Raw genomic sequence first — 144,179 nt, 5'->3', positions numbered from 1 at the left:
TTACCGAGAAGGCTCAGATAGCCTGAAACTACGTAGCCACCGTAGGAAAAGGATCGCTCCGCCCCGATAGGACGATACCTTAATTTTACACTGAATGGATCTATCAGGCACGATACCACCTCATACCCTGGCAAGGTGTTGGGGCTCTGCTGGTTCGGCGAGGTACCAGACTCCACGTACCCACGTGGTGATATTATATTGTCGGTTATAAAATACTCTCCCTACCTACCATGTTTAACTCATGCTTTATATTATATATGTATTCATGTTCATGCTCATAACCAGGTTTCAGTTTCACGTTCAGTTCTTATCTTTATTACTTTATGTCCCATGTTATTTCATTCAATTGCCTTACATACCAGTACATTCATTGTGCTGACGTCCCATTTTATTGCCCGAGGGCCTGCATTTCACGATGCATGTACTTATATACAGGACGACACATCTGCTCAGTAGGACAGCATTCGTATCAGCTTATTGGTGAGCCCCATCTCATTCGGGGTTTAGTCAACTTTTGTTTTATGATTAGTTATGCATCTAAGGTATGCTGGGGGCCTTGTTCCATTAAGTATGTTTTCCAGTCAGACTCGTGATAGAGGTTTTATAGACTAGACAAGTCAGTTATGTTATGTCAGACATTCGGAGTCGTATAGCCATTTTGGCTCATTCATGTTATTTCCGCACTCATGTTTAAACAAGTATTTTTATTAAGTATTATGACTTACTACGTTTTATAAAGGCTCATCATGCATTCGCGTTATATTCCACTCATGTTATGCCTCATGATGATTCAGCAAGCTATGTGGTTCGCTCGGTCACATGCAGTAAGGCACCGAGTGCCGTGTTTCGCCCAGGCCATGGTTCGGGGCGTGACAAAGCTTGGTATCAGAGCCTAGGTTCAAGTGTCTTAGGGAGTCTATGAAACCGTGTCCAGTGGGGTCACTTTTATATGTGTGTGCGCGCCACACATATAAACAGTTGACCACCAAGACATTTAAGATTGTCTCACTTCTTTCAACTCTAGATCGTGCAATAGAGCTGTGTTCTCAGAAATCACTCGAACTCATGTGTTGTTTCCCATTCTACCGAATACGCCTAGTCTCAATGGATGAGGAAGATGTAAAGCTAGTCGTTATCTATGTTGTCACGACCCAACCCCGTGGGCCGCGACTGGTATCCTAACTGGATACCCAAACATACCTACCTGACAGAATCGGCATACCAGACAGATAATTCACACTAACTGGATACAGACTTAAGCCAATACAAATGTAGCGCGCTCTATAACATACACATACCCGAACATACTGAAATTACATATAAGCCGATGAGGCCAACATGACGGACAGAGTCACAAAATCGTACGTACCTACCCGAATCGTAGCAACCCGTAACCCACATACATATCTACAGGCCTCTAACAGACATACAGAATCATATGACGGGACAGGGCCCCGCCGTACCCAGAATTACCATACGTACAGAATATACAGATATCAGAAGATATATATACCAAAAGTACACGCTCCGGATCAAAGGAGCTCTCCAAAATAGCAGAATTTGCGCCCTAGACTGGCGGCGTATCACCGGGTGCGTCTGTACCTGCAGGCATGTAACGCAGCCCCCGAAGAGCCGGGGGTCAGTACGAAAAATGTACCGAGTATGTAAAGCAAAAATAAAACAAGTATAATCATAGTCTGAACTAGAAGTACAGAAATATAGCGGACAGAATCATGATCCAGAATCTGAGACAGATATACAGAGTTTAGCTGGCAGAATCATCATACGAATCAGGGACACAGAGTATGGCTGGCATAGTCGTAATCAGAGCCAGAGATACAGAAGTGTAGCGGACAGAACCATAATCCAATCGGACAGACAGAAGTGTACCGGACAGATTCATAACCCAATCGGACAGACAGAATCATGCATGCAGAGTCATACAGAGTCATATGCTTATACAGATGCAGATAGCATATACATACATACATATATCAGATCCCGGCCCTCTCATGAGGGACGCGGTAACAGAACCTGGCCCTCTTAGTACGAGACGCGGTGGACAGACAGAATCAGATCATATGCCATCCTGGCCGCCATCCCCATACACAAATCATAATATCATACAGATATAAACAGATCCTGGCCCGCACACCGAGGGACGCGGTGAACAATGCAGAGGAATATGCACGATAACATAACCTGGCCCGGGACGCAGTGAAGGAAGCATTGAAACATCCACGAATAGATTAATGAGAAACCACATACATACAGATCATTATACAGACTCAATCAAACTGAAGTATGCCAAACGGTGAGTCAAATCAGAGTATTCGGATAGTGTTCATAATACGCGCCTATATCCTACTTGGGAAGGCACGACCGATTATTACCGGAATCAGATTTCCAGATGTCAAAACCATTTTGTAAGATTTATATAAAAAGTAGTCATATCATGATCAGAATAATAGTCCAGATGTTGCCTGTGAGAAACAGACAGAAATAAGGCAATTTAGGTTATACAAAAAGTGTCGGGGCCTTGTGGGCCCACCTCGGACCAACTTGAGGCGACATACGTAAATTACTGATAATAGACCTTATGAGGTCGTCCATAGTCATTTGGAAGCATTCCGACTCCGTTTGGGACAATTGCATACAAAAGTTCACTTTAGAGACAAGTTATAAGAAAAGTGATTCAATCTTACGGAAGGAATTGGAGCAGATTTCCATCTCGAATTCCGAGGAACGGAGTCGTATTTAAGGCTCGCGGCCGAGCCTATTATGTTCAGAACATGCCTAAGAATGAAGGGGTAGGCTTTACATACCTCAATTGCGCCTTATGCTCGCTTAGCTTCACTTTCAATTTCGTCCAGAATCTACAAATGGTCATGTTTACCAATTGTCATATTCAAGCCTTTAAGAATCCAAGTTTTATTACATACTTGCCTACCGAAATTTCAGCAGCATTTCCCCTGTATATATAACATCCCCGAGACTTAGCTCGGCTTAATATATCAACACAACACCCAACAACAACATCAATAACAACAACAAGTATCACAAAACACATAATATGGCATAACTAGCCATCTTTCCGGCATAACATAACATCTTTCATTCCGACCTTACACTTCCAAACCAATCTTACCATTTTCATATTCATCACTCATCAAGATCATTACAACATAATTCGGAGGCATATCATATCGTTTTCACCAAATATTCATAAGGTATACACAATATACAAGCTTACTGCCAAAGTCATATTTTACCCACAACTTCCAATCTTTAGCATATATGTTCATGACATATTTCTATCTTCCAACTTCATCAATGACAATCATAATTTGCCTCTTAATACTTTCATTTCCATATTTACATAAGTTACAATAAACTTGCATGTTTTCCTACAACAACTTAACAACCATTTTTTTTCCTTAACAACAAGGACCATTATTCTTCCATTCATTTCGCAATAACACAATTAACATACTAATGGAATTTAATTCACATTCCATCATCAACATGAAACCACACGGCCACACACTATAATTTCCAACTTCCATGAATTTCATAGCTTTCACTTCCAATACAATTTCTACCATAACCACAACTAGATTATAACATAAATTCAAGTCATCATAAACATGCAATATATATACATACACACGGCCTCCTTCTTATAAACACACCCACTTTGCAAACTTCCATATTTTCATGAGTTCTTCTCATTTCTACACACTACATCATAAACCAAACTTCATAACATAAGAAAATGAATTGATTCTTACCTTTCCTCTTCAATTTCCACTTGCCACTAAAGTTGTCCTCTTGCCAAGAAAATTGTATCACTTTGTAGAGAATCTTGCACTTAGTAATAATCCCACAAGAAATGGATTTTTGAACCAAAGGATTTGGCTCCAAAAAAATTTCTTTCCTTTTCTTTTCTCTCTTTCTCTAGCCGTGAGCTCTCTCTTTTTTTTGCTCTCAAGTTCTTTTGATTTCTTGAACCTTCTACATGATAAGATGACTTATATAATTGATTACACAATAAAATAATTTATGGGTTTGGACCCATCTATGGCCGGTTGGGCCTCTTGGATTTGGGCCTCACTTTCTTATTATTTTGTGAGCCCAAATTGTTGGCTAAATTTTATAATTCATGAAGCAAGTTTCCAAAATTCCAATTTTTCCCTTGGCCTCCTTTCGTAATTCCACACCAACGTATTCATAGCCGACACATTCATACCAAGTAAGGTCCAAATATGACCTCATTCATTACAAGTCAAGTTATCTCGAATTTTTTGAATATGCAAAAATGTCGGATGTAACATATGTGTTGCTCTCCGATGAAGGCATCAAGAATTATTCTAACTCGTGCCATGAAGCTTAGAGTAGTAAGTAACATTCTCTTTCCATCGAATTCTAAACGTATTGAATGCGTAAGCGGCGAGAAGGAAAATTCGAGACCCAAGACTTACCAAATAGTGCATGGTGTGTTTAAAAACAAGTTTCGGCATGGCAGTACACATAGGTTATACACCTTACAGAATAAGTTTATATGGATTATCTAACTATGGAGCTACAGTATAAAGATGATAGTTCAGATTTAAGACCCTACAGAGTAACATATTATGAAATTAGCTGCAGCAATCATAAATTGTCCACGATAGTTTTAAGCAGGAAATAGCCTAAGAGTTGTTGACACCCAATTTTGTCCCGCCTCTCCTCCAAAATATCTATTTATACTTCTAATATTTTTGGCAACTTAAGAAATAACTTTTTATATTTTTACTACAATTATTAGCTTTTATTAATACTGGCATTTCATTATTCTATTGTAGTCACTAGCTATTGTTATTTTTATTATTACTGTTATTACCATTATTATTATTATTATTATTATTATTATTACTATTATTATTATTATTATTATTATTATTATTATTACTATTATTATCATTATGCACACGCATCACATTTATCTTCGCGTAATTTAATAATAACGTTTACTTACTGTTGAATTTCAAATATATTATCGCACGACTATTACGGCGTCATTTTATTTCATCTAAGTACTAATAAATACATACTTTTATATTAGGGGATGTTTTAGCGCACTTAATATATAATTATTTAAAATGGGTCTTTTATTTAAATTTAGAAGCCAAACTATTTCTTTCACTCAGCCCATATTTTAATTCATCAACCCAATTCCATAAAACCAACCCACAAGTCATTTTAATACCCAGCCCAACATCCTATTCATCTACCCAACCAGCCCACATTTAAAATCGACCCAGTCCATTAAATCATTTGACCCGACCCAATTCTCTTTGAACAAAAAGGAACCACTAGGGTTCCTTTCTTCTTCCATGCGCCGAATCACCCTCCCCCCCCCCCCCCCCCCCCCCCCGCGCTCCTCTCTCTCCTCCGCCTGCTTCTCTCTCTCCTCCTCTCCACTTTCGGCAAAATCTGCTCCCCTTTAGCCATGGACAAAAAATTGTCCCTTCCTCTTTCCGTGTAAAAATCGTCTGACTCGCCCTTTCCCTTTCTCCTCCCCTTTCTCTCACTCAACGCATAAAGTAAATCGCAGAATTTCTTTCGATTCTACAGGCCATGCATGGCCATTTTAGGGAAAGAGATTAATACTCGTCAGTGTTCAACCGTTGGTAAGTTCGTTGTCTTCCTCCATTGTCTCTTTCGGAGCTGAAATTGATTTAATGGGTTTTGGCCATTTGCGAATTCAAAACTTTCATCTCTTTAGTCTGTTCTGTTGATTTTCGAGTACAGATTTTTAAATATATTTTGTCTTCTTCGACGACAGAAAGTACTCTAACATTTTTTGTATTTTTCGAACAGAGAGTTGACTTAGAAAAAAAGCCCCGCCCAATTTTCAGTTTTGAAAACCCTAACAAACCCTAGAATCCCCCTATAAATAATCGTTTCTGTTAATTCATTTGAAGAAGTTTTTCAGCCACCTTAAAACCCCCCTTAAAAACTCTTCTTTAGCCACCTGAAAAATTCCATAGAAATTGGAAGTTTTTTTTTTAGCCGCAGAAATCCCCTAGAAATTAAAGTTTGAAACCCCCTAAAACTAGAGTTCTCTAGCTGCTCAAATTTCCCTTTAAAAATATTAGTTGTTAATTTTCTAGATATCGTCTTAAAACACTAAATCCCTTTCTGTTTTTTGTTCTTGGTATTTGTTCGAATCCGAGCATACGCGAACTCGGATTTGGTGGTGTTCGAGTGTAGATCGAAGACTTAAAATCCAGTTTGTTGCACTCGAAAAAGGTTAACAGCTCTTCTTTATTTAGTTGATTTCAGTTTTAGCAGTTTAAGAGGTGTTTATGTGTTTATATGCTAGATTCGTCTTATGTTTAGTTAGATATGCTTCTGTGTTAGTTTAAGATGAGTTTCGTGTTTATTTGCAGTTGTTTGTCCGATATTTGTTAGTTGAGTTTGATGTTTTGTCCTTGTTGTGTTAGTTAGTTTAGGATTGATAGTTTGTTTTTTCATGTATCTGTTAGTTTAGGTGATTATTTAGTTAGTATTAATCAATATATGTTGTTCTAGGATTAATGATAGTTAACATGTGCCTAGCTAGATGTGGTTTAGCTATAATTACTAATGTTGGTCCTGCCCTGGCTTGAATTACGAATTAAGTGTTTAAAATTTGAATGTTCATTCTCAAAAAGGAATTGGAAATGGACATGTGGTTGAAGTGGCAATCTAAAACTACCTAATTAAATGAACTGTTACAATAGGCCTGCCCAACATTCATTGCGAAACTCCCTCCCTAAAACTAAACTTATTTGGCTATGCGTTTTTTTTTCTTTGTTTGTAATTCGGAGTCTCATCACCTTAAGTTTGACTTAGCATAACAATGAATAGATTATTAGCCATCCTGTTAAGTAATTCTCCCTTCCCTTTCTTATTTCTGTTTTATCTATATTTCGTAATCGATGTGTAGGCTGTAAAACATGCTGATTGTAATCAGACAAACAAAGCTCTCCTACTTTATTTAATAGATTAAATCTGTTTGGTGTGCCTAGATTAGTTTAATCCAGTAGGTCATATATGATTATTTCATTCGGTTAAGCATAACCATGCGTTAGTTAGTCCATTCTTCCTCGTTTAGCAGGTTTACGTGTGGGTTTGTTTAGCGCGATTACCTGATAACTTGGATGAATTATGCTCCAATCAAACATGCTCATATTGGTTTTAGTTGCTTTATACAGTAGAGGTGATGTGGCTGTTCTGAAATGTTTTTTCTGGATCTGGGGAAAATCTAATTTTCCTTTAATGATTGAGAGTGTATCATGTTAAAGGAACTGTATGTCCTACAATTGGATGTTGATGTGTTGCAGATTTTGTTTGTTGGAGGATAGTATAAGCTGTCCAAAACCAGTTTTCATATTCCAACATGCTTAAAAGAGTCAAACTCAGTTTGTTCTTATCTTGTATTAAGTCATTGTTAAGCAGTTTGTTTCAGTTATAACAGTAAGTTGACTTTTACATTAGGCAAGAGCAAGTTCACATCTCTATTCTAGTTATCAGCAGTTTATGTAGTATAGTAATTGGAATTTAGTTACTAGGATGCTCTGTTTTGGTGCAATTATCTGGGTAATCTCTTTATTATGTAATATGTCTGGCCTCGTGGTTTGGTTGTTAAATATTGTCAAATTAATGTTAATTCTGTTCTAGCAATCAGTAGTTACATGATATAGAGCCTGTTTGGATGGGCTTATGCCTATAAGCTGTTTGCAGCTTATAAGCTAAAAAAAAAAAGTTGGGGTAGTCTAACTTTTTTTTTTTGGCTTATAAGTTGTTTTCATCTTATAAGCTGCTTTAGATAAACTAAGTCAAATGGGCCCAATTATGTTTTTGAGCTTATTTTAAGCACAAAATGACTTTAAGCTGGCCAGTCAAACACTCAAAAAAGCTGAAAACAGCTTATAAGCAACTTATAAGCCAATCCAAACGGGCTCATAATAATCAAATTTTTAGCTACTGTTCATATAGAGTTTCTTTCCCCTTTGCTGTAACATGTTGGGGTAGAGAGATAAGGTTGGGAGAAGGCAGGTTATTCGTTAGATTTGGGTTGCTAGTTGTTGAAGTGAATTAATTGGAGAAAAGGATCAATTTGGGTTTTTCTTTCTAATTCCTAATATGTTGTCCTTTACGCATTTATGACCCTAGCTCGGTAATTAATCTTTGAAAATGCTTCTTCGTGTAAAGTGGTAAGTCACTGGCAGTGAGGACATTTTGCTACAAATATTAGTGTTTTGCTTTGTTAATGTAAAGAGTATGAGCTGGAAAATGTGCCCGAATACCATAAAATCCCTCCTGAATTCAGTATATATTTGTATATCATGTTTGGGCTTGGCATGTATCATGAATTGGCAGCACACCCTTTTAACTATGCACGTGCTACATATGCAAAAATGCTTGATTTAAATTCTTCAAATGGTTGAATATTGTGTATATGCTTAGTCTATATCATGTGCAGTTTCGTGTGAGTAAATATATATTAGCAAGTCCCGGGGATAGTTTGTTATCAGTTTGGCTTTCTTTTTATCTTGTGCGTTGTTGCAAGCATATTTCAGTCAAGATATACATTGAATATACACAATCTGCTGATTTGTTTTGAGTTTATATTTCGTATGTTTAGCATTATTCATTGATATTATACTAATCCTCTTCTTTCGTTTTATGCATGACTATCGCACACGAGTCCGAGGGACTCGTTTTCTTCCACATTCGGCATTGGGCTAAAAGCCCAACATAATCTCGCTCCAGTCGTCTCCGTCCAGTCCATTCTGCAGTACCCCAAAAAAATAAAAAAATTTGTTGGGCTGAAGCCCAACAGCAGCAACCAATCCGCAGCGGTTCTAGAAAATGGACTGAACCCATTTGATTATGCTTCTACTTTTATTTTTGCGTAGTTAATTTGTATTATACGACTAACCCTTTGTTTTATTTTTGTTTTTGATAATCTAGATGAACCTTAGTGAAATTAAGAGGTTTAGTTTTAGTAATGGGTAGTTAATTTGAGGAAAACCAATAATTAATTCCATAAGTTTCGTTTTCTTCTTTTTACATTAAAGTTATTTATAGCATCCATAATATTTACTCTAGAATAATTGATAGTATAAATTCATATTTTCGAATTAAAGGAGTCATATTCTTATTATCTTAATTTCAAAACATCACTAATACACAAGTATAAACTCAAGTACATTCTATAAATAATTTTTTTAAGGTTAGTCCAGTAGTACACATCTTTTAGCCAAAGAAAGAAAACTCATAATCTTTCCATCACATCTTAAAGAAAACAAGTCTATGTATTTTTTACATCACCATATTGATATAAATTTTACATAAAATCCACATTTGCTAAAAAAACCTACTATTTATAAGCAAGTTATTATATTTTGCAAGCCTTGTTTTCAATAGCATTATTATACTCTTTTCAAAACCCTAGCAACATTTATAAGATTTATCTAAAACCTTCTTTCATACAAATTATTATATTTTCTATAAGTCTTTATCTTAGATAGTGTTATTATATTTAAAAGCCTTAACGATATTTGTAAGTCTTATTTTAAAATATCATCTAAAGTATTCTTTTATGCAAATTATTATATTTTCTATAAGTCTTATTTTAGAATAATATTACTATTTTCATTCAAAGTTTTAACAGCATTTATAAATCTCATTTTTAAAAGCATTTCCTTTATGCAAATTACTATATTTTCTCTACAAGTTAGTTTAAATGGCATCATTATATTTCCTTTAAAACCTTAGTAATATGTACAAGATATTTTCTAAAAATTTAAGCACTGTATCTAGCCTTAATTAATTAACCTAAGTTTGGACAGTAACCATATTTAATGGATTCTAAAGGATGCCTAACCCCTTCCCTTTAGGATAATCTAGAACTCTTATCTAGAATCACACTGATTAAGCAGACTATTAACAGAGGTTAGTTAGCTTTACCTTAGTTAATAATTAGGTGCCCTAATTCACCTTAAAATCAATTAGGTGGCGACTCATTAAAATAAAACAAATAGGAATCACCAATATGTTGTACTCAATTTGGACCCGGTTTAAATAGGGTATAACAAGAGCCAACCACCTGTAATACTAGAAAGTCTCGACTTTTTTCAAGGGTATATATATATATATATATATATATATATATATATATATATATATATATATATATATATATATATATATATATTTGTCATATGAACTACGTATATGACTAAGAAGGGACTGAGTGCGATAAGAAAAACCACGAGCAGACGATATTGAATTTTTAGGGATATTTTTAAATTATTTAAGCTTATCCAGATCAGACCTAGAGAGTATGGTGTTAGTGAGTTACTACAAGAAGCAGATATTACTATGAGATAAAAGATATGACAATTCCCTCTTAGGTTATGTGATTAAGTATTTATCCCCGATATGGATAGTGTAATATAATTTTGAAAGTTTATACGGAGTTTGGGGTTAGTTGTTCCAATTCCTTGTTTGAGACAGATGGAATTTCCCTAAGTGTGATCCATGTCCATAGTTCAGAAAGATAGTATACGACCCCAGAATAGAGTCAGATAAGGAGGAAAAGTTAGAAATAACCTTATGCTTCACTTTAGTACTCAAAGAAGAATTAGATAATGTGATGCTAGCAAGTGGTTAACAGAAGCATAGTAAGTAAGTTTGAATAGATACAGTGAATTAGAAATTTTCAGCAGAGTTAGTAGAAGTACGATTTGAGTACTTAGTCAAGTTGGCACTACTAAGTGGGTAACTGTCTGAATACACCGAAGGCGTGTTAGAACCCAAAGGGTTTAAGCTAAATTTGAGGTATAGAAATTGGTGAAAGAAAAAGAAAACCATCTAAGCAGTAAGAGAGCAAGCTACAGAAGAAGAGCCTTTAAGGGTTATCAGAAAAGAGTTTTCCCCAATACTGATAAAGCTTAAGACTTTCTTGAAGTAAGCCGAAGAAATGAGTCGTTAGTATGTTAGAGGAACTTAGAGAAACCACTAGATGACCACTTATCGCTAACTCAAGGGATCCACAGGCTTTAAACGTCAGCTTTTGAACTAAGGGGGAGATCGTGCGATAAGGTGCCGATATAAACTATGTGTTTTGTAAGTTGATAGGTGTTAAGGAGATTATGTCAGAGGGTCACAGTTTCATGTAGCCAAGACAAGGTGCGTAGAATGTGATCTTTGTCATGCTGTTGAGATCAAGTACTAGGTAATTATGTTATGAGATAAAGTTCTAGATCAAATAGCGGGTTTTAAGGGTATAACGGTTCCAATTCCAGAGTAATTCATGTACTATGTGGTACTAATGCCCAGACGTACTCTACTCGTGCCTTTCGTACCCATATCATGCCCATGTTAGAGATTGATACTCCGCGTTTAAGATACAAGAATTAAGACTTCATACAATAGTAAGTTATGCAAGGGAATGTCCTTTCATGTCTGGCACTTCTGGTGTGCTTATGTCTAAAGTTAAAAACCCCATTCAAGTCTCACATATCTATCATGCTTTTATACTCATGTCCATGTTCTAGCATCTAAGTGCTTTTCAAATCTGATGATGATCTTGACCCCTATGATTATGTTATCCATGTTACCACATACTCGTGCCCCAATTCATTTCGCTATGCATTCCACTTATAGCGGTATCGTAACAATGATTTTGTGAGATAATAACGAAGGTGAACCAAGATGGATGTCCTACCCATGATTCTATGTAATTTGTGCTTATGTTCCTTTAGCTAATGTTTTACGATCATGATGACATGATTCCTTTTTCCTTTCGCTAAGTATCTAGGCCTCGTTATGTTCAAGGTGACTTTCTACCCATGTCTTAGATGCTCGAGGAACGAGTTATACATGCCTATAATCTATTCTTTCATGTGTCTTATTTATAACAAGGGCGTTTACTCACGGTGATAAGAGTAAGCTATGTTGAACCATGTCCTATTCTTTCGGTATATCTAAATCCTAAAGGTAATGTTTTATCCATGCCTTACGTCTTTGAGTACCCAAGAGTTAGCTTACAATTGTACTCGACGCAAGTCACACTTATGCCTTAGTCTTACTTCAATGCTCATGAACTCAAGTCTATACGCCATAGTATGCAGATACTTATGTGAACGCCATGTTTTTCATGTACCCATGTCCCATGTCATGCTATTCAAGTATTCACGTTTCATGCCATATGAATCACGTTCCCATGTACGCATGTTCCACGTTACGTCCTCCATGTACAATGCACCATGCCATGTCTGTTCTCTAAATCAAAGTATCTTATATGAATAGTACCAATAATTCCTTTTCTCTCAGTCCTCTATAATTCGCTCACGAGAATGAGCAAGATGAGCTAAGGTATTCATAATCATGATTAACAGCTGACAAGATAATCAGAAGTAAGGTGCATTCCTATATTCAAATAGATATATTTTCATGTACCCTATGGTATTTATCTCGAGAGTATTCTACTCAGATTCGATGTATTCATGTCATGCCTATGCTAGAGATTTATGAACACCTATGTTAGGATCATATTCTTGTGATATGACTCAAGTCTGTTGCATTCACATCGAGCTTCGCTTACATTCAAAGCCTAAGTCATACTCCTATCTCATATTACCATGGTGACATACGAACGTCTGTGATTAAGTTTCTAAGTATCCAAATCCTACACGCGCTTAGCATTCAACCCACATGTTGTAACAATCATGTTTCGACATTCAGATCCCATGTTACGATATCCATTTTCACACGTACAGTTTAGCACTCATGTATTCATGTCATCCAGTCTTCGTGTATTTATGTCCCACGTCATGCATCTCACGCCCAGGTAATCATGTCATGTTCGTGCCTATTTCCATTACTCATGTCATTCGTGCCTACGCATTTCTTCCAAACCCCATGTATAGTAATCATGTAATCATTCAGCCAATATCCGTGTGTTCAAGCCATCTCAGTATTTATGTTAGATACATTCAAGATTCAGTAATCACGTTATGTCACATCATGCGTATTAAGATGCTATGTGAGTTGTGCGTTGGTACTTTAGTTAGTTGGCAGGCGTTTGAGAAATGTCGTGAGGGTCCGAATTATGAAGGAAGTCCTGCCATAAATTTTGTAGATTCCAGAGTTAGTAGCGATTCTTAACCACTAGTCATAAATCGAGGACAAATGTTTTATGATTCTCATTCATGTAGGCGTTAATCAGTTTCATGTTCCTCATGTACATGTTTCCATGTAATCACGTACTCAGTTCTCATGATCCATGACCATGTTCCCACGTAACCATGTCAAGCTCTTAGGTTTTACGTCATGTTTCTTTCATGTTCATGTATTCAAGCCATGTCCAGCCATGTTCTTAACCATGACCCATCATTCGAGGACGAATGATCCCAAGGGGGAGATAAACACCCCGTATATTTAACCTAAGCTTTGACCGTGATCCTATACTTAGAAAACCAGATAAAGAATGTGGGAATTGTAAATTTCCTCTTCAATTGTAAGATGATGGTTTACGCCCATGAACAGTGACCGTATTTCAATATATGGCCCGTATTTCAAGTCATAAACTGGTACCAAAGATTTCTGAGCATTCTGGAATTTGACACTTAGAGGTTACATCGTTAAATACGGACCGTATTTAACAATACGGCCCGTATTTCAAAATGTATTTGGAATTTGGGAAAACTTCCTTGATGCAAGTTGTAGAGCTTTGAAATACCTTTCCAATGGTATATTATGGGGGTCCAACGGACATCTGTGCAAAGAGTTATGGCCATTTTACTTAAGAGACGCAGTGCAATTCATACAGAATACGGACCGGACCGTATTTCAAAATACTGCCCGTCTTTCAAAATACGGCCAGTATTTTGCTAGACGTAAAGTTCAATTTTCCAGAACAGTATATATTCGTCCATATCAGTTCAAATCATTATTTTTCATTCATTCAAGCCCTAGAACGACCTCCTACCCTCCTCCATCATCAAGAACACCAAGTTAAGCCTACTCTAATTATTCCAACTGAATTCTAACATATACTCTAATAATCTAAATAAGAAATCATCATTCCTAAACTAGGGTTTTCAAGAAAAACCCATCTCAAGGTTCAAGGTTCAAGATTTTGAAAATCTTCTTCAAAGTTCAACTCTTTAATTCAAGTTTTGGAGCATTACCAGGTATGTAGAGTTACTATCTACGTGTGGGAACATCATTGTTCTTCCCCACGCCTCCTAATCCATAGAGTATGAAACTTTACAAAACTAGGGTTTCTATTCTATACTATGCTCATGATAACCCTAGGTCCATGTCTATAATTATATTATGTTTGAATTGCTATTATTCTATCATTGTGTTCTTGATACTCATTATGATTATTGAGAATCTGTCCGCAATCCATGAAAACCCATATTTTGTATTCCATGGGTTCTTGCATGCATGTTTTTAAATAAAAATGCTTATTTCATGAATATCCTACATGTCTACAAGTTTTCATTCAATTATATTATATAACTATCTTCATGCCATGATTCAAGATACATACATGCTAAATACAAGTTATTTCATGAAACTATATTTACAAGTTATTTCGTGAAATCATGATTACAAGTTATTTCCGAAAATCATGGGCTTCTTAACCAATAATATCATGTTTATGTTTTTGGGAGTTACACGAATTACCGAGAAGGCTCAGATAGCCTGAAAATACGTAGCCACCGTAGGACAAGGATCGCTCCGCCCAGATAGGATGATACCTTAATTTTACACTGAATGGATCCATCAGGCACGATACCACCTCATATCTTGGCAAGGTATGGGGGCTCTGCTGGTCCGGCGAGGTACCAGACTCCACGTACCCATGTGGTGATATTATATTGTCGGTTATGAAATGCTCTCCCTACCTACCATGTTTTACTCATGCTTTATATTATATATGTATTCATGTTCATGCTCATAACCAGGTTTCAGTTTCACGTTCAGTTCTTATCTTTATTACTTTATGTCCCTTGTTATTTCATTCAGTTGCCTTACATAGCAGTACATTCAATGTGCTAACGTCCCCTTTTATTGCCCGGGGGCCTGCATTTCACGATGCAGGTACTGATATACAGGACGACACATCTGCTCAGTAGGACAGCATTCGTATCAGCTGATTGGTGAGCCCCATCTCATTCGGGGTTTAGTCAACTTTTATTTTATGATTAGTTATGCTTCTAAGGTATACTGGGGGCCTTGTTCCATTAAGTATGTTTTCCAGTCAGACTCATGATAGAGATTTCATAGACTAGACAAGTCAGTTATGTTATGTCAGACATTCGGAGTCGTATAGCCATTTTGGCTCATTCATGTTATTTCCGCACTCATGTTTAAACAAGTATTTTTATTAAGTATTATGACTTACTACGTTTTATAAAGGCTCATCATGCATTCGCGTTATATTCCGCTCATGTTATGCCTCATGATAATTCAGTAAGCCATGTGGTTCGCTCGGTCACATGCAGTAAGGCACCTAGTGCCGTGTTTCGCCCAGGCCATGGTTCGGGGCGTGACACCCTCTCTCTTTCTCTTTGTCACCCTATCTCTTTCTCTTTGTCACCAAGCACACCCACGACGAGAATATATATTAGTGATGAAATTTGGTACTCAAAATTAGAACTTGAGAAGAAAAAAATTTCACATCCTTTGCCTTCGAATTAGAAAGCGAGATCAATAGAGCCAGCTACACGGGAACATGATATGTATAACCAAACTCATATGGTAAATTCATAAAAATATTATCTAATTAAGTAACCACAATTTTCCATTTTTAAGAAATGATTACAATGTTGTAACGTCCATTAAAAGCTCCATTGACAACCATTAAAAAGTTTTGAAGCTTTGAATTCCAAAATCGTGTTTTGCAAATTTGTCTTTTGTTTGAATTGGGATTGTCGCAAACGATTGGGAATATCATTTGGAGTTTAAATGTCTATTTGCGGGATCTTGGTGAAGATTGTAGTTGGATTTGGTTGGAATTTCACATTGAAACTTGAAGAGAAAGAGCAACAATATTGTTTTTTCCATATCCCAATTTATAAATAAATTGTATGGATTTTGTATTTCGGGTATATGCTATTTGTATGTCCATGTATCACTCGACATAAAGTGACATACATATGACATACAAAATACGTATAAACGACAAACAAAAGACACACAACTATATAACTGTATGCAAGCTGTATGTTTTGGTCGGATTGTATACAATAAAAAATTTGTACGCAAGTTGTATGTGTTGACAAACTGTATGTATTTTGTAAAAGGACTTTTCTTACTTCTTTAAAACCCAAAAATTTCGTTAAAGCGGGTAATTGATGTCCAATTTTTGTATCTATAGGAAAAAATCTCTAGGCAAGAATCTGAAGGGCCAACTACGAAAATGTACACTTTTTGCAAGTGTTTACTGCAGTGTAGCCATAAAATGCCATTTAATTAACTTTGGCTAACAAAAATCACCAGTGATATACAACACTCAAAATACCTGGGAAAAAAGAATTTTATCAGCTAGTATAGTTGGAATTCATTGAAAACACGTAGATGAGAAAATATACAAAAATTAATGGAGGTTATTTGAGTTGTTATGGAGTAAAAAATCGTAGTTGAAATCTGGTTGCAATATTTCACTACAACACATGTATCTCACACACAAGTATACATGAATTTATACAAATATACAAGGGATACACATGACATACATATGGGATACACAAGGGATACGTCAATGATATACAATTATACATGCAGAAACTTCATCTTCTTCCATTGAACCGAAACTCAGATTTCAACTCAAACAACCTCAATCTTCACCAAAATTGTCCTAAAATTGGGATTCACGCTGCTTAAGATGTACCTGGTCTATTGCAATAACATCCACTCAAAATAAATTCAAATTTTGATAACCCGAATTTTCAAAACTCGAGCTTAAGTGAGCTTCAATGACTTTCAATGGGGTTTTAGCTCATCTCTTTACTTTCAAAGCAATCAAACAGTATTCTATCCATGAAATTGACTCCCGAAGATGTACCCAATCTACTCCACCAATAACTAATAAAACAAAATCCAATTTCGAAAAATCGAAATTTCGAACTCAAGCGAGCTTCAATATGAGATTTACTGGTTTATTATGTAATCTTGTATTAGCTATGAGTTTCCTTACAAAACATAATAAAGATCAACTGATGTCTACTTATATATAGATTTATGTGATAAGTCGTGCCAAAATTAAAAGCTACTCCATCCGTTTCAATTTAAGTTTCTTATTTTCCTTTTTGGCCTGTCTCAAAAAGAGTGACTTTTTCTATATTTAACAAGTTTTCCAGTTCCAGCATTTTACATGGCAAGTTTATGATCAAGATTTAAAAGATTACACACATCTCTAATTTAAAACAACAATATTCAAAAGTCTCCCTTTATTTCTCAAATTATGTATCTAATCAAACTAAAACACTTCAATTGGGACGGAGAGAGTATAAGTATTGTCTTCTAGTTTGTAAGTGCGGCGTTAGACTACCGAATTGCTTTGGGAACTGTAACAACCCTTTTTGTCGTTGTAGTACTTTTGACCCATTGACCCTTCCCCGAACCCTATTAGTATGATTTTGACCTGCGGGGATGGGTGGTACGGTTTCCGAGGTGATCAGGCGAGATTTATGATGTCTTTTACAAAATAAAACCTTAAAGTGAAAACGTTTGACCAATAGTTGACTTTTGGATAAACAGACCTTTTCGAAAATTCATCGATTCCGAGAGGTCCGGATGGTCGATTGTGACTTAGTGGGATGTTCGGTTCGGTCCTAAGGCACTTGGGAGCGTTTCGGGTTATTGATAGGAAAGTTAGTATTTGGCCATTGGGTGTTGACCCGGCCAAATAGACTCCGTTGGGAATTCCGAGACTGCAAGTGAGTCCGTAGTGTGTTTTTATGTGTGAATGCATATTTGGTTTCTATCTGTGAGGTCTCGGGTGATTGTTGGATTTCGAGATTGAGTTAGTGAAAAACTCGGGAAATTCTGGTGTCTCGTGTCTGCCGTAGCGGCACTAGATGCGTCGTAGAGGACTCGCCACGGTGAGCCTAGTTTGCTATGGCGAGGGTGATGGGTTAGTGGCGAGTCACCGCAACAAACAAGGATCCGCTGTGGCGGATCCGTGATAGGGAAGGGACAACCGCTGGCGCGGTCCCACTGTAGCTCGTGACCGTTGCAGCGGATGATGGGACCAGAATCTTATTTAATGCCTAGTTAAAACCCTTCATTTTTTATCACATCATTTATTGTTTTTCTATCACTTCATTTATTGTTCCTGTTACATCCGGTATTTTTGCATATTCGAAAAATTCGAGATAACTTGGCTTGTAAGGAATAAGGCCATATTTGGACCTTACTTGGTATGAATGTGTCGGCTATGAATACGTTGGTGTGGAATTACGAAAGGAGGCCAAGGGCAAAATTGGAATTTTAGAAACTTGCTTCATGAATTATAACATTTAGCCACCAATTGGACTAAAAAAAAAGAAGAGAAAATAAGGCCCAACAAAGAGAGGCCCAACCGGCCACTTATGGCCCAGGTCCATGGAAATTAATTAATTTCCATGTGATATTATATATGGTCATCTTTATCCATAGAATCTTCAAGAGAAAGCAAGAACAAAATAAGAGCAAAAGAAAAAAGGCAATTCGGCTAGAGAGAAAGAAAAGAAAGAAAAATTCTTGGAGCTTAATCTTTGGTTTAAAAATCCATTTCTTGTGGGATTATTACTAAGTGCAAGATTCTCTACAAAGTGATATAAGTATCTTGGCAAGAAAGTGACTTGGTGGCAAGTGAAGAACTTGAAGGAAAGGTAAGAATTTTATGCTTTTGTTATGTTATGGGAGGTGTATGTATGATGTAGTAAGTGGAAATGAATGAAAAGCATGAAAATTTTGTGTGTTGGGATTGTATGCATGTTGGCCGTATGTATGTATATATATTGCATGTCTATGATGACTTGAATTCATGTTGGAATCTAGTTGTAGTTATAGTAGAAATTGTATTGGAAGTGAAAGTTGAATGAATTAGTGAAAGTTGAAAATTTTAATGTATGGCCGTGTGGTGCTATGTGTAGGATGGAATGTGAATTAAATTCCGTTAGTATGTTAAGTGTGTTATGGTGAAGTGAATAAAAGAATAATGGTTCTTGTTGTTATGGAAAAATGGTTGTTAAGTTGTTGTAGGAAAACATGCAAGTTTATCGTAACTTATGTAAATATGGAAATGAAGGTAGTAAGAGGCAAATTATGATTGTCATTGATGAAGTTGGAAGATATGAATATGTCATGAACATGTTTGCTAAAAGATTGGAAGTTGTGGGTGAATTATGCCCTTGGTAGGAAACTTGTATATTGTGTATACCTTATGAATATTTTGTGAAAATGGTATGATATGCCTCCGAAGTATGTTGTAATGACCTTGTTAAGTGATTAATATGAAAATGGTAAGATTGGTTTGGAAGTGTAAGGTCGGAATGAAAGATATTGTGCTATGTCGGAAAGATGGCTAGTAATGCCATATTGCATATTTTGTAATACTTGTTGTTGTTATTGATGTTGTTGTTGGGTGCTGTGTTGATATATTAAGCCGAGCTAAGTCTCGGGGATGTTATATATATAGGGGAAATGCTGCCGAAATTTCGGTAGGCAAGTATGCAATGAAATTTGGAATCTTAAAGGCTTGAATTTGACAATTGGTAAACATGACCATTTGTAGATTCTGGACGAAATTGGGATTGAAGCTAAGCGAGCATAAGGCGCAACTGAGGTATGTAAAGCCTACCCCTTCATTCTTAGGCATGTTCTGAACATAATAGGCTCGGCCGCGAGCCTTAAATACGACTCCGTTCCTCGGAATTCGAGATGGAAATCCGCTCCAATTCCTTCAGTAAGATTGAATCCATTTCCTTATAACTTGTCTTCAAAGTGAACCTTAAGTATGCAACCTTCCTAAACGGAGTCGGAATACTTCCAAATCATTATGGACGACCTCATAAGGTTTACTATCTGTAATTTACGTACGCCTCCTCGGGTTGGTCCGAGGGGGGCCCACAAGGCCCGATACTTTCTGTATAACTTTAACTACTTTGTTTCTGTCCGCCTTTCTCAGACAACATCTGGATTAACATTCTAATCATGATATGATGATATTTTTCTATAAATCTTACAAAATGATTTTGACATCTGAAAGTCTTACTCTGGTAATAATCTGTCGTGCCTTCCCAAGTAGGATATAGGCGCGTATTATGAACACTATCCGATTACTCTGATTTGACTCGCCGTTTGGCATACTTCAGTTTGATTGAGTCTGTATAATGATCTGTATGTATGTGGTTTCTCATTAATCTGTTCGTGGATGTCTCAATGCTTCCTTCACTGCGCCCGGGCCAGGTTCTGTTCTCGTGCATATTCCTCTACATTGTTCACTGCATCCCTCGGTGTGCGGGCCGGGATCTGTTTATATCTGTATGATATTATGATCTGTGTATGGGGATGGCGGCCAGGATGGCATATGATCTGATCTGATTCTGTCTGTCCACCGCGTCCCGTACTAAGAGGGCCGGGTTCTATTTACCGCGCCCCCATGACAGGGCCGGGATCTGTATGTATGTATGCATGTGGTATCAGAATTTATATAAGCACATGACTCTGTATGATTCTGTATAATTCTATATGACTCTGCATGCATAATTCTGTCTGGTATACTTCTGTCTGTCCGTCTGGATTACGATTATATCTGTATGTCCGTATGGATTCTGATTCGGTATGTCCGTATGGACTCTGATTCTGTATGTCCGTATGGATTATGATTCTGTCTGTCCGTATGGATTATGGTTCTGTCCGTCCGTTTCACTTATGGTTCTGTCCGCTATAATTCTGTGCTTCTGGTTCAGACTATGATTATGCTTGTTATGTTTCTGCTTTACATACTCGGTACATTTTTCGTACTGACCCCCGGTTCTTCGGGGGCTGCGTTACATGCCCGCAGGTACAGACGCACCCGGTGATACGCCGCCAGTCTAGGGCACAGATTCTGCTATTTTGGAGAGCTCCTTTGATCCGGAGCGTGTACTTTTGGTATATATCTTCTGACGTCTGTATATTCTGTACGTATGGTAATTCTGGGTACGGCGGGGCCCTGTCCCGTCATATGATTCTGTATGTCTGTTAGAGGCGTGTAGATATGTATGTGGGTTACGGGTTGCTACTATTCAGGTAGGTACGTACGATTTTGTGACTCTGTCCGTTATGTTAGCCTCATCGGCTTATGTGTAAGTTTCAGTGTGCTCATGTATGTATATATTTCCGCGCGCGCCGTATTTGTATCGGCTGGAATCTGTGAACACCTATTATGAGTTCTCTGTCTGGTTCGCCAATCCTGTTAGGTAGGTACGTATGGGTACCCAGTTAGGGTATCAGTCACGGCCACGGGGTTGGGTCGTGACAGTTCCTATACATCTTTTAAGGCGATTTGAAGGAGTTCTTGGCTGATTTCTCTTGTGGGTAAGTTCCCTAACCTAGAATTCATTCCTTTACCCTTCCTAAGCTTGAATTCATGCTAAAATTTCTATAGAACTTAAGAGGAAAGATGGGTTTTGATGTCTATTTCATTATTTGAGTTTAAGTCTTTCTAAATGGGATTTGTTGGTGGATTTGACTAATCTAAGTATGGAATTTGATGATTTAGTAACTAATAGGCTTGAATCTTCCATTATTGTTGATGAATTGAAAGATTGAAAGTTAGGGTTTATATCCAAATTCGGGATTTTGACTTGAATGATGAAATTGACCTATTCTTGAGTTATATTAGCAATTGAATAGTAGAATTGAACCTCAGAACGTTGGGTTACCAATTTCACTTTTGAAATACTCGTTTTGCCCTTGTGGGCCCGTCTCTCCCTTTTTCCATAGTTGATTTCAATTCAAAAGATAGAATAGCAATATAGGTATCGTTTTTCTTTGTTTCTAACTTAGAATTCGATTATGGATAGACTTTGAGTATTTGTAGGCTCTTTGAAAAGGCAAGGCAAAGGTGTGACTGTTCGTGGCTCCCGCTCGGCTACCAGGTAGGTTACGGCTTACCTTATGGTTAGACTTCGGTTAGCGAAGTATATGTAGAGTTAATGATTGTCGGAGAAAGCATGTACACCTTCGGGTATGAAGTTGGGATGGATTACTTAGGTTGGTATTGTTGTTTGATTGTGGCTTGTTGCCTTGTTGTGATTTATTGGCTTGTTGCCACGTGAGTGATACTAGACTTGATGCTGAGTTGCCTTATCCAGATTGCAAACACATATCTCTCATTTATTGGTTATTATCTTGCAAAGAGGGAGGATGTGGTTTATTCGTGATATTGTGATATGTGTCCATGTGTGGCACGATTGGTATTGGTAGATTCTCATTGGCATTGGTATCATTCATGCATTCATACTCATACATTTGGATCGGTTTTCGCACCGCAACATATATACACATATATTGGATCGGGTTGCACGTTCCGCAACATATATATACACCTGCTGGGTGCACAACCCGATCCAATATATATATATATATATATTGGATCTGGCTGTGCGCCACAGCAGGTACATGGACTTCGTGGGTCCGTCATGGGTAATGACTATCGAGGCGTGAAGGTATTCCACCCGGAGCATGTGTGTATCATTGCATTGCGTATGCATTCATCATTATTATCTCATTTTACATCTGTTGATCGGATTCGTGAATTGTACTTGTGTTGTGATTATTCTGAGGAATTGTGGGAAACTTGGCAGACTTGTGTTTAGGTGTTTCACCATAGGCTATGATTCGGCTGTTGATCTTCTATACTTGTGATGCTATTCTTGGACTGTGTTGATTGATACTTGATTGTGAGCATGTTTATCTTTCAGTCTCTTCCTTTATATATGTTAGCTAACTGTTGTCGGCCTATGATACCTACCAGTATATAGTGTTTGTACTGATACTACCTTGCTGCATTCTTTTATGAGTGCAGAGTACGTGACAGGGTCTACTTCCTCTCCTCGTGGCTAATTCCCGAGGCTTCGCTGACGAGCATCTAGGATGAGCACATGGACGGATCCGCAGACTGAATGCCTCTTCTTATTTACTTGTCTTATTTGATATTCCGAGAAAGTATTCCACTTTTTCAGACTATGTATTCATACTTAGACTTGTAGTTTTGTAGTAGTGGCTCTTGTACGGCCCTAGAATAGATTCCTTGGGATTGTTTGTATTATTTCCGTGCTTATTTACTTATCCATTCTAGACTTATGATATATGTTTCATGGTTGGGTTTACTTTATTGTTGACTTGAATTGTGATTAAGGGGACGGGTTCGCCTACCAGGTGAGAAAAGGGTAAGTGTCCGCACTTTCCTCGATTTGGGACGTGACAGGAACTCCAATAACAATAAAAGAGCGAAGTGGAAAAAAAAATTAGCCGCTTTGAATAAAAAATAATAATTATGGCCAACATTGGTCACATTTTATGAGTTGAGTTAATATTATTAGCTTTTTGTTCTGAGTTGTCAAACTGAATAGTTTTTTCAAATCTGAAGTGTTCAAGAACTATTGTGTTGAGATATTGTGGTCTTAATAATAGTTTAAGAGTTTAAATGAAGTTTTTATGATTGACAAACTATGTGCAAGTGATAATCAATGTACAAGGAAGAATGAATGAAGAGGTACCAGAATCAGATCCTTAACAGCTCTCCAAAGGAACTGATAATGCAGGCACAACTGAAGAGGAACTGGTCCTTTAGATGAAGAGCTGAAGACTGTTTCAAGAAGTTGTTTAGTACAGATTTGGAGAATTGAAAGTTTGACTCTTTCCAATTCTACAAGGAACTGGAGTTTGAGATATGGAAATATTATCATAAATTGAACACATGGAATTAGCCTAGAAATAGAATAAGTTTGCCGAATACGCGTGAAGAAGGAAATCCATGTCAAACAAGAATTTATTTCGTAAAATTAATGGAACCAAGTCATGGTTGGATTTGAAAAATTGAAGGCGACTATTTACTACTATAAATACAACACGTCATAAATCTTTAGAGCCTAACCACAACCAAAGAGAGAGATATCATAGTGAGCGTAGAGTCAACACACAGAGTCTAGAGGGAGCCAACTACAACTGCATCAAAGAACTTGTTTTTATCAAGATTTATCATTCAGTTCTTGAGTCGTAATAGTTCGTTTCTTGTGGTTCCATCTATTTACTTTTCTTAGTAATCGTAATAGGCATTTATTGAGTTGTAAGGGATGTATTTGACTGGGTAGAGTCATTGAAGAGAGGGTAGAGAGAGAGAGAGAGAGAGAGAGAGAGAGAGAGAGAGAGAGAGAGCGAGAGAGAGAGAGAGAGAGAGTCAACAATTGTGGGAATTGTTGAGGCAGAGAGAGTTGGGACAGGGGTTGTTTGGAACAGTTCATTAAGTATACAAGTCGTTGTAACCTTATATAGTTGCTCGAGTTTAGTGGAAGAGTTTGAAAAATTCCTACAGAGGTAGGTTGTGATTTTTCCTCCTTTGAGCAAGAAGTTTTCCACGCTAATATTCTTGTGTTGATTTACTTATTTCGAAACTTTAACTTCTTGTATATTTGCTTTGAGTACATAGGACTGAGCCAAACTAACATATTGAGGGTAAAATTTAAAATAGCTATTTTTGGATATGTAAACGGAACATAGTTACAGATTCAAAAGTCATAAGAAAATAGCCAAATTTTAAAATCCATGACACTATTATTGATTTAAAAAATCATGACAATATCCTGAAATTTTTAGTTGGAAATCTGTTTCACTGTATGATGTTTACTTTTAAAAAGTGGTTACGTTTCGGCGAATCAATCCGAAAAGTAATTAGCCCATACATTTTTTACAACTATTAAATATGTATATTTAGCAGGAGCAGGTATAAAGTATGATCCTTTATACCAATCCAATTTGAACGAAATAACATTGTTACGACAGATGCATGTGGTTGGTTATCTGTGTGACTCATAATGCTAAAAGTGTTAATAGACTTATAAGATATGTGTCGGTAAAATTAGAGCCAAGATGGCAAGATAATCACCTTAAGCCACAAGATTATTATTTCTTCTCAGTTCTTCGGTCAACAACAACTGTGATTTTAGACTTCCTTCACCACAACAGAATCTCTCTTGACTAATCCCAGTCAGATACAAGTGTGGTTTTATAACTCGTTCACCACCAACAATTCACTCGACTAATCCTAGTTAGTTACAACTATGCTTTTATGACTTGCCTACCACCAATGATTCACTCGACACTTTGGTTTAATAAGCTCACCAATAAAACATAAACAAAACTATCTCTAAGCACTCATACTCTTTCTTTTTTCTTTGATATACTCACAATACAACAGATTACAATGTTTGCTAGAAGAGTGTATTTTGTTGATTTGATGGTCTCAGTGTATCAAATTTGATATTAGAGCATATTTTTGAACTCGTTGGAATATGGGTAATTTGAAAATGTATAAAAGTTACAATTTTGATCAGGGGCTCGGGTTTGACTTTTTTTATTGACTTCTGATTCGATTTCATTTAATATTGCAATATGAGTATCGTTGGACTCGTTTAACCCCGGAGAATATACTTTTGAATGGAGAAAGTCAGTTTCATGTACATTTGATTCAATGACTCAATCTGTGCATATTATTTCATATGTTGTATATGTGCATAAATTACTACGTTGTTCAGGTGGATTTATCTTGTTCTGTTATTTCTTATTATCAATGGATTATATTAACTGCATATGTTTAAGTGAGTATTTTACAACCAACCCTTGCCACTACTTTGTTGGGGTTAATCGATAATACTTACTAGGTACGTATTGTTTATGTACTCATACTACACTTGCTGCACTTTTTGTGCGGATATTGATACTTGTGGTATAGCGGTGTTTGTGATCGAGCGTAGAGCTTGGTTGGAGGTCATTCAAGGTGATTATTCAATTGTTATCTATATAATGATTATTTGATTGTTCAAGTACTTTAAACTTCTATCTTTTAACAAATGAATTGGTTTTATGTTGAATTGATCCGCCTACAGACTTAGGGCGTAGGTGTCGCGGCTTAGGTAATTTGGATGTGACATCATGTTTCTTAATGAAATGATTTATAACAATAATTTTCTTTTATGTCTTGTTTAGAATATAAGATTTAAAAGTTTTCCTTTTTCTTTTAAACTTTGTGCCCGATCAAATACATTCATATAGATTGAGATGAACGGAATACTATGTTAATTCGTGGAAGGTCAATACTACCAACTCTTCCGCCATATATATATATCCATATTCATTTGGTGAGTCAACTTGCCTCCCACAGTAATTGAATTAATTTTTCAAAGTGGTAACAATAATTGATTGACAAATTAATTTGGTCTAAATAGGTCACGCTTAGTTTTTTAAGTATTAACTTTAGGGACAAAATTTTATTCATTTGCTTGACATTTGGACATCGAGAGTTGAAAACATTAATTAGTGGTCTACATTTCTCCTTTCTTAAAACACTCCCGAGCATACCATATAATATAACACTTTGATTACGTCAATTGTCGTACATATATAAAATAGATTGGTCAATTCGAAATAGAGGAAGTAGGAATAAAATAAGTCTTAGCCCTGTTTCAAATCATGTTTGGACATACAATTTGGATATTTTAAGTTGTATTTTCTCTTATAGATATAAAAACCTCACAAATTGTGAAAACTATCAAAACATTCTCAATTCTTATACAATCTTACCAAATGAGCAAATCATAGTTTATAACAAAATTAGTACACTACTAGAAGACTTTTCTAAAAAATGTAACATCAATTAATCAAACTTTACTTCAATAAAATCGAAAATTTAACATGAATAGTAATGTAACTACTATTTAATATAATCGTCCCACATAAATTAAAGGTTGGTAGACATAAATAAAGGTTGGTGGAAGTTAATGAGATTGATAAATGATTGATGGGGGTAATTGTTAAAAATATTTACCAATTTATGGGTCTTTTTTTACAAAATATTAACTTATGAGTTAGATTTTGTATTTAAAAAAGTTGAAACCATGGTTTCAAACCCCAAACCATGCTTCTTGAATGATTTGGGTTCAAACCATGGTTTTAAACCATGACTGAAAATTGATGGCCAAACGCTGATTTGAAACCATGATTTGAAAATTGATGGCCAAACGCCTACTTAGAAAGTACAATAGCCAGTACAATTGTTAGTTTAGATTAATTTACTTTTTGGAATCCTAAATTAAGATGTACAATGTCAAAAACAAGAACATCCACGTATACCAGCATCAACGAAGTGGGTGAAAATTCTAGAGATCAAAAATTAAATATCCGGGGACAAAAATACTAATGTAGATGATTTTTTTTACACTCTATGCCAATTAGGGCAAAGTAATTACCCGGTTTAGTCCATGTTTATTTTTTTACCCGAGCTAGCCACAAAGTTGGATCGGCGGCAGCAATGAAGCGTGTTTTGCCGGAAAAAAGTTGTATCAGTGGCAACAACGGAGGCGTCTCGTCAGAATCGATTTGTTTCGCCGGAATTGGATCGGCGGTAGCAATGGAGGCGTCTCGTTGGAATAGATTTGTTTCGTCGGAAAAATGATCTCGTCGGAATAGATTTGCTTCGCTGGAAAAACGATCCCGTCAGTATTTTACTTCTTTTTTTTTTTCCTTCCAAATATCTCTTTCTAATGTTGGTGTTATTTAGGGTAAAGTGTGTATAAACACCTCCTATACACTATTCGTTTTCTCAACACCAATATATTATTTACTCCATCAGTTCCAATTATATGACACTTTTCATTCTCTGAGATTCAAACTATGTACACTTTGATCAACATTTTAAAGTATTTTTTATCATATTGACATGAGAAGAATTATAATCCCTTTGTTTCAATTATGTGAACCTTTTCAGAGTACGAGAGTCAAACTTTATAACTTTAACCGTAAGTTTTGACATTGAAGTTTCAAGTTTATAAAAATAAAATTTATATATTTAGAAACTGCGTAAAAAATATTATAAGTCAAGATAATTTATAATTCAATTTATAATAAATATAAGAATAATGTGATCAAAGAACCATCTCGTAAACTCCCTAAATAGTAATAGGTTCACATAAATTAAAATAAAGGAATTAATTTATATTACTTTTCCTTTTATAAATTTTAATATTAAAATTATTAAATTAATTTAATCTAATTTAACTTCAAAAATTAGTGGTAAAAGTGGCACATAAATTAGGATTGCGGGAGTAAAAAAAAAAAGAAAAGATTTTAAAGTGTGAGGAAGTGTGATTGGGAATAGAAAAATGGGGGTAGGGACAAATTACAAATTGGTGGTTTTAGTACGTTATCACATGAATTGGTGGAAGAGAAGAGCAATAATGTTAGCATATCGTCCAACTCTAGCAATCCTACAAACCACCAAGGACTGAACCCGATCCGGATCCGAACCCGAACCCGAAACCGATTCGCCGGTCTCCGCCTTCATTGTACCATTGACGGAAAAGGTTTCCTTCTTTCTCTGAATCTTTATTTACTTACTATTTTTGGAAATGCGATCTCTAAGTTGACTTTGTTGTTGCGTTTTCAAAGATTGCTAATTTAGTTGCTGAATTGCGACTATCTCATCCATTAGAAGAACATAACAGAAGATTAATACTAGTTTGTACTGCTTTATACTGTTTCACTGCTCCGTTGCTATCTGTTTATACTCCATCCATCCTAAAATAAGTGTCCATTTTGCTCATTTCACGCCCACTAAAAACATCAATAAATACAATGTGTATTTTACTAAATTACCCTTATTCTAACTATTAAATGTTTCTTGAGAATTGAGTTTATTAAGAAGAAGTAGATGTTCAATATGAGGGTATAGTTGGGAAAAATACTAAGTAATTTTTGTCTTGAATTCCTAAAGCGACTGTTGTTTTTGAACAATTATTTTTTCCTAAGATGATACCTATTTTGGGACGGAGGGAGTACTTCATATTTGTTTAAAGAACTTTTGTAAATTACATAAGATAATTTGGTGGCTATTTCTGTTTTTATCTCATTTACGAATAAATCAGTGAGATTTTTGGAGCTTACAACTTTATTGGTTTCTGTTCATCAAATCTGCAAAAGGATCACAGTTATTATGTTTTAGTTGATCACTCTATCTTGAACGACAATTTTTTTTAAAATGAAGCATCATATGTTTTTTCTTATAATGGGGATTCCCAGTGGGTTTACATATTATTAAGATTCTTGACGTATGAGTTTGCCCATCAAATGGCTTGGGTTGAGTGTTGACTTTTGTTGCTTTGCGATGAGTAAATGGCTTATCTTTCAGCTTATTTTTTCTTCTCTTATTTGTTTTTACTTTTTAGTTAGTAATGCTTCCAAATATTGAGTACTGGTGGCGTTGTTTGTGGAATCTGAACTTCACATGTCAATAATTTTATGAAGTTGGTTTTTCTTTGAGTTTTTTAAGCAAAAAAATTTTGAACTTTAAGTTTCTGAAATTATGGTTTGAAGTTGTTCCGAATTATTTTTTTTCTTTCAAATCTTCAACTTCCATTCAAGAAAAAAAAAAAAAAAGAAAAGTTTTTTTTTTTTCCATTCACAGATCTTCAACTCCCACAAACTCTTTTCTTAATGAACTATGGGCTAGTTTAGCCATCGATACAGTCATTGTAAATACCGAACTTCAATATTCAAAACTGTGGGCTTATTTACTACTTTGGCAATCTTGGGTAATTGGTGAAATATTATTTGCAATTCAAGTGAAATATTGAAATAGTCATTGAAGGTGTGTTTCGAGTTAAATACCGATAAAAGAGGGGATGTATTCCAAGTTAAATACTGGTTTTCACTCACAAATTCTTTTCAAGTGAAGTTATGTCCATGCGGGCTTCAATTTTCACAGACTCTTTTTCAACTTTAACTTCAAATCTCTTTTTTTTTTCCAACTTCAACTCAAATATCGTCGAAATGCCTATACAACAATCCAAAGACACTTTCAACTTCCACAAACTTATTCCAGCTTCAACTTCAAAAAACTTTTTTCCGTCTTCATCTGTAATTGTTGTCCAGACAGAGATATGATCATTTAAAATTTTTAATGTTGCTGACTGTTTACTCTTATTTCTTTGCATCAATCTGTGCCAGCTTATTTTGCCCATTTTGTCTGTTATTTACTTTTTGGTTGGTCCAATTAAAGTCAGTAATCTAAAATATATGACAGATAAATGCATCAAGTAGATATTGATCATGAGCGGGACACCAGGGAGCAACCACCTCCCACTGCTGCAGAACAAAAAGGGACATTGGCTTCCAAGGTGGAAAATATTTTCATTATACTTTCACCAGGCTTACATATTTATGCCTTTTGATATTGTATGTGTACAAGTATGTGGCTTCACTCTCTTCTGAAATTCACTAAACTGTTACAAGCTTATACATGTGAAACATATTGAGCCCTGCTGTTGAAGAAAGTTAATAATATCCTAAGCTGCAGCTGAACTTCTTTTGCACTAATTTGTTGTTTATTGGCTAATAAAAAATGAAACTAGCATGAAGAGAAACTGTTTTCTTCAATGCGTTCCATTATTCATGAAAAGTTAGGGTTGCGTGTGATGGGCGCTTCTACGGGACTTGGATTAAAAAGAGGCTACTATGCCTCAAATACAATTTATAGCATGCTTGCTTCCATGGACATTAAGGTGTCACTTTGACTAATTTATTGTAATAAAGAAATTATTAGCTTAATGTTTGTAGGTTGCATTTAGGTTCGATACTATGCTAAGTTTTAACAGTTGGCTAAGGAAGAAGTATTCTCTTCCACCACCGTATAGAGCTTTTAAATTAAACAAAATTAAGGGTTGAAACACCTTTTACTGAAAGATTTGCAGGTTGCTCAATCCTATAAAATATTTTCCACTTGGTCTTTGCTGCCTTTAGTTTCTGCTCTTCCTTCTCAACAAATTGCCCCTAAGTAGTTCATTTCCTATCAATTTATCATGCATCAACTGAAGAACCCTCGGCCTTTATAGGAAAAATTGAAGTCTTCACAGCAATAGTGCGTTTATCAAGTAGAAGGACTACCACAAGATCAACATACAGTTTTTCCTTTTTCCAGAGAGATTTAGATTTCATTTCTCCTTGTATTTAATGTTGATAACTTTTATGAAAGATAATTCAATCGTTGCAGCTCTAGTACTTGAAGAAAGGAGGAGGAGAAGTAGGTTGGGACAAATAAGATCTTTCCAATATCCCAAATAGCTGGAGTCTTATCTCTTGACTTTTTTAGTATATTATGATATTTGTATATTGCTTCACATGTATTAAACAAATATTAAACATAGGTTCCTACATTATAACTAAGACCATCAAAACAAGCTTCTAAAGCCTCACTCAGTTTGAACTAAGGATATTCTTTCCCTTCCACATGAAATAGTTTGAACTGATCCAGAGAGGAACAATGAAGAGTATGCTTATAGTGGAATGGACTTCATTTACTTACTGGTGCTTTTCTTGTTGAAGTTTTTGCTCAACTGACTTCCTAAAAGGAGAAAATATCCTCCATTTTTCTGTGCTTCTTATTAAAAGAAGGAAAGTTATTACCAGTTTCAAAAAAAAACAAAAAAAAAGAAGGAAAGTTTGGCATACTTCCGAAAAGTAGGATACTGTCTTCGACAGACCTCTCCAATTTGAGTCCTAGTCTTAATTAACCTCAGGCTCTTCTTGGTGTTTCCCAACAAGTAACTGCATGATAGGCTTGGTACGATGCTTACCAGTTTCCATACATTAATAGCACCGCAAAAATACAGATTCCATTTTGGTTTCCCGCCAGTCCATGTCTCTTCTTCTGTCATCATGTAACTCTATCCAACCAAAAAAAAAATAAAAAAATTGTTGCTAGCCTCATCACTAACCATGCCTCTGCACACAAGCTTCAAAAATATGACATACCTCAAGCAAACAACTGAGTCAGCAAGCTTAATTTGCACCATTTCCTTCATAAACACATTCAGGTGGCAGCAATCTTTAAGCGCCCTTGTCACAAAAATGCAGCTTCAGCAGTGGGACCATTATTTATTCTTTTTGCTTTTATGTGTTTCCTTAGAATTATAATTTAAACAACCTATGTTGGGAAAACTTGGAACTGACAAACTTAATGGAAAATGAAGGCGAGAAAGGAAACCTTAAAATTGAGAATTTACTTAGAAAAATAAGAAGCTGAAAACCTTTCCCTGAACTGAATACTGCCTCGTATTCCTTCTCCAGAATATTCAGGCCATGAGATTTCCATTATATCTACTAGTAATATATACTATGCTTGAAGACGTTTCTTGTGTTTGCATCCGTAATAATCTGCCTCTAGATCTCCATGGCACATATATTTTCTGGACTTATATTCTTTTGGGGGAAAATGAGGGAGTTCCATTGGATATGTACTTTTCTCTAGCTGCTGATTGTGTAGGAGACCAGCTCCAGCTCATGCCTTGGATATTTTGGCCTTGCAGTTTGCGCTGATTTCCAGTAATCTACTATTGGCTTACCAAAGTCTGGGGGTGGTGTATGGAGATCTGAGCACTTCTCCGCTTTACGTCTATAGGAGTATCTTTGTGGGGAAGTTGCAAAATTATCAGACTTCAGAAGCAATATTTGGTGCATTTTCACTGATCTTCTGGACAATAACACTCATTCCTTTGCTCAAATATGTATTCATTGTATTAAGTGCAGATGATAATGGCGAAGGTATGTTTGAAAGGACTCTAAATTGATCAATACTTATGGAACAATACTAATACCTGATGATGTTTGACCAAATACCTTAGGTGGTACATTCGCTCTTTATTCTCTGCTGTGTAGACATGCAAAGTTTAGTCTACTTCCCAACCAACAGGCAGCAGATGAGGAGCTATCGGCTTACAAATATGGCTTCTCCGGGCAGTCAACATCATGTTTACCATTGAAGAGATTTCTTGAGAAGCATAAGAAGTCACGAACAGTACTGCTTATTGTTGTATTGTTAGGTGCTTGTATGGTCATAGGAGATGGTGTTCTGACTCCTGCAATGTCAGGTAGGCGATACTAACAATAGATGCCTCCTTATATGGTATTTAGCCGGCTGCCTTTCGAATTTGCATTCAAGAAGTTTGTTTTAAAGTTGCTTCCATAAAATGTTAGATAGTGATTTTCAACTTTTGCAATATTATAAGTGGCACCTTATTCTGCACGTGGTGCCATCAGATATCCTATAAAAAATTATCCCACAAAGTGGATGCTTGAAGTCATTGAACTCGCAGTTGAATTTAATTATATCTTCTAACTATGAATGCTTTTCTTTGGCAGTTATATCATCAATGTCGGGGATCCAGGCCTCTACTGAACACTTATCTCATGGTAGGTATACTTTTATGTGCCCCTTTGCAAAAAATGAAGACTTTTTAAAGTAGTCCACATCTTACTTCAGTCTGAGGTATTGACCGTTCATGCATCTTTCTTTGTAGGTGGTGTGCTACTTCTCTCTTGCATAATATTGATTGGCCTGTTTGCCCTGCAGCATTTTGGAACCAACAGGGTTGGATTCTTGTTTGCTCCTATAGTGACTATTTGGTTGATATGTATTTTTGTCATTGGGCTGTATAATACAATGTTTTGGAATCCCAAAATTGTGTCTGCTCTTTCTCCATATTATATCATCAAGTTCTTTAAGGAAACTGGGAAAGATGGTTGGATTTCTCTAGGAGGTGTCCTCCTCTCAATTGCAGGTACGATACATATATTGGCTGTAATTCAGTAATTCTTTATTCAAGTATTCCTCATAGCAACCTTTTCGTGGATCGTCTTACTATTTGATGAAGGAGATGATATTAAAATCTCCTAGAGTTAGAATCCGGTTTGTAATTCATGTTTCTACCATCAGGTACTGAAGCAATGTTTGCAGATCTTGGTCATTTCACTGCCTCCTCAATGAGGGTAAGTCAAGCATATTGCAGCAACAAACACATTAAATTATCCTTCTGGGAGACTGTTCTGCTCTAATTCTCTATTTAGCCTAGCAAATAATTTTTTTTCTGGAAGATCCTGAATGCAGAGTGAACTAGTTGGATTATGCAGCAAAAGGTAGAATGTGTTTTAGGTGCATCTATACAAGGGGTTATAAGTCATCACAACGATTTGGGAATATAAGATTCCAATCCATTCTGTTTTAAATAAATAGGGTTTTCAACTATGAAGACTCTGATTTTGTTGTAGTATTACATTTTCTTTTAAGCATAGAGGAACTTAGACAACATAATTTAAGAAATTTTGCAATCCATCTGAAGTAGCTTTGAAGAATACTGAGCCTAAGTAGGCGTTTGGCCATAGAAACCAATTTTTTTTTCCACTTTTTTGGAATTTTTGAAGTTGGAGTTGTGTTTGGCCATAGTTTTTTGAAATTAATATTTGGTTGTTGAAATGTACTTTTTCTAAAAAACATGAAATATGATTTATCCCCCCCAATTTCTAAAAACCAGCAAAACCACCCAAAGCAATTAATAAACATAACCAGTGCGAAAAATATAGCAACTATACTCGAGATCAGCTTATGGAGTGCTCAAAACTGATGGTTTCTTTCCATCAAAAGGCTGCAACTGAAAATATAGCATCTCTAAATATGGCTTTGTTGCAAAATTCCCACCTGCTTCTTTTCTTTTAGAGGCTTTTTAGCACATGATGTTGAATGTTGTTGGAGTGGAGAGCAACTGAGCAACATAAGTTGCCTCTGACTAGTGAAAAAAGTTGTATGAACTTTTAGGGTAAAATTGAAAATAGAAAAACAAAAGTAATGGTCCAAAACAGAAAATGGAAGAAGTGAAAAACAAGGTTTTGGTTTTTTATCAAATTCCAAAGAGAACTTCAAGTTAAGTTGTATTTGGTAATTTTATGGCCAAACACCATAAAGTGAAAAAAGTGAAAAAAATCTCTGGGAAAAAGTGAATAATTCTCATGGCCAAACGGGTCCTAAGATTTTAAAATCATATTAATTACTACTAAAAATAAAATATTTGGAATCCATTGTGAGTGGAAACATATAGAGCAACACGGACATTGGAGCCAAATGGTTCTTATTCCACGGACCGTCCTAGTGGCTGGCAGATTATATTGCATAATTCTTTCAATATCTAGTTGAGTTCTTGGATTCGAGGAACTCTTGTTGACTGAAATTTATTTTCCTTATGCAGATTGCATTTCCATTTTTTGTATACCCTTGCTTGGTGGTACAGTACATGGGTCAAGCTGCTTTTCTGTCCAAAAACATTGACTCAATTCCAAACAGTTTCTATGATTCAGTACCCGGTTGGTTCTCTTTTCAGTTATTAGTCTGATTATTCTCAAGATTGTTGATAAATTTAAATAATCCTTCTAAACTGCTGCTCTTTGCTTCTCTTGTAGACAGTGTATATTGGCCTGTCTTTGTTATTGCTACTCTTTCAGCCATTGTGGGCAGTCAGGCCGTAATCACTGCTACATTCTCCATTGTGAAGCAATGTAATGCACTGGGTTGCTTCCCACGAGTCAAGATTGTCCACACGTCAAAGCATATTAAAGGGCAGATCTATGTCCCAGAAATAAATTGGATCCTAATGATTTTGACCCTTGCTGTGGCTGTTGGGTTTCAGGACACCACTTTAATTGGAAATGCATATGGTAAGCCTACTAGTCTTTGGATAATCTATATTCTAATTCTCAAATTCTATTGCATGACATTGCCTTCTTACATTTCATTCCCATAGAAAGTAGAGTAATCCCCATTATATGATCTCTGCAACTATCCTAATTATATCACCTTCAAAAGTAACTGAATTTTTCTTATGCATCTGCAACATCTGTGGTAGTATTATATTTATTAGTATGCATATATAGAAATGGACTGTGACAAATCCAACATTAAGACGTCTATTGTGCCTGAATGTTCACAAGTAATTCTATTTGCCAAATGTTTCTGTTATACCTGATTAGTTTTCATGATTGTGTATTTGTTTGTGCTCCGTATATATTATAGTTTGTGCTCCGTATATATAACTTTATTATATTAGTGTTTGCTACGAATACAAAGTCTGCACGTTTTTTTTTTTTTTGACATTGTTTTTTTTTTAATATGGGATTCACTTTTTTTTTATATTGCTTGATTTTGTTAATATGGGTCTCCTTTTTTTTTCTCCGTGAGTTTGGAGATGGTGGGTTCTACTTTTTTTACCTCTTATTTTTTTTTTTTAATATTGGTTGGTTTGTGTTTAATATGTGGGCCCACATTTTTTTTTGGGCCCACAAACGGACGACGAAAAAGTGCCCTACTATGTTCAAAACACGATTAATATAATATTGTAGTTTGTGCTCCGTATCTAAAACTTTATTATATTAGTTTTTGCTATGAATACAAAGTCTGCACGTTTTTTTTTTTGACATTGTTTGTTTTTTTAATACGGGATTCACTTTTTTTTTTATATTGCCTGATTTTGTTAATATGGGGTTCACTTTTTTTTCCCCGTGAGTTTAGAGATAGTGGGTTCCACTTTTTTTTTTTTAATGTTCAAAACACGATTAATATAACATTGTAGTTTGTGCTCCGTATATAAAACTTTATTATATTAGTGTTTGCTACGAGTACAAAGTCTGCACGGTTTTTTTTTTTTGACATTGTTTGTTTTTTTAATATGGGATTCACTTTTTTTTTATATTGCTTGATTTTGTTAATATGGGGTCCACTTTTTTTTTCCCTTGAGTTTGGAGATGGTGGGTTCCACTTATTTTACTTTTTTTTTTTTTTAATATTGGTTGGTTTGTGTTTAATATGTGGGCCCACAATTAACATTGTAGTTTGTGCTCCGTATCTAAAACTTTATTTATTAGTGTTTGCTACGAATACAAAGTCTGCACGTTTTTTTTTTTTTTTGACATTGTTTGTTTTTTTAATATGCGATTCACTTTTTTTTTATGTTGCTTGATTTTGTTAATATGGGGCCCACTTTTTTTTCCCCGTGAGTTTGGAGATGGCGGGTTCCACCTTTTTCTACTTTTTTTTTTACTGTTCAAAACACGATTAATATAACATTATAGTTTGTGCTCCGTATCCAAAACTTTATTATATTAGTGTTTGCTACGAATACAAAGTCTGCACGTTTTTTTTTGACATTGTTTGTTTTTTTAATATGGGATTCACTTTTTTTTATATTGCTTGATTTTGTTAATATGGGGTCCACTTTTTTTTTTCCGTGAATTTGGAGATGGTGGGTTCCACTTTTTTTTCTTTTTTTTTTCTTTTTTTATATTGGTTGGTTTGTGTTTAATATGGGGACCACACTTTTTTTTTTTAATAGTGGATGGTTTGTGTTTAATATGTGGGCCCACAATTATTTTGGGCCCACAAACGGACGACGAAAAGTGCACCATCCGGTGCTTCTAATATAGTAGAAATATATGGTTACTCCAAGACTAATAATAATAAACATGAATTACCAATATACGGGCAAAGAAAATGTAAAAACATTATGATAAAATGAAATATCAATTATCTAGTGTCACCTCTTCAATAGAGGGTTATTGACAACGAAAAGTATGTCTTAGAGCCTTGATGATGACACTGAAGCTCACATAAAGCGAGGCGAAGCGCTCAACATGTTTGAGCCTCGCTTCAGGGCTTAAGCGTGCTTTAAGCGCGCTTTAAGCGCACCTTTGACAACACGATTACTGCAGATTTTGCGAATAATTCATGTTGCTGTTTTTGTTCAAGCTTTCTTTTGATTCAGTTTCAGAATTCTCCGTTTAGTTCTCTCATGAATTTATGTTTCTTTCAGGCCTAGCTTGCATGACAGTTATGTTTATCACGACATTTCTCATGGCGCTTGTCATAATCTTTGTCTGGCAAAGAAGTGTATTACTTGCCACTTCCTTTCTCCTTTTATTCTGGCTCATCGAAGGCGTCTACCTGTCTTCTGCATTCATTAAGATTCCACAGGGAGGATGGGTCTCCCTTGTGCTCTCTTTGGCCTTCTTGACTATCATGTTTGTCTGGCACTATGGAACTCGCAAGAAGTACAATTTTGATCTGCACAATAAAGTTCCATTGAAATGGCTCCTTGGCTTGGGCCCCAGCCTTGGTATCGTTCGTGTGCCAGGGATAGGGTTGATATACTCTGAATTGGCAACAGGAGTTCCATCCATCTTCTCTCACTTCGTTACAAACCTCCCTGCATTTCACAATGTGCTGGTGTTTGTATGTGTCAAATCTGTTCCAGTACCATTCGTCTCACCTGAGGAGCGCTTCCTCATTGGTCGCATTTGCCCAAGACCCTATCGCATGTACCGTTGCATTGTCAGATATGGTTACAAGGACATACAGCGAGATGATGGGAACTTTGAGGACCTTCTCATCCAGAGTATAGCAGAGTTCATCCAAATGGAAGCTGTGGAACCACAACTCTCAAGCTCTGAGAGTCCATCATTTGACGGGAGGATGGCAGTTATAAGCACGAGAAGTGTACAGTCAGGCTCAACGTTACTCGTCTCAGAGGAGGATTTTGGTATTAGTAATTCCATTCAGAGCAGCAAATCTTTAACCCTCCAAAGTCTAAGATCTGTTTGTGATGATGAGAACCCACAGATGAGGAGGCGCCGAGTAAGGTTTCGCTTGCCAGAAAACCCTGGCATGGATCCAGCTGTTAGGGATGAGCTTTCAGATCTAATTCAGGCAAAAGAGGCAGGGGTTGCATATATAATGGGACACTCTTACGTGAAGGCAAGGAGATCAGCTTCTTTCCTGAAGAAACTTGTTATTGACATTGGATATTCGTTTCTGCGCAAGAACTGTAGGGGTCCTGCTGTGGCACTTAATATTCCTCACATTAGTCTCATTGAAGTTGGCATGATATACTACGTCTAGACTACAGAGGGAGGGTGGTTGGCCATGGACGCGCTTTTTATTTGTCACACCTCTTCAGTTGTTGCGCGCTGAATGTTCCATACGCTAGTCTTATGGCTAATAATGTGATCCTTTGATGGCATATGTTGGGGAAGGCCATTAAAGTGTTTCGAATTCAGCACATTCAGTAGTTGTATGTATATAGGCTTTAATGACTTAGCTTATGCCGGAAATACACCCTGGATTTGAGCAGGCAGATATGTTTCAGCTAGGGCTGTTCGTCGGTCGTTATGGCACGGTTTATAGATACTTCGGTTTGTTATTTTTGGTATTCAATTTGTTAAAATGCTATACCAATAGCAATACTTAATTAAATTCAGTATGGTTAGCCTTTTTTCATTTCGGTTTCTGTTTATTCGGTTCAGTAACTTTGGTTTTGTTAGGTTTGGATAGAGAATTGTAACTTGTTTTGTCAGAGGTAAAAAAAATCTTTTGACAAAATACTAAATAAAAAAAGTGCCTTCTTGAACTTTCAATTTCTAGGGAGTTTGTTAGAGGAAAGACATGCGTGGTTATGTATAAGCTTTTAGGTTGGACTGTTATCAGTTTTGAAATAATATAGAGATCTGGAAATTATGCAAAACAGAATTTGCAGTTGAACTAGTTGGATTCGAATTGGACTGATCTTTTATATTGAGGAAAAAGAAAATTAAAGATAATTCAAAGGGATCTAACCAAACAAAATTTAAATAAATAAAAAAAAGCTCTCTTCTCTCTCCTAAACCCTACATGCAAACCCTAACTTAGCCGTCCCTACGAGAAGATGGCCACTTTGGCCGCTGGTCAGCAGTCTTTGGTGGCTGGCCAGGTTGCTACCACATCCACCACCATCATAGACACTATTCCAACCCACTCGGAAACCTCTAAGATCAAATACAACGATTTGTTTAAACCAAACACTTTGAACTCCATGCAAAACCCTAACCCTACGTCAACTATTCCGTTGAAGACTGTTACCTTTTGCAATGGTGTACCAATATTACGATGGAAACAAAATGAAGTAGAACAAATGGAATGAATGCAAAAATTACAATATGCCGCCATTGGTAAGTTTCTTTATGGTTTGGCATGAAATGGAAGAACTACGTACCATAATGCCTGCGCAATGTGGGATTAAAGGACAATGTGAAATTGGTTTATTTAGGCATAGGCACGTATTGATACGTTTATCTCTCAGGGAGGACTTTATTAATCTATGTTCGAAAGGTTCGTATTATATACAGTCGAGGGATGGATGTTCTTATCAAATGAGGCCTTTAATTTATGATACTAAGTTCAAAATAGATGAAGAAACGTCAAGGGTGATTACTTGGATCTCTTTCCCAGATTTTATGCCAACTTTCTTTGGTCAAGAATCTTTATTCTCACTCGCTTCTGCTGTTGGAATTCCACTTCACCTGGATAAAGCAACTGAGAATAGAACTAGACCAAGTTGTGCGCGAGTTAAAGTATTGTTAGATTTATTGGCTGATCTTCCTTCCTATGTGAATATGGAAATTGAAGATGAGAAAACTCAGGAGATCAGGGCGGATAAGGTAAAGATTAGATATAATTATTTGCCAAAGTATTGTTGTGAATGAAAGTTACCAGGTCATTGTGAAGATGAATGCTGGAATCTACATCCTGAATTAGCATATGTTGATGATGAGGAGAAGAATACTGATGTTCAGGAGAAAGAAACACAGGTGGTTATAAATGAGAAAGAAAAACAGGTGGTTATAAATGAGATTAAGGGGAATACATCCGGTGTTGTTACTAAATAGGACATGCATGTTAATACTGGAAGAGGAAAAGCTATGATGCATACTGAGATTCCTCAGAATCCCAACCCTGAGAAGAAAAGGAAGAATCAACATAATAATAGAAGGAGGTTTAATGCTAGATTGCTGGCTAGTGGCAAAGTGCTTGGTGATCCTAGAAATTGGAATGTTGTGAAAGATAATAGAGTTTTTGATGAGCCAAGATCAACAAGTTCAGATGAAACTACTCAGAAACAAAGTCAACAGGCTGATGCTATAGTTACTCATAACAAGTTTGATAATTTACAAGCTGACAAGCAGACCACTGAGGTCATCGATGTTGACAGTGTTGCTCAGAGTGAAGAAGTGATCAACATTGAGAATAGTGATAAGGGAGTAATAAAAGGAAAGAATGAGCAGCAGGCTGCATAAAGTGTATTGGTACAACAAAAGGATAATGAAGTTGTTGCTAAAGATTCTATTGTGGTGGTGAGTAGTGAAAAAGTAGAGCAGGTACAACAGAAGGATGCACATACAAGTCCAACTACATTAATAGTTGGTAATGAAGTTCTGCATAATGAGGCACTAATGGAGGAGGAAAGAGCACCACAATCTCAAATACAACAAAATGAGGAGTTACAAAAGGATGATATGGAAGGATCAGTGAATGAACAACCTTTGATGGAGGTGGGTAGAGCAAGTGATTTGATGGAAGATAATAACTTGAAAGTTCAAAATCAGGTTACTGATGTTCTCCTGGAAAGAAGTGAAGGCAAAGAGTTAGTAGAAATACCTCAAGATCAACAGGTCACAAAGATTAGGGAAAATTCTCCTATGAGGGAATTACATGATCTAGTATCTCATAATATTGAAGAATTGGCTGAAGGATCAGATACAGTAGAAAAAAATGTAGAAGATATCAGGTGCTTGGATGATGAAGAAGCTATTACTACTGTATTGGATCATATTATAAAAGAAGCAGGCCTTTCACCTAAATCTCAGGTGAAAGGTACAAGAAATGCCAAGAAACAAGTAGTTCAGGAAATCCAACATGTAAGGGTGATGCCAAAAAGAGGTACTGGTAAATCTAGTTATAAATGCTGATGAAGGCTCTTTTTTGGAATATTAGATCAGTGAGAACTCAAAAAGCTTTTCATAGAGTGCAGATGGCAGATGCTGCACAGGCACCACAAGTTCTTCCTGATGGCTTTTATGGAACCTTTCCAACATTTTAGACATATTGATCAATATAGAAGGAAAATTGGTATGCAGTATGCAAAGGCTATTTGCAATGGTAAAATATGGTTTTTTGTGAATGAAAACAATGATATAGAAATTTTGGAGGATACTGCACAACAAATTACTGTTAAGCTGCTTTTCCAGGAAGTGCATAAAAATATGGTGGTTACTATGGTGTATGCAAAGTGTGATGAAGTTGAAAGATTGACTTTATGGGACTGTTTGTATAATCTATCAGCTACTATGTCAATGCCAAGGTTAATAGCTGGTGATTTTAATGTAATTCTGAATGAAGAAAAAAAGATTGGAGGATTGCCTGTTTTCCCTCAGGAATATGAAGATTTTGCTAGTTGTGTCAATTCTTGTGAGTTGTCTGAGGTTAACTTCAAAGGTAGCCCTTTTACATGGTGGAATGGTAGAACAGATGGAGAATGCATCTTCAAGAGGCTGGATAGGATGCTTGTCAATGATCTGTTACAATGCTGGTTTGGTCAAATTGAAGTTGACCACCTGTCAAGGACTGGTTCTGATCATGCCCCTTTGTTATTGTCTTGTACTGATCAAACTCAGACTTTTATCAAACCTTTCAAATTTATGAAGTTTTGGACTGAGCATGCAGACTTTCCTGATGTAGTTAGGCAACATTGGCAAGGTGACCCAGCTGATATTTTTCTGGCTTTTAAGCAGAAATTGAAAAGTGTGAAAACTGCTCTATCACAGTGGAGTAAACATACTTTTGGAGATATTTTCAAGCAAATGAGCATTAGAGAGGAGATAGTTAGAATCAAGGAAGACTTGTTTGAGGAATTCCCTACAGAAGGTAATTGAATGATCCTTCAAAGAGCACAAGCTGAACTGAAGAAATATTTGCATTATGAGGAGGAATTTTGGAGACAAGAAGCTGGTTTTGAATGCTTTGCAAAAGGGTATTGAAATACAAAATTCTTCCATAATATAGTGAAGGGTAGAAGGAAGAGAACTCAGATCACGAGAATTCAAAACCCTGATGGTAACTGGATTGAAGGATCAGTCAGTCTAGCAGCTGAGGAAATTTCTTTTCATCAGAAGCAATTTACTCACGAGGCTCAGCAGGAGGATTTTTCATTATTGGATCATATTCCTGAGATGGTGTCAGAGGAGGATAATGATTTAATTTGCAGTACTCCAAGTATTGAAGAAGTTAGGCAAGCAGTATTTGAACTAGCTAGGGATAGTGCAAGTGGTCCTGATGGATTACCAGGTCTGTTTTACCAGACATGTTGGGATATAGTTAGTGTTGATGTGCATAAGGTGGTGAAGGCTTATTTTTAGGGTCATACTCTCCCTAAGTCTATAACACACACCAATCTTGTATTGCTGCCTAAGAAGAATGAGGTTAAGACATTTTCTGATATGAGGCCAATAATTCTTAGTGACTTCATAAACAAGATAATATCTAGAGTGTTACATGACAGGATTGACCATATTCTTCCTAGGCTCATTTAAGCTAATCAATCTAGTTTTGTTAAAGGGAGGAACATCATTGAAAATGTCCTGTTGACTCAGGAAATTGTGACTGACAATTAGATTGAGAGGAAAACCTGCAACTGTAGTTTTGAAACTTGATATGACTAAGGCCTATAATAGAGTATCATGGTTATTCTTAACTAAGGTACTCAGGAGGATGGGGTTTGCAGAAAGGAGTGTGGACTTAGTATGGAGATTATTGGCTAATAACTGGTACTCAGTGCTAGTTAATGGTCAACCTCATGGATGTTTTCACTCAACTAGGGGTGTCAAGCAGGGTGATCCTTTGTCACCTGCTTTGTTCATTTTGTCTGCAGAGGTTTTGACAAGAGCTTTGCATTCATTGTTTGAAGTTACTGAATTTAAAGGTTATGGGATGCCAAAATCGAGTGCCAATCTCAATCATTTGGCATATGCAGATGATGTCATAATCTTTGCCTCAGTAGACAATAATTCACTAAATATGATCATGAAGGTGCTGCAGGATTATGAGAAGGTGTCTGGTCAATTGATAAATAAAAGGAAAAGTTCCTTTTACATGTTTGCTAAAGTTCCATAGAACATAGTACAAGAGGTAGCAGCAGTTACTGGATTCTCAAGAGTTTCATTTCCTTTTGTGTACCTAGGGTGCCCAATTTCTCATGCTAGGAAGAGGAAAACAAATTATTCTGAACTTATCAAAAAGGTGAAGGACAAACTGCAAGCTTGGAAAGGGAGGTTGCTATCACCTGGTGGAAAGGCAGTGCTAATATCAAGTGTTCTTCAAAGTGTTCCTATACATTTATTATCTGCAGTGAAACCTCCAAAATGTGTTATCAAGGAAATACATCAAATGTTTGCTAAATTTTTTCTGGAGTAATAAGTGTCACACCCTAACAATGGTTGGGCATGACGGGCACCCGACTCTCATCAGAGTCGAGCGAACCCTTAGACATTCGCTCTATCAAAACCTGTCATTTCAAAAACTTTTAAAAACATGAAACTTTTCCAAATAGAAATCATTATCTTTATAACGATTATGAAAACTTTCAATCAAAAAAGTACTTTAAACCAATTGAAATCATCTAAAATACATACTATTTTAAAATCCACAAATGACTCAACTGACATCACTTTGTCGACATCTCGACAAATATACCAGAGGACACTATCTGCAGAAGTCTCTAAGAAGTGAACTGAACATTATGAGTCAGGACAGGGCCCTGACATACCCATAATCATGCATATCTATACATGACTCAGCACAGCTCCAGAATGAGGTGGAACTTGCCAATCCCAGCTGACGTCCAAGCATTCTAGCTATACACTTAACCTGCCAAACAATCTGGGGCTGCGGACATGAACGCAGCGTCCCCAGGCAAAAGGACGTCAGTACGGACAATGTACTGAGTATGTAAGGTGGTAAAAAATCATAATCATAATTTGATTTAGGATAGAAGAAATCGCAATCTAACTCAATACTTACAACCTTCGCTGGAAGAAACATAAATGTGCACACGAAGTCTCAAAACAATCTTTAAGTAAATAATGCAATCCAACACACATGCCGCTTCCGACATGTTAACCGAATGGTCCCTTCGGACAGCCGCTTCCGGCTAGTATCACAATAGTCCCTTCGGACGGCCGCTTCTAACATAATAATGATGACCTCTTCGGGCAGCCGCTTCCGGCTTAATATCACCATCATATCAACACAAACTCAATCCACAAATATCAATTTCAAATCATATCATAAGTCACTAATCAATTCATCACAATCCAGTTATTAGCCTTAGTCTTTATAAGAAGTTATCAAATTTGTATCTCACTAGACTTAGGAGGACATACTTCCAGGTTTGAGGGTAGAATTGTTATGAAATTCTTACTACTTATATTCTACTCAATTTTATATTATTGCCCTACTCAAAGAATAAATGATCATATCAATACAAAGGGATGATACTATGGAATGTAAACATAAATCGTAGATGAAATGAAGTAGTAAAATATTGTACCCCCTTCGGAGTGGTTTTGAAAATCAAACTTTATGTTTCCTTTAGTATAAAACTAATTTCCTCGAAATCATTAGTAAAAACATATACACAACTCAACTTGGCACCTTATAGGTGTTCCCTTTGGAACAGAATAGGAGTACAATATCAATAAGCCATCACAAGAAACATTTAGACCTTACTCGTCTAAGAATGGAATCATATGGAGTACATATAGAATGAATAGCACAAGAATCATGCCAAAGGAAGAAAGGTTTGCCTTACATACCTTGTCGCTTACGTGATTAGCTTAAATTATGCTTCCAAACACTGGCCAATATACAATCAAGGTAAAGGAAACGGTAGACAACTTGAAAGAGGTTCATATACTTCTCTAAGCTCGTAATTAACTTCCGTAAATTCGGGCAACATTTTCCCTGAAATCTTCCGTAATTCCAATTCAATTTAACAACACAATCAGCAACCAACAACAACAGCAACCATCTCATATAATCCTCTTTAAACTCAAAGCATCAACTCCCAAAGATAACACCAAAACAACCCAGTATACGCTATGTATACGATATCTACATTCACTTTATTCTCCCAAATATAAGAACACCAACTTATCAACAACATCAACAACAATATCAACAATTATTTTATATCAATATCCAACTAATCCTATCCATTTAATCATACCAAAACATCCCCCAATTCATTTGATATCCAAAAATTATAACCGAACTTTCAATGTCATTTTCTCTATTCTAACCCGTCAAATCTATCAATGATCAGGGTAAGAACATCATTAAAATCTTAAACATACCTTATAGGAGCAGCCACCAGGAAAACAACATCCCCCAAGTTCAATTTTTAGCGTAAAACGACGGCAATAACTTGTACTACACTTTACTCTTCACGAGCCTCGGAATTCGGGACCTCGAACATGATCAATTCTCCACTTTCTCTCTCTAACTCTCCTCTCTCTCTATCTAAAATATTCTGGACCTTTGGTATGAAAAATGAGGCAGATAAGGCTGAAAATGTCCCTTAAATAGCAAGGGAAGTGGGCCTGACCCGACTTGGAATCGGGTTGGGCCGAGCCCACTGCCAGCTTGACCTTTCTGCCTTATAACATCCATAACTTTTTATCCCTACGTCACATGCAGGCCCACGACCTATGGTTGAAAAGGTATTTCAATTATCTACAACATTCATTTTAGGAGTTTTCCCAAATTCACAAATAATGATGGGGTTATGTCCTCCCGAAGTCAGATCACCTGAAAACGTAACTTAAAAACATCTTTTTGGAGGGCTTCCACTTTGATTTGGCTCAAGGGTCCTTCTTGAGTTATGTTCAACTTCACATATATTATCCATATAACTTTTCATATGTCCTTTATAAAATCTCGACATGTGGACCCCACCTCAGCTTACGATTACGAGGGCTATATATCTTTTAACGTATCATTCCAATCATATTGTACGAATTTCAAATATCATACTCATGCTATCCTCATGATAATACAGTAGAATTTCATCCTTTATACTTGTAATATTTGCTCCTCCTTGAGCTCACATTAAGCCGTCTACAGCCTTATAACATGAAATTTTCTGGGGCGTATCAATAAAGAAGATATCAAATCTAGACATTGGTCTGCATGGCTTAAAATGTGTTTTCCTAAGGAGGAGGGTGGTTTGGGCTTCAGATCCTTGTTTGATGTGTCAAAGGCATTATGTGCTAAATTATGGTGGAGATTCAGAACCTCAAACTCAGTATGGGCCAATTACCTATGGAGCAAATATTGCAAAAAGCAATATCCTTAGTATGTCCAATAGAAGGGAGGGATACAGGTTTGGAAGATGATTTTAGAAGCAAGAGACAACATAGAACAGGAAATATGGTGGGAAACTAAGAGTGGAACTGCAAATGTCTGGTTTGACAACTAGACAAAACTAGGAGCCTTGTACTATACATTACCTGATCATCTCATTGATGAGAGTGTGGAAGATGTCTATGAACTTCTAGATGGAAATGATTGGAACTTTCATAAGTTGCAACAACTACTACTAGGAGAAATTGTTAATCACATTCAAGAGGAACTACTGATGAAGGAAAGTTCAACTTTATGGGACAAGGCATGGTGGATGATGACTAGTTCTGGTAAGTTTACTGTGTCAAGTGCCTGGTATCTGCTTAGACAAAAAACCATATCTCTACAGTGTATAAACAGATGTGGATAAAGGGGGTCCCTTTCAAGATATCATTTTTCTTATGGAGATTATAGAAGATTAAGCTGCCTGTTGATGAAGTTCTAGTTAGCATTGGCATAAATGTGGTTTCTAGGTGCTGTTGCTGCAGGAATCCACTGTTACACTCCATAATAATCCGTGCTACTTGTATTAAAACAAGAAAGAATGAGTTAAGAAGGTTCAAGGAAAGTTAATCGAGTTAGTAAGAATATCGTTATATATATGGTTTCCTTAAGTATCCCAAGGTGACACGGTTACCTAAAGGATTTGAAATCGCGCTATGAGTATGTATATGAGGTAATGCGAGTGACCTTTTAAAGTATTTGAGATTATTAGTAATGATATAGAGGATGGACAAAAGATATGAATATACTTTTGCGATTGGAGTTTCGTCAAAGCTTTGTGAGTTCTCTAGTTATGTTTAAAGTTATTGTGATTCTCCGGACCCTTCGAGACGTGTATATGAATTTTTATTGATGTATATAAGTGTGTATATGTATGTATAAGAGGTTACATGAGGTTGGAAGAGGATAAGAAGTTAAACGAAATGAATCGGAACAACTTCAGTAAAATCTCGGACCCGATTTTAGCTTATATTGTAGGAGCCATATCTCCTAGTATATGAGGAGTTTTAAGATGTTTCAAAAGCCTAAAATTAAGTTCATCGAGTCTAGTTTTCAATGCAACAAACCTCTCGTCAAAATGATATCGGGGTAAGGAGATATGGACGATGCAAGTTGGGCTGAGTATTAAGACTTAAATGTTCACAAATTTTTCACTAGTGGCCGTGTGGGCCCCACAAACACATGACAAAATCATATTTTTGCCCATGCTTAGTTGGGGGAACGTGTAAGACCTTCTTGGGCAGCAAAATGGTCTCCTTGTTGACCAAAGTAGCATGCACAACGCATTTCCCAATCCCACCAAGTGAACTTAGAGAGAGAAAGGCTCTCATCTTCACCAAGTGAAGAGGAAAGAGAGCCACGGCCTTCCATGGCTGTTCCACCACAAAACAAAAACGGCCAGCTCTTCCATTTCTTTCTCACCATTAAACCCCTAAAGTGTTCTACACATTCACCATTATGTTTCAAGGAAAGAAGAAACCATAAACATGCCATGCATGCTCTTGAAGCTCACGGCCAGAACTTGGCTCTCCAAGTTGATCAAGAATTCAGTTTCTCAAGCAATCTAACCCCTTTGAAGGTGTACAGTAACGTGAAGCATTTATTGGAATAGCAAGAACAAGTGTTGAAATTCAAGAAGTGAATTTGAAGGGCTAGCCGATTGAAGGATTGAGTGACAAGGTAAGAGTTGATAATCTTTCATATGTTTTGTGATGAATTGAATGTATATGGTGTTGCATGTTGGTATTGGACTGTTTTTCTTGAAGTTGAAGGGGGCCGTGTGTTTTAGACTTAGATGGAATCATGCTTAATCTTCTTGTACATGTATTGGGAATGAATTGAATGTGTTGTAGTATGGATAAATGGATGAAAATCATGAAGATGTTGTAGTTGTGTTGAAGCCGTGTAGGGGGCTGTTTTAGGGGAATTTATGGACTGTTTTGTGTCATATTTTGATTGTTGTTGTTATGGACATTATGGGGTATTGTATGCATATTGAATATGTGAATTGAGGTGTTAAAGAAACGAATCATGTTGAAGTATACAAGCAGTCCAAAATCGTGGACTGTTTTAAGGTTAGAAGTGAATTAGTGTATGTTGAATGTTGAATGTTGTTATGAACATATAGTGAAAGTGAAGTGCAATGATTCAAGTTGAAATTGAAATGATTTGTGGGCTGTTGTAAGAATAAAAATGATGCTAAAACAGTTCCAAGAATTGTGAAAGTAATGTTATTAAACGTATTGTTGTCGTGGTAAGTTAAGACTGGAAAATTGCTAAGTGAAAATGATGTGCAAGCTGTCCAAAGTCCCCTAAGTCATGTTAAACAAGTTTGGATTGATATATGAAAGAATGATTAGCAATGTTAGCTTGTAGCACTAGTTGGTTTGAATGCGAACGAAACGTCGTTTAAATGTTAGAAAGGGATTGTGAGCGTCAAAATACGTATTAAATTCCTTTGTAGACTGATTGTAGCTCTTGATATCTTGATATAGGATAAGTGTTTTTGGGCAGCAAGTACAAGTTATAATACGACTAAACGCTAAAGGTATGTAAAGCCCAATCCTTCTTTCTTTTGGCATGCCTTAGTTTTCAATAGGCTAGATTATAAGCCTTGAGGAAAATTCTAAGATTCGAAATCCGAGCATGTCTTGATCCTTATATATTCCTTGGCACTCTTATGTATGATTTGATGAAATATGAACCATTATGTCTTTGAAATAGCCGCTTTCCGAACCTTGCATAGAAAGGTTTCACTTTAAAGAATTTCGTAATTTTTGAATGCCATATCTTTTGCATAAAGGCTCGGATTGCTCCAATATTTTTATAGGAGTTCGCATGATGTATAATGAGTATGTTTTCCATAGGCGGGCCCGACTCGGGTCAATACCCGTCCGTGGGTCCCGCGACTTTCTTTTATGTAATTCGGAGAACTTTTGAAAGAATTTGTTATGACTATGATTCGATTTTCAAGTATGATCATTTTACTTATGTTTGAGTTTATGATAATGATTTTATGCATATGACTACTCACGAATCTACTCGTGCATTCTGTTATCCCTTTCGCCGAGTCCCGGGCCGGTTCTGTTGTCGTGCGCACTTTGATATACTCCGGAGTTATGCTGTGTTTATGGTTCACCGAGCTACTCGCCAAGAGGGTCGGGTTCCACTTATATTTGGTGTTATGCTGTGTATGGTGTTATGCTGTGCTATGATATGTGACAGAGATACGGAGATTTGAAACTTTCTGGTGTTATGGCGCCAACGACGGGCGGGCGACCATATTCTTCTGTACCCTACGCATGACTTATGTTTTAAAGTAAACATTTTGATATGTTGGACTTATACTTATGTCCTGTACTACTATTTCGTTTATGCCTCAGATTTGTTTCTGTATTTTCTGCTTTGCATACTCAGTACATATTTCGTACTGACCCCCCTTTCTTCGGGGGGCTGCGTTTCATGCCCGCAGGTACAGACGCACAGTTTGGTGATCCACCAGTTTAGGACACTCTTCTGCAGTTTGGAGTGCTCTTTTCATTTTGGAGCCTACCTTTTGGTATATATACTTGTTCGATGCGTATGTATATATTTGTTCAGGGGTACGGCGGGGCCCTGACCCGCCTTATGATCCGTTTGGTCTGTTTAGAGGTCTGTAGACGTATATGTGGGTTGTGCCTACTTTTGCATAGGTGTGTTTGTATGATCCCATTCGCCATAGTAGCCTTGTCGGCTTGCATTTGTATATGTTTTGGGGCCGTTGTGCCATTTGATAGCCTTGTCGGCTTTTGATATATGTACATGCATCTGGTTGTGCTGAAATGTGTCTGAGATAGTTTGATATAATTTAAGGCAGTGTGTGACAATTGTGCCAATATATGCTATCTGTATGTGATTCGAATTGGATAAGTTCGTTAGGGTGCCCAACTCGGGCACTAGTCACGGCCTACGGGGTTGGGTCGTGACATCCACAACAGGAAACCATTGATCACTTATTCCTGAATGGTGAAGCTGCACAATATATTTGGAAGGTATTTAGCAGTGTTGCTGGCATATAAATGAATTGCTCTCAGGTGAAACATGTAGTGCAAATATGGTGGAATACTATTTGTCATTACAAGCTGAAACCTATCATTAAAGCAGTGCCAGCAATGATCATGTGGCAATTATAGAAATGAAGAAACACAAATCTTCATGGAGTGTTAATGTCTATTCATAGGGTGATTCATGAAATTTCTCAGAATATTCACTTGCTATGCAAAGTAATGTATCCAGCTTGGCAGAACATTCCTCACAAGTGGCCTGATATAATTGATTATTTTGAGCAGTTTAGACCAATCCTGAAGTGCATAACTGTGACATGGAGATTGCCTGCAAGGGGTTGGTATAAGTACAATAGTGATGGTGCTTCAAAAGAGAATCCAGGTCCTAGTTCAGTGGCTTTTTGCATTAGGAATGATAATGGGGATCTTGTATATGCAACAGCTCAAAAGATTGCAGATGGGAACAACTTAGTTGCTGAAGCTGTGTCCATCAAACAAGGAGTTGAGTATTGTATGGAACATCAACTATATCCTTTGTTGGTGGAAATTGATTCCTTAGCTACGAAGATGTTCATCAGAGGAATATGGAAGGTTTCACGGTGTATTAGTATGATCTATATATGAGAAGGGAATAAATATTAAGTACTATGACATATATTCACGTGGGATTAAAAAATAGTTGAGTAAAGTGTACAAGTTATATAGCTTATGATACAAACATTAATTGCGTGTACAAGTTGTAAAGCTTTTGGTACAAGTTGGTGAAGCTATGTTAGTCCTCCTTTGGCACTTATATATAATAGAAAAGAAATATAATAGAAATAACATGGAATGCTCCATGTACAATTTGTTCATGCTATGTTGGTTCTCCTTTGGCTATAGAATAGAATATAATAGAAATAGATGGGTACAACATGGAATGCTTTATGTACAATTTGTTGATGCTATGTTGATCCTCCTTTGGCACTTATATATAATAGAAATAAATAAAGAAATAACAAATTCTGATAAGCTGTTACGATAACAAGAAAGACTCCATTGTCCATGCCAAATTCTTGTCAACATCACGGTGACTAATTTTTTTTTAAAATTCTACAACAACGTAATTTAAAAGTAAATCTACTTAAATATTTTCTTATTTTTATAAGGGTTTCTAAAGGAAAAATACATTAAAAAGGGATAATTATATTGTTGGACCGGTCACGTAGATGATTCATGCTTTTCGTAAGATTTAGCCATGGATTTCAGTTAATGCTGCTTTGAATTGCTTGTTCTTGTGTCAAGGGTCTACGGAAACAACCTCTCTACCTTTCAAGGTAGGGGTAAGGTCTGCGTACACTCTACTCTTCTCAGACCCCACTTTGTGGGATTTCACCGGTATGTTGTTGTTGTTATACATTTTTGGACCGCTCAAAAAAATAATAGCCAGAAAATGTATAGGTTTTGTATATTAAGTATAAATATACATATAGTATACACAAAATATACATAAATGTACATAATCAATGTGCTATTGTATAGGTTTTGTATAGTTTGACTAGTGCCCGTAATTAATTCGGCTGATGGGCCAAAAATGAAAAAACCCATAAAACCCTTATACTCCCTCCGAATAAAAAAGAGAGTCCACTTATCTTTTTTTTTTTTGTTTTTGTTTAAAAAGAGTATCCACTTACCAAATCAAGAAACAATTAACCTTATTCTTTCAAAATTGCTCTTATTAAGTTTTAATTGATCAAATCCCAATATCTATTTAACTAGAGATAATTTAGTCAAATTATCAATTTTTGTCTAGAAGTTATTATTTTCTTAAGAAATATGTAAATGACTAATTGAACATTTTTTTTGATCCGTGGGGTATCAATTTACTGGTTTCATACTTCAATTATAGAATATATTCGCGGTACTCTAGAACGGCAATTAACCCATATTAAAATAGCCCTACTTAAATATGAGACCCTTCATAAGACGCACGCTCCCAAAACCTTCCCAAGATTTTCCAAATTGCAGTACATGTGAAAATACTTTCAATTTCACTTGAAGGCTTGGCTTATTATCTTTTAATTGTTCATTTAAGAAAGTGATAAGGGGAATTTAGTCAAATATCCTCACGATGAGTGTTGTTACATGAATTTTTAATCAACGTGGCAAAATCTTAAACGACATACAAAAAGGACCGAGAAGTATCTCATGTATATTTATTGAATTTGACGTAAGGGTTAACAATATTTTTGGACCCTCAATTATTGTTAAATTTTAATTTTAGTTCTTGTGCTATTTGACCAAGTATATTCAACTTTCAAATAATTGATATGTATACTTTTGAAATCTTTGCTGGTACATTTTCACAAATTTATGATAATCATTAACCATTTCACCACTTAATTACATATATTTTATGTTAAGCATACTACATGTTTGATGATAATATAATTCTAAAAATTGTCAAATGTAACATACTTCCTACATAAAAGGACAAAAAATATGCATTTCAATCAATGAAGATTAAATGTACTTTATCAAATATTAGGAGACCTAAAATCAGAATATTAGTGAGAATAAGTTTAGCTGTCAGAAAAGAATATGCTTTACTACTTTGTTTCCGCAACAAGGAGTGGTACAAGAAATCCATAAATTTCAACGCCTCCTATAGTTCTTTCCTCACACACATTTGAATTTCCTCCATTTACAAATCTTTCTACTTAAAATTTCTCTGTTTTATGGATAGACAAATCAAGAAACACAAATTTCAGTCTGATCAAACTCTCCCCATATATGGATTTAATTCCCTACCTCAAGAAATTGTCCTTGACATAGCTTCCAGGCTCCCCATAGCATCTTTAGTCCAATTTAAGTTTTCTTGCAAATCATTTTACAACTTGTTACAGGACACAGATCTTGCGAGTCAGCACTTTTGTCGTGCAGTAGAGACCGATCCTTGCATTATTATTCACGCGGATTACCCTTTAAGAAATCAGCTATGCTTTCTTGATTTTTCCAATCATGGTGTTGTGAGGAAAATCAGGACCCCTTTTGCAAACTCTGTCCCGGAATTTAAAGTGGTCGGTTCGTGTAACGGTCTATTGTGCATATGTGATTCTCTGTTTAGTGATGCACTTTATGTGTACAATCCTTTTACAAGGGACTACAAACAGCTCCCTAGATCAGTAGAATTTGAGGTACAAAAATTGATTTTGGGATTTGGCTTTCATCCTGTTACCAAAGAGTACAAGGTGATCAAGATCATAACTTATGCCAATATGTATAATCATGCCTCAGCCTCAGGGCGTTATCGTAGGTCTCGAGTTCCCTGTTTTGGTAAATCGGACGTTCAAGTACTTAGTCTTGGTACTAGCAACAGATGGAGGAGTGTTGGAGAAAATGTTTATCGTTTTGATCCGAATTCTCAAGGATTTGTGTTGAACGGGAAGATCCATTGGTTGACTCGATTTAGTAAGTACTATGGACGTTTTGATAGGCTTATCGTTTCGTTTGATTTGGCTGATGAGGTATTTGGTGAAGTACCAAAAGTTGATTTTGGCATAAAGGAAAGAAATATTCAGTATCATCTTGCAGTTCTTGGAGATTGTCTTGCTGTTGCACTAAGTTTGCCAGACTATGAAGGGGGTGGATTTGAAATTTGGGTAATGAGAGAATACAATGTCAAAGAATCTTGGGTGAAGGAGTTCAAAATTGGGGCTTATACACCAAATGCAAATTCTGTCACACAACATATACAGCCATTGGTGAAATGTCTATGCGTGTTGAAAAATGGAGAGATCTTGCTTGAGTACAAAGGTGGAAATCTTGTTTCATATGATCCTAAAAATTGTGTCTTTAGGACACTAAGGTTTCTAGGGATGCCTAATTTGTTTAAGACATTTGTTCATGTAGGTTGCCTTAATTGGATTGATATCCCACCTGCAAATGTTTTACAAAATTAGATCATCAAATATTTCTTCTGGGTTCTCACTAGATGTCTGGTACATGCATTGAGGCCCGAATAAATTTGGATTCATGCCAGAAAGTCTCACATTTGAGTGTAAAGCGCTCCTTAACTAAGACGACTCCGTACCTAGATCATCAAACTTATGTTGAAAAGCTTAGTCATATATGTTTAATGACATTGTATCTTGTTTCCCATTCTTAGTACTTTGTTGCGTTGTCTCCTGAAATAGTTCTCTGTAACATACAAAAGAAGGTGCTGATTTTCAGTATATATTAAAGATTTATGTGGTATTCAGAATGTATCAATCTGTTATCCATATCAACCTTGAATATTTAAAAGCATCATTTGAAAGGAGTAGTTTTAGCAGAAATTGGTTCCTCAAAAGTCACGATTGAGATGTCATAGAAGATAGTTCTTAACTTCTAGCAGGCGTAATTCGTTAGTTTTAACTCATATATGTAGGCTTATTTAGTAATTGAATGTCTTTTAATGTCATGAACAATTTTTAGCAATTCAACTCTGATCTTTTAGGTTTAACAAGTTCACATTCCGACAAATCTTGAAGTAGATAATATTTGTTTGCATTTAAATAATAATTGGATTACATAAAATATTTGGATTATATTTTAAGTTTAAGACATTAGTCCAAATAAATATTTGTGTGGAAACTCAAATGTATTGGCAACTTAAAGACACGGTCTTTTTACAACTACCTAGTACATCTCTATTTTAAACATTCAAAAAAGGAACTCAAGAGTCTCTATTTTTAATGCTCAAAAAAGCAACTCAAGAAATTCCTTGTGACATTGCTTCCAGGCTTCCCATAACATCTTTACTTCAATTCACATTTGTTCGCAAATCATTTTACAACTTGTCTCATGATCCAATTTGTTTTTGATGACCCTTGGCCCTATCCAAATTGTATTTCAGATGTTAAAGTATTTACTCTCGGTAGCAACAGATGGAGAAGTGTTGGGCAAATTCATTACAAGATTGATCCAAGTTCTAAATGAATTTTGTTAAATGAGAAAATGCATTGGTTTAGCCAATTTGGAATGTATAATGGATATTGTGATAGGCGTATCGTTCCGTTTAATTTAGCTGATGAGTTATTTGGAGAGGCAACAACAGTTGATTTTGGTGTAAACTCAGGATTTAGCAAGTTTCAACTAGCAGTTCTTGGAGGTTGTCTTGCTGTTGTTCTAACATTATCTTATCAAAATGGGGGAGGATTAGTAATTTGGGTTATGAAAGAATACAATGTGAATGAGTCTTGGACGGAGGAGTTCATAATTGGGGATTATACACCAACTCTAAATCTTGTCACTGATCATTTGCAACCATTGGTGAAATTTCTATGCTTGTCGAAGAATGGAGAGCTCTTGCTTGAGTACAAAGGTGGAAATCTGGTTTCATATGATCCCTATAGTGGTGTCTTTAGGACTCTAAAGTTTGAGGGGATGCCTTATTTATTTCATACAATTGTTCATGTAGGTTGCCTTAATTGGACAGATATCCCGCCTTCTTATCTTTTACAGAATTAGATCATCAAAATTATCGAACACGTAGCATGTTGAAAAGCATAGTTACATATGTTTAAACATATATTGGTACCATGTCCTCCTAATGCCATTTCATTGTTCTTTTGCATTCTTAGTACTTTGTTGCTTTGTGTTTCTACCTTGAACTTTTAAGACATAGAATTATCTTTGTTTTGGGTACATTCTGACACAATCAGTAACACATAGAATCATCTTTGTTTTGTACATTGCAACTTACATCATCAAACTACTGGTCATTTATGCTTAATTACAGCTGCAGACTGGTTAGGTGAGAATTATATCACCATCTTCGTTGATATACATATATAGTCTAGTTTAGGATGTTACTTGACGACTTTTCTGTCATCAAAGGTTCACTGGTTCATCGTGAAAAGCAATACTACAACAACGAAAAACGTTGTTGCTTGGTCCCTAGCTAGTTGGAGTCAGCTATATAAATCATCTATATTTATTCTGCTACATTCGGGGATGCTTCTCGAAAATAGGAATTTTCTATATCTCACACCTACCGTTACATGCCATACAATCTCTCATGAAGCTAAAATGACTCCGAACCTAATGTAAGTGTGATGATAACAACTAACTTAAGTCGACCATCCATGTGAAAACTTTGCTCCCATATTTTCAATCTGAAAGCTCTATTAGTGACTCTGTCTAGTTCGCATCCTATTTGCTCGGACTCTCCGAAAATATTGCCGCACCCATGTCAGATCCTCCAAAACTACACTTCTTTTGAATGATCGAACACGCACCTAGCGACATTGTTGAAGAGTCCAATCAACATTGTTGGCATCTTGAACACCTTTATTGTAGTGACTTATTTTACGATATCTTCTAGCAGCCTTGAGAGGGTGACTTTGGCATGCTTGCTAACTTGCACTGGAGAGAACTTGGAGATTTGGATAATAGAAGAGTATAACATTTGTCTACACTTGTAATATTATCTCTATACAAGCTTGTTTGCCTTTTATGTCATAAGTTGATTATTCTGAACAAACCAACACCTAATAGAAAAGAAAAATCAAATTTTCGAACAAATAAGAAACTTTATATATGTACCTTGGGACACTCTACATGTGTACCTCATTTCACATGATCATCTTTAAAGTTGTTGGTGCTACATTCAAGTTCATAAGTAGAGCAAGGAAACAAATAAATTAACCAGAAAGGAGATGATATCTCGTATTATAATTATATTACCAGAGCCAAAGCTGGTTTAATATTAAAGCTAAGTAACAGTTTGACAGACCCGACTTATATAGGAGGCCTAACATAATTAAATTTTAAAACATAGTGCAGATGACGCAACAACATTACAAGAAGTAACTTTAGATTGAGATACTATTGGGAATTACTTTGGCAGTAAGTCCTGGTTCACTTGTAGGATAAGAGAATGTGTATGGCATCTTCACAGACCCAGTCCTATTCTCCTGCTTCTTGTCATTGTTCATCATTGAAATAGTTTCCTCAATTTGAGCAAGCTTCTATCAAAACTTTTCAAAAGCATTCAGTACTTCTTTGTCATTGGTCCATTCAACGGCATCTCTCTGGCCAAGATATATTTCATCTGACGTATGAGCTGACAGAACCTCAAGGGCAGATATACCAATCAGAGTCTGTAACTGAGGTGTAATTGTCTTCAGTTATCCCTTTACGGGGTTCATCTTGAACTCTTCAAACTCAGGAGTCCTAGGGTCGGGAATTAGCCTTCGGCTCATACCAGGACGATTTGGTGCATAGCCTCCATAATGATACTGTGGAAAACTAAAGTTGATTATTTGGAAGAACAAAAAATCATAGATCTTTAGAAGAGCTTCTAGAAAGTTATATTGGTATATCTTTGATATTTATTGTACCTAAGAAAAATCCAGATATTCTAGAGTCTTAGATATTTGTGGATGATGATAGAATTGTTTAGATATTTTTATCTAGGACCATATCTAAATCCATCCAAACACAAGTATAAATAGGGGTGATCTTAGTCATTTGTAACCAACTCAATTCAAAGTCATTCAAGCTAATTCAAGAAGTCTTCTTCCGTAACCAAGCTCTCTTATTCTAAATTCTTCCTAAGCTTTCTCTTCTTTAGTTGAATCTTTCGATCTTAGTTAACAATTTAGGCTAGCTGAGGTCTTCCCAATTTATTTTTTCTTTTGCTATTCTCTACATGGTATCAGAGTTTGGACAAGTGGCTTCACCCTCAAAAAGGATAGGATATATATGCAAGTTTAGATATCTTTCAAAGAATAAACATCGCGGTAGATGTTGCTTCTATATTGCATTATCTTCACTACCAGTGCCCAACCTCGGTAATTCATTGTGATCTAAAGCCTAGCAGTGTCATTCTTGACAATAATCTCACAGCTCATGTTAGCGACTTTGGCGTGGCAAGACTGCTTATAAAATTCAACACGCAAAAATATTGTGAATCAGTTCAGCTCCTTAGTGGTTAAGGAACCATTGGATATACACCTCCAGGTAATTACATCAATAGTATCTCATTTATGATGCTTTTCATACATGGAACAGTAATCTGTCTGACAACATAGAGTTAAATTTAATGTCAGGTACTGTCACATATTTTCTTAGCCCTAAATTTGACCTTCCGATCATTGTATTGTCTTAGCACTCACAAATACTTGTGATTTACTGTTATAGTGGATATAGTTCAATTACTTTAATGTGACAAACAAGAGTTTTATGACTTTATTGTTATAGTAGGTGAAGTTCACTGATCATACGATGAACATAATGCTAATACATTTTATTATTCCATCAACGGGGGAAGATGTCTATAGCTATGGTATTCTCTTGTTGGAGCTGTTCACCTGAAAAAGTCTTGTCGAACAAACATTTCAAGATGGTCTGGTCAAACATTCATTACCAGATCGGGTACTAGAAATTGTTGATCAATCAGTTCTTGAAGTAGCTGCATACTAAGGAAACTTCAAGGCTGATCGATGGATTGAATGCTTGATTTCTCTTCTTCAAATTGGAGTAACATGTTCAGCATACCATCTACAAGATAGAATGAGTATGAGGCAGGTTCTTGATAAACTTTCATTCAATACGAGATAAGTTTCTTGGACCCCAAATCAAACCTGAAGAGCAATTGTAAACGGATACTATCGGTGAGTAGGTTTTGCCGTTATGGCAGGGTAAAGTTTGATGACTTTACTTTTTATATTGGGCAAAGTCTGGTGACTTTGATGTGGCAAAAAAAAAAAAAAAGGTTTTATGACTTTATTTTTATAGTGTGTAAAGTTTTGTAACTTTAATGTTATAGTGAGCAATGTTCAGTCACTTTAATGTGATTGAAAACAGTTTTGTGACTTCACTGATATAATAATACAGTTTAGTGACCATAGCATCATTCGATTAAGTAGTTGTTTACTTGTTTATATATGTCAACTTTCTGTTAGAATTAATGCATTCACAAGGATACTATCCTTGACTTTTATGTTTTCTAGAAGTTCTTTATTGTTTTAAGAATATCATTTAATCTTTCAATATTATCTCTTAGTTTTTCAAGTAATCTTTTAAAAGTTTGTGATACATGTATCTAGTGAATTGTGATACATGTATCTAATTATTTGTGCAAGACTTTTGAATTGGTTTTTTGAGTAGTATAAATAGAGATGTAATTGATGATTGTAATCATCTCAAGTGGCCTTAAGTAGCCGAATACAACTTGAGCATTCTCTAAGAAAAATATTCTCTTCCTATTCTTTCCTACACTTTCAACCACATTATGGTTATTTCTTTCACTGGGATGACACAGCATAATAATTTAATTAAATATATATATGATAGATATTAATTGGAGTAAGACTACTAGACATCTTAGTGTAAAGGTGAAAGGAAGTACTATATTGCTTCTTTAATTTTCCTTTAAAATTTAACTTTAGTATATCCTATATATTTCTAGCTAGTCCTTGTTGGTTATCTATTAAATCCCGTAAATATTTCATAAAGTAATTACTCAATGATAATGGAGTAATTTTCATTATTGAACGGAGTAAGGTGAAAGGAAGTACTATATTGCTTCTTTAATTTTCCTTTAATATTTAACTTTAGTATATCCTATATATTTCTAGCTAGTCCTTGTTGGTTATCTATTAAATCCTGTAAATATTTCATAAAGTAATTACTCAATGATAATGGAGTAATTTTCATTATTGAACGGTTGACTTATATAATAAGGCGACTAATTCCTTTATGGGAGAAACTACAGAACAGCTTTAAAGACACCTGCTAAGTACTAACAATGTTGCTGCAACACCTTAACCAATTTTTTCCAGTGCCATACTCTTCAAATGTCCACAGGGAGCAACACTTGGATCAAAAACCATCACCGAAAAACTTATCAATTCCTTTTATCATGGTTGTGTCAGGGCCAGCTTATCTCGGCTATTCCACTAGTACATGCTACATCCCACCGAGCACCTCAACTATTCCGCCGGGTACCTGCAACCTCCCACCAGTACCTACTCATCTATACTAGCGGTATACAACTGCTCTTCAGGGTGAATTTGGGGTCCAAGAAACCTGCCTCGGACTGAATGAAGTCTATCAAGAACCTGCTTCGTATTCATTCTGTCTTGTGGATATTCTGCTGAACATGTTACACCAATTTGAAGAAGTGAAATCAAGCATTCAATCCATGGATCAGCCTTGAAGTTTCCCTGGTATGCTGCTTCTTCCAGAGCTGATTGATCAATAAGTTCTAGTACGCGATCTGGTAACGAATGCTTGACAAAGTTATGAAGGTTGAGACCATCTTGAAATGTTTCGTCAACAGGACTGTTTCCAGTGAACAGCTCCAACAAGAGAATACCATAGCTATAGACATCTCCCCATGTTGATGCAGCAGCTCCCATGCCATATACTGAAACAAAAATTCAAAAAAGAAGGCATTAGTGTTATATGGTTAATATCACATATGATAACTGCATTGTACGTAGTATAACAATAAAGTCACCGAACTCTCTTTTGTCATGTAGTAACTGCACTGTATCCACTATAAAACAGTGAAGTCAAACTTTTATTGTGAAATTAAAGTAGCTGGAGTTTGTAGTTAAAAGTTCAGTAGTCATACGTGAAATGAAATCTTAGTGTTGTTAGAAAGATTAATGGTCTAGGTATAGAAATCATTATAATATGACATACTATTGAAGTTATTACCTGGAGCTATATATCCCATGGTTCCTTTAACCACTAGGGAGCTGAACTGATTTACATTAGTTTCCCTGTTGATTTTTACGAGCAGTCTCGCCAAACGAAAATCGCTCACATGAGCTGTGAGATCATCGTCAAGAAGAATATTGCTAGGCTTGAGATCACAATGAATTACCGTGGTTGTGCACTGGTAGTGAAGATAATGCAATGCAGAAGCAACATCTACCGCGATGCTAATTCTTTGAACGATATCTAAACTTGCATATGTAAAGTGTCCTCCTTGAGGGTGCAGCCGCTTATCCAAGCTCCCATTTGGCATAAATTGGTATATTAGAGCTTTGAAATCGTTTCCTTGGAAATCAGAACTCGAGCATACACTTAGAACCTTAATGAGGTTTCTGTGCCGGATGTTCCTTAAGGCTTGGCATTCAGCTAGAAAGCTTTTGGAAGCTCCTCTCTGGTTGAGATTAAGAACTTTAACCGCCATATCTACTTCACTCGGTGGAAGAGCTCCTCGATACACTCTACCAAAGTTTCCGGTCCCTATCAAATTCTCTGATGAGAATCCCCTGGTTGCATTGTGAAGCTCCTTATATGTTATTTTGGGGTGCAAAGGGATATCCTCCATAGATGATGTTGCAGGAAATTCAGTTCTTGAATTTTTCTTCTTTTTCTTCAGGTACATGAAAGTGAATGTGGAAAACAACAGAATTAAGAAAGAAAATGCTGCAACAATTGCCAGAATGACCTTAAGTGAAGCATTTTGCTTTCTTGGTTTCCTTGTATTCTTTACAGGACATGGATATAGATGAAGCTGTGAGATTCCACCACAAAGGTTTTTGCCTTTGATTTCTACTGCACTTGCATTCTTGAACACCCCATCTATGGGTACCGTGCCTTCGAGATTACTGAATGATAGGTTCAAATTAAGTAAAGATTGCAACTTTACCATATCCTGAGGTATTTGACCACTTAACTTGTTATTCGAAAGATCTAACTACTGAATACCTGTCAACTGACTCATATTAGGAATGGTTCCTTGGAAGATGTTGGACTGAAGATAAAGCTTATTTAAAGAAAAACATTGGCCTATCTGTATCTCACCAGCCAATCTGTTGTATGAGACATCAAGTGCAGTAAGAAGTTGCAAGTTACCAACATCACTAGGCAATGCACCGCTCAAGGAATTGTGCGACAAGTTTAGTGTTCGCGAAAGGGTAGCAAGCCCGATAAATTGTTTAGGAATCGTCCCGTTTAAGCTATTGTGAGAAAGGTCAACTTGTTGGAGAAACTTGAAATTACCAAAACCAAAAGGTATGGTTCCTTCAAGACTGTTATTATGCAGGTATAAGTACAATATTTGTGTAAGGTTTCCTAATGTAGAAGGGACCTCTCCAGTCAATTGATTTGATCCCAAGTAAAGCTCTTTCAAAGTTTGAAGTTTTCCAAGTGAAGCTGGAATATTACCTGTCAAGAAGTTTAGTCCCATCCCTAACGCGTTTAAACCGACAAGTTTTGCTAACTCTGCAGGAATGCTTCCCTGTATAGAGTTGTTGTAAACGTTTAGCCAACTCAACTTGGATGATAAGTTGCCAATAGAGCTTGGAAACTCGCCAGTAAACTTGTTGTTAAGATGTTTTAGCCTGCTACAATTCGTTAAAGGAGTACGAAAATTCAAATCATCACTTCTAAGTTGATTTGAATGGATATTAAGGAAAAGGAGAGCCCTTAAGTTTCCAAAACTCGGAGGTATGGATCCAATGAGTTTGTTAATTGCTAAATCTAGCTGGAGTAGATTTGAAGCATTGGACAATGAAACAGGTATACGTCCCGTGAAACCGTTACCAGCTAAATAGAGTCTTTGAATATTTGGAAAAACAAGCACCAAGTCCTGCCTCAGGTCACCATGAAAATTGTTTTGAGTGATTGAGACAAGTTGAAGCGATGAAATATTGTAAAGCGAAGATGGGAACACACCGGAGAAATGGTTTAACGCCACTCTAAATACTGTCAAGTTTTGCAAAAGGGCAACTGTAGATGGGATTTCTCCTTCAAGATTGTTATAATTCACACTAAGTTCTTGGAGAGATGAAAGATTTCCAAAAGAAGATGGAAAGTTCCCACTGAGGTTGTTGTTATTGAGATATAGTTTCTGAAGCTTTGATAATGACCCTAGTCCTGGAGGAATTTGTTCAATAAGATAATTGTGGTTCAGATCAAGATTAATGAGACTTGTGCAGCTAGAAAGATTGGATGGTATATTCCCTTGTATGAAGTTGAAGCTCAAGTTCAAGTTCTTGAGATTTGTCAAGTAACCAAATTCTGAGGGTATTTTAGAATTGAATGAATTGTCTGATACGTGAAGTGTTTCAAGAAAAGAGAGATTTCCAATTCTTGGTGACAAGGTACCAGCCAATTCCATCCCACTAAGGTCCAATGTAATTACCCTTTGGAGACCTTTTTCACATGTGACTCCTCTCCACTGGCAGAAATGTATTGAATCATTCCAAGATCATACAACATGTTGAGGATCAGAAGTTAGTTTGATTGGAAATCAAGAAGTGCAAGTTTGTCTGTCTCATTTCCAAGAATGGCTGCAGAAGCATTTTGTAGAATTGGTAAGATGAGGAATAGTATGACTGCAAGGATTTGAAAGTTCACCAAACAAGTTAGGATGAGATTTTGAACATAGAAATCCATTTGAAAAATAATACTAGCCTGATATCGGAGTACCTTAACACTGTTGGTTGAGAAATAAGCAGTGTTACTTATGAAGAGAAAAAAAGGAATTATTCTGTCGACAAGTCCTCTCTGAGATGTCAACATTTTGAAGTCAGTAATTAGTCAAAAGTATTTCAAAGAGCATGATACTAGAGATTAGTTTTACTATGACCATTTAGGTGAGTGTCTCCAATACTTTTTTTAATAACCAAGAAATACCCGAGGGCTAGTGTCTACGGTTCTAAACTCAATCGATGGACAATGGGCCTCTATCCTTCTCCACTTTCAACCGCATTTTTATCTGCGGCATGATTCGAATCAGTGACATTGTCGCGACTCCAAAAATTCTGTAAAGATTTAAGTATTCAAATCGCGCTAATGAATATTTAAAATATTACGTGCTAATAAAGCTACCGACGTGAACAAGTTTTTTAGAAAAAGCTACCGACATGAACAATATTACTTAAAATTAGTATTGTAGGTGTGACATGAATTTGTGGTTCATGGACATGGTGAAAAGGGTATAATCTGTAGTTGCTTTATAATTTTTGTCATCACTACACTATAGGACAATTACAGGGTTAGATATTTTGGAGTGTCTACCAAAGTTGAATTTGCTGCACATTGACCATAGAATCACGTGAAGCTTTGTATGGATGGAGCACGCTAATATCTTACTAAAGAAATTGGTGGGACCAAATCTCAAAGATCTAAATATAATGGCTGGTGCATGAAAGATTCAATGAAAGGCTAGCTTGGTCATTATTTTGGAGATAACTGGCAGTCCGGTGCACTAAGTTTCCGCTATATGCGGATAACTTTACTAGTTACCATGGGCAGAGCCAACTTAGGCGAAGGGTGGTCAGCTGCACACCCTTCGCCAGAAAATTACTCGGTGTACATAGGTTAAATGTTAGCGATTATGAGTATATTTAATTTTGCACACTGTTAACACAAGTGAGAACAAAATTTGCACACCCTTCCCCAAATTCCTGGCTTCGCCACTGCTAGTTACGCCAAGGCTTTTTAGAGATAACTTTCAGCAAATATTTGCTCATGCAACCAGGGGGATCCACGTTCTTAAGACTAAAATAAAGGACTATTTTAGAACACTAGGAATATTTCATTCTGAATTAAAACATAAGAAACTTCAGAGTTATAGAATCAATCAATGGAAAAACTGCGAACACCCTCAGCAAAAAATTACAGTGTATATATAGGGTAAATTTTTTGTATTTATGTGCATATATTAACTTTTGAACACCCTCAGCAAAAAATTACAGTGTATATTTAGCTTCTTCTTTTTTCCGAACACCCTGAATGAAAATTCTGGATCCGCCACTGCATGCAACCCCTGCTGATCATGCCAAGTGAAGTAAGGGGAAATTGATCATGCTACGCAACATATATCCAACTGCCTAAGTCGACAACCAATAAGAAGTTCACTTAGTGAAATTAGGACCACTCACAATGTATACGCGGCAAAATTTAGCTCGACACGTGGCAAAGTGGTATTGGAGCACGTGGTAGAAGAAGGTGGAATGTTGCAAGTTGTCTCATTTAATTCGAGTAACAAGCCCCGGAGACTTCCGGAGCAAATTCACAAAGGTAATAGCACCGGATCATTAATGGAAGAATAATGTTATATGATCGGTCCAGATACGGAGCAAGCGTTACATTTTAGAATTAAGATAGCATTTATTACCCATTATTAGAATTTAATCATAGCTTAAGAGCTGATGTATTTGTACATAAAAGGAGCCAAACAACCCTGGGAAAGGGCATCGAATAACATTCATTTTACATTCATTCTTTGCGTTTCAGTCTTTTCAATTAGCTATCTTATTTATACTTTAGTACCAGAATAATTCTCATCTTCTTAGAGCCGAAACTAATATTTGTTCCTCCGGAGGAAACCCCATGAAGGATTTGCTCTAAGGATCAACCATATCTAGGCTTATTTATTCAATTATAGCTTATTTAACCTTCAATATATTTTTACCTGACTGATTATAATAATTACCATTGGTTTTATTTCATTCATTCATAAAAAAATAAATTACGAATCCTTTAAACCACAAATAAATTCAACAGTTCTCTTTTTAGGGTAAACAGTTCGCCCACCATGGGGCTAAGAATTATAGTGATATTGTTTTGTTGCTCTAACCATTGTACTTATCACTTTTAAATCTCTATTACTAGGTAAAAATTGAACATGACGAATATTGGAAATCAAGCTTGTCACGACCCGACGAGGGGCCATGGCGAGCACCTGGAGCTAACTACCGAGCACCACTCATTCTAACACTCTTCATACTTATCCTGCATACATTTATTTCCCTCACACATGTAGTCATAAGGAAAACCATTTTCAATTGGAAACATATTTACCTTTATATACATAAGCCCTTCGGCTATCAAAATAATATACATACAATAAGGACATCGTAAGACCATACTACCCACATATACGTATCTACGAGCCTCTACTAGAGTACTAGACATATGGGCGGGACAGGACCCCGTCGTGCCCACAACATATGTATATATATATGTATATATATATATACATATATATATACACACACACACACACACACAAACAATAATCAGTGGCACCAACAGAACAATGGAGTGCTCTCAAGCCTGCTAATAGCTCCTACGAACCTGGATCACCTCCCTGTCTACCTGTGGGCATGAACACAACATCCAAAGAAAAAGGACGTCAGTACGAACATTGTACTGAGTATGTAAGGCATAAACAATAATGATACATCAATGAAATAAAGAGACATCAAGTGAAAGACAACCTGTAACTGACTGTCAATATTGATAGAAATAAAGCATACTAACTCACTTCATAAACATCATCATATAATGTATGCATATCTATATAAGCTGCCCGACCATATAGGTACGGTGTGATCATCATTAGCCCGCGTCTAGGCCTCCCGCGTTCGGGGTAACCATGTCATGCCTCCCACTAGTGGTGTCTGCCCATGCCATCTAGACATGGTGTATACGCTGCCCGCCTTAGCGGTGTCTGCCCGACCATATAGGCGCGGTGTAATATCATCATCATGTACTCATCATAATGCATGCATAGAAACTTAAAGACAACTATACTTTATTGGGGTGACATAAGGTCGTGAACCCTCGATTCCATTATGGAGCATTCATAAGCATTCTGCCTCACCTTGAAGGAATTGACACATAAGGTGAGTGTATACAATAAACAACATCAATGGATCATAGTTAGAATCATTAGCTTTAGAATCTTTAGGCTTAACTTATCATCATCACTATCATGCTCATAATATCTCCCGTTTCACTATCTCATGTGAAGCTCTTTATAATCATAGACTTATAATTTTCGGGATGTAAGAAAGTCATGGGAAAATAGGAGAATTCATGCCATAGGAGTCATGCCTTAGAAGGAAGGGACTAGCCTTACATACCTTTTCGTTTAGCTATTCTATCGCTTGATCATTCTCCTTCAATGCTCACGTTTCTACCTTCAAGAGAGTTTGTATCAACATTAGATAATCGATAACTTAGCATACTTAACTAAAGCTAGAGAAAGTTGGGCAGTGTTCATTTGTTTGTACAACTTTCCCCATATCATACACCAACTCCCAAACATCTATAATAACATTCACAACATCATAAGCAACAATCTTCATACACCTATATTATCCCCATTTCCCAAATTTCACTTCAATTAATCCGTAACCATGGTCATAGTACACTATTGCATTTACTCACAATTTAATGTCTATCCCATGTTCTTAATATAATTTATTACATAATTATAATCACAACATATCAAGAATCATGACTCATTCTAAACTACTACTAAAAAATGCCACTATTCTTGTATTTATGACCCATTTTCTATCTTCTTCTACAATCCAAGTCTTTCAACCTCTCAATACCTTAAAAAACATGGAATGATCATAAAACTTACCTTAGATAGTGTGGGAATGAGCCTTGAGTGGAAATACTTCACTTGAGCCAAAACCCTAGTTCATTTCCAATGGGATTTCTTGCCTTGGATGAACCCTAATGAGTTTCTTACACTTGATTCTCTTGGTTTGATGAAGTTGATGTTTGATTAGTCTTGATTTAGTGTTGATGAAATGTGTAGAACACTCTAGAAGCCTTGAGAGAGATGGAGAAGAGTGGGAAATGAAAATAATGAAGTGGGAACATCACTTTATACTTGGACTTAATTCAGCCCGTCGGGACTTCCACGGACACTTATACAGTCCGTACAACATTATACGGTCCGTATAAGTGACCGTACTTCACCATCAGAGAAACAACATTTCTGTTGGGTGCTATACAGACCGTTAAACGGATCGTATAATGTTATACGGACCCTATAAGAGGTCGTATAACCCTATTTTCCTGAAATGATTTCCGTCGTTTCGTTTGATCTCCAATCCTTATGGAACCTTCTTGACACTTGTTTAACACTTCATTACCAATCTAAGGATCATTATAACTCTTCCATAAGGCATCATTAAGTCAACATTAACTTGTTTCTTGTAAATCTCTTCCGATACATAACGTGCACCTTGCCTTTCTTGGCAAACTTTCTTCTCTTATCTCGTATATCTTTGAAATCTCAATTAGGATCATCAAATGTTGTTTCTTACTTATTGAAACATCGTATGCCTCGTGCCCTTCGTTAGTCTATTCACTATATATCAATGAAATTTTTTTCGAGGTGTAACAAAGCTGATGGAGTGTTGAACAATTCAAACACTCTGGAAAGAAATCAAACAGTAGGAGATGACCGTAAAAGGAACGAGCAAGTCCCAGAATCACCTCATGGATCCAAGCACACTGAAGATGACAACATTTCTAGCGATGATCACAAAGAAGAAGTGGTTACAAAAACGGATCCGGGAATAGCAAAAATACTGGAGTTGTTGGAAAAATACCAAAAAGCCATTGCAGATTTGCAAGCAGGGAAAAACAATGCTGACCAGCCTAATGTGGAGGCAGTGCATGGAGAAAGCAGTGGTGAAGCCCGAGGCAATGTTGCGGCACCTGAGGTGATGCAGTACTTGGAGGCTCTTTCCAACCGGTTGGAGAAAAATGATAAATAATTCAATAGCCAGTTAGATCAGAGTGAAAAAGTGTTCCAGGCGTTCAATTCTCGGGAACCCCGCCAATATTAAAGGGACCAGATTCGAAAAGATATGTGGAGCTGCCATACCCGCCAAGTGCAACACCTAAACTCATTCCAAAGAGGTTTAACATGTTGGATCTGCCTAAATACGATGGAACTGTTGATTCTCAAGAGCACGTGACCTCATACACATGTGCTATTAAAGGAAATGATATGAAGCCGGATGAAATTCAGTCCGTTCTGCTCAAAAGGTTCGGTGAAACCTCGTCGAAAGGGGCAATGGCTTGGTATTCATTGCATTCGGAACATTCAATTTATTCTTTCGAAATGCTTGTTGATGCCTTTATTAAAGCTCACGTTGGGGCAGAGAAGGTATCAGCAAGGAAGGCGGATATATTTAAGATTGCTCAAGGAGATGATGAATTGCTTAAGAATTCGTTATCCGATTCCAAAAGGAACGTATGTTATTACCGGACGAATGGGCAGCATAGGCATTTGCCAAAGGATTGAATCATAAAAGTTCTAATGCTTAATTAAAGTTAAAAGAAAATTTACTAGAGTTCCCTACTACAACATGGGCAGACGTTCATAATAGGTACCATTCAAAAATTCGGGTGGAAGATGACCTGTTCGGATTGCCGGCTGGGTCAACCAGTCGGAGTCGAAATTACTACAGGCCAAGAAGGAATAGTGATTCAGATTCTAGATTTGGAAAAGATAGATATCAGCCATATGGTTAACATGAAAGATCTCGAACGAGACCCGAACGGAGCCGGGGCAATCAGTATAAGAGTCCAATTTCGGATAGAAAGGGCGAGTCTGGCTAGAGCAGACATGGATTGCAGCCCAAGGCAGCAACAATTGATTCTGCTACAAGTAAAAAAGAAAATCCAAGGTTGTCGGAGTACAACTTTAATATTGAATTAGTAGAATTGATTGTGGTCATAAATAAAATCGATGGTGTGAAACGACTCAGATCCATGAGGACAGATCCAAGAAAGAGAGATATAAGCTTGTTTTGTGAATATCATGGGACTCATGGTCATCAAACGATTGACTGTCGGCACCTCAGGGATGAGGTAGCACGATTATTAAAAGACGGCTACTTAAGAGAATTCTTGCGTGATAGGGCCAAAGATAACTACCGAAAGCATAGGGACTTGATGAAGTAAGAGCCTCAAACTGATCCCCGTTATGTTATTAACATGATAATTGATGAATCCGAGCAAACCAAAGAAGTACCAGAAAAGGATCAAATTGTTCCTTCAGATCACAACCGGAAAGGAAGGTATACCTGGGCATCGAGTTATCTCTGATCTCAGGCTTAAAGTTAGTAAGTTTCTTATTGATAATGCTGATTATTTTGATTAGTCGTATTCAGACAAAGCAAGATATTTATCGGAAGAAGTACCATCGGTTGAAAGGAATGAGACGACGAGAGTGCTCGGGCGAAAGACTCCGAAATTAGAGCGGAAGGATGTGTTATCAATAGGAAACAGAAGTACAAGGAAAATTTAGCCTCATCCTAATGATCTGGTGATTTACACTTTAATCAATGGTATTGTGGTTTCTAGAATAGCAGTAGCTCCAAGGAGTGCAGTGAACATTATTCAGTGGGATGTTATAGAACAACTGGTTGAAATGGGTGAAATGGAATTGTCTGAGGAGAGAGCCATTGACTTACTTCTATTCGGAGTTGTGGACTTAATGGTAGCCACCGAAGGTGTAGAAGAAAATGTGAAGTTTCAAGTAGTCGATTAGGATGAGGGTCTTAAAGTTGTACTAGGGAAACCTTGGATTCAGGATACAAACGTCGTGATATTAGCTTCCCTCAAGAGGTTGGAATTTCAACTCCGAAGGGAGTGGAGTACGTCCCGACGAGAAATTTTAATGAATGGAATGTCCAATAGTGGCACAGTTGAAGGAAAAGAGAGAGAGAGAGAGGAAGAAATAAGCCAATTTATTGAGCGTAACAAAATGGTATAAGTGAAGGACTGTGGGATCGGAGAAAATACTTGAGAAGAAAGTTGAAGCAAAAAAGTCTTAGGATTTTCAGGCCAAGTTTGTTTGGAGGTAAGTTTGATTTGAACGATTCCTTCTATAAGAATATTTTTAATATTTACTACAGGAACAAAAGGTTGATTCCGGAACGCTTCCTTGTAAGGATGAAGCTCGGAGGCAAAACAAGGAGCAGAAGATTCATTCCGGAATTCTTCCTAGCAAGAATGGACCTCGGAGGAAAAAGAATGGCGCAACAATAATTCGGAGGACTTAGGGAACGCATGCTGCACTCCTTTTCCCTTTGCCCTGTTTTTATCCCTAAAAATAGAAAGGATTTTTTTGGCAAGGTTTTTAACGGGCCAGCAACAAATGTGTTGCTCTAAATAAAGGTCAAAAATCGATTATAATCTCAAGGAAGCTTTCAAGATGAATGGCCGCAAGAAGTTGATTAATTCAAGAGTCGTAGCAACAAACTTTAAAGTTAAGTGTTGTAAGAACTGGGGACTGTGAACCAAACACTAAGTCAAAGTTTGTTCGATTGCAATAAATTTGTTTCTTAAATGCTTCATTTATAGGAAAGAGAGAATTATATTGGTCAAATAGACTTTTTTTTTTTTAACCAGAAGCACTGACTGAGAGTGTTATTCATAATCAAGCTATATACGAAACTGTAAGTTTGCAATTAAGCAAATAATGCCCAAATGAATCGGAGACGTCCGATTCATCAGCATAGATATAAGGCCTTATTCATAAAAATAATAATTGAACTGGATGATTCATTCCCGTTCAATAACTCAGATGGCGAAGTAATAAACCCCAAGAAAATCAAAATTTGGAGATACATAAAACCTGAATAAGTCAAATCTAGAAGCAACAAAATGCAAAAGGTGAGACTCTTGGATATTTAAATCCAGAAAAATCAGGTTCATAGTCAACTGAGTCCCAACTTTGGAAAATTCATATTTTTTGGACAAACAATAGGGTTACTTGAAGTTAAATGAGTAAGAATTTTCTATTTTCCCCAAGTTCAGCAAAAAGTATCGTACAAGAACAACCTTTATCAATTAAAAAAAATGAAGTAGAAGAGACGTTTTCAGGAGCAACGAATTCGGGTAAGTAGTGAATATTTACATAATTTGTCTTGCACCAGAATAATGAATTTTCAGAACTGTAGGTAAGAGCATGACAACAAGATATGCATCAAAGTCATGTTTGTTTAGTCAGAAATGAAAGATATCCATTGATAATGACCGAAAAACCCAAGATAAGTACAAAGGAATTATAATATGTTGTTATCAAACTTCAGAGAATCAATTGTTCTAAAAAATTGAAGTAAGGAATTCTTCCTACATGGTTATGGTAAAACTACACCTATAGGATATTCCTTCTACAAAAAACTCTTTTTGATGGCAAACTTAAACTTATGGGTTGCTTCCTCTTCAAACATCTCTAGAACCTTCTGCGAGGACGAGCAGGGAGTAACTTGGCTAGGTCTTCGGTGGACATATCAAGAAGAGCTTAAAGAAGATTACCTTCTTAAAGTTCTTTTTTTTGGTTGCTGTTCGGCAACCTAGCCTCCGTATTTCCCTGGGAATCCCGAGGAGCGAAAATAGCTAAGGTGAAGGGAATGTTTGTTCAAAAAGCAAAATAGAAAGAAAGCGGAGCATGAAACAAGTTGTATTGAGCCAATGGTCATGTTGCAAACCCAAGCTAGTCTCATGATCAGACAGGATTAACAATCAAAGTGTGATAAAGTCGTAGCAGGAATTGACAGGTGGTCAAAATGGAAAAAGAAGTAAAAATTATGACATTGAAGAGTTAAGAGCAAGTACAAGGACTAATCCCAGTGGCTGGTGGTGATTCGAATCTTCACTTCCTGATTCATTTGCCTCAGGATCCTGGATGTCCTCGAGAGTCATTTCCACAGCCTGCAAGTTGATTTCAGCTTCAAGGAGTGACGTCGAAAGATCAAAATCAGGAACACTTGCCTTTTTGAGCGTATCCCTCTTAGTCTCAAGAATGGCTAAATCACGACGGAGCCGCAATTTTTGACACCGGGCTTGAAGGCGATCACCGTAAACCTCAACACTAAGAAGCTGGCCCCGGATGTTGTTCAAGTCATCCTCGAGCCTAGAAACTTTGTTCTGAAGACCTACATATGAGGAAGTCAGAGTTTGAAGAGAATTATCCCTGTCCAGTAACGAGCTATTCGTGTCCTCCAAAAGCATTCTGAGAGAAGCCTGAAGGGAATCGAAATCCCGAACCTCAGCCTGTAACCTCTCTACCTCAGTGTTACACCTCGGAAAAGTCCCCGTACATGAACGATGAATAAGACCAACGAAGGGTATGAGTGCGTGATGTTGTACTAAGTAAGGGGTGATGATTCATGAATTTTTGGAAATAATAAGGTTGAAGAATTTCAGCACAGCCAGTGGTCATAAATCAGTATACGACCCGTAAAGTGATTTACGGACCGTATAATGCCATCGTCCTCCAGCTTGCCAAAAACTTCAACTTTCTGTAATTTGTGAAAATGGTTAAATACGGCTTGGAATACGACCCGTAAACCTCGATCGTAAACTGCCATGTTCTTCAGCCAACTTCTCTGTTTTGGGACATGCTTAAATACGACCACACTATACGGTCCGTAAACTGATTTACGGTCCGTAAACTTTAGTTTACGACCACTGTACACCCCGACGACAATTCATTAAAAATCAAATTTTGAGTTATTAAAAAGGGACCCAAGCTTCATTTTATTTCATTATGCATCTACACCATTCAAGAACACTCTAGAATTCTCTCAACACTTCATCCATAGAAATTCAAGGAGAATCAAAGGAAACCTAAGACCATCAACACCAAATCCATGCAACAAGAGTATGAAATGCTAGTAAAGGCCATCTACCTCAAGAAAACCCAAGAAAGGTGAAGTAGGGTTTTGGTGCAAAGAAGGTATTACTACTCAAGACTTATTCAACCATCAACTAAGGTAAGTTTCATGACTTTGGAATGTTAATTAAAGTATTAGAAGACTAAGACACTTGAATTGTAGTAAGACATAGGAAGTGCACCATTATTTAGTGAATAGTGTCACTATGGAATGATGGTTGAATGGAATCATGGAAGTTGATATGCTAGGATTATAAATACGTTATAAATGACGTTTTGACCATGGAATAAGTGCGACGCATGAGTAAAAGTGACGATTAGCTAAAACCACTAAATGTGGAGAAATTGGAGGAAGTTGGTGGATTTTGCTAAATGTATATAAATGATGATTGCTGATTTCTATATTGTGGATATTGTTGCGAATGTTTGGGAGATAAAATAGAACATGGGAAACGTAGTAGGAACAAAGGAAATGCTGCCCAATCTTCCTTAGAAATAGTAGTCTGTCCTTATAATTGCTTCGCTAACGACGATACGGGTTCTCTTGAAGGTATATACAAGTGCGGTAAAGGAGAACGATCCAGCGATAAGAATAGTAAACGTCAAAGGTATGTAAGGCTCGTCCCTTCTTTCAAAGGCATGAGTCTTATGTTACGGTTTCATAAATTCTTTCATGACCTCATTGTTTCAAATTTAGAATTCTATGATTCCAACGCATGACTCCTTTCTTGATAACCCATAAATGTCTTCCCGATGCCTGTTTCTTTCCAAATAAAAGTTTACGATTTTGTAAGCTCTTATGATGACAATGATGAACATATTTTATCACAATGACAACGATGCCAAATATAAGAACGATTTCATGCTAAAGGTTACAAGTCATGATTTCATGGATGATGACTATTTTTTTAAAGATTTCAAAGTATATGAATTGACCCCTTGCGAGATTTATGATTTTATTCTATGTTCTCCCAAGGTTATTCTTCGTTGATAGTCTCGCCTTATAATAGTTGTTCTTTCAAGGTGAGGCAAAGCTATGATGATTATTCTATAATATAATCGGAGGTTACCGACCTTACGTCACTCCGGTAGAAACATGAATTTCCTTGGGTTCTCATGCATGCTATGTATAATATATATGTATGTATTCAGGGGAAATGGGGAAGGTGAGGCGCTATAGACGCATGGCCACCTGATCAGCTGGCATATTATGATTCCATCCCGGACGCGGGATGCCCAGACGCGGGATATATGGGTTATGGATCGGGCCGTACGTTCCTCGGCACTAACATATTATATTTATGGATCGGGCTGCACGTTCCGCAGCAAAGCACTATTATGCATGCATGGATCCGCCTTAAGAGGCAAGCTGTATTCGGTTATCTTCTTGTTTTACTTTACTTTCTTATTCTTACCTTATTTCTTAGATGTATGCCTTACATACTCAGTACAATGCTCGTACTGACATCCTTTTCTTTGGATGCTGTGTTCATGCCCACAGGTAGACAGGAAAGCGGTCCAGACTAATAGGAGTTACCAGCTGAGCTGAGGAGCACTCCATCTTCCAGAGGTGCTAATTGGGTGATTCTTTTGTGTATATATTAAGTATGTCACTCAATAGAGGCTCGTAGGTGCTCGATGTGGGTTGTGTGGTTCCACGACGTGGGTAGTATGCAAGTGTATAAGTATATTGGAATATGCTTGTATATCAGAGTATTATATTTTGTAATAGAAAGCAGATCTTCCCCTTAAAGTTAATAGGAAATCGATGAGTGACTGTGGAATAGATTAAGAAAATGATAGCACGAGCGGTGCTCGGTGATTAGCCCTGGGTACCCGTTGCGGCCCCTAGCCGGGTCGTGACACTCAGCCCGTAGGTGGTCATTGTCTTCCTGAAGTTTGACCTTACGATGGGAAGGAGATAGGGATCATGTAAGCTCGACAGTATAGGTGGCGGCGACATGAGCCTGAAAAATAGAAAGGTTAATAGAAGATATTGGGGACTTGCGAAGGAATTAGTCAAGAAGGTAGAATAAGTACCTGGAGGAAAAAATTGGCGTTATATCCCACATTCTTGCGTATTTGGATAATTCGAGATAATGGCGAAAGGTCAAGAGCAAGACTATAATTTTGACCTTGTTGGGTGCATAAGTTGTTTATGAAAATTTTGAAGTGGGAATATTAAGAAAGGTCAAGGGTATAGAGGGAAAATTCGCAATATGACTCGTGGAAATATAAGGAGGACGAAGGGCAAATTTGGAATTTGAAAAATAATTTTTCATGAATTTCGAAAAAAAAAAGGGGGGTGGGCTTGGTAATGGGCCATGTTTGGCCATCCACTTCTTGGTGGGCTTAAGCCCACATGGAGTTTAATGAACCAAATAAAAGATGACAAAGTCATCTTATTTTTCCATAACTTCCTAGAAGTTTCAAGAAGCAAGAGCAAAAGAAAAGAAGGAGAAAAACTCCAAGGACTATTCGGCCCCTTGGAGAAAAATAATAAAAAAAATAATAAATTCTTCCTAGCCAAACAATTCATCAAAAGGTTCTTAGCAAGTTGAAGGGGTTGTTGGAACAAGAAAAACCCATAATCATACAAGTTGCCAATTTTAATCAAGTGGAGAAGTGGAGAAAAAGGTAAGGTCTAACTCTTTTCTTATATGTTATGGATGATTTTGTGTGTTGTAGCATGTAAAAGTGGATGAAAATCATGGAAGAGAAAAACCATGTTGTGGCCGTGAGGTGTGATATATGTGTGTGTGTGGAAATCATGTTTTAATTATTTTATTTAGTGGATAGTTGTGGTTATAAAGAATACTATGTTAATAATGGAAGTTGGATGATTCTAGTGAAGTTGTAGCCATGTGTGCATGATGTTGGCCGTGAGTTGTATATCACATGTATAGTCGTGTATATTTGGTGAATTATGAAGGAATGGTGGGAAAGTTTTGATTAGTATGTTGGTTGCTGTGTTGTGGATTCCATATTACTAATAAAAAGCTTAATGATTTTGGAGAAATTATGGTAGTTGGAGACTTGTGGTTGAAGTTTATGTAAATTGAATATTATGTTCTTACATGTATGGAAGATAATGATATTAGTATGGTGTTGTTGGAATATATATTATAAGGTTGTTATTGTTTTTATTGGAGTTGGAAGGTTTTGAAAGAAGTAGTAAATTGATTAAGTTGTTATAATGTATCTTGGATTGAATATGGAAATTGTTAGTGTGGTTGTTGAAATTATGTTGATAGTTTGGCCGGGTTGAATTCCCGGGATTTTTGTTGATTGGAATTGGCCAAGTTGAACTTGGTGGGATGGAGTATTTACAGGGGAAGTGCTGCCGAAATTTCGGTAGCCAAGTATTATCTTAAGATTCCAATTCTAAATGCTCTAACCAAAGTTTGGTAAATGTGACCAATTTGTAGATTTCGGTGGATTTGCAACTTGAATTTGGGATAGCATAAGGAGCGGAAAGAGGTATGTAAGGCTTCACCCTTCCTTCTATGGCATGTCTTAGGCATACTAGGTTGGATACGAGCCTCGGGGACAACTCCATTCCCCGGAATCCGCACCTAAAGTTTCCCCTTTTTCATTCAGTAGAATTGAGCTAGAAATTGTGTAAAATGTTGGAAAACCTTCCTAAACATCTAGAACTTGCATAAATATGACCCGACTACCTCAAGACCCCCACAAGTGACGTCATGAAATATAATGTACGTAAATTTGGTACGCCGCCTCATTTGACCCGAGGTGGGCCCATTGTTCCCGGATACTCCCTATTGCTCCGTTTGACTTATTTTGGAGGAGAATCCAAAGGAAACTTTTGATCCTTGGTCCTATTATCAAACGATAAGTACTGCACGATTCTAATGGAAATATGTATATGACGACCATGATAACGATGATGCTAAGGAAGAGAATACGTCTATGATAAATATGACAAGAATGATTCTATGACTAAGAGTCTTAAGCTAAGGACCCAATATGAATATGAATATGAAAGTATCAAACTAGTTCTTGATTTTAATTCTATTCCTTAGGTATGATACCATCCTCTAAAGGTTCCAAAGTAGATGAATTGATTTCTATGACATCCATGATTTCATTCTATGTTTCTTTTAAGACTATTCTCCGTTGGTAGTCTCGCCTTAAAATACTCGTTCCTTCAAGGTGAGACAAAGCGATCACGATTGTTCCATAACGTAATCGGAGGTCACCGACCTTACGTCAATCCGATGGCTATATGATTTTCTTTAGGCCCTCCGGCATACTTATATGACATATGTATATGCGATATGAATGTGTACATGGGGTGGGGGAAAGGATACATGGGGAATGGGAAGGGAAACATGTTTCATTGCCACCTGATCAGCTGGCTTATCATCCTGGATGCGGGATGCCCGGACGCGGGATATATGGGCGAGCCGATGTATTTCGGTGCTATGTGGGCGAGCCGATATTGTTCGGTGCTATGATATTGCATGATATACTATGATATGGTATGACATGATATGAAATAAGCTCTATTTTCTATGAATATGAAAAAGAAATGTTTTCAAAAGACGGACAGACATGCATGGTATCCGGCCTGAAAAAAAATTATTCCGATGTACGGGTTACTTTCTCGTCTCATTATATGTTCTATGACCCTATGATATTGATAATCATACTCTATGTTTCTGTTGTATTATCTTCCATGCTTTACATACTTGGTACACTATTTGTACTGACGTCCCTTCTTGTGGACGTTGCGTTTCATGCCGTGCAGGTCAGCAGGTAGACGGACCTGATTCCTAGGAGTTCTATCAGCAGTAAGTGGCAGCGCTCCAGTTGTCCCGGAGCCTCAGTCCCTTGGTACTATTTTGTGTATATATTCGGGCACGGCAGTACTCGGCCCTTCCTATGTATATGTGTACTATGTTTAGAGGCTCGTAGAGAGATATGTACAGTTAGATGTTTTGTACTTTTGATGGTCCTCGTTGTTGTATAAAGTGCAAACCGAGTTTGTTAGCCTATGTTTATAACTATGCTACTAGTGTTAATGGTAAGTAGAACAGAAAAAAAAATATGGTACAGTTCATACAACCCACTTAGTAATAAGAATACGATATGAGATAGGGGGTGCTCGGTACAAGTATCGGGTACCCGTCGCGACCCTAGTTGGGTCGTTAAAAAATGAGCCAAGGAGGATTCTAAGTTGGCAATTGGAGGTTGGAGACGTGGAGACAGGCCCGAAGTTCTAACTTCAACAAGAGGAATGCAGCTCCTTTGCGATGGTTCGCAAACCGGGGGAGTTGGATTGCTCGGGTGCAAACCGGCGGGTGAAGCCTTTGCTCCCCCAGACACCTTGCTAGAATCATCAGGCAGCGGATCCTGGGCACCGTTAACTCCTAGCTGCTCATCATCGTTGTCAATAAAACCCACCCCGGGTTGAGCGTCCTGTTGAGTTTTGTTTCAAGCTTCTATGAGCAGACGCCGGGTGCGCACCCTGGAGCTGATCTCCACCGAGGAAATAGGGGCATATTTTGACTTACATTTTTGACTAGAAGTGGCCGTATTGATGATGTTCAAAAGAACATCCTTTTGTGTATGGACTCTCTGGGGATGACGTTTTCGAACCGGAAGATCTACAAAAGGAAGTGTTTAAAAAAAAAGAGTGGAATGAAGCAAAAGAGTTGTCGGAAGTTCGGAAAATTGTATTTCATCTCCACCAGTAGGATGTCATGCTCCTCTAGGAGGGAATTAAATTGGGAGAAGCGCTCAATAATTCTACCACCCATTCAAAGATCCCGACCAAGAGTTCTGGCTCAACGGGAACCACTGAGGAAAAAATAATAACATCAAGGAAGGGGTGAATATGTATAACCTGTAGTGATGATTCAAAAAGGAATGAATGGGATAGATCCGTGTGAAGACTTACGAGTAGGATTCCAAGCCTCCGGGAAGGGCTCGGGCTGAAATCGATGGAGATGGCTGGTTCGGATCATGATGAACCTGTGAAGCCAACCTCAGTCAAAATCATCCTTCGGGTTAACCAGGCTGCGTCTTCCCAGGGGTACAAGTGAACTAACCCTCCTCGAAAAACCCGAAGAGCATATAAATGGATTATATGATCAAGGGAGAAAGGAACTCCGGCTTGATCTGTCAGATATTGGATACAATAAACAAGGCGCCAGATTTAAGGAGCGACTTGGCCAACGCAAACTCGATACTGGCAGCAGAAGTCCTCAATTATTTGAGGAATAGGAAGATTGAAACCTATCACAAAAGAATAGGTATAAACCATAGAAAAACGTTCTGCATGATAATTTATCCTGGCCTCGTTATCGATGCGCAATTGTAATTTCGGGAGTGAAATTGTAATCTGCACGAACTTTGGGGATGGTTTCAGCGGTGATGAACGACTCAATTTGTCACGACCCAGCCCCGTGGGCCGCGACTGACACCCTACCTGGGTACCCAGACCGAATCGCACATTCATTATCAAATCCAAACCTATTTCAGAGTTTTACGAAATCATATCAAACGTAATTTATATCAACATAGGTCTTAAGCGGTCGCGCCAAATCAAATACCATCTCAAATACAAACTGAGCGGCGGAATAGACATCGCCGGTCAAAAGTGTAAGCATAAGCATAAGGGCCATTCGGGGCCATCATAACAAACAGACCGCTTTAAGACCAGAGAACGAAATCAAACCAACATATACAGGACCCTTACCCCACATATATGACTACAGGCCTCTACGAATTCAAAACAAAGACATATGGCGAGACAGGGCCCCGCCGTACCCAAATAGTCAATTGTACAGAATATATACAAAACAAAAGGAGTCTGTACCAAAAGTGGACTCCGGATCGAAGAGGAGTACTCCGGAATAGCAAAGAGTGAAGCCTACTGTGGAGGATCACCAATGTCTGCACCTGCGGGCATAAAACGCAGCCCCCGAAGAAAGGGGGGTCAGTACGAAGTATGTACTGAGTATGTAAAGCACGGAGTACAGAAATATGGATCAAAACCGAAAGCCAATCAGATGTCAAAGTGGAGTACAAATCGGTATGTCAAAATCATATACGTATACATAATGCAAACGAAATTATGCAAACGCTTAGGAACGTGGTCGCCGCTCCGACGCTGGCGCCACACACAGCATAACACCAGAAGGTTTCAAATCTCCGTACATGCCCGAACGCAAACATAATCATAGGTGAGCGTATCGCGTCACGAGCCATATCACAGCATAACTCCAAACGGAACCCGGCCCTATGGCGAAGCCTCGGGAACCGTAACATAGCATACGATCGAATTTATCATAAAGAGCACGAATCAAAACCGGCCCGGGAACCGGTGAACGAAGTCATAATAAGGCACGAGCGGAGTCGTGAGCAAACAAATGCAAATCATACTTCAAAATAGTCTTTCAAAACAGAGTAATCCCATAAGTCATTTCATAATACAAAGTAATCGAATACTTAGTCGATATAAGGTTTCATTTCACAAAACGTTTCCAAAATAGTACGTATAGCTCAAAACGTAACTTAGCGCATCGTAATATTAAAAACATATCCCGTAGGAGGAAGTTCCAAAATCGAAAGTAGCATGTCAAACTTTATTCACAAAGATAGCCCAATAAGACAATTAGGGCGTTTCGGGGTAGCGGGCCCACCTCGAGTCAAATTGAGGTGGCGAACATATTTTCCGAACATTTATAGGCCAAAGGGTCATACATAATCATTTCTAAGTTACCCGACCACATTTCGATAGGTTTCGGACGAGTGGTGGCATTCTAGCCAAGATAGAGCCCTTAGGCTTCAATTGAATTGAATGAATAGTAACCTTTCTGTGGATCGGGTTTCGAGGAGCAGAAATGCTCCGGAAGTTCTCATATTCGCCTATCATACTAAGATATGCCAAACGAAGGAGTGGGAAGCTTTACATACCTCACAGATGTCGTATGCTCTCCCAAAAGTCCAGTCCCGTTTCGTCTGAAATCTGCAAATGGTCAAAGTTACCAATTGAGATTCTTAGGCTTAAAAATGCCTTTAACTTCATTTTTGCCTACCGAAATTTCGGCAGCATTTCCCCTATAAATCTAACATCCCCGAGGCTTAGCCCGGCTCAAAATACATCAATAACAACAGCCCACACATCACCAAACAACACAAGCAACAATCAAACCACTCTAGCTTCAAAGTTCTACTTTATTATCTAAGTTGGCAACTTTCATTCAAACTTCCAAAACTCCAATTCTATATCTACATAATTGCATTCATTTCCTCATGCAAACTTATACAATCACATCCTAACTACAATCCAAGCCATACACGAAATTACCCCAAAATCCATTACTTTCCATAATTCTTCAAAACATCGAAAATTCACGACGAACATTCTAACTCGCGTCGTTTCATTCCGAATTCATTAACATCATTATAAATTCATATTTAAAGTCTTTAGCACTCTAAATGTACAATGATATACATAATGATACCGAAGGTATACGCTTTCCGATAATATCCGAAATCATTTTCCAACGCCAATTTAATTCATCAATCAATCATTTACGACACAAGGATCACAACAACACATTATACCAACTAAACAAGATCAATTCACCTCACTTTCTTCTCCCTATGGCTCACGGCCAAAACACAATATACACACACACCCACGGCTTTCTATTTACATCAAGGTTACGGGATTCTCCTCTATTCCCAATCTTTAACATATTCATATCAATTCTATAACATTAAAGGGGCAAAATTCTTACCTTTTCTTGAAAACCCGACTTATCGTAAATGAGGTTCTTGTGCCAAACTAATTGTCACGACCCAAACCCCGTGGGCCGCGACTGGTACCCTAACTGGGTACCCATACGTACCTACCCGATCGAATTCGAATCATACAGATTTTTTTTTTTTTTAAAACAGAAGTTACAGAAGTAGACCGATACAACTACGGCACGCGCGCAAACATATATATATATATCTGGACATACAGAAACATACAGATAAGCCGATAAGGCTAACATACAGACGAAACCCGTAACCCACACATCTATCTACAGGCCTCTACAGACATACAGAATCATATGACGGGACAGGGCCCCGCCGTACCCAGAATATCCATACATACAGAGTATACAGAAGACAGAAGATATATATACCAAAAGTATACGCTCCGGATCAAAGGAGCTCTTCAAACAACAGAATTAGAACCCTACGCTGGCGGCGTATCACCTGGTGCGTCGATACCTGCAGGCATGTGGCGCAGCCCCCGAAGAACGGGAGTCAGTACGAAAAATGTACCGAGTATGTAAAGCAGAACATAACAGATATAAACATAGTCCGAACCGGAGTCACAGAAATATAACGAACATAACCATAAATCAGACTGACGGACAGAGTCATGATCCAGACCGACATACAGAACCGTGTACCATACAAATAAACAGAATTATGGTTCGGACAGACAAACGGAATCATAATACGGACAGACGAGCAGAATCAGAATCCATACGGACATACAGACGTAGTCGTCTTTCAGACGGACAGACAGAAGTATGTCGGACAGAATTATGCATGCAGAGTAGTACAGAGTCATACAGAATCATACAGAGGCATGTGCTTATATAAATATAGATAGCACACGCATACATTCATACAGATCCCGGCCCTGTCTGGGGGCGCGGTAACAGAACCCGGCCCTCTTAGTACGGGACGCGGTGGACAGACAGAATCAGATCAGATCATATGCCATCCTGGCCGCCATCCCCATACACAGATCATAATATCATACAGACATACAGATCCCGGCCCGCACGCCGAGGGACGCGATGAACAATGCAGAGAAATATGCACGATAACAGAACCTGGCCCGGGTCGCAGTGAAAGAATGCATTGAGACAGACAAGAACCGATAAATGAGAAACTACTTACATACAGACTCAACATACAGACTCAATCAAATTGAAGGGTGCCAAACGGAGAGCCAAAATCAGAATATCCGGATAGTATGCATAGTACGCGCCTATATCCTAGTTGGGAAGGCACGACAGATTATTATCAGAATTGGATTCTCAGATGTTCAGAAATCATGTTATATAAATTACACAAAAATAGCCATATCATACACAAAATAATAGTCCAGAAGTTTTTAGAGAAAGTCGGACCAAAACAGAAGTATTTAAAATTTTACAGAAGATATCGGGCCTTGTGGGTCCGCCTCGGACCAACTTGAGGCTACATAGGTAAATTATTGCTAATAGACCTTATGAGGTCATCCATAGTCGTTTGGAAGTGTTCCGACTCCGTTTAAGGAAGTTTTTGTACAAAATTCACTTTAAAGGCAATTTGTAAGAAAATAGCTTCAATTGAATTGAAGGAATTGGAGCGGTTTTCCGTCTCGAATTCCGGGGAACGGAGTCGTACTTAAGGCTCGCGGCCGAGCCTACCACATCCAGAACATGCCTAGGAACATAGGGGAATGCTTCACATACCTCGATAGCGCCTTACGCTCGCTTGGCGTCAATCCCAATTTCGTCAAAAATCTAGAAATGGTCAAGTTTACCATTTGTTAGTTTCAAACTTTTCAATAATCCAACTTAACACATACTTGCCTACCGAAATTTCGGCAGCATTTCCTCTGTATATAAGACATCCCCGGGACTTAGCTCGGCTCAATTCATCAACACAACAACCCAAAATGACATCAAAACACCAATAGACATTAAAACATACACTATGGCATCACTAGCCATCTTTCGACATAACGAAACATCTTTCGTTTCAAACTTACATTTCCAAACCAAACTTATCATTTTCATATTCATCAACCATCAAATCATCACAACATACGTCGGAGGCATATCATACCATTTCCATACAATATACACAAGATATGCAAAACATACCAACTTTCCATTAAGCCACTACTTATCCAATTTTTCCTAACTTTCAACATACAAGTTAATTATACATTTCCATCTTCCAAATTCATCAACAATAATCATAATTTGCCTCTTGATACTTTCATTTCCATTTTTACATAAACCATAACAAAGTTGTATGTTTTCTTACAACAACTTAATAACCATTTTTCCATAACCACCCTTAACATACTAACAAGATTTAATTCACATTCCATGTATTAAAATGACATGCAACCTACTACATAAAATCAATTCATCAACCTTCCATGACTAACCATGCTCACGGCGACCCCCTTAAAATTCTTAACTTCCACTTTCATTTCTAATACAATTCCTACCATAATACACTAGATTCTAACATGAATTCAAGTCACCAAAACCATGCAACATAAGCATACTCACGGCCCAAACACAAGCACTTCCAACACACAAAATTTCCATACTTTTCTTTCATTTCCACACACTACAACATACATACATTTCATGGCATAAAAATGGTAAAATCCTTACCTTTTGTTCAAGTTTTCCACTTGCTACAAAGTTGTCCTCTTGCCAAACTAATTGTACCAAGTTGTAGAGGGATTTGCACTTAGTAATATTCCCACAAAAATTTGATTTTTAAACCAAGGATTGGGCTCCCAAAATTTTTCTTTCTTTTCTTTTTCTCTCTTTCTCTTCCACCCGAAATGCTCTTCTCTTTTGTTCTTGTTTTCTTTTGATTTTTCTTGAACCTTCTTTGGATAAGTATGATCTTATAAGTCAACATGGAAATTAATTAATCCATGGCTTGGGTCAAAAGGTTGTGGCCGGTTGGGCCTCTCTTATTGGGCCTCATTTTATTAATTTTGTTGAGCCCAATTTGGTGGTTACATCTTGTAATTCATAAGGCAAGTTTACAAAATTCCAATTTTGCCCTTGGCCACCTTTCGTAATTCCGCACCATTGAATTCATGACCTACACATTCATACCAAGTAAGGTCCAATTGTGGCCTTATTCATCACAAGTCAATTTATCTTAAATTTTTCGAATAAGCGAAAAATGTCGGATGTAACATCCTCCCCCCCTTTAAAACATTCGTCCTCGAATGTTAAATTTACCTTATGGGGCGTCATACTACTTCGGGAGGGTCCTCTTTATAATTGTCCTTCGTGGACTTTCCGACATGGCTTCTTCACCCACATGAGAGGGTAATTCTTCTCGACACTGATTCAAATGCCTTCATGATTTACTTTATCATATCCCGCGTAATCATCGAACCATGAGCTATATTCTTGTAACAGACAAACGTTTTCCAGACATCATAGTCCATATCATTTCTTGTTACACTCCTGAGCTCCCTACCACATTATCATAATCCCCCTTCATGCCAAACATTTCATACCAAACAGATTCAGAACTAGAACCGGACGCGTAGAAGGATATCAGACGGATTCGTAATCGGAGGCAGACGTACTAAACCATGGCGGACGGATTCGTAGTCAAAATCAGGGGTACAGAGGTATGTCAGACAGATTTGAGATTGGAGTCAGACGTACAAAGATGTATCATACAGAATCATGATCAAAGTCAGACAGACAGAAATGTATCAGATAGAGTCGTAATCAAGATCAGACATACGGAGATGTATCAGACAGGCGTACGATCGAAATCAGACGCACAAAAGCATATCAGACGGATTCATATCCGGAGTCAGACATACAGAGGTGTGTCAGACAGAAACGTATTCAGGATCAATCATACAGAAGTATGTCGACCAGAAACATATTCAGGATCGGATGTACAAAGATTTATCAGGTAGGGACATAATCGAGTTCAGAAGCATAGAGGCGTAATAGACAGAGCCTTAGCAGAATCGAAGTGCAGAAACATAATAGATAGAATCTGAAGCCGAATTAGATCACTCTTAGTAAGGCTCCAGTGCTTTATGGAAAATTCCCTTATTGGTACCCTGGTCAACCAAGTTATCACACAAATCGTCTCGCGTGTCGCTTATCGACTTTTTCCTACCATCCATACTCATTTTCTTTTTCAGACCTCGTCATACCAGACTGAGTTATAATGGAATAGGGGTTTTTCTGGTCCTTGACAACATTTGTGTCCTCACCCCCCGCTTCGCTTCATGTATTCGGTTTAGTAAAACCTTTCGTCTATCACAACATTAGTTGCCGGGACTCGGCTCTTAACCCGCATGGGCACCAAACGAAAATCATACATACACACATACACACACATACACATACACACATACAGATATATTTACTAATATCTTACTGGCGAGCGTCTCTGACTGTTATTCGAATTCGCTCAATTTCCCGAGCGGTATCGCACCTTTCCTTTTTGCCCATTTCATCCGCGTCGGTCTGTGTGGCTTCTGTAAAGGCACTAATTACTCCACACATTCTCTTTTCCTTTAGATTACCCCCACTTTTCATTTATATCCATCATACCTACACTTGTGCAAAACTTTGCATTACTTCCCAGAGGGTCACCCATCCCAGAATTGCTCTGGCTTGAGCACGCTTAACTCCAAAACTTTCATGCATTTCGATGCGTTAGGGGGCTGATATAATTTCGTCGATCGCCCCGCACGACCTTTGTCGCGTAATTTTAGAGCAAATCGGGGTCTTAACGAATTTTCGGAAAATTTTTGTAGCGGGTCCCACCCCCGGCTAAGTCATACAATTACCATGTCGCCTTTTGAATCTCGGTATCTACCAAGTTAACATTTACCTTACAAATTCTAATACCCAGAAGTATAAGATCACGTAATGCAACAAAATACAGACTTATCCATACATACATCTCTCAAGAAGAATCGCTGGCGTACCTGGGCGTGCGCTCGCAGACGCTCCTGGGTCCTGCCGGCCGGTCAAAGCAAACACGCGGTTCGAAGGACCGCTGTAACCAGAAGCTGCGCCACGACCTCTGCCACGACCTGTTGGCGCTGGTGCTGGTGCTCCTCGCCCTGTGGGGCGTATAGCTGTCGAGGGAGAAGATGAGCCTGCAACGGACCCAGCAGGCTGAACTGAACCTGAACCTGAACTGCCCTTAAGCGGGCACTCTCTGACTCGATGGTCTGGGCTCCCACAAAAATAACAAGCGCCCGTAGCGCGATAACACTCCCCCGGGTGGGGTCTCCCACAGTAAGAACATGGGGGTATGGGTGGCCTCGACTGACCTGGACCTCTGCTCACCTGTGGGCCTGGGACTCTGGAGCTCTGTCCCGTGAACTGTGGGGGTGTACTGTAGGCTGGCTGGGACGAATACCTGTTACCCTGCCGGTGGGAAGGCTCACCCTGAAATCCCCCTGAATATCCAGCCGATCTGGCTCTCTTAGGTCGGCCCCTATCGTAACCCCCATCAGGCCGACGCTCCCTACGTCGGTCCTCCATGCCCTGGGCGTATGCCTGTACCCGGGCTACATGCATCCCTGGCTGAGAAGCCATGGCCAAGCAACCGTCAATCAGATAAGAGTCTAGTCCCATCACATACCTGTGCACCCTGTCGGCCATCTCGGCTACTATGGCGGGCGCATACCTAGCCAGTGAGTCAAACTCTAGGCTGTACTCGCGAACACTTCTACCATTCTATCTCAGGTTCAAGAACCGATCAACCCTAGCTCTCCGTAGCTCTGGTGGTAGAAAATGGCCAAGAAAGGCCTTAGTAAACTCGGCCCATACCGCTGGGGAAGCATCGTCATCCCTGGAGAGCTGCCAAGACTCATACCAATTTGCCGCCACCTCATATAATCGATACGAAGCCAACTCCACAGACTCAGTCGGCGAAGCCTTAATCAATCGTAGTGTTCTCTCCATCTTTCTAATGAACTCCTGGGGGTCCTCCTCAGGTTTTGTCCCGGAGAATTCTGGAGGCTTACATGTCAAAAACTCCCGAGCCCTGGAGCTCTCATACCTGTCCGCACGACCACCCCCAAATCCATGCCTGCGAACCTGCTCCGTCATCAACGTGGTCAATAACTGAACCGCATCTCGCATGGCCCTACCCTCCGCCCCTGCCTGTGGAGCTGGAGGCTCGGGCACTGGAACCTCAGGAGCTTGCGGTGGAGCCGTCTCCCGATTAGCAGCTTCTGCTGCTCTGATATCTTCCGGCAAGGGGGGTGTAACCGATCCAGACGACGGGGGCACATCCTCAAATGCAGGCTGCACACTGGCCCTGGTAACCCTCGGGGCCCGGCTGGTCTCTCCTGCCTCTATCCTCGCCTTGCCCTTCTAGGCAGCTGTTGCCTTCTTCGGAGGCATCACTGAAACATAGCAGATCGTTAGGAGAGGATCATCCTACTAATACAGTTCTATCGCACGATCTAAGAATCCAAAGAAGGGTAACATCCTAAATGCCCTGTAGCTTCCTGTTTATAGATGTGGTGCACAACACATCGATAAACAAGACTCTACTAGACACGGCCCGTAGACATACCGAGGACTAACCGCTCTGATACCACTTTGTCACGACCCAAACCCCGTGGGCCGCGACTGGTACCCTAACTGGGTACCCATACGTACCTACCCGATCGAATTCGAATCATACAGATTTTTTTTTTTTTAAAACAGAAGTTACAGAAGTAGACCGATACAACTACGGCACGCGCGCAAACATATATATATCTGGACATACAGAAACATACAGATAAGCCGATAAGGCTAACATACAGACGAAACCCGTAACCCACACATCTATCTACAGGCCTCTACAGACATACAGAATCATATGACGGGACAGGGCCCCGCCGTACCCAGAATATCCATACATACAGAGTATACAGAAGACAGAAGATATATATACCAAAAGTATACGCTCCGGATCAAAGGAGCTCTTCAAACAGCAGAATTAGAACCCTACGCTGGCGGCGTATCACCTGGTGCGTCGGTACCTGCAGGCATGTGGCGTAGCCCCCGAAGAACGGGGGTCAGTACGAAAAATGTACCGAGTATGTAAAGCAGAACATAACAGATATAAACATAGTCCGAACCGGAGTCACAGAAATATAACGAACATAACCATAAATCAGACTGACGGACAGAGTCATGATCCAGACCGACATACAGAACCGTGTACCATACAAATAAACAGAATTATGGTTCGGACAGACAAACGGAATCATAATACGGACAGACGAGCAGAATCAGACTCCATACGCACATACAGACGTAGTCGTCTTTAAGACGGACAGACAAAAGTATGTCGGACAGAATTGTGCATGCAGAGTAGTACAGAGTCATACAGAATCCTACAGAGGCATGTGCTTATATAAATATAGATAGCACACGCATACATTCATACAGATCCCGGCCCTGTCTGGGGGCGCGGTAACAGAACCCGACCCACTTAGTACGGGACGCGGTGGACAGACAGAATCAGATCAGATCATATGCCATCCTGGCCGCCATCCCCATACACAGATCATAATATCATACAGATCCCGGCCCGCACGCCGAGGGACGCGGTGAACAATGCAGAGAAATATGCACGATAACAGAACCTGGCCCGGGTCGCAGTGAAAGAATGCATTGAGACAGACACGAACCGATAAATGAGAAACTACTTACATACAGACTCAACATACAGACTCAATCAAATTGAAGGGTGCCAAACGGCGAGCCAAAATCAGAATATCCGGATAGTATGCATAGTACGCGCCTATATCCTAGTTGGGAAGGCACGACAAATTATTATCAGAATTGGATTCTCAGATGTTCAGAAATCATGTTATATAAATTACACAAAAATAGCCATATCATACACAAAATAATAGTCCAGAAGTTTTTAGAGAAAATCGGACCAAAACGGAAGTATTTAAAATTTTACAGAAGATATCGGGCCTTGTGGGTCCGCCTCGGACCAACTTGAGGCTACATAGGTAAATTATTGCTAATAGACCTTATGAGGTCATCCATAGTCGTTTGGAAGTGTTCCGACTCCGTTTAAGGAAGTTTTTGTACAAAATTCACTTTAAAGGCAATTTGTAAGAAAATAGCTTCAATTGAATTGAAGGAATTGGAGCGGTTTTCCGTCTCGAATTCCGGGGAACGGAGTCATACTTAAGGCTCGCGGCCGAGCCTACCACATCCAGAACATGCCTAGGAACATAGGGGAATGCTTCACATACCTCGATAGCGCCTTACGCTCGCTTGGCGTCAATCCCAATTTCGTCAAAAATCTAGAAATGGTCAAGTTTACCATTTGTTAGTTTCAAACTTTTCAATAATCCAACTTAACACATACTTGCCTACCGAAATTTCGGCAGCATTTCCTCTGTATATAAGACATCCCCGAGACTTAGCTCGGCTCAATTCATCAACACAACAACCCAAAATGACATCAAAACACCAATAGACATTAAAACATACACTATGGCTTCACTAGCCATCTTTCGACATAACGAAACATCTTTCGTTTCAAACTTACATTTCCAAACCAAACTTATCATTTTCATATTCATCAACCATCAAATCATCACAACATACGTCGGAGGCATATCATACCATTTCCATACAATATACACAAGATATGCAAAACATACCAACTTTCCATTAAGCCACTACTTATCCAATTTTTCCTAACTTTCAACATACAAGTTAATTATACATTTCCATCTTCCAAATTCATCAACAATAATCATAATTTGCCTCTTGATACTTTCATTTCCATTTTTACATAAACCATAACAAAGTTGTATGTTTTCTTACAACAACTTAATAACCATTTTTCCATAACCACCCTTAACATACTAACAAGATTTAATTCACATTCCATGCATTAAAATGACATGCAACCTACTACATAAAATCAATTCATCAACCTTCCATGACTAACCTTGCTCACGGCGACCCCCTTAAAATTCTTAACTTCCACTTTCATTTCTAATACAATTCCTACCATAATACACTAGATTCTAACATGAATTCAAGTCACCAAAACCATGCAACATAAGCATACTCACGGCCCAAACACAAGCACTTCCAACACACAAAATTTCCATACTTTTCTTTCATTTCCACACACTACAACATACATACATACATTTCATGGCATAAAAATGGTAAAATCCTTACTTTTGTTCAAGTTTTCCACTTGCTACAAAGTTGTCCTCTTGCCAAACTAATTGTACCAAGTTGTAGAGGGCTTTGCACTTAGTAATATTCCCACAAAAATTTGATTTTTAAACCAAGGATTGGGCTCCCCAAATTTTTCTTTCTTTTCTTTTTCGCTCTTTCTCTTCCACCCGAAATGCTCTTCTCTTTTGTTCTTGTTTTCTTTTGATTTTTCTTGAACCTTCTTTCGATAAGTATGATCTTATAAGTCCACATGGAAATTAATTAATCCATGGCTTGGGTAAAAAGGTTGTGGCCGGTTGGGCCTCTCTTATTGGGCCTCATTTTATTAATTTTGTTGAGCCCAATTTGGTGGTTACATCTTGTAATTCATAAGGCAAGTTTCCAAAATTCCAATTTTGCCCTTGGCCACCTTTCGTAATTCCGCACCATTGAATTCATGACCTACACATTCATACCAAGTAAGGTCCAATTGTGGCCTTATTCATCACAAGTCAATTTATCTTGAATTTTTCGAATAAGCGAAAAATGTCGGATGTAACACTAATTATACCCAGTTGAAGAGGGCCTTGAGTACTTCTCAACTATGTAGAAATTGAGATTTTTGGATCAACAACAAAGCTTGGATAATTTTTTTTTTCCTCTCCTTGCCTTCGGCCGAACCCTCTTTTGTGGTGTTCTTTGAATTTTTGTTCTATTTTCTTGATAATTATCAAGTGTACATAATATATATCCTTTTAAGAGTCATGTGCTATGCACATGACATCAACATAATGGGTTTGGGCCTTGCTAAGGCCGGCCACCCTAATCCCTTGGGCCTAAACTTTGTGTCATATTTTCCTTGGCCCAATTCTCGAAAAGTCCCGTTTTGTAATTCCCGAAACTAATTTCCGAAATTCCAAATTTACCCTCGGCCTTCCCCGAGGTCTTGACATTAATGATTCCATAACCAACATGGTCATATTCACAAAAATCAAAATATTTCCTTATAACATACAAGTCGTAATTATTTCTCGATTTCCAATTATACGAAAACACGGGACATAACACAATTTCTTCAACATTTTGGTGATGATTGACTCCATTTAGCCTTATCCCCCTCTAGGGGTATTTTAGTGATAGGCTCTATAGGAACTGTACGATCCTATTTAATCAAATACCTAGCGACAAACTCATATGTCCTATTCATTACGGTATTTCTGAACAAGTTCCTGGATAACAAGCCTAAAGGTTTTCTTCTTTGATGAGATCAATATTGATGATAGTGACGATACCGATCGTGACCTTGATACGGAGCTAGAACTGCTAACTAGGATGAATGGGCTAACTATGGATATGATGCCGGAAAAGACTGATTTTATATCACCCTTCAATTCAAATTAGCAAAAGCAATGTCTCCTTGTATAATATGGATTCCAAACATTCATGATCTGGATGTGAATGAGTCGAATGACTTATCCCTCAGTCTATTAGTGAACCATCTCTCCAGGGATTGTGAAAGATGTTCTACTAAAAATATTCTTGTTATTGCTTCGACTCATATTCCCTCAAAAGTGGATCCCGCTCTAGTAGCTCCGAATAAATTAAATACGTGCATTAAGATATGAAGGCTCCGATAATGTCATTGTGATATTTAAACCCGGCGGGGAGAATATCAGCAGCAAGAGAATTCAAGTTAACTTCTTGACTTGTGGGCGAAATTGGAGCCTTTCTAGAGTGGCGTCCAGGGGATGGGGTGTCATTGTGAGAAGGAGGAGTAGACATGGTTGAATTTCCACGAAAAAGGAAAAGATATGGGCAATGATGTTTGCAAAAAAGGGAGTACTTCGTTTTAAGAATGGAAAAGATTTGATTGAGTTTGAGGTTTGATTTCTTGCCTTATTTATAGCCCAAGCAGTGAAGACGAAACATTTGGTATTAAAAAAGACACAACTTCCAACGAATGGCAGCTTTATGTCAATTGTCCTAATTAAAGGGTTGCCGGCATTTTGCAGTAGATACATTAACTTCAAATTTGATGGGTGCCTTTTGATGTGCCGGGAAATTATAGAACATCTAAGGCCTTTTTATGAGAAGTTTTACTTGTTTTTAAGCAAGTTAGTGTCAATTTAATGTGTTTTTTGTGTATTTCAGGTAGGAGCAATTTTGGGATGAAAACAGTTAAAGTGCAGAATTTGGCCTTGATGACAAAATATTGGCCGTATTCTCAAATACGGGCCATATTCCTTGGGAGTAATTAAAGTTAAGCTGAAACAGAAAGTCATGCTGAGAAGATTTTAAAATATGAACAACTTTTATGGATCGTATTTGTCACGACCCAACCCGTTATGACTGGCACCCAACTAAATCCTAGTGGGCAAACCAACACACAAGATCTCTATTCATTCAAGTCTGATTTTATATTAAACAAGTCAATGATTATACTCACTCACGCATCAAATAACTGAGTAAGTCATGCCATAAAATACTAAAACAAGTGCGGAAGTCTAACTATTACAAATTCCCCAAAATCCGAAAGTCATCGTACAAGACTCTAAGCTAAAACACGTCTAAGAAACTGAAATCTGTCTAATAAATAACCATAATGTCCAGAATAAGAAAAGACATCATAAGTAGAAGATCTTCGGGGGGCCTGGCATGGGAAGGAGCTCACCCTAAAATCTGTCAGCAATTATCCTCCACGCTAGATGTGAGGATGAATAGTGGTCTCTATATCAAAATCTGCACTCAAATAATGCATCAAGGTAGTATCAGTACAAACGCTATGTACCGGTAGGCATCATAGACCGATTAAGATTAGTATCATGCATATCATATGAAATAACTTAAATAAACAAGCCAGTCAATCATACACGAATATCAATACATCTCAACAAGTCAGCCACAGACAAACACAATAGATCACCGAATTTCCAAGAATCACAAACACGTTAACTACAACGGAGATAAAAGTACACTATACCCCCACTCGCTGTACACACATGCTATCTGATGTCACAGCTCAGTGGTCATGACCTGCAGGGGACCCATGGTGTCCATGTACCACTCGTTTCAGAACACTCCTCGGACCCGAGCACAACTTCCACTCCGGAACGAACCTCGGATGCGGGATATAACAATAAACCTCTCATTTCCGAAACTATCCTCGAACCACGAGCCCATAATCTAGGCCACATATGTGCCTTGTCATACCTTCTCAATATTCATATTCACCTCATATTTTCATGTCACGACACCCTCGAGAAGACTATATTAAATTCTCATCAAAATACAACCACTGCAGATTGAATCACACAGGAATAATGGCATGAAGCCTACACGACATTCAATCACAACACATAGGAGCTCAACCATACAATATCATATAATGAACACTAGACATGCTTTCTCCTAATGAAATCACAAACATACATTCAACTAACCAAAGTCTAACTCAAGTAAACTGTAACCTTCCTCAAAGCAGAGCTGGAATAATGCAAGTCACCCTACTACAACCTTTCCTTTCCTCAAAGCCTCAAAACTCACAAAGTCTAGAGATAGAAGGCTCAATGAGTCAGAATACTCAATCACAAGTTCCAACGCAAGAATACCCTTCCCTTACCCCATTCCAAGGGGTGGATAATTTTCTAGGTGATAAACAACCTATTTAGACCCTTAGTAATCATTACTCATCACTTTATATCAACATTCTATCAATATTCCCATTACAAGCAGTTTTCCATAGCAAGATAACATTTTTATAGAACCCTAGGTCTCCAATCACTTAGTTTTTATGTCTCTAAATGTTCAATTTATGACAAATAGCAACTAACCAACGCATTTAGATGATAACTAAGCGATAATAACCATAACCCATCAATTTTAGAAGGTTCATTAATATTCTAGGGTTTCTAATTCAATTTCACCATTAAAGACCTATAGGGATGATTACAATTATGAAGGGGAAAGGAATGATAGAATGAAAGCAATGGAACTTACCTCACAAGATTGTCTTGCCTTAATTTGAAAATTCTCTCTAACTGTTTGTTGGGAAGTGTGTTGGGGTGTTATGAATGAGAAAATAAAACTAAGGCATTCAAAACCCAGTTACTGCCTCCCGTCGACCGCTGCGGTGGTCGCTACGCCGCTGTTGTGGTCCCGCTATAGCGGTCCCCAACTTTCCCGCCTGACTGCTATGGTGGTCGGTTCACTGCTATAGCGGTCCATCTTTCGCCACAGCGGCCACCAAAGAAATGGTTGGCCACTTGCAGCGGTCGAGGCACCGCTAGAGCGGTATCGCTGCAGCGGTAATCCTACCGCCGTAGCGGTAATCCTACCGCTGTAGCGTTCCAATTTGGGCAGTGAGGTCGGTTTCTCTCCAGGTTTTCCCCCTATCACCCCACATTTCATCCAAGGCCTCAAATCACAAAACGAAACATGCACACATACAAAAAGACGCCTTACGAATCCACCCGCGGCCTCAGAATTCCCAATGGAGTCCTAAACTCTCATAATGACCGAAAGGGTCGTTACAGTATTCCACTTTATGGTCCGTATTTCAAAACGTATTTAACATTAAGACATTTGGCAGAAAGTTGAGTTTTTACAAGTTAAAATACGACCAAGCAGTATATGGACCGTAAATCAAAATACAGTCCGTAATATAAGATGTTGCAGTTGCCCAGATTTTGAAGGAAGACCAAGGCGTAAACCTCGTTTACGGCCCGTAATGTGAAATATAGACCGTATTTTATGTCGTCGGGGACCAATGTGTAATTTTGTAACTTCAGTATTTTCAAAACCTATAAATAGCCCAATGTAGGGTTTTATTGATTATCAGTTATTATACTCTTTTGGCTTTTGGCTTAGAACGTTAAATACTCTCTTGATTTTGGATATTTAAAACATCAATTCAAGTATCATTAATTCCTCTTTTCATAAAAAGTAAGCAACTATGAATTCTTCAATTTCTTATTTCTTGTTCTTTGTCATGAGTAGCTAAACACCCTTACTAGGGTTGTGAACCCAAAGATGGGTGTTTTGTGATTGGGATTTGTGATTGATATACACATAATTGATTGTTATGGTTTATTTATTATTCATTCTTCATTGATAATTAATGGTTGCAAACATTGATTAAATCCATAAGCCTTGATTTGTTTTGGAAAATAATTAGGGTTTCGTAAGAATAAATAACAAGAACTCAAGCTTTAAGCTTTGTTTAATAAATTCACTTAGTAATAAGAAGAATTTACTTGGCATAATTAACCGTTCTTCATATTTACTTTCTTATATTTGAGAAAATCATAGAAAGAGATAATCTTTATTTATTGGAAAATAGTAAGATTCATATAGATGTTAACTGCATTCATATAACGATCCATTAGAAGTATATCAAGATCAATAGCCATGATCATACACTTTATCTGAAGAGGACACAACCTTGGATTGTTTTACCATAAATTCCAATCCAAAGCAATTAGTTAGCTATTAGTCATAAACAACCAACTTGTACCAAAATCATCGGATTAAGACATTAGACCTAAATTAAGCATTCTACGATTTTAGTAACCTTTTCACACCATATTCCCTGTGGGATTCAACCCCAACCTTGTTGGGTTACTATATTTGACATTGTCCACTTTATGCTAATAAAAGGTGTAATTTGAGCGTATCAAATTTTGGTGCCGTTGCCGGGAAATACAGTTTTGAAATTACTAAATAGTATCTTCTTTGATTGAAGTCTTTTGCTTATTCCATCACACCTTGTTTGCTATTTCTTGTAAACCAGGTGAACATGAATCAGAATCAGTGAAACCAACGTGAAGCAGCTGGTAACCAGGGTGGTCAATTGAATGAACACGCGGATGAATCAGATGAAGAGAATTTCTTCGCTAATGTTGTTGCTGAGGAGGACTATGCATCTGCTATTGTTCATCCTTGGGTTGGGGATACAAGTGTTAAAATTGACTCCTCTCTCTACCAGTTGTTGAAGCTTAAGGGCTACTTTTGAAATTCTACCAAGAATGACCCTCAATGCCATTTGCAGAATTTTGTGAATGTATGGGCTCATCACATCCAAAACAACGTTCCACAGGATGCTATTCTGCTAAGGCTTTTCAAATAGTCCTTAGCTGGAGATGCAAGAGCATGGTTCGAGAAGCTGCCCCAGAATTCTATTAATACATGGGCAGAGATGGTGGCAGTCTTTCTCAAGAAGTGGTATCCTCCTAGCAAGGAGGCTGAGATTCATGACAAAATCTATGAATTCAAGCAGCGATCGGGGGAACAATTATATGAAGCTTGGGAGAGATTTAAGGAATATTTGCAGAAGTTTCCAAGTCATGGTTTTCCAGATCACATATTAATGGAGAAGTTCCATCGAGGGCTGGATGCTGTGATGTAATCAATTGCAAACAACGCAACTGATGGTTGATTTATGGATAAATCTTACACTCGAGTGACTAACATACTTAACAAGCTGACTATGCACAATCAGGCTTGGCACTCGAACAATGCCGATATTGTGCTGTCACACCCTAATCTCGCTAGGGTGTGATGGGCACCCGACCCCATATTCGGAGCCGAGCGAACCCGCTGACTCTTATTACACACATAATTGCCTTGGACTCTTAAGTCAAATAAGAATGAAATACATAATAAGAGCTTTCAGAAACATTCTTTTCGTCGTTCTCAGGTCAAGTAAGATCTGTAGTCATTTGGACTTTGTAACAATATGCATAATGGTACGTCGGCTTGCAGAACCGATTTCAAGAATGACTTTCTATACCCACGACTCTGTCTGCAAAGTCTCTAACATCGACCAATATACCATAGCATGAATACTCTGACTCGGCAACACTCCAGGAGGAAATGGAGCTCTCCAATTCCGCTGGAACATCTTCTATAATGGCTTCTATTCATCTGTATATACCTGCGTGGCATGAAACGCAGCCCTCGAAGAAAGGGGGTCAGTACGGAATATGTACTGAGCATGTAAAGCATGAAATACAGTAAAGAGGACCATAACAAAAACGGAGATTTACCAGAAACAAGTATGACTTTTAAAAACATCAATGCACTTGCCTTTTGAAATGAAAATCATACAGGTCATCATTATATATCATATATACATATAACGTGCCCCGGCCATCTAGTGAGGGATGCGGTGAATAAAATCATGTATGTCAATATCATGTATCATATATGCATGTAACGTGCCCCGGCCCTCTAGTGAGGGACACGGTGAATAGAGTCATCATATGCCATCCTGGCCGCCACCCCGTCATCATATCATCATATCATATCATATATATATATATATATATATATATATATATATATATATATATATATATATATATATATATATATATATATATAACGTGCCCCGACCCTCTAGTGAGGGACGCGGTGAACAATGCAGTGGAGTACGCACGAGAACATGCCCTGGCCCGTGACGCAGTGAAGGACATATTGAGGCATACACGAGCAGAGTAGTGAGAAACCATATGCACATAAATAAATTTTTAAGACTCGATGGATAAGTACACAAAATGACACTTGAAGGGTCACAAACACGTTTCGGGTCAATCCGAGTTAGTATAAGAATGTTATGGACAATTTAGTACAGAAACCTCTACGAACGTTTCAGAAACTATCTTTGGAAAATCAAAGCAATAGTCATATCAAGTACCTTTCAAATATCGCTATGGATCAAATCAAAATAGAACTTTTGGAACCACACACGTATCAAAGCATAGCAAAACAGTTTTCGGAAGTCAAGAACATTAGCCAACCTAGTGGCTCTAAGAATGGGAGTTTCTTTGAAATCATACATATACTTTGTCTGTTTGTTTCACAAAGATCATGCCAAAAGAAAGAAAGGGTAAGCCTTACATACCTGCTCCACGTCCTATTAGCTACGCTTAATTGTCCAAGCTCGCTATCGCTAGTCTACATTCAAGAGAATTTACACAATCATTAGACGCATCGCTACACACTTGTCTTAGTCTTTCAAATGAATTCATTTATAATCTGCCGAAATTTCGGCAGCATTTCCCTTGTAAATTCAACCAATCCCGAGAATTCAACTCGGTCAAATCATCAACAACAATACCAACAACCATATTAATAACTTCAACAATCAATCCAAAATGCATTCGCCGTTAGTAACTCCTTTTACATAATTCGACGAGATTTCACTTATATTCATTTCAATCACATGTAATCAAGTCAACATCAATGCTCACACGTTCAAGTACTTGCCCAAGACCTTACAAACAAAACTCAAGAACACTTCAAATAATCCGCGCGATGATCAAAACGACCCAACTATTATGCAACACCACTCGAAACTCAACAACAACACATTCCTTTCTTCCAAATTCATGAACTACACCAACAATCTACACATTAACAACACCATTCATACAAATATAAGAATTCATGGTAGTGTCACCTTAACTTCTTCAACAATACCACAACGATTACAAATTCATTTCAAGCCATCAAATCTTCATTTTTATTATGGAATCCATAACAACAACAATCAAAATACTAAATAAAATCAATTCATCACATCTTACCAACATAACCCTTATTCGGCCATACCCTATACATACATATTTCATGAATTTCATCCATTTCTACATACCACAACATGCACAAATCATCCATAACACATGAAAGAAGAGGTTAAACCTTACCTTTCTCCACTTATCTCTTCACTCGGCTAGGGTTGTATATTGCACAAATGAATGATTTGATTGCTCCAACAACTCCTTCATGTTAATGAGGACCTTCCAATTGGTTGAAATACTAGAAGAAAATTATTTTTCTTGACCAACTCCAAGGTACCAATTTTTGGAGCCATGGCCGAATGCTCCATTTTTTTCTTTCCTTCAAGTTTCTTGTGTTGGAATGATGAATAATTGTCTTGCTTTGTAAGCTCACATATGTATATATATATATATATATATATATATATATATATATATATATATATATATATATATATATATATATATATATATATATATGCATAGCCCATACAAGGGTGGCCACATGCCCCCACCTCATGGCTTGAGTTAATTGGCCAAGCCATGGGTGGGACCCACACACACACACCACACGGCCAAGTTGGCTTGGTCTTGAACCTTCTTGAACTTTCTTGTGAATTTCCCTTTTTACCCCTAGCCTTTCTCAATATTTCCCTACTAATAAAAAACTTGTGTATTAAAATAATTCCGGAAAATAGTCTTGCCTTTAACTTACCACGACTATCTTGGAACATCCGAATGTACAAAATACGGGATATAACATGTGCCCTATGGTAGTGTCATTATCCAGAATATGGTGAAGGAGAGTCAAGATACTCAGCAAACATTGGCTCGGCTTGCAACGAATATTTCTTTGTTGAACAAGAAGTTTGATGAAACCCAGATCAAGACGGTAAATGTTTGCGAAGATGAGTCAGGTATGCCTAAGGGGATGTACCAAGTCCATGAGGCTCCATATCACGAGGGACCCCCTATGCAGGTGGAAGATGCTAACTATGTGAAAAACTCTCAAGGGGGTTATCAAAGGTATAATTACCAAGGGGGCTACCAGAATCAGAATCAATGGAGACCTCAGTAGGGTCAAGGTACCTACAACAACAACAACCCAGGGAACTACAATAATAATTATGGTGGCTTGAACCAAGGGAGCTACAGCAACAATTTTGGGAATAAGAGTTCCAATCCTTACATTCCACCAAAAGTCAACAAAGCAAGGTAGTTCGAGGGTTGAGGCAATGCTTGAGAAGGTTCTGGAAAATCAAACCAAGTCTGAACAGATGTTGTCTGGGGTAAGAGAGATAGTTGCATCCCATACGACAGTTATTCAGAAGCTCGAGTCACAGGTGCGTGATATTTCTAGAGAGCAGTACCCTCCTAAAAAGGGAGGACTTCCTAGTGACACTATTTCAAATCCGAAGAATGGGGGAGGCGGTGTAGATCGTGTGTTTAGCATTAGTACTCAAAGTGGTAAAATACTTCGAGGTGCTGAAAAGAAGGTTGTTGAGCTCGAGCCGATTAATGAAGAGGAAGAAGTGCAGTCTGAAGCACTAATTATTGTTGATGAGAATTCTAATGATGAGAAAGTTGCTGATATTCCAGAAATTTTGAAGGTGGCTGATGACAAGGGCAAGCAAACTGTGAAAGGGGCTCTCCGCCCTTTGACTCAGATTTCAAATGAAGTAGGAAGACGCTAAGTTCAATTTTTTTTATGATCAGTTGAAGTAGTTATTCTGAATTTTCCTTTCTTGGAAGCTGTCAAAGAGATGCCCGGTTTTGCTAAGTACTTGAAAGACCTGTTGACTAAGAAGAAGATGGCGCAACATGAAGCCGTGAGTACTGTGAGTTCCATCATTTATACAACTACTATCCAATAAAAGGGAGTTACTGGGGCGTTCACCATTCCTTGTTGTACGGGGTACCATGATTTTACTCGTGCTCTGTGTGATAATGGGGCGAGTATAAATTTGCTTCCTGTAACACCCCGTAAACATGAGATGATATTAAAATCTAGTATTAAGATGATATTTTATCTATGTGAATCCATTCTTAATGAATTCAGGTGGAAGACGGTCGTTTTGAAGTCAAACCAACAATCGAAGTTCTTAAGGGCTCTTAAATTCGCCTAAGTTTTGGTAGGTCTGTCTTCAGGGAGATTTTAATGAAAATATGTTGATAATTTGGATATACTTCCTTGATAAAAGTTGTAGATATTTGAAATATCTTTCCAACGGTAGGTCGCCGAGCCCGAGCAACATTTTGTACAAAGAGTTATGCCCATTTTACTAAACAGTGTTCTGTCAGTTTGAGGTTAAAACATACGGACCGTAAAAATTATACGGTGGAACATACGGACCGTAAAAATTATACGGGCCGTATATTCCAGCCGTATAATTGGTCCAGAATGTCCAAATCACTGGAATGATTATACGGTAGGATATATGGTCCGTACAAATTGTACGGGACGTAAAATTGGGCGTAAAATGGGTCTGAAAATAAGTTTAAAACTTTTCACTTCATTCCTTCACACCTCATTCACGAAAACTCATCCCAAATTTAGAGAGAACAAGTCCTAAACTTCAAGAACTTCCAAGGTAAGTTTTTAACATAATTTTAGATTGAATCCAAGTCTCTAATCCCTTTCTAACTTGAGTAAACCCTTCTAATCCATAGAGTTGTGATTGAAACATTTTTGTTGGATGTGGAAACCCTAGAACCCGATATCAAGAGGATTGGACTTTAAAGGTAATGCTTCTACTCCCTAATCATTTATAGTTGTGAATTGATGAATTCTTGGTAGAATAGTAAATGAGTTTGATAAAGAGAATTATATGAACTATGCTAGGGTTTTTGGATTGTTGACTTGGGATTGTTGTACTCATATGGGTGATGAAGAATGATGTTAATTACATCTAATTGAGATTGTAGAATCAGCTAGAAGTAATAGAATAGGGTTTGGGTGAAGAAAACACCATTAATGAAGGTTGTGGAGCTTAATGCCCACCAAGTGTTTGACAAAATGCTTGGATGATCAAAGCATGGATATTGTTGCTAATATAGAAAACCTATGACCTGTATTGCTATAGATTAAAGTTGAAGGAATCGAAAGACATTGTGATACGCTCAAAAGCACGAAGTTAAGGTATGTCTCTTTTGAACATACTCGTTTGATCGATTTTTATAAACTCTTTGATTGTGATTCGTATGTCTCTCTTTTAAATAACTTATTTTGGATGAAAATCACTCTTTTTGAAACTATTTTTGGAAGTATAAATTTTATTCAAGATTCTTTAATGAATGGGAGGAAAAGTAATCTTTTCATGTTTCTTGAATGCTAATTCATGTCTAAATGATGGTTAAGGATTGGTAATGACCTTTTCATTGATGAATTGGGACATGGAAATATTTTGTAAAGAAGTTATACGTTTTCAAACATTGGTTGGAATGACTTATTCTTTCAATATGGCATAATGGTCCGTGATGATAATTTGACTACAAAGATGATTTCTTTTAGACAAGGTCATGCGTGTGTAGGGTCAAGCCCGTATTGAACCTTATACGAACTATACTACTTTGTGAAACTCGTTTTTCCCCATTATTGGATGATTGGACTTAATCTTCTAAAGGTTGGACCTTCAACTTGTTTTGTTGTTAAATGGGTTTCTTAAACGTGGAATTGAATAAGATATTTAAATAAGATTCTAAATCGGTTGTAACTCGAAATGCCCCTATTTGAGATGATGACTTGAGGAGTGAGATTCGGCTCTAAGCCATGATTGATAATTTGGTAATATGACATGATTTGTATTTTGTTTGTGTTTGGGCCTGTATGGGCAAGTTGTGCTAGTCCAGAGGACGACTAGCCTCCGTTGCTTCCTAGACCGAAGTATCAATTGCTTGATTAGTTTGCCTACGAGTGGTTGTTTCGTATCTTGTTGCCTCTGAGCCGCTTGTGGTGATATGGAATTCATGAATGAAATACTTAGCATGGTAAATGGTAAGGACTTAAGTTAATATGTCTTTCATTGATCGATATGCGTAATGAACTTTGATGTTATTGATGGTGTGACTACTTGGAGATAAAATTGTGAATTGGCTTCTATGCCATGAAATTTATTGTTACGTTTATGCCCAGCTGTTCGGGAGGAAGGATAGCCACCGAGAATTATATATTCCGGTGTGGTGCGCTATGCGCGATATTTATGCGACGGCCAGAACAAAAACCGTGAGGCGCCTCAGCTGCGGGCTGCAGGTTAGCCAGAGCGGATGGCCAGCTCAATTGGTATGAGGCGACTCCCTCGGGAGTGTAAATGGGTGTGGCGTCGCGGGTTCGATTCCTTGCAAGCGTGCGCGCTTGGGGTGCTGCTGCATGCAGTGGTCAGAGACCGTCGGATTAGATTTGCGCGCACACGTGGACAATACCTGAGTGAGTCGATCCTCACAAAAAGGCGGCTGCAGGTTAGCCAGAGCGGATGGCCAGCTCAATTGGTATGAGGCGACCCCCTCGGGAGTGTAAATGGGTGTGGCGTCGCGGGTTCGATTCCTTGCAAGCGTGCGCGCTTGGGGTGCTGCTGCATGCAGTGGTCAGGGACCGTCGGATTAGATTTGCGCGCACACGTGGACAATACCTGAGTGAGTCGATTCTCACAAAAAGGCGGTTGCAGGTTAGCCAGAGCGGATGGCCAGAACAAAACCGTGAGGCGCCTCAGCTGCGGGCTGCAGGTTAGCCAGAGCGGATGTATGACATACTTATTCTTTTATGGAATTGTTGGTGACTATCTTAATTAATGAACAAGGCATATTTGAAGTTATAAATTGACAAAAGGCTTTGTAATCGGTTTTGATAATTCTTACTGATGTACATATGATATGCTTAATACCTGTTTTTATATTGATTTATGGCTTTATAAACTGCTTAATAAATGATATTGAGAATCACAAAGTGGAATGACTGTTTTTATGCCATCTCTTCAGAACTGATTTCTTTATGTATTATTATATTGTACTTTCATAATACTTGTCCCCGAGACACTCACTGAGTACGAAAGTACTCAGGCATACCATTGTTGTTTTTGATGGTATGTTAGGTAACGAAGGAGAGCAGTTTCGTGATACTATCGACGCTTAAGAGGACTTGCTACTGCTGTGGATTTGGTGAGCCCACATCCTTGTTCGTGGGACACTTCCTGTTTGTTTATTATTCTGGAAATTCTGGGCTGCGTCCCGAAGTTTGACGATTGTTACGTCTCTTAGAAGCTCCATAGATTAGATAGTTGTCAGCATTGTGGGTAGATTGTCAAAAGTCTCGTACGACTTAATGGGTGTTTGCCACGTTGATGGCTATTACTTATAAAGACTTCCGCTGATTTAATTCATGTGTTCATGATGTGTTACATTTAATTTATAAATTATTGGAGGCAAATGTTGAACCTGGCGGGTTCAAGTATCATTATTGTGTTGTTTAGGTTCTTCCGATGTTGTTCGTGACGTCGGATGCCGGTCATGTCTAGGGTGGGTTTTGAACATACTCTTTTGATCGATTTTTATAAACTCTTTGATTGTGATTCGTATGTCTCTCTTTTAAATAACTTATTTTGGATGTAAATCACTCTTTTTGAAACTATTGTTGGAAGTTGTCACGACCCAGCTCCGTGGGCCGCGACTGGCACCCTACCTTGGTGCCCAGACCGAATCACACATTCATTATAAGGTCCAAACTTATTTCCGATTTTTTTTTTTACGAAATCATATCAAACATAATTATATCAAAATATGTCTTAAGCGGTCACGCCAGATCAAAATACCATATCAAATACAAACTAAGCGGCGAAATAGACATCGCCGGTCAAAAGTGTAAACATAAGCATAAGGGCCATTTGGGGCCATCATAACAAACAGACCGCTTTTAGACCAGAAAACGAAATCAAACCAACATATACAGGACCCTTACCCACCTATATGACTACAGGCCTCTACGAATTCAAAACAAAGACATATGGCGAGACAGGGCCCCGCCGTACCCAAATAGTCAAATGTACGGAATATATACAAAGCAAAAGGAGTCTGTACCAGAAGTGGACTCCGGATCAAAGAGGAGTACTCCGGAATAGCAAAGAGTGAAGCCTACTGCGGAGGATCACCAATGTCTGCACCTGCGGGCATAAAACGCAGCCCCCGAAGAAAAGGGGGTCAGTACGAAATATGTACTGAGTATGTAAAGCACGGAGTACAGAAATATGGATCAAAACCGAAAGCAAGTCAGATGTCAAAGTGGAGCACAAATTGGTATGTCAAAATCCGTATCGAAATCATATACGTATACATAATGCAAACGAAATCATGCAAACGCTTAGGAACGTGGTCGCCACTCCGACGCTGGCGCCACACACAGCATAACACCAGAAGGTTTCAAATCTCCGTACATCCCCGAACACAAACATAATCATAGGTGAGCGTATCGCATCACGATCCATATCACAGCATAACTCCAAACGGAACCCGGCCCTATGGCGAAGCCTCGGGAACCGTAACACAGCATACATCCGAATTATCACAAGGCGCACGAATCAAAACCGGCCCGAGAACCGATGAACGAAGTCAAAATAAGGCACGAGCGGAGTCGTGAGCAGACAAATGCAAATCGTATTCCAAAATAGTCTTTCAAAACCTAATAGTCTCATAAATCATTTCATAATACAAAATAATCGCATACTTAGTCGATATAAAGTTTCATTCCACAAAACATTTCCAAAGTAGTACGTATAGCTCAAAACGTAACTTAGCGTATCGTAATATTCAAAACATATCCCGTAGGAGGAAATTCCAGAATCGGAAGTATCATTTCAACTTTATTCAAACGGACAACCCAATAAGACAAATAGGGCGTCTCGGGGTTAGCGGGCCCACCTCGAGTCAAATTGAGGTGGCGAACATATTTTCTGAACATTTATAGGCCAAAGGGTCATACATAATCATTTCTAAGTTACCCGACCACATTTCGATAGGTTTCGGACGAGTGGTGGCATTCTAGCCAAAATAGAGCCCTTAGGCTCCAATTGAATTGAATGAATAGTAACTTTTCTGTGGATCGGGTTTCGAGGAGCAGAAATGCTCCGGAAGTTCTCATATCCGCCTATCATACTAAGATATGCCAAACGAAGGAGTGGGAAGCTTTACATACCTTACAGACGTCGTATGCTCTCCCAAAAGTCAAGTCCCGTTTCGTCTGAAATCTGCAAATGGTCAAAGTTACCAATTGAGATTCTTAGGCTTAAAAATGCCTTTAACTTCATTTTTGCCTACCGAAATTTCGGCAGCATTTCCCCTATAAATCTAACATCCCCGAGACTTAGCTCGGCTCAAAATACATCAATACAACAGCCCACACATCATCAAACAACACAAGTAATAATCAAACCACTCTAGTTTCAAAGTTCTACTTTGTTACCTAAGTTGGCAACTTTCATTCAAACTTCCAAAACTCCAACTCTATATCTACATAATTGTATTCATTTTCCTCATTCAAAGTTATACAATCACATCCCAAATACAATCCAAGCCATACACGAAATTGCCCCAAAATCCATTACTTTCCATAATTCTTCAAAACATCGAAAATTCACGACGAACATTCTAACTTGCGTCGTTTCATTCCGAATTCATTAATACCAACTATAACTCATATTTAAAGTCTTTAGCACCCTAAATATATAATGATATACACAATTATACCAAAGGTATACACTTTCCGAAAATGTCCGAAATCATTTTCCAACGCCAATTTAATTCATCAATCAATCATTTACGACATAAAGATCACAACAACACATTATACAACTAAACAAGATCAATTCACACCACTTTCTTCTTCCTAGGCTCACGGCCAACATACAATATACACACATACCCACGGCTTTCTATATACACCAAAGTTGCTGGAATCTCGTCTATTCCCAATCCTTAACATATTTATATCAATTCTACAACATAAAAGTGTAAGAATTCTCACCTTTTCTTGAAACCCCGACTTGTCACAAACGTAGTTCTTGTGCCAAACTAATTATACCCCGTTGAAGAGGGTCTTGAGTACTTCACAACTATGTAGAAATTAAGATTTTTGGATCAACAACAAAGCTTGGAAATTTTTCTTTCTCTTTTTTTTTTCCACTGGGCCGAGAGCTCCTATTCTTGGTGTTCTTGAATTTTTATCTTGTTCTTGATAATTATCAAGTGTAACATGATATATATCCTTTTAAGAGTCATGTGCTATGCACATGACATCAAAATAATGGGTTTGGGCCATGGCCAAGGCCGGCCACCCTCCATTCTTTGGGCCTCAATTTTGTGTTGTATTTTCCTTGGCCCAATTCATAAAACGCCCCGTTTTGTAATTCCCGAAACTAATTTCCGAAATTCCAAATTTACCCTCGGCCTTTCCCGATGTCTTAACATTAAAGATTCCATAACCAACATAGTCATATTCACTAAAATCAAAATATTTCCTTATAACACATAAATCGTAATTATTTCTCGATTTCCAATTATACGAAAACACGGGACATAACATTCTCCCCCCCCCTTAAGAACATTCGTCCCCGAATGTTAAATTAATCTTATAAGGTCTTATGATCAAGGCAGGAGTGTCCCTTTTTAATAATGACATACATAATTCATTTTATCGATCAACACAACAAACTGAAAAAAATTTAGATTACCTGTGGACGTCGGGAACAAGTGAGGGTATCTCCTTTTCATCTCGTCCTCCGCCTCCCAAGTCATCTCCTCCCGATTATTGTTGCGCCACAGGACTTTGACGGAGGGCACTTCTTTAGTGCGTAGTCTCCGCACCTGTCGATCCAGAATAGATACAGGCTGCTCGTCATAGGATAACTGCTCCGTCACCTGAATGTCGTCAACTGGGAATATCCTGGAAGGATCACCAATACATTTCCGCAACATAGACACATGAAACACCGGGTGTACGGCTTCCAAGTCGGATGGTAAGTCTAGCTCGTAGGCGACCTCGCCTATCTTTCGAACGATCTGATACGGCCCAATGTACCGGGGGCTCAACGTACCCTTTCTACCGAATCTCATGACACCCTTCATGGGCGACACCTTCAGGAATACCCAGTCGCCAATCTGGAACTCTAACGGTCGACGTCATCTATCTGCATAAGCTTTCTGTCGACTATGAGCAGCCAATAATCATTCTCGAATAAGCTTTACCTTATCTACAGCTTCCTGGATCACATCTGGCCCAATCAGCTTAGTCTCGCCCACGTCAAACCAACCAATAGGAGATCTGCATTTCCTGCCATAAAGGGCCTCGTACGGAGCCATCTGGATGCTGGAGTGATAACTGTTATTATAGGCAAACTCAATAAGCGGCAAATGATCATCCCAGCTGCCCCGAAAATCAATAACGCAGGCCCGCAACATATCTTCGAGCGTCTGAATAGTGCGCTCGGCCTGTCCGTCGGACTGAGGGTGAAAAGCTGTACTGAGGCTCACCTGAGTCCCTAATCCCTCCTGAAATGACCTCCAGAAATTAGCTGTAAACTGGGTACCTCGGTCAGTAATAATAGATATAGGGACTCTGTGAAGTCTGACTATCTCTCTGATATACAATCTGGCATAGTCCTCAGCCGAATAGGTAGTCCGAACCGGAAGGAAATGGGCTGATTTCGTCAGCCTGTCAACGATAACCCAGATAGAGTCGTACCTGCGTGGAGTGCGCGGTAACCCAACAACGAAATCCATATTAATCATCTCCCATTTCCAGGCTGGAATTTCCATCTCCTGTAATAATCCACCGGGCTTCTGATGCTCGATCTTAACTTGCTGGCAGTTCGGGTACTGACTAACAAACTCAGCAATATCTTTCTTCATGCCGTCCCACCAATACAAACACCTGAGATCCCGATACATCTTAGTGGAACCAGGATGAACAGAATACCGTGCATAATGTGCCTCGCCCATAATCTGCCGTCGTAAGCCCACAATGTTCGGTACACAGAATCTGCCGTCGTATAATAATACTCCGTCAGGCGAGATCTCAAACTGAGTCTTTGCTTTATTAAGGGCCACATCTCTGTACTGAATCAAAAGAGGATCCTCAATCTGGCGCTGCTTTACCTCCTGAATAATAGATGACTCAGCAATTGGACGAACAGAAATCCCAGAATCTCCAGAATCCACCAAACGAACTCCGAGGCTGGCCAACTGATGAATATCACGAACCAAATCTCTCTTATCAGATGGAACATCAGCCAGACTGCCCACGGACTTGCGCCTAAGCGCATCAGCTACTACATTGGCTTTCCCCGGATGGTACAGAATATCGACGTCGTAATCCTTTAGTAGCTCAAGCCATCTCCGCTGCCGCAAATTTAGCTACTTCTGCTTAAAAATATACTGGAGACTCTTATGGTCCGTATAGATATCAACATGGACCCCATATAAATAATGCCGCCAAATCTTCAAAGCATGAATCACCGCCCCGGTATTATTTGTGCGTAAGAAGGACGGGTCGCTGCGTATGTGTATTGATGATCGGCAGCTGAATAAGGTAACTATAAAGAATAAATACCCCCTCCCCAGGATTGATGATTTGTTTGATCAGCTGCAGGGCGCTAAGTGTTTTTTGAAGATAGATCTTCGATCCGGTTACCACCAGGTACGAGTACGAGAGGCCGATATCCCTAAGACAGCTTTCCGGACCCGATATGGGCATTATGAGTTCAGGGTTATGTCTTTTGGGCTTACTAATGCCCCCGCAGTATTCATGGATTTGATGAACCGGATATTCAGGCCATTCTTGGATATGTTCGTAATTGTATTCATTGATGATATCCTGGTTTATTCTCGGTCTGAGGCGGAGCACGCAGATCATTTGAGATCGGTATTAGGGGTACTCCGACATCAGAAGTTATATGCAAAATTTTCTAAGTGTGAATTCTGGCTGTCTTCAGTGGCTTTCTTGGGGCATATTATTGCAGCTGATGGTGTCCGGGTGGACACACAGAAGATTGAGGCCGTGAAGAATTGGCCCAGACCTACGACGCCCACAGAGGTACGCAGTTTCCTGGGGCTAGCAGGTTATTACAGGAGGTTTGTGGAGAAGTTTACTTCGATTTCAACGCCTTTGACAAGGCTGACTCAGAAGGGAGCTAAGTTCCAGTGGTCTGACGCTTGTGAACGGAGCTTCCAGTTGCTGAAGGAGAAGCTGACTACAGCCCCAGTTCTGACTCTTCCAGAGGGACCGGACGGGTATGTTATTTATTGTGACGCTTCTGGTATGGGGTTAGACTGTGTATTGATGCAGCACGGCAGAGTTATAGCGTATGCTTCCCGGCAGCTCAAAAGGCATGAGAAGAATTATCCTACCCACGATCTGGAGCTCGCAGCGGTGATTCATGCTCTGAAGATATGGAGACACTATTTATATGGCGTTCATGTGGATATCTATACTGATCATAAGAGTCTCCAGTATATTTTCAGGCAGAGAGAGCTTAATTTGCGGCAGCGGAGATGGCTGAAGCTCCTGAAAGATTATGACGTGGATATTCTGTATCATCCGGGTAAGGCTAATGTTGTTGCAGATGCGCTTAGTCGGAAGTCTATGGGCAGTTTGGCCGATCTACAGCCAGACAGGAGAGAGATAGCCCGTGATATTCAGCAGTTGGCTAGTCTCGGGGTTCGCCTGGCCGATTCTGGAGATACCCAGATTTCGGTTCGAGGGGTTTCTGAGTCATCCATCAGGAACGATATTACATGGCGTCAATACGAAGATCCTGTCTTAGCTCGGTACAGGGACACAACCTATGATAAGGAGAGGACTCCGTTCGAGTTTTCACCGGACGGTACTTTGTTATACAGAGGCAGGTTGTGTGTACCTGATATTGCAGGCCTTCGGCAGCAGGTTATGAGCGAGGCACATTATGCTCGCTATTCGGTCCATCCTGGGTCTACGAAGATGTACCATGATCTTCGATGCTTATACTGGTGGGACGGTATGAAGCGGGATGTTGCAGAGTTCGTCGCCCAGTGCCCTAATTGTCAGCAGGTCAAGATTGAGCATCAGAAGCCAGGTGGACTGTTGCAGGAGATGGAAATCCCGACTTGGAAGTGGGAGGTTATTAATATGGACTTCATTACAGGTTTGCCTCGCACTCCACGGAAGTATGATTCCATCTGGGTCGTTGTTGATAGGCTAACGAAATCAGCCCATTTCCTTCCCGTCAGGACTACTTATTCCGCCGAGGATTATGCCAGGCTCTATATTAGAGAGATTGTGAAGCTTCACGGAGTTCCTCTATCTATTATTTCTGACAGAGGCGCCCAGTTTACGGCGCATTTCTGGAGATCTTTTCAGGAGGGACTAGGGACTCAGGTGAGTCTGAGCACAGCCTTTCATCCTCAGAGTGACAGACAGGCCGAGCGCACTATACAGACGCTGGAGGATATGTTGCGGGCCTGCGTTATTGATTTCAGAGGCAGCTGGGATGATCACTTGCCGTTGATTGAGTTTGCATATAATAACAGTTACCATTCCAGCATCCAGATGGCTCCATACGAGGCTTTATATGGTAGGAAATGCAGGTCGCCGATCGGCTGGTTTGATATTGGCGAGACAGAATTGATTGGCCCAGATATGGTCCAGCAGGCCGTGGACAAGGTGAAACTTATTCGAGAGTGACTGTTAGCAGCCCAGAGTCGACAGAAGTCATACGCGGATAAACGACGTCGACCGTTGGAGTTTCAGGTAGGCGATTGGGTATTTCTGAAGGTATCGCCTATGAAAGGCGTAATGCGGTTCAGCAGAAAGGGTAGGCTTAGTCCGCGTTATATTGGGCCTTATCAGATTATTAGAAAAATTGGAAATGTCGCCTATGAGTTAGATCTGCCATCAGATTTGGAAGCGGTACATCCGGTATTCCATGTGTCTATGCTCCGCAAATGCATTGGTGATCCCTCCAGGATATTTCCTGCGGATGATATTCAGGTGACGGAGCAGTTATCTTACGAGGAGCAGCCCGTAGCCATTTTGGACCGCCAGGTAAGAAAACTCCGGAACAAGGATGTAGCCTCTGTTAAGGTGCTGTGGCGGAATAATAATAGGGAGGAAATGACCTGGGAAGCCGAAGAGGAGATGAAGAAGAAATATCCTCATCTGTTCCCAGTGCCCTCAGGTAATTCTGAATCTTTGTTTAATTCCATTTCGATAATGAATGTGTACTATTTGTGCTGCCTATAAACATGAACTCCCCCAAAGTATTTTCCAACCCTATAAGATTAATTTTACATTCGAGGACAAATGTTCTAAAGGGGGGGAGGATGTTATATCCCGTGTTTTCACACGTTTGGAAAGACTTGTTATATATTGGATTTTTGTGATATAAGGTCAATTTGATATTTTGTTGAACATAGGAGTTATGCATGAAAGAATAGAGTCATGGAAGTGTGGGACAAGGCTAAGGGCAATTTTGGAATTTTGGAAATTAGTTTCGGGAATTACAAAATATGATTCATAAGCTATTGGGCTCAAAAATTGAATTGAATTGAGGCCCAATTATGGGACCTTGGCCGGCCATCAAAGGCCTTGATCCAAGCCCAATTTAATTGGTCATGTGCTTGGTCATGTGACCAAGCACTTCAATTATATATCTAGAACACTTGTGATAAGAATGAAACAAGAACAAAGCAAAGCAAGAGCAAAAGAGATAGGGGGTTTCGGGTTTGAGGGGGAATTTCACCCACCAAAAATATTGCTCCAAAAATTTATTTCTTGTTGATTTCCTACTAAGTCAAGGTTCCTTTGTAACTTGGTATAGTTGTTTTGGAGTGGGAAGCATTAGAATCACCAAAGTGATCATATCTCCAAGTGAAGAAGACTTGAAGAAAAGGTAAGAATTTCTACCTTTTTATTGTGTTATGAAGTTTAGGTTGTGTTGTAGTATATAGAAATGTGTTGATTGTATGGAAAAATGGAAGTTTGCAAAGTGGGTTTGGAATATGAGGTGTAGCCGTGTGTATATATAGGTGGTATACCCACAATGTGTTGAATTCATGTTATATTCTAGTTGTGATTGTGATGAAATGCATATTGGGATTGAAAGTTGAATGATTTAGTTGAAGTTGAGAAAGAGGGTTCTTGGCCGTGTGGTATGTTGGATTTGGGATAAAAATGAATTAAGTTGTTTAGTGTGTTAGTGTGTTATTGTAATGTAAATGAAGTTAAAATGATATAAGTTTGTATTGAATTGGAATGTAGAAACTTATGTCGTTTTAGTATGATTTGCCGACATTAAGGAAATGAAGTTGTTTGGTTGTTAATTGTGATGATCATTGATGAATTGGGAAGTTGGAAACATGTTATGAAGTTGTATGCCAAAGATTTGATGTCTTGCATAAGATATGACTTTGACGGAAGGTTGTATATTATGTATATCGAGTGTATAACTTGAGGAAAACGATATGAAATGTTTCTAGAACTATATGGTGATGATCTTGATTGTTGATGAATGTGAAATTATTGATATTAGTGAAAGTTTGGGTTAGAATGAAGGTTATGTCAACTTGTGAGAAAAATGACTAGTTGAAGGATATTTGTGTTTTTAATGATTCATTGTTGATATTGATGTTGTCGTTTGGGTTGTTGTTGATGATTTATAGCCGAGTTGAATTCTCGGGGTGCTATATGTATAGGGGAAGTGCTGCCGAAATTTCGGTAGACAATTATGCCTTAAGTTGAAACTTTGGTATTCATAGCTTACAATTGGTAAACTTGACCAATTGCAGTTTTTCGACGAAACGGGAAGTGAGTTTGGAAAGGCGTAAGGAGCGTGAAAGGTATGTAAAGCAACCCCAATTCTTCCCTTGGCATGCCCTTAGTGTGTTAGGGTCGGATCCGGGCCTCGAAGGACCTCTTGGCCCTCGGAATCCGCAAGAGAAAATTTCAGTTTTTCCTTCAGTAGAATTGAACTACTTTGGTACACTTTTCTTGAAATAATGCAACCTTGCTCCAAATTACTTGGAAAGTCATAGAATGCTTGTAGAACCTTCTTAGGTGATACCATAAGCTTAGAGGGCATAATTTGAGCCCGTCGCCTTATTTGTCCCGAGGCGGGCCCACTATTCCCGGTTTTGCCCTTAATGTATTGAAGCTTTCTTTTTAAGCAATTTTTGAAAGAAATGTTTTGATTACCCTACTAATCGCCTAACGAACATTGTTTTAAATATTCTATTAAATCTTATAAATTATTTTGACACCCGGAATGACTTCGGGAAAGTTATACTTCTGTAATTTATTATGATATCCCAAATGCATTTATTATGATCCCGTCCGACTCCATTGGATCTGTTTGGCTTTGATACGCTTCATCGAGTCTTTGAAAACATTTATGATATTTTTAAATTGCATTAGTCTCTCACTACTCCATTCGTGGATGCCCCAATGTTTCCCACACTGAGCCCGGGCCAGGATATGTTGTCAAGCGTGATTCTCTGCATTGTTCGCCGCGTCCCGATGTGAGGGGGCAGGTATACGCGTACATGGGTCTGTGGAGTATGATGTGCCATGTCCGCCTATTCTGATCTGATATGTTATGGCCATTTTGATATGACATTTTATGATACGGGGCCACGCCCCTTTTTCTGATTCCTCTATATTGTGGCACCAGCGTCGGGAGGGTGGCCACGTTCTGTCTGCTGAGTCCCGTGGCAGGGACCGGATATGATATGACATATATTTCTGTACACATTCTGTCTGTTTTGGAAATATGCATTTGACACTCTGGATTTTGTACTTATTTTCTGAAATCATTATGATTTGACTTCTGTGATTCCGCTTTACATATTCAGTACATATTTCGTACTGACCCCCTTTCTTCGGGGGCTGCGTTTTCATGCCACGGAGGTACAGACGACAGGTTCGCTGATCCATCTATTTAGGATCCCACTTCTGCTATTTTGGGGCGCTCTCTTCTTCAGAGCCCATCTTTTGGTACAGTCTGTCACTGCTATCTGGATATGTACATTGTTCTGGGTATGACGGGGCCCTGTCCCGTCTTATGATTATGATATGTTCTGTAGAGGTCTGTGGATATATCTGTGTGGGTTCTGTACATATGTTTGGGATACTTTGTTCTATGATGGCCTTATCGGCCTATGTGTGCCAAGTCTGCTTTTTATGCTAAATTCTATAGCGTCCACTAATATTATTATTATATTATTTTGTTAATATGCTAATTTGGGTATCGGGTACGTATAGGTGCCCAGCTAGGGCACTGGTCGCGGCCCACGGGGTTGGGTCGTGACAGGTTGGGTTCATATTCTTACAACCCAAAGAAGCTAAATCTTGATCTGGAAAATAGAACAACTCCTCCAGTAAAGCCTTCAATCATTGAACCACCAAAGCTTGAGCTTAAGTAGCTCCTATCACATTTGAAGTACGAATTCCTTAGTCCAAATAATACATTACCAGTGATTGTTTCAGCATTACTGACTGAGAAGCAGATCGAGAGACTTTTGGAGGTACTGCATGAATATAGGCGTGCTATTAGTTGGACCCTAGCAGACATTCGGGGAATTCCTTCTGGGATCTATGAACGTAAAATCCAGTTGGACGAGGATAGCAAGCCGAGTGTGGAGCATCAAAAGAGATTGAATGAGAACATGCAAGAAGTTCTCAAGAAAGAAATCATCAAATCGTTAGATGCTAGAGTGGTTTAACCGATTGCTGATAGTAAATAGGTGAGCCCAATCCAATGTGTTTCGAAAAAAGGCGGCATCACAGTGGTGCCCAATGCAAAGAATAAGCTGATTCCAACGAGGAGTGTAACCAGATGGAGAGTTTTCATGGACTATCACAAGCTTAACACTGCCACTTGCAAGGATCACTTCCCTATGCCTTTTATTGATCAAATGCTTGATCAGCTAGCGGGCCAATCTTATTATTGCATCCTTGACGAGTATTCGGGCTACAATCAGATCAACATCACCCTAGAGGATCAAGAGAAGACAACTTTTAGTTGTCCGTATGGGACATTTGCTTTCAGCAGAATGCCCTTTGGTCTTTGCAGTGCACTAGCTACCTTTGAGCGGTGTATGATGTCGATATTCTCTGATATGGTGGAAGACTTTCTGTAGGTATTTATGTATGATTTCTCGGTTGTTGGTGATTCTTTTGATGACTATCTTGACCATATAGGTCAAGTGCTTAAACGCTGTGAGGAGACTAATCTGGTGCTGAATTAGGAGAAGTGCCAGTTCATGGTGAAGGAAGGGATCGTCCTCGGGCATAAAATCTCTGGAAAAGGGATTGAGGTCGATCAAGCAATGATTGATGTGAAATCTAAGCTTCCTCCGCCTATCTCAGTTAAGGGTGTCCATAGCTTTTTGGGACACGCTGGTTTCTTGTAACACCCCGTAAACTTGAACTAGGTGTGAATATTTAAATCTAGTGTTAAGATTATATTTTATCTATATGAATCCATTCTTGATGAATTCGGGAACAGGATGGTCGTTTTGAAGTCAAACCAACAATCGAAGTTCATAAGGGCTCTTAAAATCGCCTAAGTTTTGGTAGGCCTGTCTTCTGGGAGATATTCATGAAAGTGTGTTGCGAATTTGGAAATAATTCCTTGACAAAAGTTGTAGATCTTTGAAATAGCTTTCCAACGGTAGGTCGCCCAGCCCGAGTAACATTTTGTACAAAAAGTTATGCCCGTTTTACTAAACAATGTTCTGTCAGTTTGAGGTTAAAACATACGGACCGTAAAAATTATACAGTGGAACATACGGACCGTAAAAATTATACGGGCCGTATATTCCAGCCGTATAATTGGTCCAGAATGTCCAAATCACTGGAATGATTATACGGTAGGATATACGGTCCGTACAAATTGTACGGGACGTAAAATTGGGCGTAAAATGGGTCTGAAAATAAGTTTAAAACTTCATTTAACACTTTCCACTTCATTTCCTTCACACCTCATTCACGAAAACTCACCCCAAATTTAGAGAGAACAAGTCCTAAACTTCAAGAACTTCCAAGGTAAGTTTTTATCATAATTTTAGATTGAATTCAAGTCTCTAATCCCTTTCTAACTTGAGTAAACCCTTCTAATCCATAGAGTTGTGATTGAAACATTTTTGTTGGATGTGGAAACCCTAGAACCCGAATTCAAGAGGATTGGACTTTAAAGGTAATGCTTCTACTCCCTAATCATTTATAGTTATGAATTGGTGAATTCTTGGTAGAATAGTAAATGAGTTTGATAAAGAGAATTATATGAACTAAGCTAGGGTTTTTGGATTGTTGACTTGGGATTTTTGTACTCATATGGGTGATGAAGAATGATGTTAATTACATCTAATTGAGATTGTAGAATCATCTAGAAGTAATAGAATGGAGATTGAGTGAAGAAAACACCATTAATGAAGGTTGTGGAGGTTCATGCCCACCAAGTGTTTGATAAAATGCTTAGATAAACAAAGCATGGGTATTGGTTCTAATATAGAGTCCCTATGACCTGTATTGCTATAGATTAAAGTTGAAGGAATTGAAAGACATTGTGATATGCTCAAAAGCACGAAGTTGAGGTATGTCTCTTTTGAACATACTCTTTTGATCGATTTTTACAAACTCTTTGATTTTGATTCGTATGTCTCTCTTTTAATAACTTATTTTGGATGAAAATCACTCTTTTTGAAACTATTGTTGGAAGTATAAATTTTATTCAAGCTTCTTTAATGAATGGGAGGAAAAGAAATCTTTTTATGTTCTTGAATCCTAATTCATGTCTAAATGATGGTTAAGGGTTGGTAATGATATTTTCATTGATGAATTGGGACATGGAAATATTTTGTAAAGAAGTTATACGTTTTCAAAACTTTGATTGAAATGACTTATTTTTCGATATGGCATAATGAACTTAATGTTATTGATGGTGTGACTACTTTGAGATAAATTGTGAATCAACTTCTATGCCATGGACATTGTTGTTGTGTTTGCCTTGCTATTCGGGAGGAAGAGTAGCCACTATGGATCCTAGTGTATTAATTGCCTTGCCATTCGGGAGAAAGAGTGGCCACTTCTGGTTTCGCTACCTGGGGTGTATTAATGGCCTTGCTATTCGGGAGGAAGAGTAGCCACCGTGAATCCATATTTCGGTGTATTGCGTAGTGTTTAGGGAACCTCTACGGTTATCTCTTCGAATGTGATTGGTTCTTGGGCCTGTATTGGCATGTGTGGTATTCTCATTCTCTCATGAAATTGTATGTTGACAAGAGGCTTTATGAATGAGGTTTTGATACTTATTATTGAGATATATAAAATGGATAACTGTTCTTACGTCATTTTCATCTGATTGGCAAGACTAATTTCTTTATGTATTATGTACTCTATTTTCATATTACCTGTAGTCCCCAAGGCACTCACTGAGTACGAAGTACTCAGGCATACCATTGTTGTTTTTTATGGTATGTTAGGTAACAGAGAAGAGCAGGTTCTTGATACTTCAGGCGCTTAGGAAGGACTTGCTGTTGCTGCTGATTTGGTGAGCCCACACATTCATTCGTGGGACACCCTATTATCTTGTTCAATTGTTATTAGTTTTTGGGCTACGCCCCGATGAGTCAAACCGTTACCTCTTTATCCTAGAAGCTCCATAGTATACGTTCTTGTGGGTAGTTGTTGAGTTTTGTTTAACTCTTGGGCGTTTGTCACGTTGTGAGTAACTCTTATAATATCAAAGACTTCCGCTGTCTTAGTTCATATATGCATGAATTATTACATTTAAATTTATAAACTGTTGGAGGCGAATGTTGAACCTGGCGGGTTCAAGTGTTATTCTGCATCGTTTAGGTTCTTTCAATGTTGTTCATGACTTCGGATGCCGGTCACGTCTAGGGTGGGTTTTGGGGCGTGACATTTCTATAGGCATTTCATTAAGAATTTCTAAAAAATTTCTAACCTGATGTTTAAGCTTCTTGAAAAAGAGGGTAAGTTCGAATTTGACGAGAAGTGCCGAAAGGAATTTGATGCATTGAAGGAGCGGTTGACCACAACTCCTATTATTAGGTCTCCTGACTGGTCTCTGCCTTTTGAATTGATGTGTGATACAAGTGGCTCTGTTATCGGTGCTGTGCTTGGCCAAAGACATAATAAAATCATGCACCCGATCTATTATGCAAGCAGAACATTGAATGCTGCTTAGATGAATTACATAGTGACGGAGCAAGAGCTTCTCGCAATAGTTTTTTCTTTTTAGAAGTTTCGGGCCTATCTGTTGGGGTCCAAAATTGTGGTATACACTGATCATGTCGCATTGAGATACCTGATGGCGAAGATGGAAGCTAAGCCGCGATTAATCCAATGGGTGTTGTTGTTGCAAGAGTTTGACTTCGAGGTGAAAGACCGCAAGGGAACTGAGAATCAGGTTGCTGACCATCTCTCTCGGCTTGAAGAAGCCAGGAGACCTTCGGATGAGCTAGATATCGATGATGCGTTCCAGATGAGAAGGTGTTGGCTGTGTCAATAAAGGTGTCACCATGGTATGCAGACATTGCCATCTATTTGGTGACAGGCATAATTCCAGAGTAGATCAAGGCATACCAAAAGATGAAGTTCTTGCGGGATTCGCGTCAATACTATTAGGAGGAGCCATACTTGTTCAAAGCATGCGCTGATAACATTATTCAGTGTTGTGTTCCTGAAAGTGAAGTGATGGCGATTATAAGAGCATGCCATGACTCTCCAGTTGGGGGTCATCATAGTGGTAACTGGATTTCTGCTAAAGTTCTTGAATGTCGTTACTACTAGCCGACTATCTTTCATGATGCAAATCTATTAGTGCGGTCTTATGATCAGTGTCGGAGGCAAGGGAGTATAGGCAGAAGGCAAGAGATGCCTATGAACTTTGTGATGGAAGTGGAGGTGTTCGATGTCTTGAGGATTGATTTTATGGGACCCTTTGTGAGCTCGGTGGGTAACGTTGGTTTTGGTGTAGGACTATATTGTAGAAAACATTGATGAATAACAGGTAAGTTAAGCATTAGATAGACTGTTTTGCAACATTGCAAAATACGCCTTGGATTTACGGACCATATTTCACAATACGGGGTGTAAAATAGCACGTATTTAACAATGTCACAAAACAGTAGCACTGTATTGTAACATGAAAATTTTCTACCATGGTATACGAACCGTATTTCAAAATACGGCCTGTAAACCTGGTCGTAATAATTCATGACACAACACAGTGCACTGTCTCAACAAATATCATTAAATACGGGCCGTATTTCACTTTACAGACCGTATTTAGTGATTGATTTTTTTTTTTAAAAAAAGTGATTGAAAAAATAATAATTACGGGCAATTACTTAAATAACTGGGATAGAGAGAGAATAACAAAAATACCGCCTCTTTTCATATTCCCACTACTTCAAAATTAACTCCCACTCTTCAATACCATAACCCACGACCTTCCCCTTTCAAACCCATTATCTTCCAATCCCCATCTCCATAAATACACCATTATACACTCTCAAATTCATCCATCTTCACAAAATTCTAAACCCTAATCTCCCTGCCCTAAGTTTAATTTCTCATTGTTGATTTTTCTTTCAAGTTCTTCAAGGCTGTCATCTATTATTCATCATTACAGGTATGATTGACACCCTCCACTCTTAATTTACTCAATTTGGGTATGAAATAGTTTTGGGTGTTGATTAAACTAGGATTTTGTGAAATTTGTTCTTGGTTAATGATCTTGTATTGGGGTAATGTTCTAAGATTGTAATTCTCATGGGAAGTTTGTTAGTAAGAACCAAACGGGTTGGAGGGCATTGCAAACCTTGAATTTCAAACTTCAAGTTTTGTTATGCCCACCAAAAGCATGAACCATGAGTACTTGAAAGGAATTTGGTATGAAATTGGGTGACTTCTGAGTAACCCAACCCCGTAAACAATGTGAAACCATGATAATTGATGCAATTGTTGTTTTCTTGAACACCCAAAACAAATTTTTTCTGTGACTGTATGAAGCATAATACGAACTCAGGATACGGGCCGTATTTTATTTACGGTCCGTATTTATTCGTTATATTTAAAAGCCAAAAAATAGTGAAGTCCAAATGGCACATTACGACCTGAGTTACGGACCGTACTTCACTTTACGGTCCGTATTTTAACTTTACGGTCATAGACAGAACATAGTTTTTTTCTCAAGTACAGTTCTTTTATTTTCACTTTTGTTTAGTTGTTTAATAGTAAATAATAGGGTGTGTCTTTTGCAGGAATGGGTCAGAAAAGAAATGTTACAAAGAAAGCGGGGCCCCGACGCAAGGGCACAGGTAAACAAGTGGGCTCGAAATTTAAATTGATAGATGAACCCTCCAATTCTGAAGGAGAAAATTCAAGGTCCGAGTCCAGGGAGGTTATACGTCCACCGAAGGTCAGAGGGGCCCCCAACCATGACACCGTCCAAGTCCGATTCTGAACCCTCCCAGTCTGAAGAGAGGGAGTCTGACCCGGAAGCAACAAACAAGGGGCGACCCGAAAAACTGGGCAAGAGAATGGCTTTGAGGAGCCAAGTTCTAGCCAAGCTCAGGATTCTGATACACCACCAGAGGGTCAGAAATTAGCCATCCGGACCAAATGTTTAGAGGAAGAAAAACTCAGGTTCTTGGTCAAAGATTCAAAGGAGTTATATGACCAATGGATGGCATAAAAAGTGGGGCAAGCCGTAGAGGAACATATTTGAGGAGCGGCAGTTGATTTTCTAGGATATTTTGGCATATCCACGAATTGACGAGACCGTCAGGATGTATCAGTTGGATGTGTTCACTCACGAGCCAGGAGAGTATTGTCCACACGTGGTGAGGGAGTTTTATGATGCATATGGGGTTGTGTTGAATGAGTTAAAAAGGCTGAATCGGCCTTGGCATGAAATTCCTATGTTGGAGAATGTCACCGTCTAGAACTCCATTGTCACGACCCAATCGGAGGGTCATGATGGGCACCCGGAGCTAACTCACCCGGGCACCTTTCATCGTACATTCACATTCATATCTAGGTGAGTCACATGGCCTACTCATGATTTCTATACGTCAATAATACGGATCTCATTGGGCAAAGACACTTCTATTTCAACATCAACATTATGCCTATATATACATACAAAAGCGACGAGGCTAACAAAATAATATACCAAATATGAACTGGCAAGGCTAAAAGACATCTAACTATACAAAACTGTCCACGAGCCTCTAAAGCAAGTATATAACATCATATAGACGAGACAAGACCCCGCCATGCCCATATGTATATACACAAAAGAATAATACCGACAGCTGCAGCTCCAGATCAAATTGAGCTCCTCTAATGCAGTCTCTAAACAAGTAATCTACGAATCGAGTCTATCTCCCTGTCCACCCGTGGGCATGACACAACGTCCACAAATAAAAGGACGTCAGTACGAATAATTTACTGAGTATGTAAAGCATAATCAACATCATACGAGAAGCATAAAAAATAACATAAAATAGGAAAGTCATGGGATGATAGAGCCATTTGTACCTCTAGCGAAAATCATCATGTTTTCTCACTTTTTTTCCTAATAGGAACCTTCCAGTTTCAATGCTTACTTATATATTAGTACCGTACCCGACCATAAAAGGTTAGGTGTTTCACGTACCCGGCCATGACAAGGCTCGGTGTTATACATACCTGGCCCTACCAAGGCTCAGTGTTATTCGTATCTGGCCCTACCAAGGCACAGTGTTGTCTGTACCTGGACCTACTAAGGCTAAGTGTTATCCGTACTTAACTGTAGTGGTGTGCACGCGATAGATGTCGTACCCGGCCATATAAGCTCGGTATTACATAATAGCCATACATATACATATACATATACATATATATATATATATATATATATATATATATATATATATATATATATATATATATATATATATATATATATATATATATATATATGTGTGTGTGTGTGTGTGTGTGTGTGTGTGTGTGCTTAAGTCACGTCAACATCATCATCATCCTTGTCATTATTACTATTATCATCATCGTTATTATCATCATTACTTTGAAGAACTTTCACCGAAGGTATCTCAAAAATATCGAAAGTCATAAAAAATTCTAGCATTTCTAGGAACAGGACATTCCGAGATGGCATCCCTAGAATTTATCTTGTTATCACAATCATTGTCATTATCATCACAAGAAACATTGTCAACAATATCAAGAGAATCTTGAGGGTCATGAGCTTACAACATTTATAGGAATAGGAATAGCGTGAATATCTCGTATAGATGCAAAATGAGGAAAACATGCCTTTAGAAAGAAGGGTTAGCCTTACATACCTCTCTGTCTTCTTAACTACTTAATGTTCACCGTCGAAGCTTGGAAAATCTACATTTAGAAGGATTCATACCATAGTTAAGCCTTAATGATACTCTTAAATTTAAACTAGAATAATTCATGAGTTAATGAAAATTGGGCAGCATTTTCCCTATTTCATCGACTTCCACCATATTTCCAAACAGCTATCAAACAACTATGGTAACATTCACAATATCATAATCAAGTAGTCATATTCCATTAAGTCTCAAAAATTTATTCTCATATTCAACTTATCTCAACAACTTCACACCAACCCACGTCACAATTTCCTGCAACACTTCTTCATCATGATTGTTACCTCCTATAACAAGATTACACCCATATCATACTCAAAATCATGACTCAAGTTAGCTTACTACTCAAAAACATCATAAAAGCTACATTTAGATCTCATTTTCTACTTTCTTCTTCCACCCAAGTTGTTCAATTGCCAAGCATTCCTAAATAAGCATGAAAACTAACCTTTTATCTCATAATAATGGGCTTTGGAGCAATATATCACCTTGAGTGAAAACCATAGCTTCAATACTCATGTTGTTCTTGAAGTCTATCAACCCAAGTGAGCCTTCCAACACATGAACACCTTAAATCTTGCTATTTGATCTTTGTTTTCTCTTGGGTTTAAGTGTAATATATTTAGAGAAGGGTTTGGAGCTCTCAATATTTGAGGAAGTGTGGAAAATGAAATAAAAGAACAAGGGTCATCTATTTATACAAAAATTAAAAAGCTGCCCAATGGACTTATACGGACCACTTATACGGTCCGTATAAGTGGATTGTATAATACCGATATGAAAATACCATTCTCTGGAAGGGTTATGTTATACGGACCCCCTTATACGGGCCGTATAAAGTTATACAGACCGTATAAGTGGTCATATAACCCATAATTTCCGAAGTTGCTCTCGGTGATTCGTTTGAATTCCAATCCTTCTGGAACCTTCTTGGCACTTATATAACACTTAATTAACTATACAATAGGCCCCATCCCCTCAATACATTACTAAATATGTATCGATTTAACCATCGCGAAAACCCTTCCAAACATGACTTACATTTCCACTTCCTTCAACAAACTTAGTCTCACATATCCATATGACTTCGAAATCTTATGGTACACACTTTAAGCTATCTAATACTCTTCTTAATCTCGTAAGGACTTCGTATTCACCTTAAGTTCGCGTATCCTATTCATGATTCGACAAATCTGAAATCTCCAAGGTGTAACATTCTTCCTCCCTTAGGAACATTCGTCCTCAAATGTTCGTGTTACACCTCGGAAAATTTCATATTGTTGCTCATGAAATAGACTAACGCAAGGTGAGGTGTATGCAATGTCCCTACAAGTAAGAAAGGTTACTTAACGATTCTAATTAAGATTCCAAAGACGTTTGAGGCAAGAGAAGAAAGTTCGATGAAGAATGTAAGGTATAGATCGTGTTTTGGAAAGGTTTTGCAAAGTACCGAACTAATGTTGACTTAATGATATCTTAAGGAAGAGTTATGACACTCCTTAGGTTGCTAATGAAGTGCTAAACAAGTGCTAAGAAGGTTCCATAAGGATTGGAGATCAAACGAAACGACGAGAACAAGATCGGAGAAAAGGTGGATTATACAACCATTTATACGGGCTGTATAACATTATACGGTCCATATAATGGTCCGTATAACTGTTACAGTGAAGGTCCATCTCTGATGGAGTTATACGGTCACTTATAAGGACCGTATAAGGGTCCGTATAACTCCCGACGGGCAGATTTTTAATTTTATATAAGGAGGCCCCAAATTCATTCTTTTCATTTCCCACTTCCCTCCAACACTCTCAAAACCTCTAGAACTTTCTCCATACTTCACTTACACATATCCAAGGGAAATTAAAAGATCAAACACCAAAAAGTAGTAGAATCAAGTGCAAGAGTGCTAGCTAGGGTTGATGGAAGCAAGAAATCTCTTTGGAATTAAAGCTAGGGTTTTCTTCAAGTGAAGCATTTCCATCCAAAACCCATTCCTTCGCAATCAAAGGTGAGTTATATGATCATTTCATGTTGTTAAGAATATTGAATGATTGAAAGACTTAGATTACGGGAGAAGGTAGAATATAGAGCTCAATTATGAAATAATGGTATTCTTGAATAGTAGTTTGACATGAATCATAATTCTTGAGATGATATGAGTATAATATTGTTGTAAAAGATACTAAGAACACTGGAGAAGCATTATATGAGGATGAATTGAGTGTTTTATTATGGCTATGGTTATGGATGACCTTGAGAGGAAATTTTGAGAATTGAATAATGTCGAACTTGTCGAAGTTTTTGATTATGGTGTTATGAATGTTGTTATTGATGTTTGGGAGCTGTTATATTATATAGAGGAAGTTGTAGAAACAAAGGAAATGCTGCCCAATTTTCGCTAGCTTTAGCTTAAACTTAAGTATATTTCCGATTATCTAATTCTAGCACGAATTCTCATGAATGTAGAATCGCGAACTTGGAAGGAAGCGTTTAGTCGGCAAGTTACAAAGGAGAAAAGGTATGTAAGGCTAGTCCCTTCTTTTTCTAAGGCATGATTCCTATGGAGTGACTTCCTTTATCTTCCCATGACCTTCCTACATTCCGGAAACTATGAGTCTATGTTTATAAAGAGCCTCTCATGAGATAAAGATAAGAGATATGTTACGAACATGATAATGATGATGATGAGTCTAAGTCTAGAGATTCTAAAGCTCATGATATGATGTTTCTACGAAGCTAATGATCCTTATACGATTCTTTGATGTTGCTCATTGTTGTTACACTCACCTTATAATGCTAGTTACTTCAAGGTGAGGCATGATGATTATGACTACTCCATAATGGAATCGGGGGTCCTTGACCTTACGTCACCCCGATAGAGTTATAGTTTGTCTTGAGTTCTTATGCATGATTTATGATAAGTATATGATAAAGAGATTACATCGTTCCTATATGGCCGGGCATACACCGCTAAGGCGGGCGGCATAAAAACCATTTCTAGATGGCATGGGCAGACACCACTAGTAGCCGGCATGAGATGGTTACCCCGGACGCGGGCTAATGATGATCACACCGTACCTATCTTGTCGGGCAGCTTATATGTACATACTTGATATGATGTTAATTATGATGTAAGTTAGCATGCATTATTCTGTCTCAAGTGACATTCAGTTACAGGTTGTTTCCTTACTTGATGATTCCTTATCCTTTTGATATATTGTTATTGTTCATGCCTTACATACCTAGTACAATGTTCGTACTTATTTCCTTTCTCTCTGGACGCTGTGTTCTTGCCCACAGGTAGACAGGGAGGTGGCCTAGATTCATAGGAGTCTATCAGCAACTACACAGGAGCACTCCACTATTCCGGAGGTGCCATTTTTGATATATTATTTTGTGTATATATTTGGGCACGACGGGGTCCTGTCCCGTCCTTGTGCCTCATTATTCTAGTAGAGGCTCATAGATACAGATGCGTGGGTAGTAGTGATCTCATGGATACATCAGTGTACATTTTTGTATATCATTTTTGCAGCCGTGAGGGCTTATGTGTATTTATGTATCGCCCTGGAGTTTATATGTGTTCAGGATGAGTGTGATGATTAGCATAAGGAGCGGTGCTCAGTAGTCAGCTCCGGGTACCCATCATGGCCCCTAGTCGGGTCGTGATAGAAGTGGTATCAGAGCAGTTCCGTCCTAGGGTGTGTCTACGAACCGTGTCCGGCAGAGTCTCGTTTATGGGTGTGATGCGCGCCACACTTATAAACAACAGGCTGCGGGGCATTTAGGAAAAATGACCGTTCTTCTTCTTATTAGATCGTTCCATAGCACCGTGTTATAAGATTTCCTCCTCTGTAATTGTGCGTTATGATTTCAGCGGTGCCGGTAAAGAGAAAAGCCACAGCCGTCCAGAAGGGCAAGGTTACTACAGCGCGGCGAATGGAACGGGAGCCGCCAACGAATATAGAAGAAGGTGAATCCCATAATGAGGCTCCATCCCATGCCTCCCACACTCCGCCTATTTTAGAAGAACAGGAAGGTGTTTCTGCTCCGGCTTCTATGCCTCCAGTTCCTCCACCGGGTGCTTCGGGTCAACAAATGACCGTGGCTATCCAGCTGTTGACACAGCTACTTGCCGCTCAGGCACAGCGGCAGAGTAAGGGTCCATGTGACTGGGCGACTAGTGCTAGAGCCCGTGATTTCATGAGTTTAAATCCTTCAGAATTTTTCGAGTCAAATCCGGATGAAGACCCTCAAGGTTTTATTGATGAGATGCTGAGAACGTTGAGAATCATCCCTGCCTCTGATACTGAATCTGTGGAGTTGGCATCTTATAGACTCCGGGATGTGGCGGTTCTTTGGTATAATAACTGGATATCTTCAAGAAAGGAAAATGCACCTCCCTCGGTTTGGCAAGAATTCGTAGGTGCTTTCATCCGCCACTATTTGCCACCCGAGATTCGAAGGGCCCGAGCTGACAGGTTTCTAAATCTAAAGCAAGGGAATATGAGTGCTCGGGAGTACAACCTTCACTTTAATTCATTGGCTATATATGCTCCGACTATGGTGGCTGACATGGGAGATAGAGTACATCGATTCATGAGTGGCTTAGGGCCGCATTTGTTCAAAGACTACTTGACAGCTTCATTACAGGAGGGGATGGACATTTTCCGTATTCAGGCTCACGCCCAGAATTTAGAAGAGCAGTAGCAGCCGCAGAGGGGTGAGTGTGATATTGACAGAGGACAGAGCAAGAGGGCCAGATCTGTCGGTGCTAGTAGTGAGTATAGAGGGGGTCAACGACAACAGTATTCCAGATATTCAAGCCAGTCGGAGACTAGTGCACTTCCTCGATTTGCGGGTAGGAGATTTGATCGCACCATTTATTCTGGACTGGGTCAGAGTTCAAGAGTCTCAGGTCCTCAGATTGGAGGCGATCCTAGCCGGCGGAGACCACCGACGCCGCGATGTAGCCAGTGTGGTAGATTGCATTCCGAGCAGTGTCGCCGGGGTTCAGATGCTTGCTACACCTGTGGTCAGGCTGGGAATATGATGCACGATTGTCCATCAATGGTGGTATAGTTGGGGCTCAGCCTACAGGATCAGCAGCTGGATCTTCTTCGTCTGTGCGCCCGATAGGGCAGATTCCCCAGATTCCAGCAGGCTGTGGTAGAGGCAAAGGGGGAGCATCTAGTTCAGGTGGTACCCAACCCTGTATTCATGCTTTAGTCGGACGATAGGATCTTGAGTCCTCCCCGGATGTGGTTACAGGTATACTATCCATATTTTCTCACGATGTTTATGCATTGATTGATCCGGGTTCTATGTTGTCTTATGTTACTCCCTATAGTGCTGGCCGTATTGGGGTGAAACCCGAGCTAATTAAACCTTTCGAGGTATCTACTCCGGTTGGTGATCCAGCAATAGCGAGGCATGTGTATAAAAATTGTGTGATTGTGGTATGTGATCGTCAAACTAAAGTCGATTTGGTTGAGCTGGAAATGTTAAATTTTGATGTTATAATGGGCATGGATTGGTTGGTTTCTTGTTATGCTAATGTCGATTGCAGAATGAAGATAGTTCGATTCCAATTACCGGAAGAACCTGTACTTGAATGGAAAGGTAATACAGCGTCTCCCAGAGGTAGGTTTATTTCCTACCTTAAGGCAAGGAAGATGATAGCTAAAGGCTATATTTATCACCTAGTCTGAGTTCATGACACTGAAGCAAAGCCACCGAATTTTCAATCCGTCCTGGTAGTGAATGAATTTTCGGATGTATTTCCAGATGAACTTCCAGGCCTTCCTCCAGAAAGAGAGATTGACTTTGCTATTGATGTGTTACCGGATACTAAACCAATCTCTATTCCTCCTTACAGAATGGCTCTTGCAGAATTGAAAGAGCTAAAGGCACAACTGAAAGATTTGCTCGAGAAGGGATTCATTAGGCCCAGTTCATCACCGTGGGGAGCACCTGTCCTATTTGTGAGGAAGAAATTTGGTTCCCTACGGATGTGCATTGACTATAGGCAATTAAACAAGGTGATGATAAAGAATAAATATCCGCTTCCAAGGATTAATGATTTGTTTGACCAATTACAAGGTGCCAAATGTTTTTCCAAATATTGATCTAAGATCGAGGTATCACCAAGTGAGAGTTAGAGAAGAGGATATTCCCAAAATAGCTTTCAGGATGAGATATTGTCACTATGAATTTCGGGTGATGTCATTTGGGTTGACTAATGCTTCGGCGGTGTTTATGATTCTGATGAATAATGTATTTAGGCCCTTTCTAGATGTTATAACCCGTGTTTTCACACGTTTGGAAAGACTTGAATTATATTGGATCCTTGAGATATAAGGTCAAATTTGATATTTTGTTGAACATAGGAGTTATGCATGAAAGAATATAGTCATGAAAGTGTGGGACAAGGCTAAGGGCAATTTTGGAATTTTGGAAATTTGTTTCGGGAATTACAAAACATAGACTATAAGTCATTGGGCCAAAAATAATGGAATGGAATTTAAGGCCCAATGCATTGGAGTGGCCGGCCATGGTGTGGCCCAAGCCCAAAATTTGTATTAAATTTCCATGTGAATTAATTAACATAAGACCTTGATCCAAGCCCATTTTATTAGTTGGTCATGTGCTTGGTCATGTGACCAAGTCTTCTTAATATATGATTAGAAGGCTCAAGACTTTAGAAGCTAGATCAAAAAAATCAAGAACAAGAGAAAGAGCAAGGAGGCTCTCGGGTTTGGCCTAGAAAATTAGGTACCAAAAATATTGTTCCAAAAATTTATTTCTTGTTGATTCCCTACTAAGTCAAGGTTCCTTTGTAACTTGGTGTAGTTGGATTGGAGTGGGGAGCATTAGAATCACCAAAGTAATCATACCTCCAAGTGAAGAAAACTTGAAGAAAAGGTAAGAATTTCTACCTTTTTATTGTGTTGTTGAGTTTTGTTTGTGTTGTAGTATGTAGAAATGTGTTGATTGTATGAAGAAATGGAAGTTTGCAAAGTGGGTGTGTGTTGTAGGTGTGTAGCCGTGAGTGTGTCTATGTTGTATAGCCAAAATGTATTGAATTCATGTTATATTCTAGTTGTGATTGTGATGAAATGAATATTGGGATTGAAAGTTGAATGATTTAGTTGAAGTTGTTAAAAGAGGCTTATGGCCGTGTGGTATATTGGATTTGGAATGAAATGGATTAAGTTTGTTTAGAGTATTGGAGTGTTGTTGTAATGCTTGATATGTAAATGAAGTTAGAATGATATAAGTTTGTATTGAATTGGAATGTAGAAACTTATGTCGTTTTAGGATGATCTTCCGACGTTAAGGAAATGAAGTTGTTTGGTTGCTAATAGTAATGATCAGTGATGAATTTGGAAGTTGGAAACTTGTTATGAAGTTGTATGCCAAAGATTTGATGTTTTGCATAAGTTATGATTTTGGCGGAAGATTGTATATCATGTATATCGAGTGTATATCTTAAGGAAAACGATATGAAATGTTTCTAGAACTATATGGTGATGATCATGATGGTTGTTGAATATGAAATTATTGATCTTAGTTGAAAGTTGGGTTGAATTGAAGATTATGTCAACTTGTGAGAAAAATGACTAGTTGAAGGATATTTGTGTTTTTAATGTTCATTGTTGATATTGTTGTTGTCGTTTGGGTTGTTGTTGATGATTTATAGCCGAGTTGAATTCTCGGGGTGTCATATGTATAGGGGAAGTGCTGCCGAAATTTCGGTAGCCAAATATGCTTAAAGTTGAAATAATGGCATTAATAATTCACAATTGGTAAACTTGACCAATTGCAGTGTTTCGACGAAACGGGAAGTGAGATTGGAAAGGCTTAAGGAGCGTGAATGGTATGTAAAGCAAACCCAATTCTTCCCTTGGCATGCCCTTAGTGTATTAGGGTCGGATCCGGGCCTCGAAGGACCTCTTGGCCCTCGGAATCCGCAAGACAAAATTTCAGTTTTTCCTTCAGTAGAATTGAACCATTTTGATACGCTTTTTCTGAAATTATGCAATTGTGCTCTAAATTACTCAGAAAGTCATAGAATGTCTGTATAACCTCTTTAGGTGACACTATATGCTTAGAGGGCACAATTTGAGCCCGCCGCCTTGTTTGTCCCAAGGCGGGCCCGCTATTTACGGTTTTGCCCCTAATATGCTAAAGCTTCCTTTTTAAGCGAATTTTGAAAGAAATGTTTTAATTACCCTACTAATCGCTTAACGAATATTATTTTAAATATTCTGTTAAATATTATAAATTATTTTGACACTCGGAATGACTTCGGGAAAGTTATACTTCTGTAATTTATTATGATATCCGAAATACATTTAATATGATTCCGTCCGACCACATTGGATTTGTTTGTCTTTGATACGCTTCATCGAGTCTTTGAAAACACTTATGATATTTTTAAATTGCATTAGTCTCTCACTACTCCATTCGTGGATGTCCCAATGTTTCCCATACTGAGCCCGGGCCAGGATATGTTGTCAAGCGTAATTCTCGGCATTGTTCGCCGCGTCCCGATGTGAGGGGGCAGGTATACGCGTACATGGGTTTGTGGAGTATGATGTGCCATGTCCGCCTATTCTGATCTGATCTGTTATGGCCATTTTGATATGACATTATATGATACGGGGCCATGCCCCTTTTTTTGATTCCTCTGTATAGTGGCACCAGCGTCGGGAGGGTGGCCACATTCTGTCTGCCGAGTCCCGTGGCAGGGACCGGATATGATATGATATGACATATGTTTCTGTACGCATTCTGTGTGTTTTGGAAATATGCATTTGACACTCTGGATTCTGTACTCATTTTCGGTAACCAATATGATTTGACTTCTGTGATTCTGCTTTGCATATTCAGTACATATTTCGTACTGACCCCCTTTCTTCGGGGGCTGCGTTTTCATGCCGCGCAGGTACAGACGACAGGTTTGCTGATCCACACGTTTAGGATCCCATTTCTGCTATTTTGGGGCGCTCCCTTCTACAGAGCCCATCTTTTGGTACAGTCTGTCACTGCTATCTGGATATGTACTTTGTTCAGGGTATGACGGGGCCCTGTCCCGTCTTATGATTATGATATGTTCTGTAGAGGTCTGTGGATACATCTGTGTGGGTTCTGTACATATGTTTGGGATGTTTTGTTTTATGATAGCCTTATCGGCTTCTGTGTGCCAAGTCTGCTCTTCGGCTAAATTCTGTAGCATCCACTAATGTTATTATTATATTATTATTCTGATAATATGCTAATTTGGGTATCGGGTACGTATAGGTGCCCAGTTAGGGCACTGGTCGCGGCCCACGGGGTTGGGTCGTGACAAAAGTGGTATCAGAGCAGTTCGTCCTCGGAATGTCCACAGACCGTGTCTAGTAGAGTCTTGTTTATCGGTGTGTTGTGCACCACGCCTATAAACAGGAGGCTACAGGGCATTTAGGATACTACCCTTCTTTCTGTCTTAGATCGTGCGATAGAGCTGTGTTATCAGGATGACCCCTCCCTAACGAGTGGCTATGTTTGCAGATATGCCTCCAAAAAAGGCAACAGCGGCCCAAAAGGCCAAGTCAGCAGCCTTGGGAGAGACTAGCCGGGTCCAGAGGATTACCAGGGCCCAGGCACATATTGCTCCGGGGACTTTGCCCCAGACAGAGGGTTCGTCTACACCGCCACTCGTGGAGGAGATTGGGGCGGCCGCAGCCGCAGATCGGGGGGCGGCTCCACCGCCAGCTCCCGCAGTTCCAGTACCTGAGCCTCCAGCTCCACGGCCAGGCACTGAGGATCAGTCTATGAGGGAGGCAGTCCAATTGCTGACGAGACTTTTGGCAGGGCAGGTTCAGGGGCATGGACTGGGAGGTGACCGGGCGGTCAGGCGTGATAGTTCGAGAGCCCGTGAGTTTTTGACTTGTAACCCCCCAGAGTTCTTCGGGACAAAGCCCGAGGAGGATCCTGAGGAGTTTATCAGGAAGATGCGATGCACTCTAGATTTGATTAATGCTTCCGAGACAGAGTCAGTCGCGTTAGCTTCGTACCGGTTATATGATGTGGCGGCAAACTGGTACGAGTCATGGGGGCTATCCAGGGGGGACGGCGCTCCTCCAGCAGTTTGGGGCGATTTGTCTCAGGCATTTCTTGGACTTTTTCTGCCCCCAGAGTTACGACGAGCCAGATCTGATAGATTCTTATTATTGAGGGAGAAGGGCCGCAGTATCCGGGACTATAGTTTGGAGTTTGATTCCTTGGCCTGATATGCACCTACTGTGGTGGCTACTATGGCGGACCGGATGCACAGATATATTATGGGGTTGGATCGGTATTTTGTTGATAGCTGCTTAGTACTGGCTGCTCAGCCCGGTATGGACATTGCCCGTATCCAGGCCCATGCCCAAGGCATGGAGGATCGGGGCAGAGGAGGACACCAGCCTGACAGGGGCCAGGATCGGAGACAGCCCAAGAGGGCCAGGTCATCTGGAGATTTTCGGGGCAGACAGCCCCAACAGCCGCAGCAGCCTAGTAGATTTTCATCTCAGCCGGCGCAGAGCGCGCCTCCCCAGTCTACAGGTCGCAGATTTGATAGCCCAGGGTATTCAGGAGCAGGCCAGAGCTCCAAGGCTTCAGGTTCGCGGACAGATAGGGGTTCTGGTCAGATGAGGCCACCCAGGGTTCAGTGTTCTTTTTGCGGCAGATACCATACGGGAGAGTGCTACAGAGCCACCGGTGCATGCTTTTCTTGTGGCCGTCAGGGCCATTCTGTGAGAGATTGCCCGTATAAGGGTAGTTCGGGTGGTGCAGCGCAGCCTACCGGATCAGCCGCTGGGTCTTCATCTTCGTCAGTGGCTATGCGCCCTATGGGGCAGGGTATTTCGGCACCAGCGGGTCGCGGCAGAGGCCGTGGTGGAGCTTCTGGTATTAGCGGTCCTTCGAACCGCATTTATGCTTTGGCCAGCCGCCAGGATCAGGAGGCATCTCCTAATGTCGTCACAGGTACTTTATTGGTCTTCTCTCGATCTGTGTATGCACTAATTGATCCAGGTCCGACTTTATCGTATATTTCACCCCTTGTTGCCGGTAAAATTGGTATTATGTCTGAACCTATAGAGCCATTTGAGGTAGCCACACCGATAGGGGATTTTGTTGTAGCGAAACAGGTTTATAAAGACTGTTCTGTGATCGTTTGTGACCGTGACACTAAGACAGATCTGGTAGAGTTAGATATGACTGAATTTGATGTTATTATGGGTATGGATTGGCTAGCTTCCTGTTACGCTAATGTTGACTGCCAGAATAAGGTAGTTCGCTTCCAGTTTCCCGGGGAGCCAGTTATAAATTGGGCTGGTAATACAGCATCGCCGAAAGGTAAGTTTATTTCATACCTTAAGGCAAAGAAAATGATCAGAAAGGGTTATATCTATCATCTGGTTCGGGTGCAAGACTTGGACGCCGAGACGCCGACACTTCAGTCAGTCCCCGTGATTAATGAGTTTCTAGATGTTTTTCCCGACGAGCTTCCAGGTCTTCCTCCAGAGTGGGAGATAGACTTCTCTATTGACTTACTCCTAGACACTCAGCCTATCTCTATTCCTCCGTATAGAATGGCGCCTGCAGAGTTAAAGGAATTGAAGGAGCAGCTGAAAGATTTGTTGGATAAGGGCTTCATCAGACCCAGTACTTCGCCTTGGGGAGCCCCGGTATTATTTGTGCGTAAGAAGGACGGGTCGCTGCGTATGTGTATTGATTATCGGCAGCTGAATAAGGTAACTATAAAGAATAAATACCCCCTCCCCAGGATTGATGATTTGTTTGATCAGCTGCAGGGCGCTAAGTGTTTTTCGAAGATAGATCTTCGATCCGGTTACCACCAGGTGCGAGTAGGAGAGGCCGATATCCCTAAGACAGCTTTCCGGACCCGATATGGGCATTACGAGTTCAGGGTTATGTCTTTTGGGCTGACAAATGCTCCCGCAGTATTCATGGATTTGATGAACCGGGTATTCAGGCCATTCTTGGATATGTTTGTAATTGTATTCATTGATGATATCCTGGTTTATTCTCGGTCTGAGGCGGAGCACGCAGATCATCTGAGATCGGTATTAGGGGTACTCCGGCATCAGAAGTTATATGCGAAATTTTCTAAGTGCGAATTCTGGGTGTCTTCAGTGGCCTTCTTGGGGCATGTTATTGCAGCTGATGGTGTCCGGGTGGACACACAGAAGATTGAGGCCGTGAAGAATTGGCCCAGACCTACGACGCCCACAGAGGTACGCAGTTTCCTGGGGTTAGTAGGTTATTACAGGAGGTTTGTGGAGAAGTTTGCTTCGATTTCAGCGCCTTTGACAAGGCTGACTCAGAAGGGAGCTAAGTTCCAATGGTCTGACGCTTGTGAACGGAGCTTCCAGTTGCTGAAGGAGAAGCTGACTACAGCCCCAGTTCTGACTCTTCCAGAGGGACCGGACGGGTATGTTATTTATTGTGACGCTTCTGGCATGGGGTTAGGCTGTGTATTGATGCAGCACGGCAGAGTTATAGCGTATGCTTCCCGGCAGCTCAAAAAGCATGAGAAGAATTATCCTACCCACGATCTGGAGCTCGCAGCGGTGATTCATGCTCTGAAGATATGGAGACACTATTTATATGGCGTTCATGTGGATATCTATACTGATCATAAGAGTCTCCAGTATATTTTCAGGCAGAGAGAGCTTAATTTGCGACAGCGGAGGTGGCTGGAGCTTCTGAAAGATTATGACGTGGATATTCTGTATCATCCGGGTAAGGCTAATGTTGTTGCCGATGCGCTCAGTCGGAAGTCTATGGGCAGTTTGGCCGATTTACAGCCAGACAGGAGAGAGATAGCCCGTGATATTCAGCAGTTGGCTAGTCTCGGGGTTCGTCTGGCCGATTCTGGAGATACACGGATTTCTGTTCGAGGGGTTTCTGAGTCATCCCTCAGGGACGATATTAAGCGGCATCAGTTCGAGGATCCTGTCTTAGCTCGGTACAGGGACACAGCCTATGATAAGGAGAGGACTCCGTTCGAGTTTTCACCAGACGGCACTATGTTATACAGAGGCAGGTTGTGTGTACCTGATATTGCAGGCCTTCGGCAGCAGGTTATGAGCGAGGCACATTATGCTCGCTATTCGGTCCATCCTGGGTCTACGAAGATGTACCATGATCTCCGATGCTTATACTGGTGGGACGGTATGAAGCGGGATGTTGCAGAGTTCGTCGCCCAGTGCCCTAATTGTCAGCAGGTCAAGATTGAGCATCAGAAGCCGGGTGGACTGTTGTAGGAGATGGAAATCCCGACTTGGAAGTGGGAGGTTATTAATATGGACTTCATTACAGGATTGCCTCGCACTCCACGGAAGTATGATTCCATCTGGGTCGTCGTTGATAGGCTGACGAAATCAGCCCATTTTCTTCCCGTCAGGACTACCTATTCCGCCGAGGATTATGCCAGGCTCTATATTAAGGAGATTGTGAAGCTGCACGGAGTTCCTATATCTATTATTTCTGACAGAGGCGCCCAGTTTACGGCGCATTTCTGGAGATCTTTTCAGGAGGGACTAGGGACTCAGGTGAGTCTGAGCACCGCATTTCATCCTCAGAGCGACGGGCAGGCCGAGCGCACTATACAGACGCTGGGGGATATGTTGCGGGCCTGCGTTATTGATTTCAGAGGCAGCTGGGATGATCACTTGCCATTGATTGAGTTTGCATATAATAACAGTTATCATTCCAGCATCCAGATGGCTCCGTACGAGGCTCTATATGGCAGGAAATGCAGATCGCCGATTGGCTGGTTTGATATTGGCGAGTCAGAATTGATTGGCCCAGATATGGTCCAGCAGGCCGTGGACAAGGTAAAACTTATTCGAGAGCGACTGTTGGCAGCCCAGAGTCGACAGAAGTCATACGCGGATAAACGGCGTCGACCGTTGGAGTTTCAGGTAGGCGATTGGGTATTTCTGAAGGTATCGCCTATGAAAGGCGTGATGCGGTTCAGATTGTTCGGAAGGTTGGAAATGTCGCCTATGAGTTAGATTTGCCATCTGATTTGGAAGCGGTACATCCGGTATTCCATGTCTCTATGCTTCGCAGATGCATTGGTGACCTTTCCAGAGTATTCCCTGCTGATGATATTCAGGTGACGGAGCAGTTATCGTATGAGGAGCAGCCCGTATCTATCTTGGATCGTCAGGTAAGGAGGCTCCGAAATAAAGATGTGGCCTCCGTTAAGGTACTGTGGCGGAATGATAACCGGGAGGAAATGACCTGGGAGTCTGAGGAAGAAATGAAGAAAAAATATCCTCATCTGTTCCCTGTGCCCACAGGTAACCTCAAATCCCTGCTTAAGTCCATTTCAATATAAATCGTATGTCATATGTGTTGTCTGTAAGCATGAACTCCCCAGAGTATTTTTTTCAACCCTATAAGATTAATTTTACATTCGAGGACGAATGTTCTAAAGGGGGGAGGATGTTATAACCCGTGTTTTCACACGTTTGGAAAGACTTGAATTATATTGGATCCTTGAGATATAAGGTCAAATTTGATATTTTGTTGAACATAGGAGTTATGCATGAAAGAATATAGTCATGAAAGTGTGGGACAAGGCTAAGGGCAATTTTGGAATTTTGGAAATTTGTTTCGGGAATTACAAAACATGGACTATAAGTCATTGGGCCAAAAATAATGGAATGGAATTTAAGGCCCAATGCATTGGAGTGGCCGGCCATGGTGTGGCCCAAGCCCAAAATTTGTATTAAATTTCCATGTGAATTAATTAACATAAGACCTTGATCCAAGCCCATTTTATAAGTTGGTCATGTGCTTGGTCATGTGACCAAGTCTTCTTAATATATGATTAGAAGGTTCAAGACTTTAGTAGCTAGATCAAAAAAATCAAGAACAAGAGAAAGAGCAAGGAGGCTCTCGGGTTTGGCCTAGAAAATTAGGTACCAAAAATATTGTTCCAAAAATTTATTTCTTGTTGATTCCCTACTAAGTCAAGGTTCCTTTGTAACTTGGTGTAGTTGGATTGGAGTGGGGAGCATTAGAATCACCAAAGTAATCATACCTCCAAGTGAAGAAGACTTGAAAAAAAGGTAAGAATTTCTACCTTTTTATTGTGTTGTTGAGTTTTGTTTGTGTTGTAGTATGTAGAAATGTGTTGATTGTATGAAGAAATGGAAGTTTGCAAAGTGGGTGTGTGTTGTAGGTGTGTAGCCGTGAGTGTGTCTATGTTGTATAGCCAAAATGTATTGAATTCATGTTATATTCTAGTTGTGATTGTGATGAAATGAATATTGGGATTGAAAGTTGAATGATTTAGTTGAAGTTGTTAAAAGAGGCTTATGACCGTGTGGTATATTGGATTTGGAATGAAATGGATTAAGTTTGTTTAGAGTATTGGAGTGTTGTTGTAATGCTTGATATGTAAATGAAGTTAGAATGATATAAGTTTGTATTGAATTGGAATGTAGAAACTTATGTCGTTTTAGTATGATCTTCCGACGTTAAGGAAATGAAGTTGTTTGGTTGCTAATAGTAATGATCAGTGATGAATTTGGAAGTTGGAAACTTGTTATGAAGTTGTATGCCAAAGATTTGATGTTTTGCATAAGTTATGATTTTGGCGGAAGATTGTATATCATGTATATCGAGTGTATATCTTAAGGAAAACGATATGAAATGTTTCTAGAACTATATGGTGATGATCATGATGGTTGTTGAATATGAAATTATTGATCTTAGTAGAAAGTTGGGTTGAATTGAAGATTATGTCAACTTGTGAGAAAAATGACTAGTTGAAGGATATTTGTGTTTTTAATGTTCATTGTTGATATTGTTGTTGTCGTTTGGGTTGTTGTTGATGATTTATAGTCGAGTTGAATTCTCGGGGTGTCATATGTATAGGGGAAGTGCTGCCGAAATTTCGGTAGCCAAATATGCTTAAAGTTGAAATAATGGCATTAATAATTCACAATTGGTAAACTTGACCAATTGCAGTTTTTCGACGAAACGGGAAGTGAGATTGGAAAGGCTTAAGGAGCGTGAAAGGTATGTAAAGCAAACCCAATTCTTCCCTTGGCATGCCCTTAGTGTATTAGGGTCGGATCCGGGCCTCGAAGGACCTCTTGGCCCTCGGAATCCGCAAGACAAAATTTCAGTTTTTCCTTTAGTAGAATTGAACCATTTTGATACGCTTTTTCTGAAATTATGCAATTGTGCTCTAAATTACTCAGAAAGTCATAGAATGTATGTATAACCTCTTTAGGTGACACTATATGCTTAGAGGGCACAATTTGAGCCCGCCGCCTTGTTTGTCCCAAGGCGGGCCCGCTATTTACGGTTTTGCCCCTAATATGCTAAAGCTTCCTTTTTAAGCGATTTTTGAAAGAAATGTTTTAATTACCCTACTAATCGCTTAACGAATATTATTTTAAATATTCTGTTAAATATTATAAATTATTTTGACACTCGGAATGACTTCGGGAAAGTTATACTTCTGTAATTTATTATGATAGCCGAAATACATTTAATATGATTCCGTCCGACCACATTGGATTTGTTTGTCTTTGATACGCTTCATCGAGTCTTTGAAAACACTTATGATATTTTTAAATTGCATTAGTCTCTCACTACTCCATTCGTGGATGTCCCAATGTTTCCCACACTGAGCCCGGGCCAGGATATGTTGTCAAGCGTAATTCACTGCATTGTTCGCCGCGTCCCGATGTGAGGGGGCAGGTATACGCGTACATGGGTTTGTGGAGTATGATGTGCCATGTCCGCCTATTCTGATCTGATCTATTATGGCCATTTTGATATGACATTATATGATACGGGGCCACGCCCCTTTTTCTGATTCCTCTGTATAGTGGCACCAGCGTCGGGAGGGTGGCCACATTCTGTCTGCTGAGTCCCGTGGCAGGGACCGGATATGATATGATATGACATATGTTTCTGTACGCATTCTGTCTGTTTTGGAAATATGCATTTGACACTCTGGATTCTGTACTCATTTTCGGTAACCAATATGATTTGACTTCTGTGATTCCGCTTTGCATATTCAGTACATATTTCGTACTGACCCCCTTTCTTCGGGGGCTGCGTTTTCATGCCGCGCAGGTACAGACGACAGGTTTGCTGATCCACACGTTTAGGATCCCATTTCTGCTATTTTGGGGCGCTCCCTTCTACAGAGCCCATCTTTCGGTACAGTCTGTCACTGCTATCTGGATATGTACTTTGTTCAGGGTATGACGGGGCCCTGTCCCGTCTTATGATTATGATATGTTCTGTAGAGGTCTGTGGATACATCTGTGCGGGTTCTGTACATATGTTTGGGATGTTTTGTTTTATGATAGCCTTATCGGCTTCTGTGTGCCAAGTCTGCTCTTCGGCTAAATTCTGTAGCATCCACTAATGTTATTATTATATTATTATTCTGATAATATGCTAATTTGGGTATCGGGTACGTATAGGTGCCCAGCTAGGGCACTGGTCGTGGCCCACGGGGTTGGGTCGTGACAAAAGTCCTATTTGTGATCGTGTTCATTGATGATATTTTAGTATATTCTCGGTCAAAAACAGAGCATGCAGACCATCTGCGTATTGTCCTTGGAATTCTTCGGACTCAAGAGTTGTATGCAAATTTTTCAAAATGCGAGTTTTGGCTAAATTCTGTGACTTTTTTGGGCCATATTATCTCAGCTGATGGCATTCGAGTAGATGTTCAAAATATTGAGGCTGTGAAGACTTGGCCAAGTCCTACAACGCCTATAGAATTCCATAGCTTTATGGGATTGACAGGTTATTATAGAAGATTTGTGGAAGGGTTTTCCTCTATTTCAGCACCATTAACAAAGCTAACTCAAAAATTAGAAAAATTTCAATGGATTGATGCTTGTGAACAGCGTTTCCAGGAATTGAAGGATAGATTAACTTCAATACTTCCGGAAGGACCATATGGTTATGTTGTGTACTGTGATGCCTCTGGTGTTGGGTTAGGCTGGGTGCTGATGCAACACGGTAATGTCATTGCCTATGCTTCAAGGCAGTTGAAACGTGAAAAGAACTATCCGACCCATGATCTTGAATTGGCCGTGGTTATTCATGCACTAAAGATGTGGAGGCACTATTTGTATGGCATTCATGTTGATATTTATGCAGACCACAAGAGTCTCCAATATATTTTCAAGCAGAAGGAGTTAAATCTTCGGCAGAGGCGGT

General features: G+C 38.8%; 5 protein-coding genes and 1 non-coding gene across 8 annotated transcripts; 3 read left to right on the top strand and 3 right to left on the bottom strand.

Moving 5' to 3' along the window:
• Positions 1 to 28,460: 28,460 nt before the first annotated feature.
• Positions 28,461 to 39,448, top strand: LOC132636229 (potassium transporter 4-like). 3 transcript variants are annotated; one of them, XM_060352973.1, is made up of 10 exons: positions 28,461 to 28,664; positions 30,383 to 30,476; positions 32,664 to 32,898; positions 32,979 to 33,224; positions 33,496 to 33,546; positions 33,654 to 33,914; positions 34,070 to 34,122; positions 35,373 to 35,487; positions 35,584 to 35,838; positions 37,986 to 39,448. In XM_060352973.1, exons 2-10 carry the CDS (start codon positions 30,387 to 30,389, stop codon positions 39,068 to 39,070), a joined length of 2,391 nt encoding a protein of 796 aa, XP_060208956.1. In that variant the 5' UTR covers positions 28,461 to 28,664; positions 30,383 to 30,386; the 3' UTR covers positions 39,071 to 39,448. The 3 variants fall into 3 exon arrangements, with proteins under 3 accessions (XP_060208956.1, XP_060208955.1, XP_060208957.1); XM_060352972.1 differs by having other exon boundaries at positions 32,621 to 32,898; XM_060352974.1 differs by lacking the exon at positions 28,461 to 28,664 and adding an exon at positions 29,446 to 29,468.
• Positions 39,449 to 51,708: 12,260 nt separating this feature from the next.
• LOC132637669 (F-box protein At3g07870-like) lies at positions 51,709 to 55,427 on the top strand. The gene is made up of 2 exons (XM_060354725.1): positions 51,709 to 52,077; positions 54,372 to 55,427. The coding sequence occupies exons 1-2, from the start codon at positions 51,709 to 51,711 to the stop codon at positions 55,425 to 55,427; spliced, it is 1,425 nt and encodes a 474-aa protein (XP_060210708.1).
• Positions 55,428 to 56,276: 849 nt separating this feature from the next.
• On the top strand, positions 56,277 to 56,996 carry LOC132638510 (F-box protein At3g07870-like). Its single transcript, XM_060355361.1, has one exon. It carries the CDS (start codon positions 56,464 to 56,466, stop codon positions 56,974 to 56,976), a length of 513 nt encoding a protein of 170 aa, XP_060211344.1. The 5' UTR covers positions 56,277 to 56,463; the 3' UTR covers positions 56,977 to 56,996.
• A 4,159-nt stretch (positions 56,997 to 61,155) lies between these two features.
• On the bottom strand, positions 61,156 to 63,125 carry LOC132636228 (probable LRR receptor-like serine/threonine-protein kinase At3g47570). The gene is made up of 2 exons (XM_060352971.1): positions 62,179 to 63,125; positions 61,156 to 61,882 (listed from the first exon to the last, which is right to left on the bottom strand). Exons 1-2 carry the CDS (start codon positions 63,122 to 63,124, stop codon positions 61,482 to 61,484), a joined length of 1,347 nt encoding a protein of 448 aa, XP_060208954.1. The 5' UTR covers position 63,125; the 3' UTR covers positions 61,156 to 61,481.
• A 44-nt stretch (positions 63,126 to 63,169) lies between these two features.
• LOC132637668 (putative receptor-like protein kinase At3g47110) lies at positions 63,170 to 64,594 on the bottom strand. Its single transcript, XM_060354724.1, has one exon. It carries the CDS (start codon positions 64,592 to 64,594, stop codon positions 63,170 to 63,172), a length of 1,425 nt encoding a protein of 474 aa, XP_060210707.1.
• Positions 64,595 to 99,155: 34,561 nt separating this feature from the next.
• LOC132638892 (small nucleolar RNA R71) lies at positions 99,156 to 99,261 on the bottom strand. The gene has a single exon (XR_009581952.1). It is a non-coding gene; the product is annotated as a small nucleolar RNA R71 (small nucleolar RNA).
• Between the last annotated feature and the right edge of the window lie 44,918 nt (positions 99,262 to 144,179).

The sequence above is a fragment of the Lycium barbarum genome, chromosome 4 (assembly GCF_019175385.1).
Source record: "Lycium barbarum isolate Lr01 chromosome 4, ASM1917538v2, whole genome shotgun sequence".
NCBI classification, from domain to species: domain Eukaryota; kingdom Viridiplantae; phylum Streptophyta; class Magnoliopsida; order Solanales; family Solanaceae; genus Lycium; species Lycium barbarum.
Note: the sequence above shows the minus strand (reverse complement) of the source record. Positions and strands in the feature narration are given on the sequence as shown.

Bases quoted from the DNA above. Each gene is read 5' to 3' on its own strand.
- LOC132636229 (XM_060352972.1), top strand. From the start codon at position 30,409: ATGAGCGGGACACCAGGGAGCAACCACCTCCCACTGCTGCAGAACAAA. The intron at 34,123-35,372 runs GTAAGTCAAGCA...TTCCTTATGCAG, and splicing joins TCACTGCCTCCTCAATGAGG to ATTGCATTTCCATTTTTTGT. The intron at 35,839-37,985 runs GTAAGCCTACTA...TGTTTCTTTCAG, and splicing joins TTTAATTGGAAATGCATATG to GCCTAGCTTGCATGACAGTT.
- LOC132637669 (XM_060354725.1), top strand. From the start codon at position 51,709: ATGTATCCAGCTTGGCAGAACATTCCTCACAAGTGGCCTGATATAATT. The intron at 52,078-54,371 runs GTTTCACGGTGT...AACTTGTTACAG, and splicing joins TCATCAGAGGAATATGGAAG to GACACAGATCTTGCGAGTCA.
- LOC132638510 (XM_060355361.1), top strand. From the start codon at position 56,464: ATGCATTGGTTTAGCCAATTTGGAATGTATAATGGATATTGTGATAGG.
- LOC132636228 (XM_060352971.1), bottom strand. From the start codon at position 63,124: ATGGTAAAGTTGCAATCTTTACTTAATTTGAACCTATCATTCAGTAAT. The intron at 61,883-62,178 runs GTAATAACTTCA...TTTTTGTTTCAG, and splicing joins CATGGGATATATAGCTCCAG to TATATGGCATGGGAGCTGCT.
- LOC132637668 (XM_060354724.1), bottom strand. From the start codon at position 64,594: ATGGAATTGGCTGGTACCTTGTCACCAAGAATTGGAAATCTCTCTTTT.